Below are 111,275 nucleotides of genomic sequence, written 5' to 3'. Positions count from 1 at the left end.
GTGTATATATATATATAGTGGGGCAAAAAGTATTTAGTCAGCCACCAATTGTGCAAGTTCTCCCACTTAAAAAGATGAGAGAGGCCTGTAATTTTCATAATAGGTACACTTCAACTATGACAGACAAAATTAGGGAAAAAAATCCAGAAAATCACATTGTAGGATTTTTAATGAATTTATTTGCAAATTATGGTGGAAAATAAGTATTTGGTCACCTACAAACAAGCAAGATTTCTGGCTCTCACAGACCTGTAACTTCTTCTTTAAGAGGCTCCTCTGTCCTCCACCTGTATTAATGGCACCTGTTTGAACTTGTTATCAGTATAAAATAAATATGTCCACAACCTCAAACAGTCACACTCCAAACTCCACTATGGCCAAGACCAAAGAGCTGTCAAAGGACACCAGAAACAAAATTGTAGACCTGCACCAGGCTGGGAAGATTGAATCTGAAATCAACTGTGGGAGCAATTATTAGGAAATGGAAGACATACAATACCACTGATAATCTCCCTCGATCTGGGGCTCCACGCAAGATCTCACCCCGTGGGGTCAAAATGATCACAAGAACGGTGAGCAAAAATCCCAGAACCACACGGGGGACCTAGTGAATGACCTGCAGAGAGCTGGGACCAAAATAACAAAGCCTACCATCAGTAACACACTACGCCGCCAGGGACTGACATCCTGCAGTGCCAGACGTGTCCCCCTGCTTAAGCCAGTACATGTCCAGGCCCGTCTATTGCTTATATGGAAAATGAAAGGGGTGAAAAAGGCAGAGAAGGCTCCTCCCGAGTGGTGCAGCGGTCTAAGGCACTGCATCGCAGCGGTCTAAGGCACTGCATCGCAGCGGTCGAAGGCCATACATCGCAGCGGTCTAAGGCACTGCATCGCAGCAGTCTAAGGCACTGCATCGCAGCGGTCTAAGGCACTGCATCGCAGCGGTCTAAAGCATTGCATCGCAGCGGTCTACGGCACTGCATCGCAGCGGTCTAAAGCACTGCATCGCAGCGGTCTAAAGCATTGCATCGCAGCGGTCTACGGCACTATATCGCAGCGGTCTAAAGCACTGCATCGCAGCGGTCTAAGGCACTGCATCGCAGCGGTCTAAAGCACTGCATCGCAGCGGTCTAAAGCATTGCATCGCAGCGGTCTACGGCACTGCATCGCAGCGGTCTAAAGCACTGCATCGCAGCGGTCTAAAGCATTGCATCGCAGCGGTCTACGGCACTATATCGCAGCGGTCTAAAGCACTGCATCGCAGCGGTCTAAGGCACTGCATCGCAGCGGTCTAAAGCACTGCATCGCAGCGGTCTAAAGCATTGCATCGCAGCAGTCTACGGCACTGCATCGCAGCGGTCTAAAGCACTGCATCGCAGCGGTCTAAGGCACTGCATCGCAGCGGTCTAAGGCACTGCATCGCAGCGGTCTAAAGCACTGCATTGCAGCGGTCTAAAGCATTGCATCGCAGCGGTCTACGGCACTGCATCGCAGCGGTCTAAAGCACTGCATCGCAGCGGTCTAAAGCATTGCATCGCAGCGGTCTACGGCACTATATCGCAGCGGTCTAAAGCACTGCATCGCAGCGGTCTAAGGCACTGCATCGCAGCGGTCTAAAGCACTGCATCGCAGCGGTCTAAAGCATTGCATCGCAGCGGTCTACGGCACTGCATCGCAGCGGTCTAAAGCACTGCATCGCAGCGGTCTAAAGCATTGCATCGCAGCGGTCTACGGCACTATATCGCAGCGGTCTAAAGCACTGCATCGCAGCGGTCTAAGGCACTGCATCACAGCGGTCTAAAGCACTGCATCGCAGCAGTCTAAAGCATTGCATCGCAGCGGTCTACGGCACTATATCGCAGCGGTCTAAAGCACTGCATCGCAGCAGTCTAAAGCATTGCATCGCAGCGGTCTACGGCACTGCATCGCAGCGGTCTAAGGCACTGCATCGCAGCGGTCTAAAGCACTGCATCGCAGCGGTCTAAGGCACTGCATCGCAGCGGTCTAAAGCACTGCATCGCAGCGGTCTAAAGCATTGCATCGCAGCGTTCTAAAGCACTGCATCGCAGCGGTCTAAGGCACTGCATCGCAGCGGTCTAAGGCACTGCATCGCAGCAGTCTAAAGCACTGCACCGCAGCGGTCTAAAGCATTGCATCGCAGCGGTCTACGGCACTATATCGCAGCGGTCTAAGGCACTGCATCGCAGCGGTCTAAGGCACTGCATCGCAGCAGTCTAAAGCACTGCATCACAGCGGTCTAAAGCATTGCATCGCAGCGGTCTAAAGCATTGCATCGCAGCGGTCTAAGGCACTGCATCGCAGCGGTCTAAGGCACTGCATCGCAGCGGTCTAAGGCACTGCATCGCAGCGGTCTAAGGCACTGCATCGCAGCGGTCTAAGGCACTGCATCGCAGCGGTCTAAAGCATTGCATCGCAGCGGTCTACGGCACTATATCGCAGCGGTCTAAGGCATTGCATCGCAGCGGTCTACGGCACTATATCGCAGCGGTCTAAGGCACTGCATCACAGCGGTCTAAAGCATTGCATCGCAGCGGTCTACGGCACTATATCGCAGCGGTCTAAGGCATTGCATCGCAGCGGTCTACGGCACTATATCGCAGCGGTCTAAGGCACTGCATCGCAGCGGTCTAAGGCACTGCATCGCAGCAGTCTAAAGCACTGCATCACAGCGGTCTAAAGCATTGCATCGCAGCGGTCTAAAGCATTGCATCGCAGCGGTCTAAGGCACTGCATCGCAGCGGTCTAAGGCACTGCATCGCAGCGGTCTAAGGCACTGCATCGCAGCGGTCTAAGGCACTGCATCGCAGCGGTCTACGGCACTATTTCGCAGCGGTCTAAGGCATTGCATCGCAGCGGTCTACGGCACTATATCGCAGCGGTCTAAGGCACTGCATCACAGCGGTCTAAAGCATTGCATCGCAGCGGTCTAAAGCATTGCATCGCAGCGGTCTAAGGCACTGCATCGCAGCGGTCTAAGGCACTGCATCGCAGCGGTCTAAGGCACTGCATCGCAGCAATCTAAAGCACTGCATCGCAGCGGTCTAAAGCATTGCATCGCAGCGGTCTACGGCACTATATCGCAGCGGTCTAATGCACTGCATCGCAGCGGTCTAAGGCACTGCATCGCAGCGGTCTAAGGCACTGCATCGCAGCGGTCTAAGGCACTGCATCGCAGCAGTCTAAAGCACTGCATCGCAGCGGTCTAAAGCATTGCATCGCAGCGGTCTAAGGCACTGCATCGCAGCAGTCTAAAGCACTGCATCGCAGCGGTCTAAAGCATTGCATCGCAGCGGTCTAAGGCACTGCATCGCAGCGGTCTAAGGCACTGCATCGCAGCGGTCTAAGGCACTGCATCGCAGCGGTCTAAGGCACTGCATCGCAGCGGTCTAAAGCATTGCATCGCAGCGGTCTAAAGCATTGCATCGCAGCGGTCTAAGGCACTGCATCGCAGCGGTCTAAGGCACTGCATCGCAGCGGTCTAAGGCACTGCATCGCAGCGGTCTAAGGCACTGCATCGCAGCGGTCTAAGGCACTGCATCGCAGCGGTCTAAAGCATTGCATCGCAGCGGTCTACGGCACTATATCGCAGCGGTCTAAGGCATTGCATCGCAGCGGTCTACGGCACTATATCGCAGCGGTCTAAGGCACTGCATCACAGCGGTCTAAAGCATTGCATCGCAGCGGTCTACGGCACTATATCGCAGCGGTCTAAGGCATTGCATCGCAGCGGTCTACGGCACTATATCGCAGCGGTCTAAGGCACTGCATCGCAGCGGTCTAAGGCACTGCATCGCAGCAGTCTAAAGCACTGCATCACAGCGGTCTAAAGCATTGCATCGCAGCGGTCTAAAGCATTGCATCGCAGCGGTCTAAGGCACTGCATCGCAGCGGTCTAAGGCACTGCATCGCAGCGGGCTAAGGCACTGCATCGCAGCGGTCTAAGGCACTGCATCGCAGCGGTCTACGGCACTATATCGCAGCGGTCTAAGGCATTGCATCGCAGCGGTCTACGGCACTATATCGCAGCGGTCTAAGGCACTGCATCACAGCGGTCTAAAGCATTGCATCGCAGCGGTCTAAAGCATTGCATCGCAGCGGTCTAAGGCACTGCATCGCAGCGGTCTAAGGCACTGCATCGCAGCGGTCTAAGGCACTGCATCGCAGCAGTCTAAAGCACTGCATTGCAGCGTTCTAAAGCATTGCATCGCAGCGGTCTACGGCACTATATCGCAGCGGTCTAAAGCACTGCATCGCAGCGGTCTAAGGCACTGCATCGCAGCGGTCTAAGGCACTGCATCGCAGCGGTCTAAGGCACTGCATCGCAGCAGTCTAAAGCACTGCATCGCAGCGGTCTAAAGCATTGCATCGCAGCGGTCTAAGGCACTGCATCGCAGCAGTCTAAAGCACTGCATCGCAGCGGTCTAAAGCATTGCATCGCAGCGGTCTAAGGCACTGCATCGCAGCGGTCTAAGGCACTGCATCGCAGCAGTCTAAAGCACTGCATCGCAGCGGTCTAAAGCATTGCATCACAGCGGTCTAAGACACTGCATCGCAGCAGTCCAAGGCACTGCATCGCAGCGGTCTAAGGCATTGCATCGCAGCGGTCTATGGCACTGCATCGCAGTGGTTTAAAGCACTGCATCACAGCGGTCTAAGGCACTGTATCGCAGTGGTCTAAGGCACTGTATTGCAGTGGTTTAAAGCACTGCATCGCAGCGGTCTAAAGTACTGCATCACAGCAGTCTAAGGCACTGTATCGCAGCAGTCTAAGGCACTGCATCGCAGCGGTCTATGGCACTGCATCACAGCGGTCTATGGCACTGCATCGCAGCGGTTTAAAGCACTGCATCGCAGCGGTCTAAGGCACTGCATCGCAGCGGTCTAAGGCACTGCATTGCAGCGGTCTAAGGCACTGTATCGCAGTGGTCTAAGGCACTGTATCACAGCGGTCTAAGGCACTGTATTGCAGTGGTCTAAGGCACTGCATCGCAGCAGTCTAAGACACTGCATCGTAGCGGTCTAAGGCACTGCATCGCAGCGGTCTAAGGCACTGCATCGCAGCGGTCTAAGGCACTGCATCGCAGCGGTCTAAGGCACTGCATCGCAGCGGTCTAAGGCACTGCATCGCAGCGGTCTAAGGCACTGCATCACATCAGTCTAAAGCATTGCAGTGCTAGAGGCTTCACTACAGACCCAGGTTCGATCCTGGGCTGTATCACAGCCGGCTGTGATCGGGAGTCCCATAGGGCGGCACACAGTTGGCCCAGGGTCGTCAGGGTTAGGGGAGGGTTTGGCCGGGGAGGCTTTACCTGGCTCATCACGCTCTAGCGACTCCTTGTGGCGGGCCGGGCTCCTGCAGGTTGACCTTGGTCGTCAGGTGAACAGTTTCCTCTGACACATTGGTGCGGCTGGCTTCCAGGTTAAGCGGCATGTTTCGGAGAACGCATGACTCAACCTTCGCCTCCCAATCCTGTTGGGGAGTTGCAGCGATGAGATAAGATAGAAATAGAATCCTCTGCAAATTGACCACAACTAAGCCCCAAAAAAGAGATTGTATTTGAAAATGTCAATAATTCATACCTTGATTACATTGATCATATATCAATTTTTTTATTTGTGGGAATACTTGGGAATAGGTTACCTACATTTTAAAAATATTTCCTGAATTCCTGGTGAGTTCACTTGTTTTTGTAAGTTGTCGTTTAAAATAAAATAAAAAACATTACAAAAAAATTCACTAACTTTTCACACATTTTGGAAACAAAAACACAAACATTGCCGGAGCAATTGGGAGTCCTATCGACTCGACTCGATTTAAGATGGCCCGACCAAAAGTTTGGGTTTTGGAACCAAGCTGCCTTGCAAGGCCTTGCTCTGGTCAACGGCAAAGTCAGCTCAAAACAGAGGTGTCGTAGGTTAAGCAGGTGCAGTAATGAGTACGATTCTGTATTGTCACATGCAAAAGTGATTGCTTTTGATACAAACGCTTTATCTGCCTTCGCAAATAAAAACTAGTTTGGAAATTCAAACATATGCAGTATTTTATGTTAAATTGATATCGTATGTTTCTGAACGATGCATCATGCTTCACAACAAGTTGATTCAGCTGAAGCCACTGTGTTAGTGCTGGGGTGGAATAAAAGCCTGCACACCATGTGGATGGGCCGTCCAGAGCAGGAGTTGAAGCCTCCTGATATACTGGTATTAACTGACACACCATGTGGATGGGCCGTCCAGAACAGGAGTTGAAGCCTCCTGATATACTGGTATTAACTGACACACCATGTGGATGGGCCGTCCAGAGCAGGAGTTGAAGCCTCCTGATATACTGGTATTAACTGACACACCATGTGGATGGGCCGTCCAGAACAGGAGTTGAAGCCTCCTGATATACTGGTATTAACTGACACACCATGTGGATGGGCCGTCCAGAACAGGAGTTACAGGCCCCTGATATACTGGTATTAACTGACAGATGTCATTAAGCAGTTGAGTAAACTGTCATTATAAAACTGTTATTGTACATATTTGAAGTATTTTATCAGGGCCCTGGGAGGATCAGATAGTAACTCCTGATCCAATACATGTTAAGGGTGCTTTAAATTACTGTCTGTGCTCGCAAAATAGTTTATCACCACAGACAAGAGTTTGGCTGAGACACCCCACAGCCAGTAAAAATCTAAATCTGGATATGAAATGTCACATACTTTGGCATGGATCCACAAAACCACCAGTCTTGGCTCGGTCAATTCAGATTTTATTTCCCAGATCACATGTCTCGCTGTAAATCTATTACGGTGTCAGCAATGTGAGCACCTCATGGTTGACTAATAAGGTCAACATAATGTGCTGGCCTGTATCAGATCTCTCTGTGGTCTACAGTAAAGGTATGAGGTGTTCAGCATGCAGTGTGAAGTCAATGGAGGACTAAATGTTATATTAATCTAATACATTTACAAGGAGAAACAGTTGGATCAAATGGGGAGTTGTTGTGTTTTACACATCTTTAGACAAACAAGTAGTCAACAGTATTACCCTCTGCCTAGTGACCTTCTCCTAACATGGCCGTGATCCTAAACTGGATGTCAGAAATACCTGCAGCCTGAAGTCGTTTAGGATTACTGTATGACCCTGCCTCATAGAGATGGTATCAAACCTGCTGAGCTGTTCTTGAAACTCTTTGATCCCATACAGTCGATGGCAGAGTTACAGGAAGTGTACCTAAGCAACAGATCATTTCCAAGCCCAATATGGCCATGTTCAGAAACAGGTGTGTCAGAAATCGCTGAACTCCCCTTCAGCTGCAGCTGTAGGAACACAAGTGTCTCTGAGGGAGCAGGGGACTCTTCCTAGCCAAGCCTGTTGGGACACAAGTGTCTCTGGGGGAGCAGGGGACTCTTCCTAGCCAAGCCTGTTGGAACACAAGTGTCTCTGGGGGAGCAGGGGACTCTTCCTAGCCAAGCCTGTAGGAACACAAGTGTCTCTGAGAGAGCAGGGGACTCTTCCTAGACAAGGCTTCTGGAACAGAAAGGACAAGTGACAGTCTAATCCACTAGGTGACCCCACCAAGGATCACTGTTTAGAAGTTAAAACCTTCACATCCAGTCACACAATTGGAAGACTGATTTAAATTATGGGGGAAATTGGGAAGTGTCCCTGTCTGCCTATGAATGAGTTGAATAGAAGGTGTTGAATAGAAGTTTGTCCAGTTTAACTGCTGCTTTGGTAATAGTCTTGACCTCTATGGCAGCTGTTATATCTGGGATGACTGAAGACCTGATGATAGGAGCCTCTGCTTTATAGTCCTGCAATTTATCCCACTTAAGAGTTGGCTCAACTTTAATATCGCAATCATCTCAATAATGTTGTACTCAATTGGTTGGATCGGAACCAGTGTTGTGTTCATTAGGCTCAGTGTAGCAAAACATTCCAAAACATATTACAACATACCAGTATTTCAATCATCTTATCCACTCATATTGCTGACAGCGATGTAACTGCCTCAAACTTTTATTACACTCTGAAGTTAACTGCTTAGCAGCTGGACTGGCTAATAAAATTATATATATATATCTGGAGGCTGCTGAGGGGAGGACGGCTCATAGTAATGGCTCGAACGGAGCAAATGGAATGTCACCAAACACATGGAAACCATGTGTTTGATGTCTTTGATACCGTTCCACTGGTTCCGTCCCAGACATTACCATGAGCTAATCCCCAATCAAGGTGCCAACCTCCTATATATATATATATATATATATATATATATATATACACACACACAGTGCATTTATAAACTATTCAGACCCCTTGACTTTTCCCCCATTTTCTTAGGTTACAGCCTTATTCTAAAATTACACACAATACCCCATAATGACAAAGCAAAAATTTAAATTTAAAATTTAAATTGTTGCTAATTTATATAAAAATGTAAAAATACTGAAATATCTCATTTACATAAGTATTCAGACCCTTTACTCAGTACTTTGTTGAAGCACCTTTGGCAGCGATTACAGCCTTGAGTCTTCTTGGGTATGATGCTACAAGCTTGGCACACCTGTATTTGGGGAGTTTCTCCCATTATTCTCTGCAGATCGTCTCAAACTCTGTCAGGTTGGATGGGGAGCGTTGCTGCACAGCTATTTTCAGGTCTCTCCAGAGATGTTCGATCAGGTTTAAGTCCGGGCTCTGGCTGGGCCACTCAAGGACATTCCGAGACTTGACCCGAAGCCACTTCTGCGTTGTCTTGGCTGTGTGCTTAGGATCATTGTCCTGTTGGAAGATGAACCTTCACCCCAATCTGAGGTCCTGAGCGCTCTGGTGCAAGTTTTCATCAAGGATCTCTCTGTACTTTGCCTCGATCCTGACTAGTCCCTGTCGCTGGAAAGCATCCCCACAGCATGATGCTGCTATATACTGTGTGTATATATATATATATATATATATATATATATATATATATATATATATATATATATATATAATGCCCACTAACAGGGATGTAAATACATTTGTGCTCAACATTTTAGAGAAATAAGCTTTTTTTGTGTGCCTATGGACCATTTCTGGCATCTTTTATTCCAGCATCTTTTTGTTCAGTATATCAATATATAAAATATATATCTCAATATAAAACTGAACAATAATAGATACCTTTACATTACAGTTTTTATATATTTCTAAAAGACAACTCTAGCGACTTTCAGAGACACAGAGAAATTGGTTGACATGTAAATGAAGCCAAGTTCTTGGTTCCAGTCAGGCATTTCACATTCTTTAACGCCGATCACATCTCTTCTGTTTTCAAACATCTGCATTCCAATAGTAGTTTAAATGTTCTTTGTGTCTCATATGTTGCAGCTACTGTCTGTCAGGTAGAACAGGAAATCATGTTGTCTCTATACAATACATTTCTATCAGCAGTGTTCAGAACATTCAGATAGAAATGCATTGTGAAGAACAGATATGACTGTCTGTCAGATAGAACAAGGAATTATGTCAGCTCTATTCAATACATTTCTATCAGCAACGTTCAGAACATTTCACCTCACTGAATACACCCTGTTTGTTCAGGGTCCGTGTCCACCAAGCACATCAGTACAAGAAGCCCCATATCTGCTGGATACACTAGTTGAGCAGGGAGCTGACTATCTGGAAGGATCCCATCTAGGGCTTTTCATTTCTTGGACTGTGCTCTCGTCTTCACTACAGCCAAGATTTATTGTTTGGTATATCTGCCAACGCAGCCTTATTCTGGCACTGATGCCACTGTTATTAGACAAGGTATTTTCTCACCATGTTTGTGGGTGGAGAGAACATTAGCACCGTGCAGACTAAGAGTTTATGACGTTCAAGTTCTTTTAATGTGCAAAGATCTTGCAAGATATATGACCTGTGTGTTTCTTGGCTTTGCCTCAGGAAGTATCGTATTAGGATGTTTTCTATAGAACTGACTGGTTATTAAGGATTTCTGCTGCCAACGTGGCGCATCGGTCAAAATGCAATGAGAGGAGGGAGATTAGGAATCCAGGTTTAGGGTATTTAATACACAGTGGAACAGGAACACAGAATTCATAGGGGAGGGTTTTGATTAAGGTTTAGGAGTTGGAGCTTAAAAGGCCGGTAGGAAGGTTAGGTTGTGGAAGGATGTGGTGGTCTGGAAGAGAAACAAGAGGGAAACATATTAGGAAAACAACATAAAAGGTGGCTCAAGGTGACTAGATAAAGGGAATGGACTTAACATATACAGTAAAGTGCCCAGTAAACAGCTACACAGGTGACCAGGTAGAGAGAATGGACTGAACAGTAAACAGCTACACAGGTGACCAGGCAGAGAGAATGGACTGAACAGTAAACAGCTACACAGGTGACCAGGTAGAGAGAATGGACTGAACAGTAAACAGCTACACAGGTGACCAGGCAGAGAGAATGGACTGAACAGTAAACAGCTACACAGGTGACCAGGCAGAGAGAATGGACTGAACAGTAAACAGCTACACAGGTGACCAGGTAGAGAGAATGGACTGAAGAGTAAACAGCTACACAGGTGACCAGGTAGAGAGAATGGACTGAACAGTAAACAGCTGCACAGGTGACCAGGCAGAGAGAATGGACTAAACAGTAAACAGCTACACAGGTGACCAGGTAGAGAATGGACTGAACAGCAAACAGCTACACAGGTGACCAGGTAGAGAGAATGGACTGAACAGTAAACAGCTACACAGGTGACCAGGTAGAGAGAATGGACTGAACAGTAAACAGCTACACAGGTGACCAGGTAGAGAGAATGGACTGAACAGTAAAGTGCCCAGTAAACAGCTACACAGGTGACCAGGTAGAGAGAATGGACTGAACAGTAAAGTGCCCAGTAAACAGCTACACAGGTGACCAGGTAGAGAGAATGGACTGAACAGTAAACAGCTGCACAGGTGACCAGGTAGAGAGAATGGACTGAACAGTAAACAGCTACACAGGTGACCAGGTAGAGAGAATGGACTGAACAGTAAACAGCTACACAGGTGACCAGGTAGAGAGAATGGACTGAACAGTAAACAGCTACACAGGTGACCAGGTAGAGAGAATGGACTGAACAGTAAACAGCTACACAGGTGACCAGGTAGAGAGAATGGACTGAACAGTAAAGTGCCCAGTAAACAGCTACACAGGTGACCAGGTAGAGAGAATGGACTGAACAGTAAAGTGCCCAGTAAACAGCTACACAGGTGACCAGGTAGAGAGAATGGACTGAACAGTAAACAGCTGCACAGGTGACCAGGTAGAGAGAATGGACTGAACAGTAAACAGCTACACAGGTGACCAGGTAGAGAGAATGGACTGAACAGTAAACAGCTACACAGGTGACCAGGTAGAGAGAATGGACTGAACAGTAAACAGCTACACAGGTGACCAGGTAGAGAGAATGGACTGAACAGTAAACAGCTACACAGGTGACCAGGTAGAGAGAATGGACTGAACAGTAAACAGCTACACAGCCCTTTTCTACTGCCTTAAAATTCAATATAAAAATGTTCTTATCATCCAAATTTCTAAAGTGAAGGAACAAATTATAGACACATTTCCAAAATTAATTTTAAAATAAAGATGTCTTGTTTTCGTATTTCTTCACACCTCAGAGTTAATACTTGTTGGATGCACCTTCGACAGCTGTAATGATTGATACTTTGCACAACTCTTAGGGCAACAGAGTATATTCTTTGTTTCTGTAAAACATGGTTCAAGATGAAAAACGTCCAGAGAGGACCCCAAACACTTCTTATTCTGTTATACTGACCCTAAACACTTCTTATTCTGTTATACTGACCCCAAACACTTCTTATTCTGTTATACTGACCCCAAACACTTCATTTTCTGTTATACTGACCCCAAACACTTATTCTGTTATACTGACCCCAAACACTTCTTATTCTGTTATACTGACCCCAAACACTTCTTATTCTGTTATACTGACCCCAAACACTTCTTATTCTGTTATACTGACCCCAAACACTTCTTATTCTGTTATTCTGTTATACTGACCCCAAACACTTCTTATTCTGTTATACTGACCCCAAACACTTCTTATTCTGTTATACTGACCCCAAACACTTCTTATTCTGTTATACTGACCCCAAACACTTCTTATTCTGTTATACTGACCCCAAACACTTCTTATTCTGTTATACTGACCCCAAACACTTCTTATTCTGTTATACTGACCCCAAACACTTCTTATTCTGTTATACTGACCCCAAACACTTCTTATTCTGTTATACTGACCCCAAAGACTTCTTATTCTGTTATACTGACCCCAAACACTTCTTATTCTGTTATACTGACCCCAAACACTTCTTATTCTGTTATACTGACCCCAAACACTTCTTATTCTGTTATACTGACCCCAAACACTTCTTATTCTGTTATACTGACCCCAAACACTTCTTATTCTGTTATTCTAACCCCAAACACTTCTTATTCTGTTATACTGTTATACTGACCCCAAACACTTCTTATTCTGTTATTCTGACCCCAAACACTTCTTATTCTGTTATACTGACCCCAAACACTTCTTATTCTGTTATACTGACCCCAAACACTTCTTATTCTGTTATACTGACCCCAAACACTTCTTATTCTGTTATTCTAACCCCAAACACTTCTTATTCTGTTATACTGTTATACTGACCCCAAACACTTCTTATTCTGTTATACTGTTATACTGACCCCAAACACTTCTTATTCTGTTATACTGACCCCAAACACTTCTTATTCTGTTATACTGTTATACTGACCCCAAACACTTCTTATTCTGTTATACTGACCCCAAACACTTCTTATTCTGTTATACTGACCCAAAACACTTCTTATTCTGTTATACTGACCCCAAACACTTCTTATTCTGTTATACTGACCCCAAACACTTCTTATTCTGTTATACTGTTATACTGACCTCAAACACTTCTTATTCTGTTATACTGACCCCAAACACTTCTTATTCTGTTATACTGACCTCAAACACTTCTTATTCTGTTATACTGACCCCAAACACTTCTTATTCTGTTATTCTAACCCCAAACACTTCTTATTCTGTTATACTGACCCCAAACACTTCTTATTCTGTTATACTGACCCTAAACACTTCTTATTCTGTTATTCTGACCCCAAACACTTCTTATTCTGTTATTCTAACCCCAAACACTTCTTATTCTGTTATACTGACCCCAAACACTTCTTATTCTGTTATACTGACCCCAAACACTTCTTATTCTGTTATACTGACCCTAAACACTTCTTATTCTGTTATACTGACCCTAAACACTTCTTATTCTGTTATTCTGACCCTAAACACTTCTTATTCTGTTATACTGACCCCAAACACTTCTTGGCAGCTGGAGGCAAAGATACACGTTGCAAGAAACATCACCCATAAAAACCTCAAATCAGACTTTCTGTAATGCTCTCGCCAAGTAGTAGAGGGACTCCCTGAACGAGTTTTAACCAATTAGTTAAGTAACAATTTGGCAAAATTCCTGTAAGTAGTGGAACACTATAGTACAGAAGCTACACGTAACCATTAGTGTGTCTTTCAAAAATGTTACTTGGGTCATCAAACATGGTACACGTGAGCCGTGACATGGTGGCTTAATATTCAAAACGCATGTGATCTAGACGTTGAGCTGATCTACCTACACCGTGTATGCACCATGACATCATGATGTTCACTGTTTAACCTGGTCATGCTCCTGGCAACCGCCAATTGCACATCGTGCATATAGTCTGGGATTAGGTCCCTCCGTCATGTCAAAATGTTCAAACTGAGATAAAATACTGGGGCCTTTAATTCCCTTTCCAGTTTTTCCAGACTATAGTGCTGAATCTATAAACAAGTCAGACTGATTTCTGAGTCGATAGTTTTCCTCAAAAAGGATATGCACGTGTTCCCTTTGCTACTATAGAACCCTCTTCCCTTTGCTACTATAGAACCCTCTTCCCTTTGCTGCTATAGAACCCTCTTCCCTTTGCTACTATAGAACCCTCTTCCCTTTGCTACTATAGAACCCTCTTCCCTTTGCTACTATAGAACCCTCTTCCCTTTGCTACTATAGAACCCTCTTCCCTTTGCTACTATAGAACCCTCTTCCCATTGCTACAATAGAACCCTCTTCCCTTTGCTACTATAGAACCCTCTTCCCATTGCTACAATAGAACCCTCTTCCCTTTGCTAATATAGAACCCTCTTCCCTTTGCTACTGTAGAACCCTCTTCCCTTTGCTACTATAGAACCCTCTTCCCATTGCTACTATAGAACCATCTTCCCTTTGCTACTATAGAACCCTTTTCTCTTTGTTACTATAGAACCCTCTTCCCTTTGCTACTATAGAACCCTCTTCCCTTTGCTACTATAGAACCCTCTTCCCATTGCTACTATAGAACCCTCTTCCCATTGCTACTATAGAACCCTCTTCCCTTTGCTACTATAGAACCCTCTTCCCATTGCTACTATAGAACCCTCTTCCCTTTGCTACTATAGAACCCTCTTCCCATTGCTACTATAGAACCCTCTTCCCATTGCTACTATAGAACCCTCTTCCCATTGCTACTATAGAACCCTCTTCCCATTGCTACTATAGAACCCTCTTCCCATTGCTACTATAGAACCCTCTTCCCATTGCTACTATAGAACCCTCTTCCCATTGCTACTATAGAACCCTCTTCCCATTGCTACTATAGAACCCTCTTCCCATTGCTACTATAGAACCCTCTTCCCTTTGCTACTATAGAACCCTCTTCCCATTGCTACTATAGAACCCTCTTCCCTTTGCTACTATAGAACCCTCTTCCCATTGCTACTATAGAACCCTCTTCCCTTTGCTACTATAGAACCCTCTTCCCATTGCTACTATAGAACCCTCTTCCCTTTGCTACTATAGAACCCTCTTCCCATTGCTACTATAGAACCCTCTTCCCATTGCTACTATAGAACCCTCTTCCCTTTGCTACTATAGAACCCTCTTCCCATTGCTACTATAGAACCCTCTTCCCATTGCTACTATAGAACCCTCTTCCCATTGCTACAATAGAACCCTCTTCCCATTGCTACAATAGAACCCTCTTCCCTTTGCTACTATAGAACCCTCTTCCCTTTGCTACTATAGAACCCTCTTCCCATTGCTACAATAGAACCCTCTTCCCTTTGCTACTATAGAACCCTCTTCCCATTGCTACAATAGAACCCTCTTCCCTTTGCTAATATAGAACCCTCTTCCCTTTGCTACTGTAGAACCCTCTTCCCTTTGCTACTATAGAACCCTCTTCCCATTGCTACTATAGAACCCTCTTCCCTTTGCTACTATAGAACCCTCTTCCCTTTGCTACTATAGAACCCTCTTCCCTTTGCTACTATAGAACCCTCTTCCCATTGCTACTATAGAACCCTCTTCCCTTTGCTACTATAGAACCCTCTTCCCATTGCTACTATAGAACCCTCTTCCCATTGCTACTATAGAACCCTCTTCCCATTGCTACTATAGAACCCTCTTCCCATTGCTACTATAGAACCCTCTTCCCATTGCTACTATAGAACCCTCTTCCCATTGCTACTATAGAACCCTCTTCCCATTGCTACTATAGAACCCTCTTCCCATTGCTACTATAGAACCCTCTTCCCATTGCTACTATAGAACCCTCTTCCCATTGCTACTATAGAACCCTCTTCCCTTTGCTACTATAGAACCCTCTTCCCATTGCTACTATAGAACCCTCTTCCCTTTGCTACTATAGAACCCTCTTCCCTTTGCTAATATAGAACCCTCTTCCCATTGCTACTATAGAACCCTCTTCCCTTTGCTACTATAGAACCCTCTTCCCATTGCTACTATAGAACCCTCTTCCCTTTGCTACTATAGAACCCTCTTCCCATTGCTACTATAGAACCCTCTTCCCATTGCTACTATAGAACCCTCTTCCCATTGCTACTATAGAACCCTCTTCCCATTGCTACTATAGAACCCTCTTCCCATTGCTACTATAGAACCCTCTTCCCATTTCTACTATAGAACCCTCTTCCCTTTGCTACTATAGAACCCTCTTCCCATTGCTACTATAGAACCCTCTTCCCATTGCTACTATAGAACCCTCTTCCCATTGCTACTATAGAACCCTCTTCCCATTGCTACAATAGAACCCTCTTCCCTTTGCTACTATAGAACCCTCTTCCCTTTGCTACTATAGAACCCTCTTCCCATTGCTACTATAGAACCCTCTTCCCATTGCTACTATAGAACCCTCTTCCCTTTGCTACTATAGAACCCTCTTCCCTTTGCTACTATAGAACCCTCTTCCCATTGCTACTATAGAACCCTCTTCCCTTTGCTACTATAGAACCCTCTTCCCATTGCTACTATAGAACCCTCTTCCCATTGCTACAATAGAACCCTCTTCCCTTTGCTACTATAGAACCCTCTTCCCTTTGCTACTATAGAACCCTCTTCCCATTGCTACTATAGAACCCTCTTCCCATTGCTACTATAGAACCCTCTTCCCTTTGCTACTATAGAACCCTCTTCCCTTTGCTACTATAGAACCCTCTTCCCATTGCTACTATAGAACCCTCTTCCCATTGCTACTATAGAACCCTCTTCCCATTGCTACAATAGAACCCTCTTCCCTTTACTACTATAGAACCCTCTTCCCATTGCTACTATAGAACCCTCTTCCCTTTGCTACTATAGAACCCTCTTCCCATTGCTACAATAGAACCCTCTTCCCTTTGCTACTATAGAACCCTCTTCCCATTGCTACTATAGAACCCTCTTCCCATTGCTACTATAGAACCCTCTTCCCTTTGCTACTATAGAACCCTCTTCCCATTGCTACTATAGAACCCTCTTCCCATTGCTACAATAGAACCCTCTTCCCTTTGCTACTATAGAACCCTCTTCCCATTGCTACTATAGAACCCTCTTCCCATTGCTACTATAGAACCCTCTTCCCTTTGCTACTATAGAACCCTCTTCCCTTTGCTACTATAGAACCCTCTTCCCATTGCTACTATAGAACCCTCTTCCCTTTGCTACTATAGAACCCTCTTCCCTTTGCTACTATAGAACCCTCTTCCCTTTGCTACTATAGAACCCTCTTCCCTTTGCTACTATAGAACCCTCTTCCCTTTGCTACTATAGAACCCTCTTCCCTTTGCTACTATAGAACCCTCTTCCCTTTGCTACTATAGAACCCTCTTCCCTTTGCTACTGTAGAACCCTCTTCCCTTTGCTACTATAGAACATTTTTGGAGACAAAAAAAGAGCAGCCAAATGACCCATTAAACTGTTTAAATGACCCATTAAACTGTTTAAATGACCCATTAAACTGTTCAAATTACCCATTATACTGTTTAAATGACCCATTAAACTGTTCAAATGACCCATTAAACTGTTTAAATGACCCATTAAACTGTTCAAATTACCCATTATACTGTTTAAATGACCCATTAAACTGTTTAAATGACCCATTAAACTGTTCAAATGACCCATTATACTGTTTAAATGACCCATTAAACTGTTTAAATGACCCATTAAACTGTTTAAATGACCCATTAAACTGTTTAAATGACCCATTAAACTGTTTAAATGACCCATTAAACTGTTTAAATGACCCATTAAACTGTTCAAATTACCCATTATACTGTTTAAATGACCCATTAAACTGTTTAAATGACCCATTAAACTGTTTAAATGACCCATTAAACTGTTTAAATGACCCATTAAACTGTTCAAATGACCCATTAAACTGTTTAAATGACCCATTAAACTGTTTAAATGACCCATTAAACTGTTTAAATGACCCATTAAACTGTTCAAATGACCCATTAAACTGTTTAAATGACCCATTAAACTGTTCAAATGAACCTTTATACTGTTTAAATGACCCATTAAACTGTTTAACGTTTTGAAGAAGAGGTCGGTCAACAGAGTCTCTGATTAAAATGAAAGGAAAGATTTTGCGAGTCACAAAAGCAACTTGAGTTTTTTTTCTCCATTTTGACACCTTGATCTTGCAAAGTAATACATTCATCTACGGAAGGTTTTAAGTACGTGTTCATGTGTGGCTTTTGGAGCTCAAAACATGAACCGCAGACAAGGACGTTTGTTTCTCAGATGTACAGGAAGCTCATTAGAGGAGCGGCCAAATGCTGAATGAAGAGGATTCAAACACTTGAACTCCGTCACAAATGAACTGAAGGGACAGATTATCAGGGGAATTTACAGGTGACAGTTCCTCATACATCTTCCCTTCATATACAGTAAGTAATCAGACCCCTTGACTTTTTCAACATTTTGTTAAATTACAGCCTTATTAAAAAACATGTAATCCTTCAGCAATCTACACACAATACCCCATAATGACAAAGCAAAAATAGGTTTAATTTTATTTTTGCAAATTTATAAAAAAAAAATGTTTTACATAAGTATTCAGACTCTTTACTATGAGACTCAAAATTGAGCTCAGGTGCATCCTGTTCCCATTGATCATCCTTGAGATGTTTCAACAACTTGATAGGAGTCCACCCATGGTAAATTAAATTGATTGGACATGATTTGGAAAGGCACACACCTGTCTATATAAGGTCCCACAGTTGACAGTGCATGTCAGAGCAAAAACCAAGCCATGGGGTTGAAGGAATTGTCCTTAGAGCTCAGAGGCCGGATTGTGTCGAGGCACAGATCTGGGGAAGGGTACCAACAGTGGCCTCCATCATTCTTCATGGAAGAAGTTTGGAACCGCCAAAACTATTCCTAGAACTGGCCGCCTGGCCAAACTGAGAAATTGGGGGAGAAGGGCCTTGGTCAGGGAGGTGACCGAGATCCTGATGGTCACTCTGACAGAGTTCCTCTGTGGAGATAGTTGTCCTTCTGGAAGGTTCTCCTATCTCTGCAGCACTCCACCAATCAGGCCTTTATGGTAGAGTGGCCAGACGGAAGCCATTCCTCAGTAAAAGGCACATGACAGCCCGCTTGGAGTTTGCCTAAAGGCACCTAAAGACTCTTAGACAATGAGAAACAAGATTATCTGGTCCGATGAAACCAAGATTGAACTCTTTGGCCTGAATGCCAAGCGTCACGTCTGGAGGAAATCTGACACCATCCCTACGGTGAAGCATGGTGGTGGCAGCATCATGTCTGGAGGAAACCTGACACCATTCCTACGGTGAAGCATGGTGGTGGCAGCATCATGTCTGGAGGAAACCTGACACCATTCCTACGGTGAAGCATGGTGGTGGCAGCATCATGTCTGGAGGAAACCTGACACCATTCCTACGGTGAAGCATGGTGGTGGCAGCATCATGCTGTGGGGATGTTTTTCAGCGGTTATGAAAGGGAGACTAGTCAGGATCGAGGCAAAGATGAACGGAGCAAAGTACAAAGAGATCCTTGATGAAAACCTGCTCCAGAGCGCTCAGGACCTCAGACTGGGGCAAAGGTTCACCTTCCAACCGGACAATGAACCTAAGCACACAGCCAAGACAATGCAGGAACATCTCTGGAGAGACCAGAAAATAGCTGTGCAGCGTCGCTCCCCATCCAACCTGACAGAGCTTGAGAGGATCTGCAGAGAAGAATGTGAGAAACTCTCCAAATACAGGTGTGCCAAAACTGTAGCGTCATACCCAAGAAGACTCAAGGCTGTAATCCCTGCCAAAGGTGCATCAACAAAGTACTGAGTAAAGGGTCTGAATATTTATATAAATGTGATATCAGTTTTACATTATTTTTTAAATACATTTTCAACATTTTCAAAAAACCTGTTTTTGCTTTGTCATTATGTGGTATTGTGTGTAGATTGAGGGGGGGGGGGGGGGGATTATAATCTATTTCAGAATATGCCTGCAACATAACTAAATGTGGGAAAAGTCAAGGGGTCTGAATACTTTCTGAAGGCACTGTACATTATCTATAGAAGCTGGGTTTTCTTTTGAACTCTATCAAATCAATGCTTTAGATTGTTTGTAATCTCAGGTTCCTGCAGGAAATTCGGAATGTGCTCTTCTAATGGCAAATTTATATATTTTTTAATTACCTTTCAGTCTTTCCGATTGCCACAGCTCCTCCAGTACACCTTTTGTATCAGCATTTTCCACCACGCTAACCACGCAAAGACAATCCTCACACATGTACTGAGCTTCCCTGTACTGAGTTTCCCTGTACTGAGCTTCCCTGTACTGAGTTTCCCTGTTCTGAGCTTCCCTGTACTGAGCTTCCCTGTACTGAGCTTCCCTGTATTGAGCTTCCCTGTTCTGTTTCATGTCATCAAAATACTTGTAAAATAAATATTTTGAGGCACTAATGGAATTACTATACTAAATTTTAGAGCTAAAAGTTCATTTTGGTTTTTAGTCTGTTTGTGCTCAGCGTCTGTCTCATAGTCATCTGGGACCAGATCATCTTTTGAGTTGTATTGGAGACCATCTGCCTCAGAACCAAGATCTGAATGGGATACGAAGGCCCTTGGTCCGGCACAGCCTGACTGACATCCACCAGGGAACACTTTATCCAGCGCTGAGAGGCACCTGTAATAAAACACGACACCGGCTCAGTTTCCCAGATGCCAGGATGAGGAGACAAGGAGGGATGGTTCTAAACTGGCTACCCAAGTCAGTGCGCTATGGGACAAGGACAAGGAGGGATTGTTCTAAACTGGCTACCCAAGTCAGTGCACTATGGGACAAGGACAAGGAGGCATTGTTCTAAACTGGCTACCCAAGTCAGTGCGCGATGGGAGAAGGACATTGCGACACAGCCTGAGATCGATCCCGGGTCTGTAGTGACGCCTCTAGCACTGCGATACAGTGCCTTAGACCGCTGCGCCACTCAGGAGGCCCCTAAGGTTAACTTGGTGAAAACACCTTTGACAGCCATAAAAGTTGTGAATCATTTTGAATAAGATTCCACCAACCTTAACTCAACATTGGTTGATTAATTAATGAATCTTATGCTACACAAAGATAAATAGCATTTTTTTCTAAACTAATCCAATCTATTAGTATTTAGACTTATTACACCCTTTACTGAAATGGTTGTTCCAGTTCAGAGGGTTTCAGTAGACATGAAATTAGAGCTCTTTGCCCACGTACACCAGTGGTGTGTTTGGCCTGGAAATAAGGATGCTTAAGCAGTAAACAACAACAGACCTACTGTCAAATATGGTGGTAAATCTGGGATGTCTGCACTGACGGACTGCCCTCTTCAATTCAAACCACGGGTTTATAATGGGGTTCAAGTCCTGAGGAGTAAGTTTCACAAATCCCAATCTGCTCAACAAGCAATAACAAGTCTAGACCCGTTTAGGGGGGAAAAAAAGTAGTTGAATGTATTTAGTAATGTTATACTTGTCCAGATTTACCAGAGGGTTCAAATTGCATTGAGTTAGAGGCTAGACCACTTTGTCAGCATAGCGGAGGCTTCACACATAGCCGAGGTGCCACACTTTTATGAGATGGCTATAAATAGAATCCACAGTGGTGGGAGAGGTTGGAATGAAGGCCCAACAGTCAGCCAACACAGACTAGATACATGGTGTCAGAAGGCAGGTTTTGGAGCAGTGAGCAGTTACCTACTCTGTCAGATTACATTAGTTGTAGGTTTTGTGAAATCTGTGGTTCTGAAAAACAATGACCCTCCATGCTGACTACAGTGGAGAAGCCAGATCTCAGAAACGCCTGGGTCTGCATGTCAGCTAACCACATCATATGATATAGCAATTTGACGTGGCATGCAACCACTGGTTGACGCATTGCAACCAATAAGATACTGTGGAATCCTAATCCTATATAAAGGTTTTGCCCCAGGGGAGTGCGAGGGCAAGTCGATCAGACACATTCATCCCACTCTGATGTCATCAGGGGTTCAAGATGTGAAGCGGCAAGAAACCTTGTTGTATTTGTTGCCGTTGGTTACTTCAATGTTGTGATTTTCATAGTTTCAGATGTAGTGTTCATCATGTAAATAGGAAGAGGGAAGTGGATTATGAACAGATGCACTGTTCATCATGTAAATAGGAAGAGGGAAGTGGATTATGAACAGATGCACTGTTCATCATGTAAATAGGAAGAGGGAAGTGGATTATGAACAGATGCACTGTTCATCATGTAAATAGGAAGAGGGAAGTGGATTATGAACAGATGCACTGTTCATCATGTAAATAGGAAGAGGGAAGTGGATTATGAACAGATGCACTGTTCATCATGTAAATAGGAAGAGGGAAGTGGATTATGAACAGATGTAGTGTTCATCATGTAAATAGGAAGAGGGAAGTGGATTATGAACAGATGCACTGTTCATCATGTAAATAGGAAGAGGGAAGTGGATTATGAACAGATGCAGTGTTCATCATGTAAATAGGAAGAGGGAAGTGGATTATGAACAGATGTAGTGTTCATCATGTAAATAGGAAGAGGGAAGTGGATTATGAATAGGTTCTGAAAGAGGAAACATTAACTACTGGAGAAAGGAAGGTTAGCTAGAAAGTCACAGTCTCTATGTCACATTAGTGTAGCTATTAGAAAGCTATTGGGGTGATTCCTCACCAAAATGGAACAACAAAATACAGATAAAAAATTGTTTAAAAAGATTTATGATATTTTCATTTTTTTTAACATTTAAACATTAGAAGGGTCCTTTGGAGGAAGCGTTGTTGACATATTTGACATCATGTTAAAGCATCATTGAGGAAAACCATATTAAAGTTGGATAATTTGTCCTCCGCAACGGCCCTGTTATGAGGTTCTCTAACGGCCCTGTTATGAGGTTCTCTGCAACGGCCCTGTTATGAGGTTCTCTGCAACGGCCCTGTTATGAGGTTCTCTGTAACGGCCCTGTTATGAGGTTCTCTGTAACGGCCCTGTTATGAGGTTCTCTGTAACGGCCCTGTTATGAGGTTCTCTGCCACTGATTCGAACGAGACGAGGCGTGTGTTGACCTTCATTCAGATTGATTTGCAAATTCACGTTGATCCTAATTGTTGTCATATTGGCTTAGTTGTGACGGTTAATTCATTGAACATTTATCGATACCAACTCAGGAAGCCCGGTGGCCACCAGCGGCAGGGTAGCAGGGTAGCCTAGTGGTTAGAGCGTTGGACTAGTAACTGGAAGGTTGCAAGTTCAAACCCCCGAGCTGACAAGGTACAAATCTGTCGTTCTGCCCCTGAACAGGCAGTTAACCCACTGTTCCTAGGCCGTCATTGAAAATAAGAATTTGTTCTTAACTGACTTGCCTAGTAAAATAAAGGTAAAATAAAATAAAAATAAAAAATTAATGTTTTGCTACACTGTGCCTAATGAACACAACCCTGGAGGTCAAGACTATTACCAAAGCTGCAGTTAAACTGGTCAACCTTCTATTCAACTCCTTCTGTTCAACTCCTTCTATTCAACTCCTTCTATTCAACACCTTCTATTCAACTCCTTCTATTCAACACCTTCTATTCAACTCCTTCTGTTCAACTCCTTCTATTCAACTCCTTCTGTTCAACTCCTTCTGTTCAACTCCTTCTGTTCAACTCCTTCTATTCAACACCTTCTATTCAACTCCTTTTATTCAACACCTTCTATTCAACTCCTTCTGTTCAACTCCTTCTATTCAACTCCTTCTGTTCAACTCCTTCTGTTCAACTCCTTCTGTTCAACTCCTTCTATTCAACTCCTTCTGTTCAACTCCTTCTGTTCAACTCCTTCTATTCAACACCTTCTGTTCAACTCCTTCTGTTCAACTCCTTCTGTTCAACTCCTTCTATTCAACACCTTCTGTTCAACTCCTTCTATTCAACACCTTCTATTCAACTCCTTCTATTCAACTCCTTCTATTCAACTCCTTCTATTCAACACCTTCTATTCAACTCCTATTCAACACCTTCTATTCAACTCCTTCTATTCAACTCCTTCTATTCAACTCCTTCTATTCAACACCTTCTATTCAACTCCTATTCAACACCTTCTATTCAACTCCTTCTATTCAACTCCTTCTATTCAACTCCTTCTATTCAACACCTTCTATTCAACTCCTATTCAACACCTTCTGTTCAACTCCTTCTATTCAACACCTTCTATTCAACTCCTTCTATTCAACTCCTTCTATTCAACACCTTCTATTCAACTCCTATTCAACACCTTCTATTCAACTCCTTCTATTCAACACCTTCTATTCAACTCCTTCTATTCAACACCTTCTATTCAACTCCTATTCAACACCTCCTATTCAACTCCTTCTATTCAACTCCTTCTATTCAACACCTTCTATTCAACTCCTATTCAACACCTTCTATTCAACTCCTATTCAACACATTCTATTCAACTCCTATTCAACTCCTTCTATTCAACTCCTTCTATTCAACACCTTCTATTCAACACCTTCTATTCAACTCCTATTCAACACCTTCTATTCAACTCCTATTCAACACCTTCTATTCAACTCCTATTCAACTCCTTCTATTCAACTCCTTCTATTCAACACCTTCTATTCAACACCTTCTATTCAACTCCTATTCAACAACTCCTTCTATTCAACTCCTTCTGTTCAACACATCAACACCTTCTATTCAACTCCTTCACCGGCAGACAGGAACACTCAGTTTTTCCCATGATTTAAATCAGTCTTCCAATTGTGTGACTGAATGTGAAGGGTTTAACTTCTAAACAGTGATCCTTGGTGGGGTCACCTAGTGGATTAGACTGTCACTTGTCCTGACTCTTCCAAAAGGCTTGGTTAGGAAGAGTCCCCTGCTCCCCAGAGACACTTGTGTCCCAAAAGGCTTGGCTAGGAAGAGTCCCCTGCTCCCCAGAGACACTTGTGTCCCAAAAGGCTTGGCTAGGAAGAGTCCCCTGCTCCCCCAGAGACACTTGTGTCCCAAAAGGCTTGGCTAGGAAGAGTCCCCTGCTCCCCAGAGACACTTGTGTCCCAACAGCCTTGGCTAGGAAGAGTCCCCTGCTCCCCAGAGACACTTGTGTCCCAAAAGGCTTGGCTAGGAAGAGTCCCCTGCTCCCCAGAGACACTTGTGTCCCAACAGGCTTGGCTAGGATGAGCCCTGCTCCCCCAGAGACACTTGTGTCCCAACAGCTGCAGCTGAAGGGGAGTTCAGCCATTTCTGACACACCTGTTTCTGAACATGGCCATTTTGGGCTTGGAATTTATCTGTTGCTTAGGTACACTTCCTGTAACTCTGCCATCGACTCTATTGGGATCAAATGTTAGTTTCATGAACAGTTCAGCAGGTTTGATACCATCTCTATGAGGCAGGGTCATACAGTAATCCTAAACGACTTCAGGCTGCAGGTATTTCTGACATCCAGTTTAGGATCACGGCCATGTTAGGAGAAGGTCACTGACAGGAAGTAATACCTAGACTTGTTAGTCTAAAGATCTGTAAATCTTTCTGAAAAACACAACAGCTCCCCATTTGATCCAACTGTTTCTCCTTGTAAATGTATTAGATTAATATAACATTTATCCCTCCATTGATTTCACACTGCATGCTGAACACCTCATACCTATACTGTAGACCACAGAGATCCAATTGAATTGTTTAAACTTATTTAACTAGGCAAGTCAATTAAGAATAAATTCTAATTTACAATGACGGCCTCCCGGGGAACAGTTGGTTAACTGGCCTAGGAACAGTTGGTTAACTGTTCCCCGGTAGAACGTACCGGCAGAACGACAGATTTATACCTTGTCAGCTCTGGGATTCGATCCAGCAACCTTTCAGTTACCGTCCCAACGCTCTAACTACTAGGCTACCTGCCGCCCCCGATACAGGCCAGCACATTATGTTGACCTTATTAGTCGGCCATGAAGTACTCACATTGCTGACACCATAATAAATTTACAGTGAGATATGTGATCTGGGAAATAAGATCTGAATGAACCGAGCCAAGACTGGTTGTTTTGTGGATCCTTGCCAAAGTATGTGACATTTCACTACCAGATTTAGATTTGAACTGGCTGTGGGGTGTCTCAGCCAAACTCCTGTCTGTGGTGATAAAACTATTTTGCGAGCACAGACAGTAATTTAAAGCACCCTTAACATGTATTGGATCAGGAGTTACTATCTGATCCTCCCAAGGCCCTGATAAAATACATCAAATATGTACAATAACAGTTTTATAATGACAGTTTACTCAACTGCTTAATGACATCTGTCAGTTAATAACAGTATATCAGGGGCCTGTAACTCCTGTTCTGGACAGCCCATCCACATGGTGTGCAGGCTCTTGTTCCATCCCAGCACTAACACAGAGGCTTCAGCTGAATCACCTTGTTGTGAAGGGTCATGCCAATGAGGGGATTTGATTATTCTGGCCTTGGTTGCACCGAGCTATGTCCCGTCACGTGACCAAGTGAAGCAGGTGAGGGAAGCGCACCCTGCTGAAATTGAACAGCAATTTGTGGCGCTTAGTCATATTGTCAACAACGCAGCATGATGCTATGGCCTGTCACATGAACGAGTGAAGCAAAAACCATCAAAAGCTATGATGAAACTGGCTCTCATGAGGACCGCCACAGGAAACAAAGACCCAGAGTTACCTCTGCTGCAGAGGATAAGTTCATTACAGTTAACTGTCTCTCATGAGGACTGCCACAGGAAACAAAGACCCAGAGTTACCTCTGCTGCAGAGGATCAGTTCATTACAGTTAACTGTCTCTCATGAGGACTGCCACAGGAAACAAAGACCCAGAGTTACCTCTGCTGCAGAGGATCAGTTCATTACAGTTAACTGTCTCTCATGAGGACTGCCACAGGAAACAAAGACCCAGAGTTACCTCTGCTGCAGAGGATCAGTTCATTACAGTTAACTGTCTCTCATGAGGACTGCCACGGGAAAGGAAGACCCAGAGTTACCTCTGCTGCAGAGGATCAGTTCATTACAGTTAACTGTCTCTCATGAGGACTGCCACGGGAAAGGAAGACCCAGAGTTACCTCTGCTGCAGAGGATACGTTCATTAGAGTTACCTGCACCTCAGATTGCAGCCCAAATAAATGCTTCACAGAGTTCAAGTAACAGACACATCTCAACATCAACTGTTCAGAGGAGACTGTGTAAATCAGGCCTTCATGGTCAAATTGCTGCAAAGAAACCACTACTAAAAGACACCAATAACAAGAAGAGACTTGCTTGGGCCAAGAAACACGAGCAATGGACATTAGACCGGTGGAAATCCTTTTGGTCTGATGAGTCCAAATTTAAGACTTCTGGTTCCAACCACCGTTTCTTTGTAAGACGCAGAGTAGGTGAAAGGATGATCTCTCCATGTGTGGTTCCCACCGTGAAGCATGGAGGAGGAGGTGTGATGGTGCTTCACTGGTGGTGACACTGTCAGTGATTTATTTAGAATTCAAGGCACACTTAACCAGCATGGCTACCACAGCATTCTGCAGCAATACGCCATCCAATCTGGTTTGGGCTCAGTGGGACTATCACAATGACCTTATTACATTATTACTCAAATACAAATTCTAATTCATTGTAGCACCTTGCTACTGACAAAATGAATAGTATTACTGTAAAATGTTTTGTTACAGTAATAGTACTACTGTAAAATGTTATGTTACTAACGTGTTAAACCCAGACACTAGTGAATTGACATCAATTTGCACAAATAAAATGTAGTACTCGAGTCCCCGACTCAGACTTGACTCAGACTCAAGTCACGATTTTCACGACTCAACCAGTGGTGACAGTTGTCAGAAGTCAACATAATTCAACATACTAGCTACAGCAGCAAATGTTACATATATTTAGCCTTACAAATGTACAACACTAATGAAAACAAGCTTTTAAAAAAAAATGGTTGGACGATAACTTTTACCAAGGGACTCGTGACTGGAGGATAAAGGACTCCCACTAGAACACGAGGGACTCTACTCGGAATCTAGCTTTAGGTGGCTTGACTACATCTACATATTACTCAGATACAAAGTATAACTCATTATATTACCTCGTTATGGACTAGCGTAATACTATTACTGTAACACCCTGTGTTACTAATGTGTTGGTGCAATAACATCAATATGCAAATCAAACATTCCCAAGAGGAGAGTGATTGACTTGAGATAATATTAAACTAAATGCATTTCTGGAAGAAAATACACTTGAATTAAAACGTGATGTCATAATTCATACCCTTTAGTACATTTTCATATGAGAATATTACAGATGGACTTCAGGTCTTGCAGGGTAATTATGCAGAGCCTGGGGTCAAGTGTTAACACACCCAGACAGTCACATGTCCTCTTTTCCCCACCAGAGACCGGAGTTCAACCCCCCCTCCCACCTCCCCCTCTGTTAACAAAGTGGTAAAAGGTAAAACATACAGTGGGGAGAACAAGTTATTTGACACACTGCCGATTTTGCAGGTTTTCCTACTTACAAAGCACGTAGAGGTCTGTGATTTTTATCATAGGTACACTTCAACTGTGAGAGACGGAATCTAAAATCCAAAAATCCAGAAAACCACATTGTATGATTTTTAAGTAATTAATTTGCATTTTATTGCATGACATAAGTATTTGATCACCTACCAACCAGTAAGAATTCCGGCTCTCACAGACCTGTTAGTTTTTCTTTAAGAAGCCCTCCTGTTCTCCACTCATTACCTGTATTAACTGCACCTGTTTGAACTCGTGACCTGTATAAAAGACACCTGTCCACACACTCAATCAAACAGACTCCAACCTCTCCACAATGGCCAAGACCAGAGAGCTGTGTAAGGACATCAGGGATAAAATTGTAGACCTGCACAAGGCTGGGATGGGCAACCCGCTTGGTGAGCTGGCAACAACTGTTGGCGCAATTATTTGAAAATGGAAGAAGTTCAAGATGACGGTCAATCACCCTCGGTCTGGGGCTCCATGCAAGATCTCACCTCGTGGGGCATCAATGATCATGAGAAAGGTGAGGGATCAGCCCAGAACTACACGGCAGGACCTGGTCAATGACCTGAAGAGAGCTGGGACCACAGTCTCAAAGAAAACCATTCTCAAAGAAAACCATTAGTAACAAACTACACCGTCATGGATTAAAATCCTGCAGCGCACGCAAGGTCCCCCTTCTCAAGCCAGCGCATGTCCAGGCCCGTCTGAAGTTTGCCAATGACCATCTGGATGATCCAGAAGAGGAATGGGAGAAGGTCATGTGGTCTGATGAGACAAAAATAGAGCTTTTTGGTCTAAACTCCACTCGCCGTGTTTGGAGGAAGAAGAAGGATGAGTACAACCCCAAGAACACCATCCCAACTGTGAAGCATGGAGGTGGAAACATCATTCTTTGGGGATGCTTTTCTGCAAAGGGTACAGGACGACTGCACCATATTGAGGGGAGGATGGACGAGGCCATATATCGCAAGATCTTGGCCAACAACCTCCTTCCTTCAGTAAGAGCATTTTGAAGATGGGTCGTGGCTGGGTCTTCCAGCATGACAACGACCCGAAACACACAGCCAGGGCAACTAAGGAGTGGCTCCGTAAGAAGCATCTCAAGGTCCTGGAGTGGCCTAGCCAGTCTCCAGACCTGAACCCGATAGAAAATCTTTGGAGGGAGCTGAAAGTCTGTATTGCCCAGCGACAGCCCCGAAACCTGAAGGATCTGGAGAAGGTCTGTATGGAGGAGTGGGCAAAAATCCCTGCTGCAGTGTGTGCAAACCTGGTCAAGAACTACAGGAAACGTATGATCTCTGTAATTGCAAACAAAGGTTTCTGTACCAAATATTAAGTTCTGCTTTTCTCATGTATCAAATACTTATGTCATGCAATAAAATGCTAATTAATTACTTAAAAATCATACAATATGATTTTCTGATTTTCTTTTTGTTTTAGATTCAGTCTCTCACAGTTGAAGTGTGCCTATGATAAAAATTACAGACCTCTACATGCTTTGTAAGTAGGAAAACCTGTAAAATTGGCAGTGTATCAAATACTTGTTCTCCCCCACTGTACATGTAAAAAAGGTTTAACAGAATAATTACAAAAACAGTCAGTCAATATTAGTCAGATATGTAGATGCCCAGCTTGGCAGCTCCATTATAAGGTCAGTGTTGGGCACGGCACTGTGAATTGCTTCTTGATGTTCTTTCAGCATTTCTTTCCATTTAAAACAATTCCCGCACTGATCACAGCTGTATGGCTTCTCTCCCGTGTGTATTCTCTGGTGTTGCTTTAGATTTCCTTTCTCGCTGAAGGTCTTCCCACATTGGGAGCAGTGGAAAGGATTCTCCCCTGTGTGTCTTCTCTGATGTTGCTTTAGGACATTTAACCGACTGAAGCTTTTTCCACACTCAGAGCAGTGGTATGGCTTCTCTCCACTATGTATTCTCTGGTGTCTCTTTAAGTCTCCTGCCTGACTGAAGCTCTTACCACATTGGGAGCAGTGGTGGGGCTTCTCTCCACTATGCATTCTCTGATGACTCTTAAGGCTTCCTTCCAATTTAAAACTCTTCCCACAATGATCACAGCAGAATGGTTTCTCTTCTGTGTGAGTTATTTGGTGCCTCTTCAGATATGATGACAGACTGAAACTCTTCCCACACTGAGAGCAGTGAAAAGGTTTCTCTCTTGTGTGAGTTTGTTGGTGTTTCGTTAAATTTGATAACTGATTAAAACGCTTCCCACATTGGGAGCAGTGGAAAAGCTTCTCCTCTGTGTGTATTTTCTGGTGTCTCTTCAAATGTATTGACCAACCAAAAGTCTTCCCGCACAAGGAGCAGTGGAAAGGCTTCTCCCCTGTGTGCATTCTCTGGTGAGCCTTTACGGTGTCTACACGATGGAACCTCTTCCCACACTGAAAGCAGTGGCACGACTTCTTTCCTGTGTGAATAAGCTGGTGCCTCTTCAAAGTGCTCGGGTTCTGAAATCTCTCCGCACGTTGACCACACGGGTGAGGCTTCTTTCTTTTGTGAATCTGATGGGGAGATTTGGGGTGAGTTGGACAAATAAAACAGTCTCTGCAGTCTGTGCAGGGTCTTGGCCTACAAGTGTGTCTTCTCAACTCCTCTGGATCATAGAAACTAGTGAAGCAGTCCATGCAGTGGTGATGTTTCTGTCTTGAGTTCCTCCGTCTGTGTTGTTTATGGTTTCCTGATGCTGTGGAACTGGGCTCACTGTCTGAACCTGGGTTGGAGATCTCTCCTGTGGGAATATGAACAGATATGGGGTTAGAATTAGAACGGTAACATTGAAATGGGATTTAAAATACTTTTGATGCAAGTAGAAGCAATACAATAGTTCTGGAATCCCCTGTGGCTGCCAAGGCAACAACCTCTCTCCGTACTCCACACCTGAACTTACCTGGGTCAGTGATACTATCTACTTCCTCCTCTTCCTCCTCTAGGTCTGGAGCAGACACTTCCCTGTTCTCCTCTTCTTCATTGACTGCTCTCTCCTCCTCCACCTCCTCTGTGACTGCTCTCTCCTCCTCCACCTCCTCTTTGACTGCTTTCTCCTCCTCCTCTTTGACTGCTCTCTCCTCCTCCACCTCCACTTTGGCTGCTCTCTCCTCCTCCACCTCCACTTTGGCTGCTCTCTCCTCCACGTCTTCGACTGCTCTCTCCTCCTCCACCTCCCCCTTGACTGCTCTCTCCACCTCCTCTTTGACTGCTCTCTCCTCCTCTACCTCCTCTTTGACTGCTCTCTCCTCCTCCATCTCCTCTGTGACTGCTCTCTCCTCCTCCACCTCTACTTTAACTGCTCTCTCCTCCTCCTCTACTTTAACTGCTCTCTCCTCCTCCACCTCCTCTTTGACTGCTCTCTCCTCCTCCACCTCCACTTTGACTTCTCTCTCCTCCTCCACCTCCACTTTGACTGCTCTCTCCTCCTCCACCTCCTCTTTGACTGCTCTCTCCTCCTCCACCTCCACTTTGACTTCTCTCTCCTCCTCCACCTCCACTTTGACTGCTCTCTCCTCCTCCACCTCCTCTTTGGCTGCTCTCTCCTCCTCCACCTCCTCTTTGACTGCTCTCTCCTCCTCCATCTCCTCTTTGGCTGCTCTCTCCTCCAACTCCTCTTTGACTGCTCTCTCCTCCTCCATCTCCTCTGTTACGGCTCTCTCCTCCTCCACTTTGACTGCTCTCTCCTCCTCCTCCACTTTGACTGCTTTCTCCTCCTCCTCCACTTTGACTGCTCTCTCCTCCTCCATCTCCTCTTTGGCTGCTCTCTCCTCCAACTCCTCTTTGACTGCTCTCTCCTCCTCCATCTCCTCTGTGACGGCTCTCTCCTCCTCCACTTTGACTGCTCTCTCCTCCTCCTCCACTTTGACTGCTCTCTCCTCCTCCTCCACTTTGACTGCTCTCTCCTCCGGGGACTCTGTGGACTTTGGTTCAGACATGGAAGGCTAGAGATGGATCCAAAAAGGAAGCACAACATGTAAAAGGTGAGTTTCACTAAACAATAAAGGGATAGAACGTGCTCAATATTCCATGCACTAGGAATCACTGCTAATAAAATGGAACTAGCTAGCTCACGTTGCTATGGCGATGGCAACGTCAGTAATGTGAAGCTATTATTGGGTTATCTTTAGCTTACTGACCAGCCCTTAAATCATGAATCTCAGTTCCAGTACATTACACAGAAGAGTCAATGGACAAAGGTATCTTCTGTAATTCATTCACAGGTAGAGATCACAGCTACAGTACAAATCATTCACAGATAGAGATCACAGCTACAGTACAAATCATTCACAGATAGAGATCACAGCTACAGTACAAATCATTCACAGATAGAGATCACAGCTACAGCACAGATCATTCACAGATAAAGATCACAGCTACAGTACAGATCATTCACAGATAGAGATCACAGCTACAGCACAAATCATTCACAGATAGAGATCACAGCTACAGTACAGATCATTCACAGATAGAGATCACAGCTACAGTACAGATCATTCACAGATAGAGATCACAGCTACAGTACAGATCATTCACAGATAGAGATCACAGCTACAGTACAGATCATTCACAGATAGAGATCACAGCTACAGCACAAATCATTCACAGATAGAGATCACAGCTACAGTACAGATCATTCACAGATAGAGATCACAGCTACAGTACAGATCATTCACAGATAGAGATCACAGCTACAGCACAAATCATTCACAGATAGAGATCACAGCTACAGCACAAATCATTCCAAGCAAACCGTTTGAAGCACTTATTCAGTCTTCCACAAAAAAAAAAGTTTTTCCAAACCGTTTATTTCATTTTTGCGCTTTATCAAAAAATAACTTTTATATCACAGGTAGAGTGAGGCTGCAGTAGCGTACTGGGGTTGCTCTTTAGCAAATGTTAAATTGTGAAATCACAATGTGTTTACAGTCATGACATACAAAACACACACAAAGTAGTTATGTTACAGGGAACTTTGATGATCCCGTGTCAAAAAAATGGCTTGTAAACTTGTTTTAATGTGTGTCATTAGTAGATGATGAACTCAGTGTGATCACCATCGCAGACCAAAATATGCCCATATTATGCCATCTTAAAGATGTTGCCTCTGATCTGAGGACACACACACGCTAGAGCCAGCTATACCCTTCCTGTGACAAATGTATTAGAAATAAACTGACATCACATTTACATAAGTATTTTGACGCTTTACTCAGTACTTTGTTGAAGCACCTTTGGCAGCGAATACAGCCTCAAGTCTTCTTGGGGTATGATGCTACAAGCTTGGCACACCTGTATTTTGGGAGTTTCTCCCATTATTTTCTGCAGATCCTCTCAAGCTCTGTCAGGTTGAATGGGGAGCGACGTTGCACAGCTATTTTCAGGTCTCTCCAGAGATCTTTGATCGGGTTCAAGTCCGGGCTCTGGCTGGGCCACTCAAGGACATTCAGAGACTTGTCCCGAAGCCACTCCTGCATTGTCTTGGCTGTGTGTTTAGTGTTGTTGTCCTGTTGGAAGGTGAACCTTCACCCCAGTCTGAGGTCCTGAGCGCTCTGGAGCAGGTTTTCATCAAGGATCTTTCCGTACTTCACTTTGTTCATCTTTCCCTCTACCAGTCCCTGCCGCTGAAAAACATCCCCACAGCATGATGCTGCCATCACCATGCTTCACCGTAGGGATGGTGCCAGGCTTCCTCCAGACGTGACCATTGGGTTCTTTATCACCTCCCTGACCAAAGTCTTCTCCCCTGATAGCTCAGTTTGGCCGGGCGGCCAGCTCAAAGAAGAGTCTTGGTGGTTCCAAACTAATTCCATTTAAGAATGATGGAGGCCACTGTGTTCTTGGGGACCTTCAATGCTGTGGGATGGCAGGTAGCCTAGTGGTTAGAGCGTTGGACTAGTAACCGAAAGGTTCCAAGATCGAATCCCCAAGCTGAAAAGGTACAAATCTGTCATTCTGCCCCTGAACAAGGCAGTTAACCCACTATTCCCAGGCTGTCATTGGAAATATGAATTTGTTCATAACTGACTTGCCTAGTAAAAAATGCTGCAGAATTTTATTTGGTACCCTTCCCCAGATCTGTGCCTTGCCACAATCTGGTCTCCTTCGACCACATGGCTTTGTTTTTGCTCTGACATGCACTGTCAACTGTGGGACCTTATATGTCCAATCAATTGAATTGAACACAGTTGGACTCCAATTAAGTTGAAGAAACATCTCAAGGATGATCAATGGAAACAGGATTCGGGGACGGACGAAAGTTATACTGTTACATTTGCCCCTTGATAACCAGCGCACTTCTGTAAAAGCGTTACGTGGTTGCTGCCCATATCATAGCATAGTGCAGGAAATACACAAGAGTTCAGGGGCCTTGCTTTACAAAGGTTATCCATTTTCACTGTTGTGTCCAAAACGGCTTTCAAGCGGTCAGACATTCCCTTGGCAGCAATAGCCTCTCGTGGATGCTGCAGTGTCCCCAAGTGGCATCGGGAGCAACTGCTTGCACACCCGTTACCACTCCACTATGTCTATTTGACTAGGCTACCTGCATTTGACATTATGTTATTTCGCTGAACACGAGATGGTTTAATTGTATTTTTGGCAGTGAAACGAGGCTACTCAGGCGAGAAAAAACCCTCACCCAAATGTATAGCCCTGTTGGAAAATATAAATGGACTGATTGAAAATGTGATAATTTTTTAAAATATATATATATATATATATATATATATATATATATATTTATATATATATATTTATATATATATATATATATATATATATATATATGTATATGAATAAAATGTTTATTTGGCGTACCCCCGACGGCATTGCGCGTAACCCAGTTTGCTGCACATGCTTGGAATTAGTTGTAGCTATCGTCTCGTGAATACTGAAATTAAGTTGGCTGGCTAGCTAGCCTCCTTAGCTACCTAACTATTGGCCTTGTTAGCCAGGCTAACTTACTAGCCAGTGATCCGAGTAGCCAATGGATGTCATGTTAAAAATTAACAATTTACACTTCATATATTTTTGACATTGACACTTAATATGGTGATTCACAACACTGTAGATAAACATAGATAAACATACTGTAGATAAACACAATTGCTTGCTATAGACTGTTAGCTTCCAATGGCTAGTTAGCAAGCTAGCTAGCTAGAGCAATGTGCACCAGATCAACAATTAGCCGCCTGTGGACAAATAATCCGACTACTAAATTATTCTTTCTGTATTTGCAAACGTTCTCAAATATGTTACAAAGCTTGATTTTCACCTTGACACTTGATTTAGAACGGTCTTGTAGCCCTCTTTTACCAGAACGAGATATGTGCTGACAACGCGAGAATACAGATCTGCATTCTCAAGACAGTCACGGCTGCGCTAGATGCTCACGTTGCGCAACTCCAATACAGCTTTCATTATGAAAAGAATATGATATTCTACCCAGTTGTTTGGAGATTTTCAGGCCAGATCATATGAGAAGCGGCGACCGTTTTAGCAGTTCATCACGGTTCCCAGTGGTGTAGTGGAGGTGTACATGTTAAGCCCCTGAAACAGGGGAGAAATAATCACGAGAGTGATACCGGTGTTGTTTTCTCAATTCAACTTTTAGTGCAATCATTTTACAAAAGTAACACATTACAAAACAGAAAAACCGTTATACAAATAACACAGCAAAATATCTTATTAACAACGCACATGTTCATTCACAACGGACATAAAATGGCAGCTACTCTCAGTAGGATGCCATTCTTCACTACAACCGAGCAGGGCTCATATTACTCTCTGCAAACTTAACTCTAACTTCCTCAAGACGTTACTAAGACACATCTTAAACACTCTTGACATGTTAGCGAGTTATTACATTTAAATTACTATTTTTTTGATCATCAATAACGTACCTGAAAAAGAGGATAAATAATCACGAGAGTAATACGGTGTTGTTTTCTCAATTCAACTTTTAGTGCAATGAGAAAAGACTGCGATTTCCCCGGGAATATGGGTGGAGACCAGAGCAATCGATCTCAGACTCATAGATTAAGAGCATTTAGTAGATCACAGATTAACACTTTTAGGCACCACAAAATGAAGTAATCAATATAACGTTTACACATTACTCTCACAATTCGTACCCTTTGTACGCTTGACGGATTTTTAACTTTAACACAATTATATGAATGTTATCAATCTCTATCAACTAATACTGAATGCATGATCTTTTTAACCTTAGATGTTTTAAGATCCTCACATACTATTATGAACTTACTAATACTTTTTAATGTATAACAGGCTATGGATATGTCCTTTAACCTGTCACATACACAGGTATATGCTGTACACTCACTTAGTGGGCATTGCATATACTTAATTCTTAAATGCATATACTTAATTCTTAAATCCCCACCGATACGTATCTGAGTAGTGTAGTGGACGTATACCCTGTATCGATTAATAGGGATTACGGAACAAATCGGAATGTTTATCTTAAAATGTTACTGAACTGTTATTTCTTCGCATTTTAGGCGCGGCAGTAGACCTACGAAATGCAATTAGCAGGGAAACACGTACAGTTCTAAAAAAACAAGCGGTTTCATAAACAGAGATGGAGATACCCATTATGAAGAGAGGGGATTTAAAGATGCAACAACTATCACGGTTTGACGATATGATTAGCATCATGCCTTTAGGTGCTAGACAATGAAATAAAGTTGAAAGAAAACCCAATAGAACAGGAGAATGCATATGAGTAAGTCTTTATACAAATGTATTGCCTCAACGTTTCTATGGTGGGATTTAAGCTATAGGCTAGTTTGAAGCAATATAAGATATGCCTCATAATATGACGTAAAACACAATGTCAAACAATTAAGGAACAGGATAAATATAGCGACGCTTATGATTGGCCTAGCCGTCTTATGGTAGATGGAAAGGCCCGCCCAAAAACATTCTATATTAAATGTTAACTAGCTACAAAGTAGCCTATGACTGACTACCTGTCAGAATGATATCATGATTATTTGCGTCCATCCAGTGGCCATTCCTTCTGCAAATTCCCTCATATACTACAGAAACACTTATAATCAGACAATAGTGCTAGGTGCCTGCACACTTGAAACAATGAGTAACTACTCTCAAAAATGTAAATGTTAGATTATTCCCAGACCGCAAAAGTCGTCTCCTGATGTGGGTTAAGCATCGTTATGGATTTAGAACCTACAATTTTGTAATTTTTTGAGAGAAAAAACGTGTGACCTGAAAAATAAAAATGGGGAAAGTTTGAAACCTGTGAATTTCTAACTCCATTTATTGGTTTCAATAGTAGGCCTCCTGCATAGTACAGTTTGGGTTGGCCTGACTGTGAAAGACCAATATGGGATTTATCATTTTACATTTTAAGTCTAGCCGTTTGGAAAAATTTGGGCAAAATTAAAGTACACCCCACTTCTCCAGGCACCACTACACCACTGACGAAACAAAGCAACTTTTTACTCAAGCTGTTTTTTATTAAGGGTCGATAGTTCCATCTTGTGGTTGAACGGAGCTACTACACCTATTGCAATCTCTTCAGTTAGGTTAGGTAGTGATAATACAATCAGGTATTCTGAACGATTCCCACATTTAGCACTAAGCAGCATGAACAGTACGGTAATATTCCGTTTTTACATTATGGTGTGTCTCAGAACGCTGACATTGAATCACAAATAAACACAAACATAATGACACAGAAAAAGATGACATAAAGCTGAATGTGACATTTAAACCTATTAAAGGCAAACCTGACTAATTTAAAGGGTTTGGAAGTTTAGCTGTATCTGTGAGCTATTGGCTAGAGCGCACGTGCCAATTTAACGCAACAGTTTTTTATAACAAAACCATCAGTAGAGTTGAAATTGTGATGGAAACACATTGAACTTTAGGTTTTTATTTGGGTACATTAAAACATGAGCAAAAAATGACATTTTGTTTTAGCTAAAATAAATAAAATGGGTTTGTTTTTAATAAGAAAAATACCAGATGTTTATCAGTTTCTTCAGATCTACAATGGGGGTCTAGTTGAAGTTAGTTTCTGGACCAGACCAACACTAGAGAAATGACATACATTTTCACAAATAAAACATTCCAAATAGAGGAGTGGCTGTCAGTGTTGTAGTACTTGAGTCCAGTACTTAGACTTGACTCGTAATCAATTCACGATTTTCATGACTTGTGACTCGACTCGACTCGTTGTCAGAAATCTTGCTCTTTTGCATAATTCAACATACTAGAATACAGATGGCAAATATTACATCTATTTAGCCTAACAAAACAAACACTAGCCTGGTTTCCATCCAATTGGCGACAGATTTTCATCAAATATTCTAACATCAGCATAAAGATAATAGTCACATTTTCTCACCAGTTGTGTTTCCACAAAACGGACTCGTTGCAGATATAAATTCAGTGCAAAACAAAATGTAGATTTTTGCTTAGGTTTTAATGTACCCAAATAAAAACCGGTTACTGGCCCAACGCTCTAACCACTAGGCTACCTGCCGCCCCATATGATGATTGCTGATATGATGATTACTATATCAATATTAACACATAAGAGCATTTCCACCAACATTTCTCGCATAATACATTTTACAGACACAAAAAGATCCCCACCTTGTCAAGCATATTTTGTTTTGTCGGCATTTGGAAAGCTAACAGCCAAGTTTACTCACACAAAAAGGTTAGATGGAAACCTGGTTAATGTAAATATTAATTAGATGTAGATGCCCAGCTTGGCAACACAATTATAAGGCCGTGGTCTGGCACTGCACTGTGCTTTGCCTTCTGATGTTCCTTCAGGCTTTGTTTCCATTTAAAACAATTCCCACACTGATCACAGCTGTACGGTTTCTCTCCTGAGTGTCTTCTCTGGTGTTGCTTTAGATTTCCTTTCTCATTGAAGCTCTTCCCACATTGGGAGCAGTGGAAAGGCCTCTCCTCTTTGTGTACTTTCTGATGTTTCTTTAGGTCTATTACCCAACTGAAGCTTTTTCCACATTGGGAGCAGTGGCAAGGCTTCTCTCCTGAGTGTTTTCTCTGGTGTTGCTTTAGATTGCCTTTCTCATTAAAGCTCTTCCCACATTGGGAGCAGTGGAAAGGCTTCTCCCCTGTGTGTGTTCTCTGATGTTTCTTTAGGTCAGCTTTCTTACTGAAGCTCTTCCCACAGTGGGAGCAGTGTTGTGACTTTATTCCTGTGTGGTGTGACTTTAATCCTGTGTGAGTTAGCTGGTGTCTCTTCAGATATGATGACACACTGAAATACTTCCCGCACTCTGAGCAGTGGTAAGTCTTCTCTCCACTGTGTATTCTCTGATGACGCTTAAGGATTCCTTCCAATTTAAAACTCTTCCCACAATGATTGCAGCTGTATGGTTTCTCTTCTGTGTGCATTACCTGGTGCTTCTTCAGATATGATGACAGACTGAAACCCTTCCCACACTGAGAGCAGTGAAAAGGCTTCTCACTTGTGTGAGTTAGCTGGTGTGGTTTTAAATGTGATAACTGATTGAAACTTTTCCCACACTCAGAGCAGTGGTAAGTCTTCTCTCCTGTGTGTATTCTCTGGTGTTTATTTCGATTTCCTATATCACTGAAGCTCTTCCCACACTGAGAACAGTGAAAAGGCTTCTCTCCTGTGTGTATTCTCTTGTGAGCCTTTAAGGTGTCTACACGACAGAACCTCTTCCCACACTGAAAGCAGTGGTACGACTTCTTTCCCGTGTGATTAAGCTGGTGCGTCTTCAAGCTGCTTGGGGTCTGAAAACTCTTCTCACAATGAGCGCACGGGTACATTTTCTTTATTTTGAGAGTCTGTTGGTGTGATTTGAAGTGAGTTGGACAAATAAAACTGCCTCTGCAATCTGAACAGGGGTGGGGCCTACAAGTGTGCCTTTTCAACTCCTCTGGTTCATAGAAACCAGTGAAGCAGTCCATGCTGTTGTGGTGTTTCTGTCTTGAGTTCCTATGCCTGCGTTTATGGTTTCCTGATGCTGTGGTACTGGGATCGCTGTCTGAGCCTGGATGGGAGCTCTCTCCTGTGAGAATATGTTAGAATCAGTAACATTGAACATTGAAAGGGGCTTTAAAAGTATTTTGATACAAGCAGAAGCACTACAAATGTTCTGGAATCCCCTGTGGCTGCCAAGGCACCAACCTCTCTCCGTACTCCACACCTGAACTTACCTGGGTCAGGGATACTATCTACTTCCTCCTCTTCCTCTAGATCTGGAGCAGACACTTCCCTGTTCTCCTCTTCTTCTTTGGCTGCTCTCTCCTGCTCTTCTTTGACTGCTCTCTCCCCCTGCTCTTCTTCTTTGACTGTTCTATCTTCCTGCTCTTCTTCTTTGACTGTTCGCTCCCCCTGCTCTTCTTCTTTGACTGTTCTATCTTCCTGCTCTTCTTCTTTGACTGTTCTATCTTCCTGCTCTTCTTCTTTGACTGTTTGCTCCCCCTGCTCTTCTTCTTTGACTGTTCTATCTTCCTGCTCTTCTTCTTTGACTGTTCTATCTTCCTGCTCTTCTTCTTTGACTGTTTGCTCCCCCTGCTCTTCTTCTTTGACTGTTCTATCTTCCTGCTCTTCTTCTTTGACTGTTCTATCTTCCTGCTCTTCTTCTTTGACTGTTCTATCTTCCTGCTCTTCTTCTTTGACTGTTTGCTCCCCCTGCTCTTCTTCTTTGACTGTTCTATCTTCCTGCTCTTCTTCTTTGACTGTTTGCTCCCCCTGCTCTTCTTCTTTGACTGTTCTATCTTCCTGCTCTTCTTCGACTGTTCTATCTTCCTGCTCTTCTTCTTTGACTGTTCTATCTTCCTGCTCTTCTTCTTTGACTGTTCTATCTTCCTGCTCTTCTTCTTTGACTGTTTGCTCCCCCTGCTCTTCTTCTTTGACTGTTCGCTCCCCCTGCTCTTCTTCTTTGACTGCCATCTCTACTTCCTTTTTGACTTCTCTCTCCTCCACCTCCTCTTTGACTGCTCTCTGATCAACCTCTATCTCCTCCTCGATTCCGCTCCCCTCCCATTCCTCTTTGACAATCACATTAAGTTCCAGTGTTTGACTGCAGTCTTCCAGCTTCACTGAGACCATCTCTGGACCCTGCTGTGAACTTCTCTGGGCTGGAACACCACAGCCAGAACCCGGGGACTCTGTGGACTTGGGTACAGACATTGAAGGCTAGAGATGGATCCAAAAGAGGAAGCACATGTGAAAGGTGAGTTTCACAAAATACTGGAATATACAGCTTAGCAAATAAAGGAATAGACCATGCTAAATATTCCATGCACTAGGAATTCCTGCTAATAAAATGGAACTAGCTAGCTCACGTTGCTATGGCGATGGCAACGACAGCTAACGTCAGTAATGTGGAGTTATTATTTGGGTTATCTTTAGCTTGCTGACCAGCCCTTAAATCATGAATCTCTGTTCCAGTACATTACACAGAAGACTCAATGGACGAGGGTATCTTCTGTAGGAGGGAGATTAAGAGCCCCGACGCTCGGTCTGAACATTAACACACATCGCTTGCGGTATGGTTTTGGAAGTATAGGACCTTATATTTCATATCGGGGAGAAATAATAATAATTAAAGGTTTTATTTAGATTTATTTCGATTTTTCAGGAAGTGATGCAACACCCCTACTTCCCACGGCTATGCCTGTATAAGGTCCTTGGACCTTAAGGAGTACTGTGGTCAAGTGAGCTGACACTTGCGAAACACAGTAAAGCCATCGCACTTCAGTGTCCTCCTGAATTTTTGTGCGTGAATACTCAACACTTTACGGTATCGCGTGTTTTCTGGTAGGGAAAGAGGATACCGAGAGCAGCTGCACAACAAGTGTAACGGATGTGAAACGGCTAGCTTAGTTAGCGGTGCGCGCTAAATAATCGATGACGTCACTTGCTCTGAGACCTTGAAGCTCTGCAAGGGCCGCGGCTTTTGTGGAGCGATGGGTAAACGATGCTTCGTGGGTGTCAGTTGTTGATGTGTGCAGAAGGTCCCTGGTTCGCGCCCGGGTATGGGCGAGGGGACGGTTTAAACTTATACGTACATTCACCGAAATGTGTCTTCCGTATTTAACCGAATCAGGGAAGTTTTCAAATACATTGTCCTAGAGAGATTTACACGGTTATCAAAACGTCACGCCTGTGTAAGCCTACACGAATTAGGCCTTAGTTTCCAAAAAAAATCCCCTATGGGAAAAAAAATGTATGATGGACAAACGACTGGAACCATTTCCCCTCACTGTGGTACTCTACAGGGGGAGAAGAAATGCGTTGTCATGGTAATTTCAGTAAACAAACGGTGCAAATCAACATCCGGTTGAAGAAAACACTGCTGCAGAAGGCAATATTTTAAATATTTTAACTCTTGCGGTAAATTGCGTCTACGGTGGCGGCATTTACCGTCGTGCTCTCATTGAACACAATGGCATCCGGTGGCCGTGAGTTATACCATTTGTATTGTGGAATATTGAATAGGTGTGCTTCAAACTGTCTGCTTGGAATGATTTGCTGCTATAGTCTATCGGTGCATCCTATTCAGTTTCCCTACTAGAAAACAAGACATACCGTAAAGTGTTGTGTATTCAGGCACCGTATTCAGGAGGAGAATGAAGCGACGACGGGTTGACTGCGTTTTGCGAGTGTCGGCTCACTTGACTGCTAGATAAATTACGAGCAATATAGTTTAAAGTAAACGAGTTCTAAAACTTACATTTGATTTGTAATCACTAAAATTACTAATGATTATTGAAAGCAACCTATCTATCGGTTTAGTTAGCCATGCTAACTTACTGGCCAGTGATCCGAGTAGCCAATGGATTTATGTCATCTTAAAAATGAACGATTCACACTTCACATTTTTTTTTACATCGTCTTAACAAATATGGTGATTCACAACACAGCGTATTGACGATAAGCAAACTTGCTTGATATGGCAGCTAGTTAGATATATAGCAAGTTTCTAATGGCTCGTTAGCAAGCTAGCTAGCTAGATCATTGAATAGGCTAATTGTTGACACGTTGATCTGGTGCACGTGGACAAAAAAATCCGACGACTAAATGATTATTTCTGTATTTGGAAACGTTCTATAATATGTTAGGAAGCTTGATTTTTTACCTTGACACTTGATTTTTGAAAGTTAACAGGTCTTGTTGTTGTAGCCCTCTTTCACCAGAACGAGATATGTGCTCTACCGCGAGAATACAGATCTGCATTCTCAAGACAGTCATGGCTGCGCTAGATGCTCACATTGCGCAACGCCATTAAATATTTACTGTTTGTCTATTGTTGTGACTTAGATGAAGATCCAATTTTATGATCATTTAATGCAGAAATCCAGGTAATTCCAAAGGGTTCACATACTTTCTTGCCACTGTACATACAATATACACAAGATAGCGTATCTATACATTCATAGTTTAAGTTAGATAGATATTAGAGAAGTTACATTTCAACTTCTGTAGGTCCTTCTACCACAGAAATAAACCAAAGGAGGCTGGTGGGAGGAGCTATAGGAGAACGGGCGCATCGTAATGGCTGGAATGGGATAAACGGAACAGTATCAAACATGTGGAAGCTACATGTTTGACTTGGTTCCATTTAATCAATTTCAGCCATTATAATTGGTCTAAAGGGGGAGGGGGCATCCATTTAAGTTGTATGCTTTATTTCAGCAATAAGGCACGAGGGGGTGTGGTATATGGCCAATATACCACGGCTAAGGGCTGTTCTTAGGCGCAAGGCGGAGTGCCTGGACACATCCCTTAGCTGTGGTATATTGGCCATATATCACAAACCCCAACAGTGTTCTGACGAGGAAGCACATTTTATATGCCAGGAAATCACGCCTCATTAGCTCATTGTTATGGGAGGTATCTAAATAAATGTAACTGGGAAACACCTTGAACAAATGCGGCTACTTTGCTGTTATTCTGGCTGCACTTTTAGACGTGACTAAATGTCTTAACAACCGAGCCAATATATCCTCCAAACACGGGCTTCTCTGGCATCATCACTTCACTAACCTGTTGTTGTCGTCTCTTTTCAGAAGCAAAAGAACGTATTCCTGCATAAATTCACAAAATGTATTTTCTTCTTTAATCTAAGATAGTGTTTTATTTTAGTTTTATTTTAGTTTTAATATCTAAATCAGATGTAACTTTTGCCAAGAATGAGATTATTATTAGCCTAATGTACACTTAAAGGCATCTGAAATTATATCGGGGCTCAGCTTTTCCCTGTCCTCTGTCTAACATTCGGGTCCAGAAGATGCGCTCCGTTCATTCTCCAAATGATCATTCTATTGAAGTAATTAAACATGTTACCATAGAATGATCCGATATCACTATATCAGATTCAGTGTTTACTAGTCACATGTACAGGGTTGCAGGTGTGATTGCAGGGTACAGTGAAAATCTTAGGCTTCGAGCTCCAACATACAGGACTAAGTGAAATAAAATCATGAAAATGGTCATAAAAAAACAACAATATTTATCGGGGGTGGAATGTCCATAGAGGGAGTAGCAGGGGGAGCAAGTAGTTGACTAGTGGTGGCTATTCAGCAGCTTGATGGTCCGAGGGTAGAAACTAGTGGCCAGTCTTTGATGCTCCTGTACTGCCCAGGATCAGTGTTGAGGAAGTAATGTAGTAATGTGTTGAGGAAGTCTGTGAGTGATTGAAGCAGGGAGAACAGGAGATGGCTTGGGTGGCTGGGCTCCCTGAGGATCTTCTTGGCCTGGTGTTATAGGTGTCCTGTACTGCCTGGGTCTGTGAGTGATTGAAGCAGGGAGAACAGGACATGGCTTGGGTGGCTGGGGTCCCTGAGGATCTTCTTGGCCTGGTGTTATAGGTGTCCTGTACTGCCCGGGTCTGTGAGTGATTGAAGCAGGGAGAACAGGACATGGCTTGGGTGGCTGGGGTCCCTGAGGATCTTCTTGGCCTGGTGTTATAGGTGTCCTGTAGAGCAGGCAGTGGGCACCCAGTGGTGCATTCGGCTCCACGTATCACCCTCTGAATAGCCTTGCGGTCCACGGCAGTGGGCTCCATATTTCTTCAGCATCCTGAGGTTGAAGAGTCCCTGTCGTGCCTTCTTCATCACGATGTATGTGTGGTTACACCGTTTCAGCTTTTCTGAGATGTGTACGCCGAAGAATTTGAAGTTAATGACGTCTCCATGGCGGCCCCTTTGATGAGGACGGGGGCGTGTCCAGCCTGGTTCCTCCCGAAGCCCACCAACAGCTCCTTTGTTTTGCTTACGTTGAGGGAGAGGTTGTTTACCTGGCACCACGCTGTCAGAGTGCCTACCTCCTCTCGGTAGGCGGTATTGTCGTTGTTGGTGATCAGGGTTACTACTGTCATGTAGTCAGAACTTGATGATGGAATGGGAACTGTGTGAGGTCACGCAGTCGTGGGTATACAGGGAATACAGGAGGGGACTGAGGACACACAGTCCTGGGTATACAGGGATTACAGGAGGGGACTGAGGATGCACCCTTGTGGGGCCCCCGTGTTGAGGATCAGTGTCGAGGAGGTAATGTTGCCTACCTTCACCACCTGGGGGCTGCCTGTCAGGAAGTCCAGGACTCAGTTGCGTAGGGAGGAGTTCAGTCCCAGGGCTGTGAGCTTTGTAATGAGCTTATAGGGCACTATGGTATTGAAGGCCGAGCTGTAGTCGAGATGAACAGCATCCTCACCTATGCATTCCTTTTGTCCAGGTGGGTGAGGGCAGTGTACAGTGAAATGGCGATTGCGTCGTCCGTGGATCAGTCAGGGTGGTAGGCAAATTGGAGAGGGTCGAGTGTGTCGGGGAGGGAGGTGATATGGTCTTTGACTAGGCCTCTCAAAGCACTTCATGATGACAGAAGGGAGTGCTGCTGGTCGGTAGTCATTCAGTTCAGTTACTTTCACTTTCTTGGGCACAGTGAACATCTGGAAGCAGGTGGGTATAGAGGCGTGAGCCAGGGAGAGATTGAACATGTCAGAGAATACCTTATTCAAAGAACACATATACCTTTTTGAATCCAGTTTATTGCTGAGTGCATTCTGGGAAATAAAAATGTAGTCAATTCTTGAATAGCTTTTCTGACTTTGAGGGGGGAAAAAAAGGAGTCGTCTTCTGTAGCTGGGAATAATAATCTCCAGGTGTCCTGTAAATTATTTCTGAAGATACATTTTTTTCACTCCTGGTCTTGCCTGGTCCACATGTCGACATGTTATGAATCAGAGGTTATCACCCTCTTGTCAGTGCATTCGGAAAGTATTCAGGCCCCTTCACTTTTTTCCCACATTTTGTTACAATACAGCTGTATTCTAAAATGAAATTGTAGTTCTCAATGTGTGTAGATTGATGAGGATTTTTTTTTATCACAATACCCTATTAAAAAAAACGGAAATATTACATTTACATAAGTATTCAGACCCTTTACTCAGTACTTTGTTGAAGCACCTTTGGCAGCGATTACAGCCTCCAGTCTTCTTGGGTATGACGCTACAAGCTTGGTACACCTGTATTTGGAGAGTTTCTCCCATTCTTCTCTGTAGATCCTTTCAAGCTCTGTCAGGTTTGATGGGGAACGTCACTGCACATCTATTTTCAGGTCTCTCCAGGGATGTTTGATAGGGTTCAAATACGGGCTCTGGCTGGGCCACTCAAGGACATTCAGAGACTTGTCCCGAAGCCACTCCTGATTTGTCCTGTTGGAAAGTGAACCTTCACCCCAGTCTGAGGTCCTAAGTGCTCTGGAGCAGGTTTTCACCAAGGATCTCTCTGCACTTTGCATCGTTCATCTTTCCCTCGATCCTGACTAGTCTCCCAGTCCCTGCCGCTGAAAAACATCCCCACAGCATGATGCTGCCACCACCATGCTTCACTGTGGGGATGGTGCCAGGTTTCCTCCAGACGTGACGCTTGGCATTCAGGCCAAAGATTTAAATCTTGTTTTCATCAGACCAGAGAATCTTGTTTTTCATGGTCAGAGTCCTTTAGGTGCCTTTAGGCAAACTCCAAGCAGGCTGTCATGTGCATTTTACTGAGGAGTGGCTTCCGTCTGGTCATTCTACCATAAAGTCCTGATTGGTGGAGTGCTGCAGAGATCGTTGTCCTTCTGGAAGGTTCTCCAATCTCCACAGAGGAACTCTGGTGCTCTGTCAGCGTGACCATTGGGCTCTTGGTCACCTCCCTGACCAAGTCCCTTCTACGCCGATTGCACAGTTTGGCCCAGGCGACCAGCTCTAGGAAGACTCTTGGTGGTTCCAAACTTCTTCCATTTAAGAATGATGGAGGCCACTGTGTTCTTGGGGACCTTCAATGCTGCTGAAATGTTTTGGTGCCCTTCCCCAGATCGGTGCCTCGACACAATCCTGTCTCGGAGCTCTACGGACAATTCCTTCGACCTCATGGCTTGGTTTTTGCTCTGACATGCACTGTCAACTGTGGGACCTTAAATAGACAGGCGTGTGCCTTTCCAAATCCTGTCCAATCAATTGCATTTACCACAGGTGGACTCCTCCAATCAAGTTGTAGAAACATCTCAAGAATGATCAATGGAAACCTGCACCTGAGCTCAATTGAGTCTCATAGCAAAGGGTTTGAATACTTATGTAAATAAGGTATCTGTTTTCTATTTTTAATACATTTCCAAAAATGTAAAAAAAAAAGAGACTGTTTTTCGCTTTGTCATTATGGAGTATTGTGTGTAGATTTTAGTATTTTATTTGATCAGTTTTAGAACAAGGCTGTAACGTAACAAAATGTGCACAAAGTCAAGCGGTCTGAATACTTTCTGAATGCACCGTACAGCGATACGATAAGGTCAATGTCAGACAGACCGTTCCATATTCAGACTCATGCCAAAGCAGCCCCCCACACAATGATAAACCAACCTCTCACACCACCTGGAAGGTGGTATTCATCCACTTCACTGACCTCTCTTCAATCAGGTCAGTTGGGTGGTGGCAATTCAACCAGGCATCCTGAACGATGCCCAAACTTTGCACTAACAAGCAAGAAAATGAAGGTAATGTAAAAAATTTGCACAAATAAAATGTTCTCAAAAGGAGAGTAGCTGTCAGTGTTGTAGTACTCGAGACCAGGACTCACGATTTTCATGACTCGACTCTGACATGGACTCGGACTCCACCTGTTGTGACTTAGTTGTCAGAAGTCTCTCTCTTTTGCATAATTCAACATATCTATTTAGCCTAACAAATGTGCAACACGAGCCTGGTTTTCATCCAATTGAAGACAGATTTTCATGTGAATATTTTAAAACCCACATCAATAAAATGTTTCCCACCAAACAGACAGATAACAAAACAGTGCATGATGACAGAGATAAAACATAAAAGCTAATTTTCCATTTAAGGTTTGATGTAACAAATAAAAATCATACTTTTTAAAAAGTTTTTTTTTAATCGCCTAAAAAGGTTCGATGGAAATCTGGTTAGTGTCAATATTAATTAGATATGTAGATGCCCAGCTTGGCAACACAATTATAAGGCCGTGGTCTGGCACTGCACTGTGCTTTGCCTTCTGATGTTCCTTCAGGCTTTGTTTCCATTTAAAACAATTCCCACACTGTTCACAGCTGTACGGTTTCTCTCCTGAGTGTCTTCTCTGGTGTTGCTTTAGATTTCCTTTCTCATTGAAGCTCTTCCCACATTGGGAGCAGTGGAAAGGCTTCTCCTCTCTGTGTACTCTCCGATGTTTATTTAGGTCTCTTACCCAACTGAAGCTCTTCCCACATTGGGAGCAGTGGTGTGGCTTCTCTCCACTGTGTATTCTCAGGTGACTCTGAAGGCTTCCTTCCAATTTAAAACTCTTTCCACAGTCAGAGCAGTGGTGAGGCTTCTTTCCTGTGTGCGTTAGCTGGTGCCCCTTCAGAAGTAATGACTGACTGAAACTCTTCCCACACTGATCACAGCTGTATGGCTTCTCCCCTGTGTGTATTTTCTGATGTTCCTTTAGATTTCCTCCCTTGCTGAAGCTCTTTCCACACTCAGAGCAGTGGAAAGTCCTATCTCTTGTGTGTATTCTTTGGTGTTTATTTCGACTTTCTTCATCACTGAAGCTCTTCCCACAATGGGAGCAGTGAAAAGGCTTCGCCCCTGTGTGTATTTTCTGGTGTCGCTTCAAATTGAATGACGAACCAAATGTCTTCCCACACTGGGAGCAGTGGAAAGGCTTCTCCCTTGTGTGTATTCTCTGGTGATACTTTAAGGCGTCTACACGACAGAACCTCTTACTACACTGGGAGCAGTGGTACGACTTCTTTCCTGTGTGAGTAAGCTGGTGCATCTTCAAGCTGCTTGGTGTCTGAAATCTCTTGCCACATTGACCACACGGGTACATCTTCTTTGTTTTGAGAGTCTGTTTGTGTGGTAGGAGGTGAGTTGGACAAATAACACTGCCTCTGCAATCTGAGCAGGGGTGGGGCCTACAAGTGTGCCTTCTCAACTCCTCTGGATCATAGAAACTAGTGAAGCAGTCCATGCAGTGGTGATGTTTCTGTCTTGAGTTCCTCCGTCTGTGTTGTTTATGGTTTCCTGATGCTGTGGAACTGGGCTCACTGTCTGAACCTGGGTTGGAGCTCTCTCCTGTGGGAATATGGACAGATATATGGGGTTAGGATTAAAAAGGGAACATTGAAAGGGGCTTTAAAAAACTTTTGATGCAAGCAGAAGCCCTACAATGGTTTGGGAATCTCCTGTAGCCACCAAGTCACCAACTTCTCTCCACACCTGAACTTACCTGGGTCACTGATACTATCTACTGCTGCCTCCTCTTCCCTTAGATCTGGAGCAGACACTTCACTGTTCTCCTCCTCTTCCCTTAGATCTGGAGCAGACACTTCACTGTTCTCCTCCTCTTCTTCTTTGACTGTTCTCTCATGCTCTTCTTTGACTGCCATATCTACTTCCTCTTTGACTTCTCTCTCCTCCACCTCCTCTTTGACTGCTCTCTGATCAACCTCTATCTCCTCCTGGATTCCTCTCTCCTCCCATTCCTCTTTGACAATCACATTAAGTTCCAGTGTTTGACTGCAGTCCTCCAGCTTCACTGAGACCATCTCTTGACCCTGCTGTGAGCTTCTCTGGTCTGGAACACCACAGCCAGAACCCAGGGACTCTGTGGACTTCTGTTCAGACATGGAAGGCTAGAGATGGATCCAAAAGAGGAAATACATTTAAGGTGAGTTTCACTAAATACTGGAGCAGCTTCGCTAGTAAAATGATAGCTAGACCATGCAAAATATTCCATGCACTAGGAATATCTGCTAATAAATTCAACTTGCTAGCTCACGTTGCTGTGGCGATGGGAACAATACGGTGTCAAGTCCGATTCAAAAGTCGAACACGCACGAGATGGCTCGCGTGAGCAAACACTGAGTGGATGGGTGGGATTCAGAGATAGATGGGAGGGGTTTATGGTAGCTGAAGGATGGTATTAAAAACGTGTCTACCTCCTTCTAACCACGAGGCTACCTGCCTCTAACCACGAGGCTACCTGCCTCTAACCACGAGGCTACCTGCCTCTAACCACGAGGCTACCTGCCTCTAACCACGAGGCTACCTCTAACCACGAGGCTACCTGCCTCTAACCACGAGGATACCTGCCTCTAACCACGAGGATACCTGCCTCTAACCACGAGGATACCTGCCTCTAACCACGAGGATACCTGCCTCTAACCACTGCCGCCCCAGGGCTACCTCAGTTTGGGAATACTTGCTCTACACCAACTCGAGTCGCCTACACGCCTGACCCCCACCAGTCTAGTCAATAACTAAAATCTCTCCCCAACACAACTCCATGTTTTTGTTTTATGTATCAAAGGGAAAGGTTTGGAAAACAAAAGTTGAATGAAAACACACAGACACCTAAACATCAACACACACAAACAGTACACCCTCCATATAATTAATCCCATAGGCCTAATGGTACTGTAGAGCTCTTTTTACTTGCACACAATATAGCTGGGTCTCCCCCGTCCTGCCCCTAGGGGTCCACCGCCCTGCCCCTAGGGGTCCACCGCCCTGCCCCTAGGGGTCCACCGCCCTGCCCCTAGGGGTCCACCGCCCTGCCCCTAGGGGTCTACCGCCCTGCCCCTAGGGGTCCACCGCCCTGCCCCTAGGGGTCTACCGCCCTGCCCCTAGGGGTCCACCGCCCTGCCCCTAGGGGTCCACCGCCCTGCCCCTAGGGGTCTACCGCCCTGCCCCTAGGGGTCCACCGCCCTGCCCCTAGGGGTCCACCGCCCTGTAGTGCCCCAACACAACCCCACTCAGTTTTAGGATCCTCTACTAAACCCCCTCCTTAACTTAGGTACAATGCTCTCAGTTAAACCAGAGACTGTACAGAAAATGAAATCACCTTGGCTTTTGCTTCATGGTTAATTAGCTTCCTAGCAAGCTGACAAACTAGCTTGCCTCATCATTAGCCTGTTTAATAAGAGAAGACCAAATAATTACTTCAATTTCAACATTGAAATCATTGTTGATTAGCTAGCTGGTTTCTCTACTGAAAAACAATCGTACTTACCTCATTAACTTCACTTTTTACCTTCCCATTTCCTCTTTATTGTAAAAAAAAATCTGGTTGGAGAGCAGTCAAGCCGTAATTGTTCCAAAAACATGACCTTATTGTGTTCCAGTAAACTACTACAGGCTCTGTTGAAAATGATAGTAAGCAGTTGGAAGAGCAAACTGGACAACAGTTAAATTGAATGAAAACATTTGGTGTGAGGGAGAAAGGACGTCCATGTGGGGAGGTGGGTTATTTGTGAGAGTGCAGTGATTTATGCCTCTTCATGTAGTAAGTATTTCTTCAGATAAACACATCTCTGCTCTGGAATGAATTTACTGCCTGCGGAAACGCAGTTGTGCTCGCTCGAAGTCACACTGGCAAGATCTCAAGTTTAATTTGTGCTTGCAGGACCACCGTTATTCTCTGTTGACTCAAGTGTTTGCTCATGAAATGATGTTTCAACGCCTGTTCGACTTTTGAAACGGATTTGACACCAAACAACTATAGTCATGTGGAGCTATTATTGGTTTAGCTTACTGACCAGCCCTTGATCACGAATCTCAGTTCCATTACACAGAAGAGTTATAGCTTTAGCTTACTGACGCATTTTACTGTCACCTTTCTCACTAGCAAGGGACGATATCTAGTTAGACAGCTAGCTAAATTACGAGGAATATGGTTTAGAGTAAACGAGATCTAAAACGGACATTTGATTTTTAATCAGTAAAAGACTAATGATTTGATTATTACTGAAATGATGTTAGCTAGCTAGCCTCCTTGGCTACCTAACAAACGACCTAGCTAGCCATGCTACATTACTAGCTAGTGGTCCGGGTTGCCAATGGATTTGTCATCTTAAAGATGAACACTTCATATATTTGACATTATTGTCTTGATAACTAATATGGTAATTCACAACACACACCGCGTCTTGAAGATAAACAAACGTGCTTGCTAGTTAGCGTCTTATGGCTAGTTAGCAAGCTAATTGTTGACACAATGTTAATTGGGTGGACAAATAATCCGACTCCTAAGTGATGCTTTCTGTATTTGGAAACATTCTATAACATGTTAGAAAGATTGATTTTTACCTTGACACTTGATTTTGAAAGTTGACAGCTCTTGTTGGTGTCGCTAAGTTAGCTAGAGACCCTTTTACGGCAATGTGAACCCAGCGACATTAACCACGCGATCATACGGACTACATTTCAAAATAAAAGTCCTCCTGGAAAAATCTGCGACAGCCAGAAGAGAAAATTTGCCACCCCTTAAGAGTCTGGTTCCTCTTGGTTCCTGCCTTCTAGGGAGTTTTTCTTAGCCTCTGTGCTTCTACATCTGCATTGATTGCTCTTTGGGGTTTTGGCTGAGCATCTGTATAGCACTGTAATTAGCTTTTATTTTGTATTTTATTTTTACATTTGATTTATCTACACGTTTGCTTCTGTACCATTTACACTAAAGCAGTTATCCCTATACAGCTGTTTGCTTCTGTACCATTTACACTAAAGCAGTTATCCCTATACAGCTGTTTGCTACTGTACCATTTACACTAAAGCAGTTATCCCTATACAGCTGTTTGCTTCTGTACCATTTACACTAAAGCAGTTATCCCTATACAGCTGTTTGCTACTGTACCATTTACACTAAAGCAGTTATCCCTATACAGCTGTTTGCTACTGGACTGTTAATTCTATAGAAGTTGTCTCCATTAAAGGGGTGTGATTTGCAGTGCTGTAAAAAATACTTTGAAGTACTACTTAATTCGTTTTTTGTGAGTATCTGTACTTTACTTTTACTTCACTACATTTCTAAAGAAAATTGTGTATTTTTTACTCCATAGTTTTTCCCTGACACTCAAAAGTACTTGTTACAAAAGTACTTGTTACAACTCACACTTTGTGTGTTGGAGTGTGCCCCTGGCTATCTGTAAATAAAGGAAATTGTGCCATCTGGTTTGCTTAATATAACATTTGAAATGATTTATACTAGCAATTCTATTTATACCTTTGACACTTAAGTATATTAAAAACCAAATACTATTAGACTTTTACTCAAGTAGTATTTTACTGGGTAACTTTCACTTAAGTCATTTTCTGTTAAAGCATCTTTACTTTTAGTCAAGTATGACAACTGGGTACTTTGTCCACCACCTGTGATTTGGAGTCCTCAGACACTGCACCAATAGGATCTGGTTGTGTCTATATCAGGACGTTTTTTTGTGTGTGAAAAATCAAGTCAACTGTTACCAAAACTGTATTTTCATTACAGCCATTTGTTACCGTACTGTTGGAACAAGTTGTTTCCAATAAGGGAGGGTGATTTGGAATCCCCAGACTCTCTGCTAATAGGATCCAGTGTCTTACCATCAAAGTTTGTGTTTGTTTAGTTCTGCGGATCGCTACGGCCTTGTTGAAAACACACATTCCTGTGAAAAAGCAGGTGGTAAAAAAACTAAATGACACGTTAGAGACGGTGTTGACTGACAAACAGGTGTTGACTGACAAACGGGCGTTGACTGACAAACAGGCGTTGACTGACAAACAGGCGTTGACTGACAAACAGGCGTTGACTGACAAACGGGCGTTGACTGACAAACGGGCGTTGACTGACAAACGGGCGTTGACTGACTAACGGGCGTTGACTGACTAACGGGCGTTGACTGCCATATAATTGACATGGATGGATGTGCATAGCAACAAGCTGATGGAACCCATTGTCTGCATGGTGAATAAAACCAAAATACAAACGTGCTCATCTTGTCATTATTTTATTTTGTACTTTACATTATACCCTGCATTATAGTAGACCACTGGTTAATACAGACAACAGCCTTCCCTTATGTCTGTCCTCTACTTTTTTAAATCAGGTCATTATTATTATTATTAGTGATGTTTTTACCTTTATTTGACCTGGGGAGACATATTGAGACCTAGGTCTCTCTTTCCAATGTGCCCTGTATAATACAATATAAATATACACATATATACAAACACAGTCATGGGAAGTAAAACATCACAAATCACCCAGAGAAAGTGTTACATTAAGCAGATACGTGGGCAGTCTGGTGAAATTGCATAAATTATGCACATAACATGTTCCAGAGAAGTGTGTGTCTTGCTGGTAATGGAAGTTTAGTTCAGAAAGTAAATTGACTTTATGCAGATAGAAACGGAATGGATTTCTGCAGGATATGATCCACGTGCTGGAACTCTTTAGTACATTTCCATATGAGAATATTATAAGTGAACTTCCAAGTGTGACAGAATAATAACCTGTTGTAGAGCGGTAACACTGCAGCCAGTCGCACATCATCCCCACTGGACACCGGTTTTCAATTCCTGTGTCCACCAGTTTCCTGTGTCCACCCTATCAGTTTCCTGTGTCCACCCTACCAGTTTCCTGTGTCCACCCCACCAGTTTCCTGTGTCCACCAGTTTCCTGTGTCCACCCTATCAGTTTCCTGTGTCCACCCTACCAGTTTCCTGTGTCCACCCTACCAGTTTCCTGTGTCCACCCTACCAGTTTCCTGTGTCCACCCTACCAGTTTCCTGTGTCCACCCTACCAGTTTCCTGTGTCCACCCTACCAGTTTCCTGTGTCCACCCTACCAGTTTCCTGTCGTCTCCTGTGTTTTGGCTGTCTAAATAAAGTGTTAGAAGATCAAATATATATTTTAAAAGAGGTTTAACAGAATAACAAAAAAAAGACAGTCAGTCAATATTAGTCAGATATGTAGATGCCCAGCTTGGCAACTCCATTATAAGGCTAGAGTTGGGCACTGCACTGTGCTTTGCCTCCGTATGTTCCTTCAGGCTTTGTTTCCATTTAAAACAAATCCCACACTGATCACAGTTGTACGGTTTCTCTCCTGAGTGTCTTCTCTGGTGTTGCTTAAGATTTCCTTTTTCACTAAAGGTCTTCCCACATTGGGAGCAGTGGAAAGGCTTCTCCCCCGTGTGTCTTCTCTGGTGTCGCTTCAAAAATAATGACCGACCGAAAGTCTTCCCACACTGAGAGCATTGGAAAGACTTCTCCCTTGTGTGTATTCTCTGGTGTTTCTTTAGGTCTACTGCCTGACTGAAAGCTTTCCCACATTGGGAGCAGTGGTGGGGCTTCTCTCCATTGTGTATTCTCTGATGACTCTGAAGGCTTCCTTCCAATTTAAAACTTTTTCCACAATGAGAGCAGTGGTGAGGCTTCTTTCCTGTGTGCGTTAGCTGGTGTCTTTTCAAAAGTGATGACTGACTGAAATCCTTCCCACACTGGGAGCAGTTGAAAGGCTTTTCTCCTGTGTGAGTTAGCTGGTGTCTCTTTAGGACTCCTGTTTGACTGAAACTCTTCCCACACTGATCACAGCTGTATGGCTTTTCCCCTGTGTGTATTCTCTGATGTTTCTTTAGTTCTCTTAACCGACTGAAGCTTTTACCACATTGGGAGCAGTGGAAAGGCTTCTCCCCTGTATGTATTTTCTGGTGCTCCTTTAGATTTGCTTCTATACTGAAGCTCTTCCCACACTCAGAGCAGTGGTAAGGCTTCTCTCCTGTGTGTATTCTCTGATGTTTCTTTAGGTCTCCTGTCTGACTGAAGCTCTTTCCACACTGGGAGCAGTGGAAAGGTTTCTCCCCTGTGTGTATTTTCTGGTGTCTCTTCAAATTGAATGACCAACCGAAAGTCTTCCTACACTGAAAGCAGTGGTACGACTTCTTTCCTGTGTGAGTAAGCTGGTGCATCTTCAAGCTGCTTGGGGTCTGAAATCTCTTCCCACATTGACCACACGGGTACATCTTTATTTTGAGACTTTGTTGGTGTGATTTGAGGTGAATCGGACAAATAAAACTGCCTCTGCAATCTGAGCAGGGGCGGGGCCTACAAGTGTGCCTTTTCAACTCCTCTGGATCATAGAAACTAGTGAAGCAGTCCATGCAGTGGTGATGTTTCTGTCTTGAGTTCCTCCGTCTGTGTTGTTTATGGTTTCCTGATGCTGTGGAACTGGGCTCACTGTCTGAACCTGGGTTGGAGATCTCTCCTGTGGGAATATGGACAGATATGGGGTTAGAATCAGGAACAGAGCATTAAAAAAAAGGTATAACAATATTTTGAAGATAAATACACAACGCAGAGACAGAGGACGAGAGGTCAATGCAGTACTAAAGGTTAAGAGGACAAAGTCAACAGAGCATTAACGATCAATGGGGACTTATCAATGGAAATAGTTGGTTTTCAGTTCAACATCTGTTAGGAATGTCAGTCTTGAAATCATAGCTACGTGTGGCACTTTCTCATAGGTCCAACCTCAAATAGGATACTTGTTATTTTGCCCATTGGCTAAATTGGTCAACCACAGGCTAGGGCTGGGTTACAAAGTACACCCTGTCCCTTTGTTCTGTGGAGAGAATCACTGAGGAGAGAATCACTGAGGAGAGAATCACTGAGGAGAGAATCACTGAGGAGAGAATCACTGGAGAGAATCACTGAGGAGAGAATCACTGAGGAGAGAATCACTGAGGAGAGAATCACTGGAGAGAATCACTGGAGAGAATCACTGCACTGAGGAGAGAATCACTGAGGAGAGAATCACTGAGGAGAGAATCACTGAGGAGAGAATCACTGAGGAGAGAATCACTGGAGAGAATCACTGGAGAGAATCACTGCACTGAGGAGAGAATCACTGAGGAGAGAATCACTGAGGAGAGAATCACTGAGGAGAGAATCACTGAGGAGAGAATCACTGGAGAGAATCACTGCACTGAGGAGATTCTCTCCATTCTCTCCACTGAGGACAGGGGAGAATGAACATCTACCTCCCCGCACAGTTCGTCCTCTTTGAATAAGAATAAACCTATTGCCCTCCCCCTGATTTGCTTCGGGGGTTTGTGTTATTGAAGAGTAACATCAATGCTAACAGGGGGTTTGTGTTATTGAAGAGTAACATCAATGCTAACAGGGGGTTTGTGTTATTGAAGAGTAACATCAATGCTAACAGGGAGCTTTAAAAGACTTGATGCCAGCAGAAGCACTATAATAGTTCTGGAATCATGTAGTAATAGTAACCAGGAGTAGTAATAATAGTTCTGGAATCCCCTGGGGCCACCGAGGCTCCTCCCTCTCTGTGTACTCCACACCTGAACTTACCTGGGTCACTGATACTATCTACTTCTTTAGTTCCTAGATGTTGAGCAGCTTCTTCCTTGTTCTCTTCTGCTTTCACTGATCTTTCCTCCACCTCTTCTTTGATGCTTATATCCTCCTCCTCTTCTTCTTCTTCTTCTTCGACTGTTCTCTCATGCTCTTCTTTGACTGTTCTCTCCCCATGCTCTTCTTCGACTGCTATCTCTACTTCCTCTTTGACTTCTCTCTTCTCCATTTCCTCTTTGACTGCTCTCTGATCAACCTCTTTTACTTCTATCTCCTCCTTGATTCCTCTCTCCTCCTCCTCTTTGACAATCACATTGAGTTCCAGTGTTTGACTGCAGTCCTCCAGCTTCACTGAGACCATCTCTGGACCCTGCTGTGAGCTTCTCTGGGCTGGAACACCACAGTCAGAACCTGGGGACCCTGTGGACTTGGATACAGACATGGAAGTCTACAGATGGATTCAAAAGAGGAAGCACAACAAGTGAAAGGTGAGTTTCACAAAATCCATTAAAAAAGGGATAAACCATGCAAAATATATGTACTAGGAATCTCTGCTTTAAAATGTATCTAGCAAGCTAACGTTGCCATGGCGAAGGCAATGATAGCTTTATAGCTACTTGTGTGTCATGAACAACAGAGTGAGTAACGATAGTGGAATCGGTGTTTCACCTTCAAATTAAAAGTCCCCCAAAGGAACTGATGCAAACATGCAGATAGTGGAATCCTGCCACAATTGGACAAAATAATGCTAAACAAGTTTGGAATGTTGTTTAAATAAATTCAACAAGACAATAAGTTGTTAATTTGACCCCCCCAAAAAATCTGTTGAAATCACATTGTGAACGTATAGACTTCAACATTGCATTGGGGGCCTTACCTATGGATTTTGGGTCTACGAAATGGTGTGACACCCACAGATTACAATTCTGGAGAAATAACACAAATATTAACATCGTAGCTCTAATTGATGGACTTTAATTGTGAGAAATCACCTCCCCAGTCAGTCTATTGTGTGTATTGGACATTCATATTGCCATGTAGAACCAGGGTCTGTAGTGACGCCTCTAGCACTGAGATGCAGTGCCTTCTAGCACTGAGATGCAGTGCCCTCTAGCACTGAGATGCAGTGCCCTCTAGCACTGAGATGCAGTGCCCTCTAGCACTGAGATGCAGTGCCCTCTAGCACTGAGATGCAGTGCCCTCTAGCACTGAGATGCAGTGCCCTCTAGCACTGAGATGCAGTGCCCTCTAGCACTGAGATGCAGTGCCCTCTAGCACTGAGATGCAGTGCCTTCTAGCACTGCGCCACTCGGGAGCCCAATGACTTGAGATATTACCCTAATAAAAGTTCAGAAACTTTTTTGAAGGTCTGGTGAGGTATGGCTAGTATTAGGCGGTCTATGAAGACACCGCGCTCCACTTCTAGCTAAATCACACGCAATATAGTTTAGTGGCAATCAGTAGAAACAATACAGTGGACTCCACGCCCCTGGTACAGGGAAAAGCTGGGGGGTTGGGCTGGAGAAATGTAACCACTTTCAAATTCAAATCCATCCATTATATCAAAATTATAGTTTTAACCATGTTTTGAGGCTATACAGTATTTTTTTCTCCCCAAACGTTGGCATAAAACAAGGTTGTATTTTGGGTTCTGATGGGGTGCAACAGTTAAACTAAGCTCATGAGACATTTCAAGTTATATTCTTCAAGAATGAATGGAGGTATATATTTAAAATTAATTTACAAGTCCAAGAATGGATGTAGCAACTGCTGATAACCCCTTTAAAGCAAAGGAGAAACATGAACAATGGTTACTGAAATGAAGTTGCCACCTTGTCTATCTAACAAAACGGCCTAGCTAGCCATGCTAACTTACTAGCTATTCAGGGTTGCCAATGGATTTGTCATCTTAAAGATGAATGATTCACACTTCATATATTTGAGAGTGTATGATAACAAATAATATGGTGATTCACAACACAGCGTCTTGAAAATCAACAAACTTGCTTTGATAGCTAGTTAGCTTGCTAACTAGCCATTAGAAGCTAACGACGTAGCTAGCCAGATCAATAGGCTAATTGTTGAGACAACGTTGATCCAGTGGACGTGGACAAATAATCCGACAACTAAATGATGTTGTGTATTTGGAAACGTTATAGAATATGTTAGAAAGCTTGATCTTACCTTGACACTTGATTTTGAAAGTTGACAGCTCTTGTTTTTTATGTAGCTAGCTAGCTAGAGACCACCCTGTATGAGAACGCGATATGTGCCGTCGCCGCGAGAATACATATTGGGTGTTCTCCTGACCGCCATGGCTGCGCTAAATGCGTATTTTGCGCAACTTAACTAAGTCTCTATGAATAGGATATTATATTTTACCCATTGGTTTGGAAGTAATAGAACATTTCAGATCATATGTGAAGCGGCTTGAAGACCCTTTCAGCACTGAAATCACGGTTCCGCACTGACGAAAGAGAGCAACTTCTTCTTCTTTGGTATAATGGCGTCCGCAACAACGATGCTTGCATTCCGCCATCTACAGTACAGGTGGATAATAAAGATCCGAAAAACAAAAAAAGCGTGCTAATTATTTTTATCCGCACAAACTATCAATAACGAAATGTTAATTAAACAAAATCTGCCTGCTTTCTGTTTTAAATCATTTCCCTACACAGGCTCAGACGGATCCTGTGATTGCAGGACATTTCCTGGCAACAGTAGTCCACGCAGTGCTTCTGCCGTTAAGTCTAGGAGGCCCAACAACTTCTCGGCTGCTGATATGTTCTCCAGCTTCTTGGATACTTGTGCAGTACAATTAATAACTGTGGCTATAAATGCTACAAAATCCACCTTCTTCACAATAAGCGTATCCAGATCACTGAATTGATGAATAACATTGGCAACTGGTTGTGATGCATCCACCTCCATACCTTCAGAACTGTGGTCCTTTGACCCTTCAACTCTTCACCGCCTCCACGTAGGAGATTTGCTGTACAGCCCTGATCCTTGACACCTCAACCTCTTTCACCCTGACAGGGCACTCTGGGAATTCAGAAATATGATCTCCACCACAGTTACAACGTTTTACATTCAGACTCGTCAATAACATATTAATTCCGTCTGCAAACACTTGACACATGGTCAAACTGTTTACACTTCTTGCATTGGGTTTTGCACCAACGATCTTACCGCGTATCTTATATATCCCAACTTTACATAGGGTGGTAAATACTCAAACAAACTTAGCTCCTTTCCTCCATTCTCCAGACGGGTCAAGAGACGTGCATCAGCTGCTCCTGGATTGTTTTGCCTAAGATATTGATTATCAATGTCCAACGGGACTCCAGAGACAACACCTTTCACCGGTGCCCTGCTCTGAAAATCACAGCTGTTCACTTCATGCGTGGATAATTCTGCAAGCCACAATGTACACTCCTTTTGCTCTTTAGATACACACGATATTAACACCATACCGCTCCTGGTTACTATGACTACACGATATTAACACCATACCGCTCCTGGTTACTATGACTACACGATATCAACACCATACCACCCCTGGTTACTATGACTATACCACCCCTGGTTACTATGACTACACGATATCAACACCATACCACTCCTGGTTACTATGACTACACGATGTCAACCCCATACCACTCCTGGTTACTATGACTACATGATATCAACACCATACCACCCCTGGTTACTATGACTATACCACCCCTGGTTACTATGACTACATGATATCAACACCATACCGCTCCTGGTTACTATGACTACACAATATCAACACCATACCACCCCTGGTTACTATGACTATACCACCCCTGGTTACTATGACTACACGATATCAACACCATACCACCCCTGGTTACTATGACTATACCACCCCTGGTTACTATGACTACACGATATCAACACCATACCACCCCTGGTTACTATGACTATACCACCCCTGGTTACTATGACTACACGATATCAACACCATACCACTCCTGGTTACTATGACTACACGATATCAACACCATACCACCCCTGGTTACTATGACTATACCACCCCTGGTTACTATGACTACACAATATCAACACCATACCGCTCCTGGTTACTATGATTACACAATATCAACACCATACCGCTCCTGGTTACTATGACTACACAATATCAACACCATACCACTCCTGGTTACTATGACTATACCACCCCTGGTTACTATGACTACACGATATCAACACCATACCACTCCTGGTTACTATGACTACACGATATCAACCCCATACCACTCCTGGTTACTATGACTACACAATATCAACCCCATACCACTCCTGGTTACTTTGACTACATGATATCAACCCCATACCACTCCTGGTTACTTTGACTACACGATATCAACCCCATACCACTCCTGGTTACTATGACTACATGATGTCAACACCATACCACTCCTGGTTACTATGACTACATGATGTCAACACCATACCACTCCTGGTTACTATGACTACACGATATCAACACCATACCACTCCTGGTTACTATGACTACACGATATCAACACCATACCACCCCTGGTTACTATGACTATACCACCCCTGGTTACTATGACTACACGATATCAACACCATACCGCTCCTGGTTACTATGATTACACGATATCAACACCATACCGCTCCTGTTTACTATGACTACACGATATCAACACCATACCACTCCTGGTTACTATGACTATACCACCCCTGGTTACTATGACTACACGATATCAACCCCATACCACTCCTGGTTACTATGACTACACAATATCAACCCCATACCACTCCTGGTTACTTTGACTACATGATATCAACCCCATACCACTCCTGGTTACTTTGACTACACGATATCAACCCCATACCACTCCTGGTTACTATGACTACATGATGTCAACCCCATACCACTCCTGGTTACTATGACTACACGATATCAACCCCATACCACTCCTGGTTACTATGACTACACGATATCAACCCCATAACACTCCTGGTTACTATGACTACACGATATCAACCCCATACCACTCCTGGTTACTTTGACTACACAATGTCAACACCATACCACTCCTGGTTACTTTGACTACACAATATCAACCCCATACCACTCCTGGTTACTTTGACTACACAATGTCAACACCATACCACTCCTGGTTACTTTGACTACACGATATCAACCCCATACCACTCCTGGTTACTATGACTGCTTCCACTTTTCCCGAAGCCTTCTTCACCATCCTCGTGACAAAGGGGTGTCCCAAATAAACACTATTATCAAACAAGCAACGATTCATCAGACTCAAAATCCCACAACAATTTTTTTTAAAATTCTCTCTCCATTCTTTGATTCTACTGTTGTCCACTAACTGTACTCAACGTGCTTTCAACTTCAAAACGACACTTCTGCTTCCGCCATCTTCCTCAACCTCCTTGGCTCGTCCATTTTAAGAAAGCAACTTCTTCTTCTATGGCCGTGAGGTCTCATCAAACACCGTCACCACTTTCCACTCCAACACATCACTACTCTTGCTTCCTACCTTTGACTACTAGACGCTCCAGTGCTTTCTGTATCAGGAGCTCTTCTCCTCTCTGTCTTTCCTCTGAAGCCCATTCAGATCCTTGACCCTCATCCTCCGGCTCCATATCATCAGAAAGGTGCCGCCATATTGATTGCACTCCAGCACAGCTGTTTCTTCTCCAGCCTTCTCTCAGTCTCTTCCATACTACCTCACCGCCATTTTAGTTTATCGAAAAGAAAAGGCCACTCCAGTGTTGCCAACTCCTCAGTAAGGAAAGTAGCTATTGGCTGTCCTAAAAGTCTCTAAATGACGTCATCACCTATTTTGCATAATTGGCCATGTGCATGTAATTGTGATGGGCACTGTAGGAGAGAGGAATAACATCATGGGAGAGACAAAAAGTTAGTAAAAAACACCCTAAATATGTTTAGAACTACTAATGAACTTTCTTGTCGATTCTTGTTTTTTTTTATGTCACAATTCCAACCCTCCTTTATCCGGGCTTGGGACCGGCAAAAGTGACCCAAAAGAGAGAAGTTGGGGCACGCCTTCTACCATATGTTATTCAACCTGGGGCCCCTGATGCACGTTAGCATGAAGGCTATGCAGTACCTGACCTGTGGATGTAACTAGACATGGACACACACAGAGACACCCGAGCACACAGTGACACAAACACAGAGAAACCGGGGCACACAGAGACGCACACACAGAGACTACCTGGGCACAGAGACACAAACACAGAGACACACAAAGACACACACACGCAGGCACGCAGAAACACACGGGCGCACAAAAACTTTTCTAACTTTTCTACATGCAACAGATTTCCGGCAAAAGGTTGTTATTTATCCATTTTTAACTCGAAAGCATCTCTACGTTATCTCAGACCATGAGGCACAACTTCTAGTAGTTGATCAACTGTTTTGCAAGCAATTAGGCCTGTTGTTCTCTTTTGGGTAAATGGAGATTGATGTAGGAATTATAACAAAGGTCGGATAATCATTATTATCATAAACGTAGGCCTAGTGATCAAACAGATGTGTTTGTCGTTAAAGGAGGTCGCATAGCAGTCAAATGCACAGGAGGTTGGTGGCACCTTACGTGGGGAGGACGGGCTCGTGGTAATGGCTGGAATGGAATGGCTGGAATGGAATGGGTGGAATGGAATGGCTGGAATGGAATGGCTGGAATGGAATGGGTGGAATGGCTGGAATGGAATGGGTGGAATGGAATGGCTGGAATGGAATGGCTGGAATGGAATGGCTGGAATGGAATGGCTGGAATGGAATGGCTGGAATGGAATGGCTGGAATGGTATTAAATACATGGTTTCCAGGTGTTTGATACCATTGGCTCCGTTCCAGCCATTATTATGAGCCGTCCTCCCCTCAGCAGCCTCCACTGGTCAAATGATCAAGTGCCACAAAGAAGGACCCAGGCAAATTACAATTGGCCCAAAACAGAGCAGCACGGCTGCTGGCCTTTAAATGTACACTGAGCGCTATAACATCAATCTCTCCTGGCTCAAAGTAGACGAGACATTGACTGCATCACTACTCGTCTTTGCACTGAGCGGTCTGTTCAAACGACTGGCACACCCATGTGTACCCCACAAGACAAGGTCTCTTCCCAGTCCCCAAGTCCAGAACAGACTATGGGAGGAGCACAGTACTACACACTGCCATGACTACATGGAACTCTATTCCACAGTACTACATAGAGCCATGACCACATGGAACTCAATTCCACAGTACTACACACTGCCATGACTACATGGAACTCTATTCTCTATCAAGTAACTCATGCAAGTAGTAAAATCAGATTTAAAAAAAACATTCAACTACACCTTGTGGAACAACATGGATTTGTGAAGAGCCACTCACAGGCTCACGCTGCTGTAGCACACGTACTACACAAGTACACTACATGACCAAAAGTAAGTGGACACCTGGTCACCGAACATCTAATTCCAAAATCATGGGCATTTATATGCTTTGCTGCTATAACAGCCTCCACTCTTCTGGGAAGGCTTTCCACTAGATGTTGGAACATTGCTGCTATAACAGCCTCCACTCTTCTGGGAAGGCTTTCTACTGCAGGAACTTGTTTCCATTCAGCCACAAGAGCATTAGCGAGGTCGGGCATTGATGTTTGGCGATTAGGGCTCGCAGTCGGCGTTCCAATTCATCCCAAAGTGTGGTCGATGGGGTTGAGGTCAGGGCTCTGTGCAGGCCAGTCAAGTTCTTCCACACCGATCTCGACAAACCATTTCCGCATGGACCTTGCTTTGTGCACGGGGCCATTATCATACCTGTTGCCACGAAGTTGGAAGCACAGAATTCTCTAGAATGTAATTGTCTGCTGTAGTGATAATATTTCCCTTTACTGGAACTAAGTGACCTAGCCCGAACCATGAAAACTGCCCCAGACCATTATTCCTCTATCAAACGTTATAGTTGGGACTATGCATTGGGGCAGGTAGCGTTCTCCTGGCATCCACTAAACCCAGATTAGTCCGTTGGACGGCCATGTGGTCTCGCATAATTCATCCCTTCAGATAACGCTGAGCTTTACACCACTCCAGCCAAAGCTCTGTACTGCACACGGTGATCTTAGGCTTGTGTGCAGCTGCTCGGCCGCGGAAACCCATTTCATGAAGCTCACGACAAACAGTTATTGTGCCGACGTTGCTTCCAGAGGCAGTTTGGAACTCGGTAGTGAGTGTTGCATACCGAGGACAGACTATTTTTTACGTGCTACGCGCTTCAGCGCTCTCCGGTCCCGTTCTGTGAGCTTGTGTGGCCTACCACTTCACAATAACAATCACTTATAGGTGACCGGTTTAGCTCTAGCAGGGTCAGAAATTTAACTGACCGACTTGTTTGAAAGGTGACATCCAATGACGGTGCTAGTTTGAAAATGTCACTGAGTTCTTCAGTAGGGATATTCTACTGTCAATGTTTGTCTATGGAGATTGCATGGCTGTGTGCTCGGTTTTATACACCTGTCAGCAACGGCGTGGCTGAAATAGCCAAATCCACTCATTTTAAGGGGTGTCCACATACTTTTGTATATATAGTGTATGTATGGTGGTACTAAACATGTATTGCAGATATGTAGTGGTGTAATAATGTTAAATGTACTGTTGTATTTTATACTTGCCTTATATACTTCTTTGGACCCCAGGAAGAGTACTTGCTGCCTTGGCTAGTGGGGATCCTTAATAAATACAAATAGCACGGCTAAAGGGGACCCTTAATAAATACCATAAGCAGCATGTCTCCTATTCATTAGATTTTTATTATATATTACTACCATAATCATATTGCAGGCCATCTCTCGCTCTCCTTTTCTGACACGACTGGTTTATTCCCGTTACACTAACTAATATTAGGCTACCATTTTTCCATCGCTCAACCAATGTGACGGAGAAGTCCGTCACTGGCAGCGTTTGACACACACACACCTCCCTGCTCCATTATCATACAAGTTAACTTCGCTATCTTAGAACATACATTACACACTATTATTATCATCTCCCGTCAGCAACAGTTTATGGCATAAATAATATACAGACAAGCGTTCATGTTTAATTTAAGCAACGTTTATTGTACTTATCAATGTTATGGATGAGCACGTTGTTTGTTTGGTTCTGTTCCTCGCTCTCCGTCTCTGTAGCTTCCGGGTATGCTGGGATAAGGACCAGAGTTTAAGGAATCGGGATGGCTTTGTAGTGCCTGTCCAGAATGGCTGGTTCACGTGAATGGGCATATTGGAAGACACCATGTCAGTAGGGGTGGATTGTGTAAATGTGATATATTGGTATATTGTATCATGAGAAATGTGTTGCAATGTATATAATTTATGGTATGTTCTAATGGGAGGGGCTTCCCCTACAAAAAGAGCCTCTCATTCTATTCAAAGGAGGGACCATTATGGATTGAGCCGTTGATGGGGCAGCATTGTTTTTAAGCTGTCCCCATAATGTATGGCAGTAGTTGTTTTTCTTCTGGGTTCACTCTGTAAATAAACACACAGAAGTACTGTTGTTTTTCTTCTGGGTTCACTATGTAAATAAACACCCAGAAGTAATGTTGTTTTTCTTCTGGGTTCACTATGTAAATAAACACCCAGAAGTAATGTTGCGGCTCCGCCATCTTTTTTATTTTGATAAGAGGTTTTCCAGTTTAACCTTCTGGCCTACTCTACGTGACAATAGCCATTTATCTATCGCTCATTCAATAGCCAACCATGCTACCATTTATCCACTGATCAGTCATTAGCCAACCATGATACCATTTATCATTCATTAGCCTACCATTTATCCACTGATCAGTCATTAGCCAACCATGATACCATTTATCATTCATTAGCCTATAAGTGTTGGCTGTAGGAAGCATTTAGGCTACTTTTCAATTGTTCAATAAACAACCAATCTTGCAGAATGGCTCCTTATAGCAGTTTCAGTTTGAAAAAGTCACTGCAAAAGATTGAAACATTCTGCCCGCACCTCTACAGAAATGTGCTCAAATGTTATTTTAGGAACTGTCAGAGGGCGAGGGAGAAGATCAAGTTTTAATTAGTATGTTTAAATTGTTCTGTCGCTGACAAATATACTAAACAAAAATATAAATGCAACAGGCAACAATTTTACTGAGTTACAGTTCATATGAGGAAATCAGTCAATTTAAATAAATTCATTAGGCCCTAATCTAAGGATTTCACATGAATGGGCAGAGCAGTCATGGGTGGGCATAGGCCCATCCACTGGGGAGCTAGGCCCAGCCAATAAGAACGAGTTTTTCCCCACAAAAGTGTATATTATAGACAGAAATGACGATGCTGGGCTAATTGTGCGCCGCCCTATGGACCCCTGGTCACGGCCGGGTGTGACACAGCCTGGGATCGATCCCGGGTCTGTAGTGACGCCCCAAGCGCTACGATGTCATGCCTTAGACCACAGCGCCACTCTAGACAATTCACCTAATTTCTATTAGAAAACTACATATATATTTTTTACATTTATTTGTTCCAAATAGCACAATCAACACAGAAATAAAAGTATTAATTTGAGAAAATCAGATTGTTCCATGTTTTTAGTAGTTCCATATTGTTGCGGTTGCTGCACAGTGTTGCCATATGGCAACATATACACATTTAAACAAATATTTTTGACTTGTCTATTTGGGGCCATTTTAAGTGAGAAAAACGAATCCAACAGTTTGGTCCTATTTTAATGGGTGCAGTAGAGCGTTAAAAGTGTAAAGACGTATTTTACTAATTAGGCCAATCAACAAAATATATATGTAGTGGGGCAAAAAAGTATTTAGTCAGCCACCAATTGTGCAAGTTCTCCCACTTAAAAAATATGAGAGAGGCCTGTAATTTTCATCATAGGTACACTTCAACTATGACAGACAAAATGAGAAAAAAAATCCAGAAAATCACATTGTAGGATTTTTAATGAATTTATTTGCATATTATGGTGGAAAATAAGCATTCCACCATAATTTTAAGTGGGAGAACTTGCACAATTGGTGGCTGACTAAATACTTTTTTGCCCCACTGTACATAGGTCTGTACCGCCAAGTAATACAATCTACTTTGGCACCTGGGTTTGAAGTTGATGCAGCAGAATACTGCCAAGAGGCAGGGATACAGTGGGCAGGGATACAGGGGGGATACAGTGGGGCAGGGATACAGTGGGCAGGGATACAGTGGGCAGGGATACAGTGGGCAGGGATACAGTGGGGCAGGGATACAGTGGGCAGGGATACAGTAGGCAGGGATACAGTGGGGCAGGGATACAGTGGGCAGGGATACAGTAGGCAGGGATACAGTGGGCAGGGATACAGTGGGCAGGGATATAGTGGGGCAGGGATACAGTGGGGCAGGGATACAGTGGGGCAGGGATACAGTGGGCAGGGATACAGTGGGCAGGGATACAGTGGGGCAGGGATACAGTGGGGCAGGGATACAGTGGGCAGGGATACAGTGGGGCAGGGATACAGTGGGGCAGGGATACAGTGGGGCAGGGATACAGTGGGCAGGGATATAGTGGGCAGGGATATAGTGGGCAGGGATATAGTGGGCAGGGATACAGTGGGCAGGGATACAGTGGGCAGGGATATAGTGGGCAGGGATACAGTGGGCGGGGATATAGTGGGCAGGGATATAGTGGGCAGGGATACAGTGGGCAGGGATACAGTGGGCAGGGATATAGTGGACAGGGATACAGTGGGCAGGGATACAGTGGGCAGGGATATAGTGGGCAGGGATATAGTGGGTCGTTACACCAATTTGGTGTCTTTTGAAAAGTGCAAAATTGGTAAAACAAAACTTTTGATTTCACATAAATTTAACATTATGTCATAAAGAGCACATGTTCAACTTCATAAAAACACGTGTTCCCATCTCAAGAGGTTCATTAAAACAATGACTGTAGTAAGTGGCGATTAAGAGCAGGGTTGGCGATATCTTCTTAAATCAGCCATCAATCCCCTTATGACAGGGAGAATGAAAGCTTGTTGTGTCCATCAGGCAGTTGAAAGCTTCACAACAACAACAATAGTTTAAACATATCTAGCCTGGCTAACTGGGGATCCCACTCAGTTTTCACAATGAAACACCAGGAAATGGCCAAAGAACCAGCTCATCTGCTTTCACTCTGTGTTCACTATTACACATTCAATGTTTCTACATGAAATCAATAACAATCTTCAGAAATGACTGTCAAAGCAACACCTCGGGCTTTACAATGGTGGTGAAGCTTGGAGACATTTTGGGATTAAGTGGGTTAAAATCTTCCTAGAAGTGACACAGAGGGGCATTCTGGGATTAAGTGGGTTAAAATCTCCCTAGAAGTGACACAGAGGGGCATTCTGGGATTAAGTGGGTTAAAATCTCCCTAGAAGTGACACAGAGGGGCATTTTGGGATTAAGTGGGTAAAAATCTCCCTAGAAGTGACACAGAGGGGCATTTTGGGATTAAGTGGGTAAAAATCTCCCTAGAAGTGACACAGAGGGGCATTTTGGGATTAAGTGGGTAAAAATCTCCCTAGAAGTGACACAGAGGGGCATTTTGGGATTAAGTGGGTAAAAATCTCCCTAGAAGTGACACAGAGGGGCATTTTGGGATTAAGTGGGTTAAAATATCCCTAGAAGTGACACAGAGGGGCATTTCAAAATGCTGAATTTTGGTAATTTAGCAAGTCTATTAGAAGTCAACCGATTATGATTCTTCAACGACGATACCGATGATTTGAGGACCAAAAAAAGCTGAAACCAATTAATCAGCCAAGTTTTTATTTGACCAATCGATCTATATATATATATATATGTGTGTGTATGTATTTTTTTTAATTGGCCGATTAATCGGTATCGGCTTTTGTATCCTTCAATATTATATATATATCTGTAATAATGACAATTACAACAATACTGAATGAACAATGTACACTTTTAATTTTAACTGAATACATCAAATCAATCTAGTCTCAAATAACATGAGAACAACATGTTAAAAGGAACAACCAGCTTTCATGGGTCTTCAATAATCCCAGTTAAGAAGTTTTAGGTTGTAGTGTAGAAAGCAGAGCTTGTCTGCCTGGTCCCCTGTCAGTCTGCTCCTCCACTTATCATAAATGTTCCCCACCTCACTGAACACTCTCTCGCTTGGGACCGAAGAAGATGGAGGACAGAGAAACTTCTTCGCCAGTGGAGCGAGTGATTGAAATCTGTTCTCGTTCTGCTTCCACCACTCCAAAGGCAAGCCGCTCTTTCTGTCAATGACAGGCTCTGTGAGGTAACGCTCCAACTCAATGTCAAAACTGCACTGGACTCCAGCCCTGCCCTGTTGGCTTCCAAGGACTCTAGCGTAGAGGCTGTCCACCAGACTGGGTGGCTGATCTACCTGGACTCTTTGTTTTTTTGCACCTGGATCTGTGTCCTCCTCTTCACTCGTCCTTTCTGCTGTGGCTCTGGGATTTGGTTTCCTTAGTAGGTCAGACTCCTCCTTCAGCCACTCTTTTGCTTTCTCTAGTGCTGTCCCTGAGGCGAAGGCATAGCTCTTGTAACGTGGATCCAGGACAGTCGCCAGCACCAGGCACTTTGTCTCCTCGGCCTTGGAGAACCTCCTTGTCAGACTGTCCAACATGGTCTTCTGTAAAGTGTTGATGCCTTGAGTAGAAGAACCCTCCTGCTGTAGCATCAGCTTCAGCACCGACACACTGGGGATGATGCATGCTGCTGTAGAATTGGAGTGGCTCATCTCCACGGTCACCTCCGCCATAGGTGCCAGAGTCTCAATTAGGCTAGAGACAATGTCCCACTGTGTAGCAGACAAACTGCTGATGTGTCCGTATTCACCTGCATACGCATTCAGTGCACGCCTCTGTTCAAACATCCTCTGCAACATGTGTAGTGTTGAGTTCCAGCGAGTTTGAACTGCTTGGATGATGCTGTGTTTGGGAAGGCCAAGATCTTCCTGAATGGCCCTCAGCCTCTGTTTGGCCAGTACAGAGTGGTCGAAGTGAGATGCACAGCTCTCCAGCATGGCAATAATGTTTAGCACAGCTCTCTGACTGGATAGGCCGTCGTTGATTACAAGCTGTAGGGTGTGTGCACTGCAGCTGAAGTCTGGAAGCTCTGCCAGTCTCACACCTTTCATCATGTTTGCCCCACTGTCTCTGAGGACCAGCACTACACGTTCTGTGTGGATTTCCCAGTATTCCAACGTGGTCAAAAACATCTCTCCGAGGTAGTTTCCTGCGTGTGATCCAGTCATAGTCTTGACATTCAGCACAACCTGCTTTCTTGTCCAGACATCGTCAATGAAATGTCCAGTAAGGCTCATCAGGGACTCTGTAGTGCCTGACCAGCAGTCCGTTGTGAATGCCATGTGTGGAGCGTTCCCTGGTGCCACCAGATTCTTCACTTTCATCACAACTCTTTCATGTGTTTTATCTAGCATTTCTGTGCGAAAGAATGTTTCATCTTTGATCCTGTACAGGGGTTCAGCAAGACTAATCAGCCGCTGAAAACCAACACCAGACACCACTGTGAATGGCTGGTTGTCAGTGGCAATCATCTCAATAATTGCTTCATCCATCTTCTTGGCCCTTGGGTCTTTGTCCTGCCATTTTGGGTCTTTGTCCTGCCATTTTGGATCTTTGTCCTGCCATTTTGGATCTTTGTCCTGCCATTTTGGATCTTTGTCCTGCCATTTTGGATCTTTGTCCTGCCATTTTGGATCTTTGTCCTGCCATTTTGGATCTTTGTCCTGCCATTTTGGATCTTCGTCCTGCCATTTTGCTTGTTTATTAAACAGTTGCAAGAGTGTAGCCTGCGATGTCTGTGACGTGTCTGTATCACTTTTCCCTTGTGAAGAATTTGCGTTTGCTTTTTTCATCATTGCTTCCTTATGGGCTTTTGGATGGGTGTTCTTAAGGTGATTCCACAGGTTAGTGGTATTTTTGGATTTAGCCATTGCTGACCCCATGCTTATATCGTTATCACAAATAAGACACCTTGCTTTCCCTGGTGCCAATTCAATGTAATAGTCCCACACTGGTGCTCTGCTTTTCTCTGCCACCTGTAAAATTAATATCACACACACACACACACACACACACACACACACACACACACACACACACACACACACACACACACACACACACACACACACACACACACACACACACCTCTCTGAAGTGACAAGGATACAGAAGTCTGCTTAGGAGACACAAATACTCTCAACTGTTTGACTAATAAAAATATAGTTTTTTATTTATTTAGTTTACCTGTGATGAATGTTGTAAACAAAAACTGTAATTTCTATATGCAGGAAATCCTATTTTAATACTGGGCATGGTAAGAACCGACGACCAAAGTGTGAGTCATAATTCCCATGACACCTTCCAGCAAAATCTGAAAAGCGGTTCCTTCATTCATTCCATAGGATGTTTTTAGATCGAATTCAAATACGGTCTGTGTTTCCTGTAGGATTACACCACCTTCACAATTTGATCACTGTGCAGATATCCATAGGACAAGGTAACTGATCAATATCGACTAAATATAAGCGAAGATAAATATTTTTTTAGTAGAGTGGATTTATTGAAAATATGTTGACAAACGTTACCTTATCCTAGTGAGATTTACACAAGTATCAAAAACACAGAGGCGTTGGAGTAGATCAAGACGTTCTCTATGAGGTCATAATGATAGTAACATTCTCTATGGGGTCAGACCAACATGATGAGGTCATAATGATAGTAACATTCTCTATGGGGTCAGACCAACATGATGAGGTCATAATGATAGTAACATTCTCTATGGGGTCAGACCAACATGATGAGGTCATAATGATAGTAACATTCTCTATGGGGTCAGACCAACATGATGAGGTCATAATGATAGTAACATTCTCTATGGGGTCAGACCAACATGATGAGGTCATAATGATAGTAACATTCTCTATGGGGTCAGACCAACATGATGAGGTCATAATGATGGTAACATTCTCTATGGGGTCAGACCAACATGATGAGGTCATAATGATGGTAACATTCTCTATGGGGTCAGACCAACATGATGAGGTCATAATGATAGTAACATTCTCTATGGGGTCAGACCAACATGATGAGGTCATAATGATAGTAACATTCTCTATGGAAGACATGAACTGTAAAATAACGAAGGAACCCCTTTCAAGTTCAGCCGCAAGTTATTACAGGAATTATAACGCGTTGACTATTTCTCTCTATAACATTTCATATACCTTTGACTTTTGGATGTTCTAATAGGCACTTTAGTATTGCCAGCCTAATCTCAGGAGTTGATAGGCTTGAAGTCATAAACAGCGCTGTGCTTCAAGCATTGCAAAGAGCTGCTGGCAAACGCAGGAAAGTGCTGTTTGAATGAATGCTTACGAGCCTTCTGCTGCCTGCCACCGCTCAGTCAGACTGCGCTATCAAATATCAAATTGTAGACTTAATTATAATATTAACACACAGAAATACTAGCCTTAGGTCATTAATATGGTCAAATCCGGAAACTATAATTTCGAAAACAAAATGTTTATTCTTTCAATGAAATATGGAACCGTTCTGTATTTTATCTAACGGGTGGCATCCATAAGTCTAAATATTGCTGTTACATTGCACAACCTTCAATGTTATGTCATAATTATGTTCGCAACGAGCCAGGCGGCCCACTCTGTTGTATATACCCTGACTCTGCGTGCAATGAACGCAAGAGAAGTGACACAAGTTTAATATTGATATTTCCCTAGTTTAATATTGATATTTCCCTAGTTTAATATTTCCCTAGTTTAATATTGATATTTCCCTAGTTTAATATTTCCCTAGTTTAATATGGATATTTCCCTAGTTTAATATTTCCCTAGTTTAATATTGATATTTCCCTAGTTTAATATTGATATTTCCCTAGTTTAATATTGATATTTCCCTAGTTTAATATTTCCCTAGTTTAATATTGATATTTCCCTAGTTTAATATTGATGTTTCCCCAGTTTAATATTGATATTTCCCTAGTTTAATATTTCCCTAGTTTAATATTGATATTTCCCTAGTTTAATATTGATATTTCCCTAGTTTAATATGAATATTTCCCTAGTTTAATATTAATGTTTCCCTAGTTTAATATTAATGTTTCCCTAGTTTAATATTAATGTTTCCCTAGTTTAATATTGCTATTTCCCTAGTTTAATATTAATGTTTCCCCAGTTTAATATTTCCCTAGTTTAATATTAATATTTCCCTAGTTTAATATTGATATTTCCCTAGTTTAATATTGATGTTTCCCTAGTTTAATATTAATGTTTCCCCAGTTTAATATTGATATTTCCCTAGTTTAATATTGATATTTCCCTAGTTTAATATTTCCCTAGTTTAATATTGATATTTCCCTAGTTTAATATTGATATTTCCCTAGTTTAATATTAATGTTTCCCTAGTTTAATATTAATGTTTCCCTAGTTTAATATTGATATTTCCCTAGTTTAATATTAATGTTTCCCCAGTTTAATATTGATATTTCCCTAGTTTAATATTGATATTTCCCTAGTTTAATATTAATGTTTCCCCAGTTTAATATTGATATTTCCCTAGTTTAATATTGATATTTCCCTAGTTTAATATTGCCTGCTAACATTAATTTATTTTAACGAAATATGCAGGTTTAAGAAACATATACACTTCTTTGTATTGATTTTAAGAAAGGCATTGGTGTTTATGGTGAGGTACATTGGTGTTTATGGTACATTGATGTTTATGGTGAGGTACATTGGTGTTTAGGTACATTGGTGTTTATGGTGAGGTACATTGGTGTTTATGGTGAGGTACATTCGTGCAACAATTGTGCTTTTGTTAAATCATCCCCCGTTTGGTAGGCTGTGATTCAATGATAAATTAAAAGGCAGGGCATCGACTATATGCAACGCAGGACAAGCTAGATAAACTAGTAATATCATCAACCATGTATAGTTAACTAGTGATGATGTGAAGATTGATAGTTTTTTTTATAAGATAAGTTTAATGCTAGCTAGCAACTTACCTTGGCTCCTACTGCACTTGCGTACCAGGTAGTCAAGCCTGCCACGCAGTTTCCTCATGGAATGCAATGTAATCGGCCATAATCGGTGTCCAAAAATGCCGATGACCAATTGTTATGAAAACTTGAAAAATCGTCCCTAATTAAAAATCGGCCTTTAGTATTTATATTAAAGACCGGATTTATTGATTTCACAATGGCCTATATTAAAGGGCATCTCATTGAACATGTATTTTAATATTGGATAATAATAGTAATAATGGAACGACCCTGACATTTTAACTGGTGATATTTTAGGGACGATAACCAAGTGAAACTCATCCCACGTGGAGAGCAGTGGTAAGGCTTCTCGCCTGTGTGTATTCTATGATGATTATTTAGGTATCCTTCCCAATGGAATCTCTTTCCACACTGTTCACAGCTGTACGGTTTCTCCCGTGTGTATCCTTTGGTGGTTATTTAGGTGTCCTACCTGATGGAAACTCTTCCCATACTGATCACAGTGGTATGGCTTCTCTCCGGTGTGATATTTCTGGTGTTCACTTAGCCGTCCTGCCCGACTAAAGCTCTTTCCACATTGGGGGCAGTGGTAGGGCTTCTCGCCACTGTGTACTCTCTGATGTGTCTTTAGGTCTCCTGCTTGATTGAAGCTTTTACCGCATTGGGAACAGTGGTGGGGCTTCTCTCCACTGTGTATTCTCTGATGACTCTGAAGGCATCCTTCCAACGTAAAACCCGTCCCACACGGAGAGCAGTGAAAAATATTGTCTCCTGTGTGAGTTTGTTGGTGTGCCTTTAAATGTGATAACTGATTGAAACTCTTCCCGCATTCAGAGCATTGATGAGGCTTCTCTCCTGTGTGTATTCTCTGATGTTTATTACGATTTCCTTCATCACTGAAACTCTTCCCACATTGGGCGCAATGGAAAGGCTTCTCTCCTGTGTGAGTAAGCTGGTGCGTCTTCAAGGTGCTTGGGGTCTGAAATCTCTTGCCACATTGACCACACACGTAAGGCTTCTTTATTTTGAGAGTCTGTTGGTGTGGTAGGAGGTGAGTTGGACAAATAACACTGTCTCTGCAATCAGAACAGGGGTGGGGCCTACAAGTGTGCCTTCTCAACTCCTCTGGCTCATAGAAACTAGTGAAGCAGTCCATGCAGTGGTGATGTTTCTGTCTTGAGTTCCTCCGTCTGTGTTGCTTATGGTTTCCTGATGCTGTGGAACTGTGCTCACTGTCTGAACCTGGGTTGGAGATCTCTCCTGTGGGAATATGAACCGATATGGGGTTAGAATCAGGAACAGAGCATTGAAAGGGGCTTTAAAATACGTTTGATGCCAGCAGAAGCAATACAATAGTCACCAACCTCTCTCCGTACTCCACACCTGAACTTACCTGGGTCAGGGATACTATCTACTGCTGCTCTCCGTACTCCACACCTGAACTTACCTGGGTCAGGGATACTATCTACTGCTGCCTCCTCCTCCTCCTCTAGGTCTGGAGCAGACACTTCCCTGTTTTCCACCTCCTCTTTGACTTCTCTCTCCTCCCATTCCTCTTTGACAATCACATTAAGTTCCAGTGTTTGACTGCAGTCCTCCAGCTTCACTGAGACCATCTCTGGAGCCTGCTTTGAGGTTCTCTGGGCTGGAACACCACAGCCAGAACCCGGGGACTCTGTGGACTTGGATACAGACATGGAAGACTAGAGATGGATCCAAAAGAGGAAGCACAACAAGTGAAAGGTGAGTTTCACTAAATGATAAAGGGATAGAACGTGCTCAATATTCCATGCACTAGGAATCCCTGCTAATAAAATGGAACTAGCTAGCTCACGTTGCTATGGCAACGACAGCAATGTGGAGGAATTATTTGGGTTATCTTTAGCTTACTTACCAGCCCTTAAATCATGAATCTCAGTTCCAGTACATTACACAGAACAGTCATTGACCTCATGACGGAGGTTTTTGAAGATAATCTTCTCCTCGGGGTCAAACAGTGACAAGGGTCTGTAGAGTTCAGCTCCGACTACATCGATTTCTTAAAAAGGTAACGTGGTAAATGCTTGTACCTCTGTCTGTCCTGTGTAGTTGTGGTTACCATGTACCTCTGTCTGTCCTGTGTAGTTGCCTGCCTGCCTTTGTCTGCTGAAATCCATTATTTTTACTACATAAGACAAACAGAGGTACAACATAAGGTGAAATGTAACCTCTCTGTCTGTCTAACATAGTGTCTATACATACATAGTCTATCTTGTGTGTAATGCGTGTCATTTTGAATAGAATGGATCGGCTCTATTTTGACATTAAAAGCTCTTTCTACCTTCTTGAGAAGTCCCTGATTTATATTGGTACAATAATATGACATTCCATTACATTAATCTTCTAACTCACTCCAAAATCTTCTGACATAAGAACAGTCCCAAAACAAATGGTCAAGAGTCTCTGGGTCACAACCACAAAATAGACGTTTGTTATCAACAGCTATTTTAAATCTGTTCCTTACTTTTATCCCCTTCCACTTGCCTCTTCCATTTTTGTGGTAATGCTGCAATTAATTGGTTGTAATTTTGGGTAGAGCAGACATTTCCATATGTCTGTGTTAGCTGCATGTGTGACATAACTCCACCAGTCCTATTTATGATGTCATTCACTAAATGTATACCTTTTTTAAACATTTCTTCGATAAATACAGTTTTTTTTTTATCAATTAGTATATTTGAATTTAACCACAATATTTGTTGTACTATTTGTTCCGTCTTTTCAGGTGGATTACACTGAAATTGCAACCAACTTTCTAAGGCTTGTTTAAAAAATAAAGATATTTTGGAGATTATTTCCTTTTCAAACAACCAAAAGTGAGCAGGTGTGATCTGAATAAAGGGGAAAAGGCCCTTCCTGAATATAGGATGAAACATTCGTACCAATTGACTAGAGAACCAGTTTGGATTTAAGTATAATTTTTGTATGACTGATGCCTTTAGTGAGAGGTCTAATGCTTTAATATTTAATCATTTCTGCCCTCCGAATTCATATTCGTTATATAAATAGGGCCCTTTTAATTTTATCTGGTTTGCCGTTCCAAATAAAATTGAATATTTTTTGTTCATATAATTTAAAAAGCAGGTCACTAGGTGTAGGCAAAACCATAAGCAAATAGGTCAACTGTGCTATCACTAAAGATAACACAACACTGAAGTGTAAGAGGTCTCCAATTTTTTAAATGGACTGGATCTTTATATATACCACTTGGGTCCTGTTTCAGTAATAATTATATCAGACCTTCTTGTTGCGTGTCTGATAATCTACCATTTATATAGGAGTGGTTAAAACAAGCCAATAATGGTCCTTCGAGTATATCAAAAACAGATTTGTATACTTCCACTGGTACGTCATCCAGCCCTGGAGTTTCCTTTGTATACTTCCTCTGGTATGTCATCCAGCCCTGGAGTTTCCTTTGTATACTTCCACTGGTATGCCATCCAACCCTGGAGTTTTCCCATCCTTAAAGGCCCCAATTGCATCAAGCAGTTCCTCCTCAAGTCTTTATTGTTCCAGAACGGGCATTATTTGGGTTAAACAATTATTGAATAATGATGGCCAACTATATGATTATCCAGAATTTATGAGAACACACAAGGAGTGAGGAGTATCAAATTGTTGTTAGAGCTGTCCCTAAAGGTGCTATTCTTCTCTCAGTGCAGCTGTTGAGGGTTTTGTATCCTCAGTACAACTAGAAGACCTATAAATGTAATAACATGTATATTTATTTTTATGTAAGTCAGTTAAGAACAAATTCTTATTTTCAATGGCGGCCTAGGAACAGTGGGTTAACTGCCTGTTCAGGGGCAGAAGAGATTTGTACCTTGTCAGCTCGGGGATTTGAACTTGCAACCTTCCGGTTACTAGTCCAACGCTCTAACCACTAGGCTACCCTGCCTCTAACCACTAGGCTACCCTGCCGCCCCATATAAGGAAACTATGTCATGTAACTATGTCAAAATTCTTGCAACTAATAGAATGTTATATATATGGGGAATACAACCTTCCCAGCTCTGCAGATTCTGCTGTGAGGAGGCAGAGTCATTAGATCATTTATTTTGGTATTGTCCATATGTAGCTCATTTTTGGTCACAGGTCCAGGAATGGCTGAAGAATTGCAACATTTGTCTAGAACTAACACTACAGATAGCAATACTGGGTGATTTGAAAAGCCATAGTCAATCAATCAATAATATAATTATTATTTTAGCAAAAAAATATATTTTTAATTTACAATCTGTAAAGGACAGAACAAATAGTACAACAAATAGAATAGGAAGGTTCAATTCTTTTGTGAAGCATCACAGCACAGTTGAAAAATATATGGCAAGTAGAAATCCGAAATGGATGATGTTGAGAGACAGATGGGAGGGGTTGAGTGGAGCTGAAAGGGTGGGACTAATAACAAGATAAACAATGTAGGGCATAAGGGATCTCTAGAATGCATATAGGTTCGGAGCTTTTGTGAAATAGCATAGTTACAAATAGAAATCAAACTGGATGGACATCAGAAAATAGAGGAAGGACTACGAACAAACAAGAGAGAACTATTGTAAAGTAGACTGTGTCTGTAGAGTGTGTATAAGATGTATGGATTGAAGGTAGAAGCAGAAGTGTTTATTAGTTTACTCCAATTGGGGGATCGGCGGAAGGGTTTGCGGGGAATATTAATAAAGGTATATTCTTTAAAAAAGTATGTATGTCTATATAGGTATGTGTATGTATATATGTGTATATGTATATATGTGTATATGTATGTCTATATAGGTATGTGTATGTATATATGTGTATATGTATGTCTATATAGGTATGTGTATGTATATATGTGTATATGTATGTCTATATAGGTATGTGTATGTATATATGTGTATATGTAGGTCTATATAGGTATGTGTATGTATATATGTGTATATGTAGGTCTATATAGGTATGTGTATGTATATATGTGTATATGTAGGTCTATATAGGTATGTGTATGTATATATGTGTATATGTATGTCTATATAGGTATGTGTATGTATATATGTGTATATGTATGTCTATATAGGTATGTGTATGTATATATGTGTATATATATGCATGCGTGTATGGATATATATATTTACCCCAAAAAAATACGGGGGATTGGAAATGATGCAGACAATTACATTGGAAGCAACATTCTTTCCGCAATATTAAGCTGATCCACCCTCCAGAAAAAAATAAATAAAGATGTTTTTGTATTTTATGTCTTTATTATTCCAGATTGTATTACCTATGTAGGGAAAATTGTGTTTGTACATGAGGTTCCAAGTTAGAAGTACTTGTCAATGAAAGTTTGCAGCTTAATAGGGATTTTACCCAAATCAACGTTGCATTTTAGTAAGACTTCTAGACCACCAATCTGTTGGAATACTAAATTAGGGATGATATTCCAAATGCAATCCTTATTTCTTAAGTAGTTTTGTATCCATTTAATCTTCAATATGATATCAGAGGTTTTAAAATCCAGAGTATTCAGCCCTCCCTCACCCTGGGTGCTACATATTACCGCTTTTCTTAAATAATGAGCTTTATTCCTCCATATGACGTTAAATTATTTAGTATCAACCATTTTAGTTACTGACAGAGGACCATCCAAGGCAAGGGAGGTATAAACTCATCTGGACCTTCAGATTGTGATAACAGTACACGCCCAGATAAAGATCTCTTAATAACCAGGAGTTAAATCTCTTTCCAATGTCCTCTACAATAGGAGAGAAATTTAAGTCGGCCCTTTCTTTCTGATCTTTGCTAACTGTAATACCAAGATATGTGATCACATCTTTTACAGGGATATTACATACTGAGTTTAAGTCACATTTCCTGATATTCAGAGATAAACCTGATACATGTGTGGAAGGCATTAATACACTCAATAGCTTCCCTGACTTCATTAGGATCTTTTTTTATATTTTTAAATGCTGGTGTCGTCAGCCAATTGGTCAATATTTTATCTCTTTGTCTTGTATCTGAATACCCCTAAAACTATCCTTATTTATATGAAGTGCCATAACTTGTGTGATCAATACAAAATAAGAAAGGAGAAAATTGGGCATCCTTGTTTAATTCCACGTCTAATCTCTGTAAAGTTCCGTGGGATAATTTAACAGAGCTGTTACTATTATTGTAAAGTGTCTTAATTACATTTTGAAAATATTGACCAAAACCAAAAAAATTGAAGAGTGTCAAAAATAAAATAATGTCCAACTGTATCAAATGCCTTGTAAAAGTCTACAAATAAAATAAAGTTATCTTCCATAGTGTGCTCATTGTCGTCTATCAAGTCCAATACTAGTAGAATACTATTACCTATATGTCTGCCCTTCTTAAAACCAGACTGGGTTTCATCAATGATTTGGTCAACACCTTTTTTTCAGTCTTTCTGAAAAGATGGATGCAAGTATCTTTCCATCGTTGTTCATTAATGTGATCGGTCTCCAGTTTTCTTACATCATAGAATGTTTGTTTGGTTTGGGTATTACAGAAAGGAGGCCTTGTGTCATAGAAACAGGCAGGACCCCTAAATCAATTGCCTCCTTAAAAACATGAAACATAAATTCAATAATATCCTTCTGATAATATTTATAGAATTCACTGATAATGCCATCATTCCCTGGAGATTTGTTATCTTTTAACTTGCTGGTACATTTTTTTATTTCATTGATAGAAATAATTTGATCACAAGACTTTTGGAAGTCTTCATCTATACATTTTGCACAGTCTTTGACAGAGTCCTAGCAAGGCAGATATGTTGTTAGTGGGACAGGCATGACTGGTATAAAGGTTACCATGGAATTCTGAAACATATTTTGAAATATCTTTTGGGTTTTAATTTTCTTTGCCATCTATATTGAGCTTATGAAAATATGTACATTAAGAATTTTTTCTTTCTAAATTGTAAAAGTATTTTGTATTTTTTCCCCACCTTCCTCCAACCATCTCCTTCTTGATCTTACAAATGCCCCTTTTGCTCTCTCTTCATACATCCGGTCCATGTCTAGTTGTATAGAGAATAACTGAGCATTTCCTTCTTCATCAAGGTCCTCCATAGAGATTAGAGAAAGGATTTCCTTAATAAGTTTATCTTCCCTCAATCTTTTAAGTTCAGCAATTTCTTTACCTCTTCATATGGCTGTTTGTCTTATTTCACACTTCCTGAATTCCCAATATTTCCCATAAGACTTAAATAGTTGGGCTTTCTTCCTATTGTCTTGTATAATATCTTTGGCATCCATCTTGAAATGATCATCTTCCAACAGTCTACTATTGAGTTTCCAATAACTCCGATTCGGTTTAACTTCAGATCCATTCCTATTTAAAGATAAGAATATAACTTTATGATCAGTAAGACTTGATGGTTCAATTGATACCTTCACTACAGAATTATCTAATGAATTAGAAATCAACCAGAAGTCAATTGTTGACTGTCTGGACATGTCCTTGTTACTCCAAGTGAAGTCCTTTTTATCAGGACATTTAGATCTCCAAATATCGACTAATCCAAGATGGCGGTTATTAAACTCAGGATTAACAATGCTGGATCTGTTAGGAGGGGGATATCTGTCAATCATCACATTAGATACAGAATTAAAATCTCCACCTAAGATAATTTTGATATCCTGAAATACACCTATAACTCTGAGTCTCTTCTTCAAATTCTTGACATAATATCCCGTTGTTTTGTTTGTTGTTGGATGCATAAATATTCCCTAATAAAAACATTTCACTGTTAAAATGAACCAACGTCCAGAGTGGTGAGTCTTGCTACTGACGACCTTCCCTTTAAATGCACCTCTTAAAACTGCTACACCTGCAGAGCGGTGAGTCTTCCTACTGATGACCTTCCCTTTAAATGCACCTATTAAAACTGCTACACCTGCAGAGTGGTGAGTCTTCCTACTGATGACCTTCCCTTTAAATGCACCTCTTAAAACTGCTACACCTGCAGAGTGGTGAGTCTTCCTACTGATGACCTTCCCTTTAAATGCACCTCTTAAAACTGCTACACCTGCAGAGTTGTGAGTCTTCCTACTGATGACCTTCCCTTTAAATGCACCTCTTAAAACTGCTACACCTGCAGAGTGGTTGTTGTCATATGATAACCAGATATTGTTACCACAATTGCATCTCAATAAGTGGCTCTCATCTTTCCCCCTGGGGTTTGACTGGAGTGCCGGGGTCGTAAGGTAACAGGCCTGAGCTGGGGACTGGAGGGGCGCAAGTTGTGAGTATTGTTTTCTATACTCACCACATTGTCATCACCCATTGGAGTATCTCCCCCCACAGTTACATTCTGAAGAGGAGTGCCCACAACCACACCATCTTTTGTGGTTAACTGTCCATCTGACGATCTCCCCATTTCTTTCCTTTTGGTTCTGGTCGTGGAAGTTTCCATGTGCGTTCTACAAGCTAGTTTGAGCTAGCAAGCTTATCTGGGTATCTAGTAGTGTCAAACTTAGTTTTAGAGGTGGAAAACTTGCAGAAAATAATCAATTACGTTGGTAAACAAACTAAACCATATTCATACGGGGTTTATCACCGTAGAAATGAACTACCAAACGGTCATATTTGGGTAAAGAAATCCAATAATTCCTTCAACTACCAAAACAAATGATCTGCACTGACCGCCATCTTGCGCGCCCACAGCGTGTTTACTGAAGGCTAGTTAGCAAGCTAGCTAGATCAATAGACTAATCAATGTTGATCGGGTGAACGTGGACAAATAATCCGACTATTAAATCGTGTTTGTTGTATCTGGAAACGTTATAGAAAATGATAGAAATGTTGATTTTTCCCTTCACACTTGATTTTGAAAGTTGCCCGCTGCTGTTGTTGTTTGCCCTGTTTTAACAGAACGAGATATGCGCTGTTCCCGCGAGAATACAGATCTGTGCGCTCTAGACCGTCGTGGCTGCGCATATTGCGCAATTTCATCTTTCTTTCTGAATGGAATTTTATATTTTATTTAACCTTTATTTAACTAGGCATGATAACATTATATTTTACCCAGTCATCTCGGATCATATGTGAATTGGCTTGAAGACCATTTTGGCAGTTAATCACGGTTCCAAACTGATCAAAGAAAGCAACTTCTTCACTCAAACTGTTTGTCATTGATTTACGTGTCGATAGCGCCATCTTGTGGTTTAACGGAGCGACTACACATTCCATTCATCTCAACTTCACTGCTGTCTTTTCTATCAGGTTGAATAATCACACAAATATATTATATCTTAACGACCAAAACAGCTATTCTGAATAATTCCCCAAAACCATAATTAAGGAACATGACAACAGTAATGGAATGTCATATTATTGTACCAACACAAATCATGGACTTCTCAAGAAGGTAGAAATAGCTTTTAATGTCAAAATAAAGCCAATCCATTCTATTCAAAATGACATGCATTACACACAAGATAGTGTCTATACATACATAGTCTATGTTAGACAGACAGAGAGGTTACATTTCAACATCTGTAGGTCCTGCTTCTATCAAAACAAACAGTACAAAGTATGGCAGCTCACAGAGGGAGGAACACTTTAAAACTGCAGGGGGGTGTTTTGAGTTTGTCTTTACAGTGTGTGTCTTGACTCTCCGTGTGAGTGTGTGTCTTGACTCTCTGTGTGAGTGTGTCTTGACCCTCCGTGTGTGTCTTGACCCTCCGTGTGTGTCTTGACTCTCCGTGTGTCTTGACTCTCCGTGTGTCTTGACTCTCCGTGTGTCTTGACTCTCCGTGTGTCTTGACTCTCCGTGTGTCTTGACTCTCCGTGTGTCTTGACTCTCCGTGTGTTTTGACTCTCCGTGTGAGTGTGTCTTGACTCTCTGTGTGTGTGTCTTGACTCTCTGTGTGTGTGTCTTGACTCTCTCCGTGTGAGTGTGTGTCTTGACTCTCTCCGTGTGAGTGTGTGTCTTGACCCTCCGTGTGTGTTGGGTGAGATGGTTCTGGAGCGCAGACATCCACAGGTCAGGTACTGCATACTAGTGTGTGTGTGTGTGTGCCTCCGTGTGCCTCCGTGTGCCTGTGTGTGTTGTCTCTGCATGCTCGTGTGTCTCTGTGTGTGTGTGTGTGTGTCTAGTTAGGGGAGATGGTCCTGGAGCGTAGACATCCACAGGTCAGGTACTGCATAGCCTTCATGCTAACGTGCATCAGGGGCCCCAGGTTGAACAACATATGGTAGAAGGCGTGCACCGACAGGCCGCCCGTCTCATCTGCATACTTCAGTGCCACGATGGGCGTGTACAGCGGGTTGGTAAGGTTCCGGAACCGTGCAGAACTGCCCTGCTCAATCACCTTCTTCGTACACTACAGGAGAGTGAGAGAGACTAGTTAGTGCACTGCTGGGGGTGGAAGAGAAGGAGAGAGAGACTAGTTGGTGCACTGCTGGGGGAGGAAAGGGAGAGAAAGACAGGTGGAGAGAGAGAGAAAAAAATAGAGGGAGAGAGAGGGAGGGAGAGAGAGGGAGGGAGAGAGAGAGGGAGAGAGGGAGAGAGAGAGGGAGAGAGGGAGAGAGGGAGAGAGGGAGAGAGGGAGAGAGGGAGAGAGGGAGAGAGGGAGAGAGAGAGAGAGAGAGAGAGAGAGAGAGAGAGAGAGAGAGAGAGAGAGAGAGAGAGAGAGAGAGAGAGAGAGAGAGAGAGAGAGAGAGAGAGAGAGAGAGAGAGAGAGAGAGAGAGAGAGAGAGAGAGAGAGAGAGAGAGAGAGAGAGAGAGAGAGAGAGAGAGAGAGAGAGAGAGAGAGAGAGAGAGAGAGAGACTCAAGCAGGTGGACTAACCCTGGCGATGTCATCGGGGGTCTGTCCTAGCGTCTCAAAGATGTCGACGGAGGACGGCAGGTAGACGTTTTTAAAGTAGTTGACGGTATCGGCATCGGCCCCAGGGAACTCTTTCTGACGGACGTCCTGAATCATCTTAGATTCAAACTCTGTATGGACCGGGCCTGGCTCTATCATAGACATACTAGGAGGAGGGAGAGGGGGGGAGGGGAGGGGAGAGGAGGGAGAGAAAGAAAGGGAAGAGGGAGAGGAGGGAGAGAAAGAAAGGGAAAGAAAGGGAAGAGGGAGAGGATGAGAAGGAGGGAAAGAGGGATGGAGAGAGAAAAGAGAGGGGGAGAAGGAGAGAGAAAAGAGAGGGGGAGAAGGAGAGAGAAAAGAAAGGGGGAGAAGGACAGAAAAGAAAGAGGGGGAGAAGGAGAGAAGAGAGATCATGTTTCTAATCGTATGTTTTAATTGGTCCGTCCCCGACAAAATATAGATATTAAATGTAAAAAATAAAGCCATTAATTTAGGAAAACATCTGTGTTAGAGAGACTCACGTGACGTTAAACTTGAGCAGCTGTACAGCCAGACACTCACAAAACCCTTCCATGGCAAACTTAGAGGCAGCATACACGTCATTAAACACCACACCTGAGATCAGAGAGCACTATTTCACCAGGATCCCCACTACTACCACATATGTTCACAAGCATTATGTACAAAAAACAAAACATAAAGAAATGAGTTTCATCCAATTTTCAAATGAACAACAGACATAATAGTCTACGAAACAGGCGATTTTACATTGAATTTCTTCACATGGCTTTACCGTTACATACAAGTCCACCATTATATCATCTTCTCAACCGTTTATCATGTTGTACACGGAACCACTGTCATCCTTCACCGTTACATACAAGTCCACCATTATATCATCTTCTCAACCGTTTATCATGTTGTACACGGAACCACTGTCATCCTTCACCGTTACATACAAGTCCACCATTATATCATCTTCTCAACCGTTTATCATGTTGTACACGGAACCACTGTCATCCTTCACCGTTACATACAAGTCCACCATTATATCATCTTCTCAACCGTTTATCATGTTGTACACGGAACCACTGTCATCCTTCACCGTTACATACAAGTCCACCATTATATCATCTTCTCAACCGTTTATCATGTTGTACACGGAACCATTGTCATCCTTCACCGTTACATACAAGTCCACCATTATATCATCTTCTCAACCGTTTATCATGTTGTACACGGAACCATTGTCATCCTTCACCGTTACATACAAGTCCACCATTATATCATCTTCTCAACCGTTTATCATGTTGTACACGGAACCACTGTCATCCTTCACCGTTACATACAAGTCCACCATTATATCATCTTCTCAACCGTTTATGATGTTGTACACGGAACCACTGTCATCCTTCACCGTTACATACAAGTCCACCATTATATCATCTTCTCAACCGTTTATCATGTTGTACACGGAACCACTGTCATCCTTCACCGTTACATACAAGTCCACCATTATATCATCTTCTCAACCGTTTATCATGTTGTACACGGAACCATTGTCATCCTTCACCGTTACATACAAGTCCACCATTATATCATCTTCTCAACCGTTTATGATGTTGTACACGGAACCACTGTCATCCTTCACCGTTACATACAAGTCCACCATTATATCATCTTCTCAACCGTTTATCATGTTGTACACGGAACCACTGTCATCCCTTCACCGTTACATACAAGTCCACCATTATATCATCTTCTCAACCGTTTATGATGTTGTACACGGAACCACTGTCATCCTTCACCGTTACATACAAGTCCACCATTATATCATCTTCTCAACCGTTTATCATGTTGTACACGGAACCACTGTCATCCTTCACCGTTACATACAAGTCCACCATTATATCATCTTCTCAACCGTTTATCATGTTGTACACGGAACCATTGTCATCCTTCACCGTTACATACAAGTCCACCATTATATCATCTTCTCAACCGTTTATCATGTTGTACACGGAACCACTGTCATCCTTCACCGTTACATACAAGTCCACCATTATATCATCTTCTCAACCGTTTATCATGTTGTACACGGAACCATTGTCATCCTTCACCGTTACATACAAGTCCACCATTATATCATCTTCTCAACCGTTTATCATGTTGTACACGGAACCATTGTCATCCTTCACCGTTACATACAAGTCCACCATTATATCATCTTCTCAACCGTTTATCATGTTGTACACGGAACCACTGTCATCCTTCACCGTTACATACAAGTCCACCATTATATCATCTTCTCAACCGTTTATGATGTTGTACACGGAACCACTGTCATCCTTCACCGTTACATACAAGTCCACCATTATATCATCTTCTCAACCGTTTATCATGTTGTACACGGAACCACTGTCATCCTTCACCGTTACATACAAGTCCACCATTATATCATCTTCTCAACCGTTTATCATGTTGTACACGGAACCATTGTCATCCTTCACCGTTACATACAAGTCCACCATTATATCATCTTCTCAACCGTTTATGATGTTGTACACGGAACCACTGTCATCCTTCACCGTTACATACAAGTCCACCATTATATCATCTTCTCAACCGTTTATCATGTTGTACACGGAACCACTGTCATCCTTCACCGTTACATACAAGTCCACCATTATATCATCTTCTCAACCGTTTATGATGTTGTACACGGAACCACTGTCATCCTTCACCGTTACATACAAGTCCACCATTATATCATCTTCTCAACCGTTTATCATGTTGTACACGGAACCACTGTCATCCTTCACCGTTACATACAAGTCCACCATTATATCATCTTCTCAACCGTTTATCATGTTGTACACGGAACCATTGTCATCCTTCACCGTTACATACAAGTCCACCATTATATCATCTTCTCAACCGTTTATCATGTTGTACACGGAACCATTGTCATCCTTCACCGTTACATACAAGTCCACCATTATATCATCTTCTCAACCGTTTATCATGTTGTACACGGAACCACTGTCATCCTTCACCGTTACATACAAGTCCACCATTATATCATCTTCTCAACCGTTTATCATGTTGTACACGGAACCATTGTCATCCTTCACCGTTACATACAAGTCCACCATTATATCATCTTCTCAACCGTTTATCATGTTGTACACGGAACCACTGTCATCCTTCACCGTTACATACAAGTCCACCATTATATCATCTTCTCAACCGTTTATGTTGTAGTACACGGAACCACTGTCATCCTTCACCGTTACATACAAGTCCACCATTATATCATCTTCTCAACCGTTTATGATGTTGTACACGGAACCACTGTCATCCTTCACCGTTACATACAAGTCCAGCACTATATCATCTTCTCAACCGTTTATCATGTTGTACACGGAACCATTGTCATCCTTCACCGTTACATACAAGTCCACCATTATATCATCTTCTCAACCGTTTATCATGTTGTACACGGAACCACTGTCATCCTTCACCGTTACATACAAGTCCACCATTATATCATCTTCTCAACCGTTTATCATGTTGTACACGGAACCACTGTCATCCTTCACCATTACATACCGTCCACCATTATATCATCTTTTCAACCGTTTATCATGTTGTACACGGAACCACTGTCATCCTTCACCGTTACATACAAGTCCACCATTATATCATCTTCTCAACCGTTTATCATGTTGTACACGGAACCACTGTCATCCTTCACCGTTACATACAAGTCCAGCATTATATCATCTTCTCAACCGTTTATGATGTTGTACACGGAACCACTGTCATCCTTCACCGTTACATACAAGTCCACCATTATATCATCTTCTCAACCGTTTATCATGTTGTACACGGAACCACTGTCATCCTTCACCGTTACATACAAGTCCACCATTATATCATCTTCTCAACCGTTTATCATGTTGTACACGGAACCACTGTCATCCTTCACCGTTACATACAAGTCCACCATTATATCATCTTCTCAACCGTTTATCATGTTGTACACAGAACCACTGTCATCCTTCACCGTTACATACAAGTCCACCATTATATCATCTTCTCAACCGTTTATCATGTTGTACACGGAACCACTGTCATCCTTCACCGTTACAAGTCCAGCATTATATCATCTTCTCAACCGTTTATCATGTTGTACACGGAACCACTGTCATCCTTCACCGTTACATAAAAGTCCGCCATTATATCATCTTCTCAACCGTTTATCATGTTGTACACGGAACCACTGTCATCCTTCACCGTTACATACAAGTCCACCATTATATCATCTTCTCAACCGTTTATCATGTTGTACACGGAACCACTGTCATCCTTCACCGTTACATACAAGTCCACCATTATATCATCTTCTCAACCGTTTATCATGTTGTACACGGAACCACTGTCATCCTTCACCGTTACATACAAGTCCACCATTATATCATCTTCTCAACCGTTTATGATGTTGTACACGGAACCATTGTCATCCTTCACCATCAAAACGTAGATGTAGGCATCACCTTTTCTGTGTATTCATGTCTGGTTCAGCAGATAGGACAAGAAAACACACTGTCCGACTGTGGCAGAACATTAAAATGGCCGCCACGGCTGCCAGGAGGCGTTTTTGCAATGCCTCCATATCTGAAAATGTTCAGGGCCTCAAACTGTACAAGTGTACCGAGTTTCGTGCTTTTATTAAAAAGTGAACATATGACATTTGCCACATATCGCTTGGACCACTATGATGTGTATCCCCTCCTCTTTTTCACATCAGCCAATCAATCAATCAATCAATCAATCAATCAATCAATCAATCAATCAATAAAGTATAGTTCCATACCCTGTAGTCCCATGACACTGCTGACCACTATGATGTGTCCTCCCTTCCTCTTCTTCATATCTGGCATCACCTCCTTGATCATCCGGATCACACCGAAGAAGTTGGTCTCAAACACACTCTTCATCTCAGCTATACTGATGCTTTCCACCGGTCCCACCAGACCTATACCTGCATTATTAACTAGAGAGAGAGAGAGGAGGAGGGAGAGGAGAGGTGGGAGGGTGGGAGGGAGGGAGGAGAGGTGGGAGGGTGGGAGGGAGGGAGGAGGATGGGAGAAGGAGGGGGAGAGAGAGAGAGGTGGATGGGAGAAGGAGGGGGGGAGGGAGGTGGGAGGGAGTGGAATAGAGAAGGAGTGGGAGAGAGGGATGAGAGGGAGAGAGAGGTGGGGGGAGGGAGGGAGAGAGGGGAGGGAGGGAGAGGGAGAGAGAGGTGGGAGGGAGTGGAATAGAGAAGGAGTGGGAGAGAGGGATGAGAGGGAGAGAGAGGTGGGGGGAGGGAGGGAGGGGAGAGAGGGGAGGGAGGGAGGGAGGGGGAGAGAGGTGGGAGGGAGTGGAATAGAGAAGGAGTGGGAGAGAGGGATGAGAGGGAGAGAGAGGTGGGGGGGAGGGAGGGAGGGGAGGGAGGGAGGGGGAGAGAGAGGTGGGAGGGAGTGGAAGAGAGAAGGAGTGGGAGAGAGGGATGAGAGGGAGAAAGAGGGGGCGAGATACGTGGGAAAGAGTGGATAGGAGAAGGATGGGTAGAGAGAGGTGAGAGGGAGAATGAGGGGGAGAGAGAGAAAAGAGGTAGAGAGGGTGAGGGTGAAGAGAGAGGAAGGAATAGGGAAACCAGAAGGAAAGAGTGACACCCCTGTTCACATAGGTGATCAGAGCACTCTCGTCTCTTCAGTTGTGTTCCAATAGTCACCACCGGGTGGCAGTATAACCTAAGGCTTTATCCCGGTCTCTCACTACACTGAGTTATAACCAGGCTTTATCCCAGTCTCTCACTACACTGAGTTATAACCAGGCTTTATCCCAGTCTCTCACTACACTGAGTTATAACCAGGCTTTATCCCAGTATCTCACTACACTGAGTTATAACCAGGCTTTATCCCAGTCTCTCACTACACTGAGTAATAACCAGGCTTTTAGCCCAGTCTCCCACTACACTAACTTATAACCAGGCTTTATCCCAGTCTCTCACTACACTGAGTTATAACCAGGCTTTATCCCAGTCTCTCACTACACTGAGTTATAACCAGGCTTTATCCCAGTCTCTCACTACACTGAGTTATAACCAGGCTTTATCCCAGGCTCTCACTACACTGAGTTATAACCAGGCTTTTAGCCCAGTCTCCCACTACACTAACTTATAACCAGGCTTTATCCCAGTCTCTCACTACACTGAGTTATAACCAGGCTTTATCCCAGTCTCTCACTACACTGAGTTATAACCAGGCTTTATCCCAGTCTGTCACTACACTGAGTTATAACCAGGCTTTATCCCAGTCTCTCACTACACTGAGTTATAACCAGGCTTTATCCCAGTCTGTCACTACACTGAGTTATAACCAGGCTTTATCCCAGTCTCTGACCAGGGCCTGTATAGTACATATCAGCCATACTCAACTGGCGGACCGCGGTCCAGAAAGGGGTAAATGCGGACTGCGGGTCCCTACTTTTTAGGAACTCAGTCGGGCTTTCAACTTACTGCTGTTGAGAGTTGTAATAGTAGAATGCACCAGGCTGATGAATCACAATATCCCTTTGCCATCTAGGACCTTTGCCACCTAGGACCTTGGCCACCTAGGACCTTGGCCACCTAGGACCTTTGCCACCTAGGACCTTTGCCACCTAGGACCTTTGCCACCTAGGACCTTTGCCACCTAGGACCTTTGCCACCTAGGACCTTTGCCACCTAGGACCTTTGCCACCTAGGACCTTTGCCACCTAGGACCTTTGCCACCTAGGACCTTTGCCACCTAGGACCTATGTAACCTAGGACCTTTGCCATCTAGGACCTTTGCCACCTAGGACCTTTGCCACCTAGGACCTTTGCCACCTAGGACCTTTGCCACCTAGGACCTTTGCCACCTAGGACCTTTGCCACCTAGGACCTTTGCCATCTAGGACCTTGGCCACCTAGGACCTTTGCCACCTAGGAAATGTGTGTGCCCGGACCTTCTCAAATAGTAGTTGCAGTGGATACTCACAGTCAGTGGTGGATAAAGTACCCAGTTGTCATGCTTGAGTAAAAGTAAAGATACCTTAATAGAAAGTAAAATCACCCAGTAAAATACTACTTGAGTAAAAGTCTAAAAGTATTTGGTTTTAAATATACTTAAGTATCAAAAGTAAATGTAATTGCTCAAATATACTACTCGTATCAAACGTAAAAGTATAAATAATTTCAAATTCCTTATATTAAGCAAACCAGATGGGACCATTTAGTTTTTCTTTACAGATAGCCAGGGGCCAGGGGCACACTCCAACACTCCGACACTCCACCACTCCGACACTCCGACACTCCGACACTCCACCACTCCACCACTCCGACACTCCGACACTCCGACACTCCGACACTCCACCACTCCGACACTCCACCACTCCGACACTCCACCACTCCGACACTCCACCACTCCGACACTCCACCACTCCGACACTCCACCACTCCGACACTCCGACACGTCCACCACTCCGACACTCCACCACTCCGACACTCCACCCACTCCGACACTCCGACACTCCACCACTCCGACACTCCACCACTCCGACACTCCGACACTCCGACACTCCACCACTCCGACACTCCACCACTCCGACACTCCACCACTCTGACACCCCAACACTCCAACACTCCGACACTCCACCACTCCGACACTCCACCACTCCGACACTCCACCACTCCACCACTCCGACACTCCACCACTCCGACACTCCACCACTCTGACACCCCAACACTCCAACACTCCGACACTCCAACACTCAAACATAACTTACAAACAAAACGTGTGTTTAGTGAGTCAGCCAGATCAGAGGCAGTAGGGATGACCATGTTCTCTGTTTAGTGAGTCAGCCAGATCAGAGGCAGTAGGGATGACCATGTTCTCTTGATAACTGGGTGAATTAGACAATTTTCCTGTCCTGCTAAGCATTCAACATGTAACGAGTACTTTTGGGTGTCAGGGAAAATGTAAGGAGTAAAAAATACATTATTTTCTTTGGTAATGAAGTAAAAGTTGTGAAACAAATGAATAATAAAGTAAAGTACAGATACCCCAAAAAACTACTTAAGTAGTACTTTAAAGTATTTATACTTATGAAGTACTTTACACCACTGAGTAGTTGAGTACCCCTGGTATACATCAAGCATCTAAGGAGCGATGATCTAGGATAAATGTTGCCTTCTAGAACACAATGAATAAGACTTCATTGACAGGAGGGGCACCTGATCCTAGATCAGCACTCCTAGTCTGAGACGCTTCATACATATGGCCCCTGAACTGAGGTCAGTTTACTCTGGCCTCTCCAGTCTCTCAATGAACTATGATCTGAACTGAGGTCAGTTTTACTGTGGCCTCTCCAGTCTCTCAATGAACTATGATCTGAACTGAGGTCAGTTTTACTGTGGCCTCTCCAGTCTCTCAATGAACTATGATCTGAACTGAGGTCAGTTTTGCATGGTTTATCCCTAATGGTTAAAGTCAGGATGGAGGGAGATGTGTGTTGTATAGTTGAGAACCTACGACAGTACATAGTATTTTATACCTTGACAGTGTCCTAGATGGCACCTAGATGGCACCTAGATGGCTCTGGTTTATAGATTTTGGTTTTGACAGAAGTGTTGCCTTGCGTCATAAAATCAAAGGTTGTTCCTTCCTGAGAACGTAGAGAATAGGGTGCCATTTGGGACGCCTTCAGAGAAGTCCATAGATCACAAAGGTTGTTCCTTACTGAGTACGTCCACATGTCTGTCCTTGATTCCGTCGATACACTGTTTGACTGACTCGTCCGTACACACGTCCAACACAGCTAGAGAGAGGCTCTTCCCGTACGCATCACCTGCTGCCTCCACCAGCTTGTCTTTACGCTTCAGGTCTCGCATGGTGGCAATGACTGGAGAGAGAGGAGAGGGGAGAGAGAGGGTGGGAGAGAGAGAGGGGAGAGAGAGGAGAGGGGGGGTGGGAGGGAGAGGAGAGAGAGGAGAGGGGAGGGAGAGAGAGAGAGAGGAGAGGGGGGAGAGAGAGAGAGAGAGAGAGGGGGGAGAGAGAGGAGAGGGGGGGGGTGGGAGAGAGAGAGAGAGAGAGAGAGAGAGGGGGTGGGAGGGAGAGAGAGAGGGGAGAGAGGGGGTGAGAGAGAGAGAGGAGAGGGGAGAGGAGAGAGGGGAGAGAGAGGAGAGGGGAGAGAGAGGAGAGGGGAGAGAGAGGAGAGAGGGGGGGTGGGAGAGAGAGTGAGGAGAGGGGGTGGGAGAGAGAGAGGAGAGGGGAGAGAGAGAGAAGGGGGTGGGAGAGAGGAGAGAGGAGAGGGGGTGAGAGAGGAGAGAGGGGAGAGGGGGTGGGAGAGAGAGGGGAGAGGGGTGGGAGAGAGGGAGAGATTGGGAGGGAGAGAGGGGGTGGGAGAGAGAGATTGGGAGAGAGAAAGGGAGGTTGAGAGAGAGAGAGAGAGAGAGAGAATAGGGTCAAACAGAGTTCACTGGATTAAACCTGATAATGAGTAAACAGAAATTACAGTGTGTGTGTGTGTGTGTGTGTATGTGTGTGTCTCTGTGTGTGTTTGAGCACGTAAGTGTGTGTAATACATTGGTGTTAGACAGAAGTTACAAACCCTGCATGTAAGTGCATGTTTGAGTATGGAATGTTTATATTATTTGTGTGAGTGTGGATGGGTGGGGTTTTCTATTGTGTGTGTGGAATGTGTATGTTGAGAGGTGAGGAGAGGAAAGAGCGGGGGGGAAACCACATTCTATAAGACATTATGATGATAATAATCATCATATTCCCAAAGGACTGAATTTACTTTCTAGCTGGCTATTGTTAATCTTTGTAGCTATTTCTCACCTCTCTCCCCTCCTCCTTCCTTCCCCCTCCCCCTCCCTCCCCCTTTCCTTCCTTCTCCCTCCCCCTTTCCTTCCTTCTCCCTCCCCCTCTCCTTCCTTCTCCCTCCCCCTCTCCTTCCTTCTCCCTCCTCCTATCCTTCCTTCTCCCTCCTCCTCTCCTTCCTTCTCCCCTCTCCTTCTTTATGGAGACCTTCCCCCTCTCCCCTCCCCTGCTTTATGGAGACCTTCCCCCTCTCCCCCTCTCCTTTTTCATGGAGACCTTCCCCCTCTCCACTCTCCTTCTTTATGGAGACCTTCCCCCTCTCCCCTCCCCTTCTTTATGGAGACCTTCCCCCTCTCCTTCTTCATGGAGACCTTCCCCCTCTCCTTCTTTATGGAGACCTTCCCCCTCTCCTTCTTTATGGAGACCTTCCCCCTCTCCCTCTTTATGGAGACCTTCCCCCTCTCCCCTCCCCTTCTTTATGGAGACCTTCTCCCTCCCCCTCTCCTTCTTTATGGAGACCTTCCCCCTCTCCCTCTTTATGGAGACCTTCTCCCTCCCCCTCTCCTTCTTTATGGAGACCTTCCCCCTCTCCCTCTTTATGGAGACCTTCTCCCCCCCCTCTCCTTCTTTATGGAGACCTTCCCCCTCTCCCTCTTTATGGAGACCTTCCCCCTCTCCCCTCCCCTTCTTTATGGAGACCTTCCCCCTCTCCCCTCCCCTTCTTTATGGAGACCTTCCCCCTCTCCCTCTTTATGGAGACCTTCCCCCTCTCCTTCTTTATGGAGACCTTCCCCCTCTCCCTCTTTATGGAGACCTTCCCCCTCTCCTTCTTTATGGAGACCTTCCCCCTCTCCTTCTTTATGGAGACCTTCCCCCTCTCCCTCTTTATGGAGACCTTCCCCCTCTCCCCTCCCCTTCTTTATGGAGACCTTCTCCCTCCCCCTCTCCTTCTTTATGGAGACCTTCCCACTCTCCCTCTTTATGGAGACCTTCTCCCTCCCCCTCTCCTTCTTTATGGAGACCTTCCCCCTCTCCCTCTTTATGGAGACCTTCTCCCTCCCCCTCTCCTTCTTTATGGAGACCTTCCCCCTCTCCCTCTTTATGGAGACCTTTCCCCTCTCCCCTCCCCTTCTTTATGGAGACCTTCCCCCTCTCCCCTCCCCTTCTTTATGGAGACCTTCCCCCTCTCCCTCTATGGAGACCTTCCCCCTCTCCTTCTTTATGGAGACCTTCCCCCTCTCCCTCTTTATGGAGACCTTCCCCCTCTCCCTCTTTATGGAGACCTTCCCCCTCTCCCTCTTTATGGAGACCTTCCCCCTCTCCCTCTTTATGGAGACCTTCCCCCTCTCCTTCTTTATGGAGACCTTCCCCCTCTCCCTCTTTATGGAGACCTTCCCCCTCTCCCTCTTTATGGAGACCTTCCCCCTCTCCTTCTTTATGGAGACCTTCCCCCTCTCCCTCTTTATGGAGACCTTCCCCCTCTCCCTCTTTATGGAGACCTTCCCCCTCTCCCCCTCTCCTTCTTTATGGAGACCTTCCCCCTCCCCTCCCCTTCTTTATGGAGACCTTCCCCCTCTCCCTCTTTATGGAGACCTTCCCCCTCTCCCCCTCTCCTTCTTTATGGAGACCTTCCCCCTCTCCCTCTTTTTGGAGACCTTCCCCCTCTCCCCTCCCCTTCTTTATGGAGACCTTCCCCCTCTCCCCTCTCCTTCTTTATGGAGACCTTCCCCCTCTCCTTCTTTATGGAGACCTTCCCCCTCTCCCTCTTTATGGAGACCTTCCCCCTCTCCCCCTCTCCTTCTTTATGGAGACCTTTTCCCTCCCCCCTCTCCTTCTTTATGGAGACCTTTTCCAGGTCGGTCTCTACTTGTAGCACATTATGCTGTTCATTTTCAGGGAGAAGGTAATAGGCAGGTAGCCTTAAGGTTAGAGAGAAGGAAGGAGGATGAGTTGATGTCCAAGGACCGTTTAGCTACATCAAATTATGGCAATCATTTTATTCACCATCTGTATACAAGGTCAAACCCAAATGATCCCAACCCTTCTGAAAGACACAAAAAGATGTTACATTTTAATTTGACTAGTTTCTCACAGCAGGAAAACAATCCTGCAGCAACAGGACATTTGAATTATTATGTGAATTCTGATTAATAGACATGTTTGTAGGGGTTGATACATTCAGAGATTTTACAGTGTAAATTACGAACTTTAGAAGCCCCCCAAAAATATCAAATTAAGAATTTTCTGCTGTGCAGGAAAATTCTCTACGAAAACAGAGTGATCACATTAAGATAGGACACCTGTATACAGGTTGGAGAGGTTAGAGCAGGGGGCTGCCACACTGGGCGCCCGTGGAGCAGTTGTGGGGGTTTTAAGTGCCTTGCTCAAGGGCACAATGACAGGCAACGGCATCTAGGATTTGATTCCAGCAACTCCCGGGTCCCGTCAGACCCCGGGATTCGAACCGGCAGTAACTACGTCACTGTCAGTTAACTATCTGATGGACCGCTCAGTATCATCCCAGGGGCCGGCGCCAGTCCACGGACCACAGTGGATGTAGACTACCTGGTCTACATCTAACTGTGTGTACCACATGGCTCTGAGTATCCTGTACTATCCTATACTACTATATACATAACAATTAGCCCTGTACAGGTTAATATATACCACATGGTTCTGAGTATCCTATACTACTATATACATAACAATTAGCCCTGTACAGGTTAATATATACCACATGGTTCTGAGTATCCTGTACTATCCTATACTACTCATCTATATGTCCCTACCTTATACCACATGGTTCTGAGTATCGCACACCTGATTCCACTAATGAAAGGTTTAATGATGTGTTGATTAGCGGGATTCAACTGAATAGTGTTAAGGATTAAAACATGAACATGTTCGCCCCTCAGAACCAGGATTAAAACATGAACATGTTCGCCCCTCAGAACCAGGATTAAAACCCACTGTGTTTTACTGTTCTATAGACAGCAGCCAGACGGCCCTGAACTACCTGTACCTCACGTGTCTGCTGTCTGATTTAGCCCTGGCACTGTGGGCTGATCTTATTATGGGGCTAGCTTAGCGTTAGCACTCACCCGACAGCACCAAGAATACCCATCCCACCCCACCCTCTGGCTCGCCCGCGGCCCAGGATGAGGCCTCTAAGTGGGGCAGTAAGCGGCCCAGCCAGGGCCCCTCCTGGAGGTTTAGGTATTATCCACCAGGCATTAGGACACTGAGAGCAGTGGTAATGCTACTACTCTTACTGATTGGTCTCAGGGTTAAGCAGGGATGAGACATAATAACCATGATGTGTAACTTACACACACACACTCTTACATACACACTCTTACATACACACTCTTACGCACACACTCTTAAACACACACTCTTACGTACACACTCTTACGTACACACTCTTACATACACACTCTTACGTACACACTCTTACGTACACACTCTTACATACACACTCTTACATACACACTCTTACATACACACTCTTACATACACAGAGCCTTACATAGCCCAGACTGCAGACAGACAATCATGTAACCATGCTATGTGTTATAACCTGCTATGTAAGTGATGTATGTTGTTTACCAGTGTTATAACCTGCTATGTAAGTGATGTGTGTTGTTTACCAGTGTTATAACCTGCTATGTAAGTGATGTATGTTGTTTACCAGTGTTATAACCTGCTATGTAAGTGATGTATGTTGTTTACCAGTGTTATAACCTGCTATGTAGTTGATGTATGTTGTTTACCAGTGTTATAACCTGCTTTCTAAGTGATGTATGTTGTTTACCAGTGTTATAACCTGCTATGTAAGTGATGTATGTTGTTTACCAGTGTTATAACCTGCTATGTAAGTGATGTATGTTGTTTACCAGTGTTATAACCTGCTATGTAAGTGATGTGTGTTGTGTACCAGTGTTATAACCTAAGTGATGTATGTTATAGAGGTTGACTGATTAATCAGAATGACCGATTCATTAGGGTAGTTTTGGACACCGATTTGGCAGATTTTTTTTTTTTTACACCTTTATTTAACTAGGCAAGTCAGTTAAGAACAAATTCTTATTTACAATGATGGTCTACCGAGGAACAGAGGGTCAACTGCCTTGTTCAGGGGCAGAACGACAGATTTTTACCTTGTCAGCTTGGGGATTCAATCTTGCAACCTTACGGTTAACTAGTCCAACACTCTACCCACCTGCCTTACATTGCATTCCACGAGCCTGTTACGCGAATGCAGTAAGCCAAGGTAAGTTGCTAGCTAGCATTATACTTATCTTATAAAGAACAATCAATCAATCATAATCACTAGTTAACTACACATGGTTGATGATATTACTAGTTTCCCTAGCGTGTCCTGTGTTGTATATAATCGATGCGGTGCGTATCGTTGCTCCAATGTGTACCTAACCATAAACATCAATGCCTTTCTTAAAATCAATACACAGAAGTATATATTTTTAAACCTGCATATTTAGCTAAAATAAATCCAGGTTAGCAGGCAATATTAACCAGGTGAAATTGTGTCACTTCTCTTGCGTTCATTGCACACAGAGTCGGGGTATATGCAACAGTTTGGGCCGCTTGGCTCGTTGCGAACTAATTTTCTAGAATTTTACGTAATTATGACATAACATTGAAGGTTGTGTAATGTAACAGGAATATTTAGACTGATGGATGCCACCCGTTAGATAAAATACAGTTCCGTATTTCAGTGAAAGAATAAACATTTTGTTTTCGAGATGATAGTTTAACCATATTAATGACCTACGGCTCGTATTTCTGTGTGTTATTATGTTATAATTAAGTCTATGATTTTATAGAGCAGTCTGACTGAGCGGTGGTAGGTAGCAGCAGGCTCATAAGCATTCATTCTAACAGCAATTTCATGCGTTTTGCCAGCAGCTCTTCACAATGCTTCAAGCATTGCGCTGTTTATGACTTCAAGCCAATCAACTACCGAGATCAGGCTGGTGTAACCGATGTGAAATGACTAGCTAGTTAGCGGGGGGCGAGCTAATAGCGTTTCAATCGTCACTCGCTCTGAGACTTGGAGTAGTTGTTCCCCTTGCTCTGCAAGGGCCGTGGCTTTTGTGGAGCGATGGGTAACGCTGCTTCGAGGGTGGCTGTTGTCGATGTGTTCCTGGTTCGAGCCCAGGTTGGGGCGAGGAGAAGGACGGAAGCTATACTGTTACACTGGCAATACTAAAGTGCCTATAAGAACATCCAATAGTCAAAGGTTTGTGAAATACAAATGGTATAGAGAGAAATAGTCCTATAATTCCTATAATAACTACAACCTAAAACTTCTTACCTGGGAATATTGAAGACTCATGTTAAAAGGAACCACCAGCTTTCAACATTCATCCAAGATCGCATAGCAGTTCAGACGTCTTTTGTCCTCGTCTTGTCGTGTCCTGTATATATATATATTTACAACTTTTTTCACATACATTTTATTTTTATTTTCCATCAACTCATCTTCTAAACACTCTCCTGCAACCAGCCTCACCAATTTATATTTATAAAAAAGTATTATTTACCTCAGATCTGCAATCCTTCAGGAAGCTAGCCAGAAACTCCAGGAGGCTGGCCAGAAACTAGCCAGAAGCTAGCCAGGAGCTAGCCCAGAAGCTAATCAGAAGCTAACCACGGTTTGTGGTCATCGGCTGTCCTTTAGTTCGAAAATCTATCGAAAATCTATCGCCAGTTTTGTACGGCGCAGCGCGGCTCGGAACGGAACATACCGGACCATTTTTTTCTCTCCATGTCCCTGGTTTTCAACTGCTCTCTGGACGTTCATACCCGGATCTCACAGCTAGCTAGCTGCTATCCGTGTGACAGTCGGCTTTCGTCGATTCCGGAGCAAACATCGATTGTTCCGGTGCTAGCCAGCTCCGTCAATCACGCCTGAGTTCCATCATTCACTCCTGGGCTGCAGTCACCTATCCGGACCCGTTTCACTGCCTACGCGGAGCCCCACCGGGCCTTCACAACCGGACTGCCGACGTTATCTACCTGAAGGAGATCCGGCTGGCTCCTCTGTCGCGACGTTACCGGAACGCCCATCTGCGGCCCGCTAACCGTTAGCTGTCTTTCCGGCTGCTATCTGAATAGACAATCGGACAATTTATTTATTTGAATTATTATGTTTTCTTCTCGGGCCTCTATAACTATATCTATTGTTCTTATTTTTGTTGTTGTGTGATTTGGATTAATCCCCTCTACCACACGGAACCCCACTAATCTACTGACCGAACGCAAGAGGTGGCTAACAACAGACTCCATCCTATGCTAGCTTGCTACCGGTTGGCTTGGCTAGCTGTCTAAATCGCCGTGACCCTAAACCAACCTCTCCACTCACTGGACCCTTTTGATCACTCGACTAAGCATGCCTCTCCTTAATGTCAATATGTCTTGTCCATTGCTGTTCTGGTTAGTGTTTATTGGCTTATTTCACTGTAGAGCCTCTAGTCCTGCTCATTATACCTTATCCAACCTATTAGTTCCACCACCCACACATGCAATGACATCTCCTGGTTTCAATGATGTTTCTAGAGACAATATCTCTCTCTTCATCACTCAATACCTAGGTTTACCTCCACTGTATTCACATCCTACCTTACCTTTGTCTGTACATTATACCTTGATGCTATTTTATCGCCCCCAGAAACCTCCTTTTACTCTCTGTTCCAGACGTTCTAGACGACCAATTCTTATTGCTTTCAGTCGCACCCTTATTCTACTCCTCCTATGTTCCTCTGGCGATGTAGAGGTGAATCCAGGCCCTGCAGTGCCTAGCTCCACTCCTATTCCCCAGGCGCTCTCTTTTGACGACTTCTGTAACCGTAATAGCCTTGGTTTCATGCATGTTAACATTAGAAGCCTCCTCCCTAAGTTTGTTCTTTTCACTGCTTTAGCACACTCTGCCAACCCGGATGTTCTAGCTGTGTCTGAATCCTGGCTTAGGAAGACCACCAAAAATTCAGACATTTTAATTCCAAACTACAACATTTTCAGACAAGATAGAACTGCCAAAGGGGGCGGTGTTGCAATTTACTGCAAAGATAGCCTGCAGAGTTCTGTCCTACTATCCAGGTCTGTACCCAAACAATTTGAACTTCTACTTTTAAAAATCCACCTTTCTAAAAACAAGTCTCTCACCGTTGCCGCCTGCTATAGACCACCCTCTGCCCCCAGCTGTGCTCTGGACACCATATGTGAACTGATTGCCCCCCATCTATCTTCAGAGCTCGTGCTGCTAGGCGACCTAAACTGGAACATGCTTAACACCCCAGCCATCCTACAATCTAAACTTGATGCCCTCAATCTCACACAAATTATCAATGAACCTACCAGGTACCTCCCCAAAGCCTTAAACACGGGCACCCTCATAGATATCATCCTAACCAACTTCCCCTCTAAATACACCTCTGCTGTCTTCAACCAAGATCTCAGCGATCACTGCCTCATTGCCTGCATCCGTAATGGGTCAGCGGTCAAACGACCTCCTCTCATCACTGTAAAACGCTCCCTGAAACACTTCAGCGAGCAGGCCTTTCTAATCGACCTGGCCGGGGTATCCTGGAAGGATATTGACCTCATCCCGTCAGTAGAGGATGCCTGGATATTTTTTAAAAATGCCTTCCTAACCATCTTAAATAAACATGCCCCATTCAAGAAATTTAGAACCAGGAACAGATATAGCCCTTGGTTCTCCCCAGACCTGACTGCCCTTAATCAACACAAAAACGTCCTATGGCGTTCTGCATTAGCATCGAACAGCCCCCGTGATATGCAGCTGTTCAGGGAAGCTAGAAACCATTATACACAGGCAGTTAGAAAAGCCAAGGCTAGCTTTTTCAAGCAGAAATTTGCTTCTTGCAACACTAACTCAAAAAAGTTCTGGGACACTGTAAAGTCCATGGAGAATAAGAACACCTCCTCCCAGCTGCCCACTGCACTGAAGATAGGAAACACTGTCACCACTGATAAATCCACCATAATTGAAAATTTCAATAAGCATTTTTCTACTGCTGGCCATGCTTTCCACCTGGCTACTCCTACCCCTGTCAACAGCACTGCACCCCCAACAGCAACTCGCCCAAGCCTTCCCCATTTCTCCTTCTCCCAAATCCATTCAGCTGATGTTCTGAAAGAGCTGCAAAATCTGGACCCCTACAAATCAGCCGGGCTAGACAATCTGGACCCTTTCTTTCTAAAATTATCTGCCGAAATTGTTGCCACCCCTATTACTAGCCTGTTCAACCTCTCTTTCGTGTCGTCTGAGATTCCCAAAGATTGGAAAGCAGCTGCGGTCATCCCCCTCTTCAAAGGGGGGGACACTCTTGACCCAAACTGCTACAGACCTATATCTATCCTACCATGCCTTTCTAAGGTCTTCGAAAGCCAAGTCAACAAACAGATTACCGACCATTTTGAATCTCACCATACCTTCTCTGCTATGCAATCTGGTTTCAGAGCTGGTCATGGGTGCACCTCAGCCACGCTCAAGGTCCTAAACGATATCTTAACCGCCATCGATAAGAAACATTACTGTGCAGCCGTATTCATTGATCTGGCCAAGGCTTTCGACTCTGTCAATCACCACATCCTCATCGGCAGACTCAACAGCCTTGGTTTCTCAAATGATTGCCTCGCCTGGTTCACCAACTACTTCTCTGATAGAGTTCAGTGTGTCAAATCTGAGGGTCTGTTGTCCGGACCTCTGGCAGTCTCTATGGGGGTGCCACAGAGTTCAATTCTTGGACCAACTCTCTTCTCTGTATACATCAATGAGGTCGCTCTTGCTGCTGGTGAGTCTCTGATCCACCTCTACGCAGACGACACCATTCTGTATACTTCCGGCCCTTCTTTGGACACTGTGTTAACAACCCTCCAGGCAAGCTTCAATGCCATACAACTCTCCTTCCGTGGCCTCCAACTGCTCTTAAATACAAGTAAAACTAAATGCATGCTCTTCAACCGATCACTACCTGCACCTACCCGCCTGTCCAACATCACTACTCTGGACGGCTCTGACTTAGAATACGTGGACAACTACAAATACTTAGGTGTCTGGTTAGACTGTAAACTCTCCTTCCAGACCCATATCAAACATCTCCAATCCAAAGTTAAATCTAGAATTGGCTTCCTATTTCGCAACAAAGCATCCTTCACTCATGCTGCCAAACATACCCTTGTAAAACTGACCATCCTACCAATCCTCGACTTTGGCGATGTAATTTACAAAATAGCCTCCAATACCCTACTCAACAAACTGGATGCAGTCTATCACAGTGCAATCCGTTTTGTCACCAAAGCCCCATACACTACCCACCATTGCGACCTGTACGCTCTCGTTGGCTGGCCCTCGCTTCATACTCGTCGCCAAACCCACTGGCTCCATGTCATCTACAAGACCCTGCTAGGTAAAGTCCCCCCTTATCTCAGCTCGCTGGTCACCATAGCATCTCCCACCTGTAGCACACGCTCCAGCAGGTATATCTCTCTAGTCACCCCCAAAACCAATTATTTCTTTGGCCGCCTCTCTTTCCAGTTCTCTGCTGCCAATGACTGGAACGAACTACAAAAATCTCTGAAACTGGAAACACTTATCTCCCTCACTAGCTTTAAGCACCAACTGTCAGAGCAGCTCACAGATTACTGCACCTGTACATAGCCCACATATAATTTAGCCCTATCAACTACCTCTTTCCCAACTGTATTTAATTTATTTATTTATTTTGCTCCTTTGCACCCCATTATTTTTATTTCTACTTTGCACATTCTTCCATTGCAAAACTACCATTCCAGTGTTTTACTTGCTATATTGTATTTACCTTGCCACCAAGGCCTTTTTTTGCCTTTACCTCCCTTCTCACCTCATTTGCTCACATTGTATATAGACTTGTTTATACTTTATTATTGACTGTATGTTTGTTTTACTCCATGTGTAACTCTGTGTTGTTGTATCTGTCGAACTGCTTTGCTTTATCTTGGCCAGGTCGCAATTGTAAATGAGAACTTGTTCTCAACTTGCCTACCTGGTTAAATAAAGGTAAAATAAATAAATAAATATGTTCTCATGTTCTGAGCAAGGAACTGAAACGTTAGCTTTCTTACATAGCACATATTGCACTTTTACTTTCTTCTCCAAAACTTTGTTTTTGCATTATTTAAACCACATTTAAAGTTTCATTATTTATTTGAGGCTAAATTGATTTGATGGATGTATTATATTATGTTAAAATAAGTGTTCATTCAGTATTGTTGTAATTGTCATTATTACAAATAAAATATAAAAATTGGCCGATTTAATCGGTATCGGCTTTTTTGGTCCTCCAATAATCGGTATTGGCGTTGAAAAATCATAATCGGTCTACCTCTAGTATGTTGTGTACCAGTGTTATAACCTGCTATGTAAGTGATGTATGTTGTGTATCAGTGTTATAACCTGCTATGTAAGTGATGTGTGTTGTGTACCAGTGTTATAACCTGCTATGTAGTTGATGTGTGTTGTGTACCAGTGTTATAACCTGCTATGTAGTTGATGTGTGTTGTGTACCAGTGTTATAACCTGCTATGTAGTTGATGTGTGTTGTTTACCAGTGTTATAACCGGCTATGTAAGTGATGTGTGTTGTGTACCAGTGTTATAACCGGCTATGTAGTTGATGTATGTTGTGTACCAGTGTTATAACCTGCTATGTAGTTGATGTGTGTTGTGTGTGTGTGAGTCTTTAGCAGGGGTTGTAGTAAAGCAGAACGTTGCCACACACAGACACTCCCAGAAGGTCAAGAGGGTGCAAAGCTGTCATCAAGGCAACGGGTGGCTAATTTGAAGAATCTCAAACAGAAAATATATTTTGATTTGTTTAACACTTTTTTGGTTACTACATGATTCCATATGTGTGTTATTTCATAGTGTTGATGTATCATGTATTATTCTACAATGTAGAAAACAGTAAAAATAAAGAAAAACCCTGGAATGTCCAAACTGTTGACTGGTACTGTACATACACGGACAATCATGTAACCCTGCTGTGTAAGTGTTGGAACCTGCTGTGTAAGTGTTGGAACCTGCTGTGTAAGTGTTGGAACCTGCTGTGTAAGTGTTGGAACCTGCTGTGTAAGTGTTGGAACCTGCTGTGTAAGTGTTGGAACCTGCTGTGTAAGTGTTGGAACCTGCTGTGTAAGTGTTGGAACCTGCTGTGTAAGTGTTGGAACCTGCTGTGTACGTTCTGGAACCTGCTGTGTACGTTCTGGAACCTGCTGTGTAAGTGTTGAAACCTGCTGTGTGAGTGTTAACCTGCTGTGTAAGTGTTGGAACCTGCTGTGTTGAAAACTGCTGTGTAAGTGTTGGAACCTGCTGTGTAAGTGTTATAACCTGCTGTGTAAGTGTTGGAACTTGCTGTGTAAGTGTTGGAACCTGCTGTGTAAGTGCTGAAACCTGCTGTGTAAGTGTTATAACCTGCTGTGTAAGTGTTATAACCTGCTGTGTAAGTGTTATAACTGGCTGTGTAAGTGCTGAAACCTGCTGTGCTGAAACCTGCTGTGTAAGTGTTGGAACCTGCTGTGTAAGTGTTGGAACCTGCTGTGTAAGTGTTGGAACCTGCTGTGTAAGTGTTGGAACCTGCTGTGCTGAAACCTGCTGTGTAAGTGTTGGAACCTGCTGTGTAAGTGTTGGAACCTGCTGTGTTGAAACCTGCTGTGTAAGTGTTGGAACCTGCTGTGTAAGTGTTGGAACCTGCTGTGTAAGTGTTGGAAGCTGCTGTGTAAGTGTTGGAACCTGCTGTGTTGAAACCTGCTGTGTAAGTGTTGGAACCTGCTGTGTAAGTGTTGGAACCTGCTGTGTAAGTGTTGGAACCTGCTGTGTAAGTGTTGGAACCTGCTGTGCTGAAACCTGCTGTGTAAGTGTTGGAACCTGCTGTGTAAGTGTTGGAACCTGCTGTGTAAGTGTTGGAACCTGCTGTGTAAGTGTTGGAACCTGCTGTGTAAGTGTTGGAACCTGCTGTGTTGAAACCTGCTGTGTAAGTGTTAACCTGCTGTGTAAGTGTTGGAACCTGCTGTGTAAGTGTTGGAACCTGCTGTGTAAGTGTTGGAACCTGCTGTGTAAGTGTTGGAACCTGCTGTGTAAGTGTTGAAACCTGCTGTGTAAGTGTTGGAACCTGCTGTGTAAGTGTTGGAACCTGCTGTGTAAGTGTTGGAACCTGCTGTGTTAGTGTCACATGGCACCCTATTCCCTACATAGTCCACCCTATCCCCTACATAGTCCACCCTATTCCCTACATAGTCCACCCTATTCCCTACATAGTGCACCCTATTCCCTACATAGTCCACCCTATTCCCTACATAGTCCACCCTATCCCCTACATAGTGCACCCTATCCCCTACATAGTCCACCCTATTCCCTACATAGTGCACTACTTTTAACCATAAATCATGTTTTTTTTATGGAGATAAATCATAGACTACAGGTTTTTATAACCCAATATATCGGACTATTTGGACTTAACCTACTAACAGCATCGTCACCATTAGGCTGCTGTACACCAGACACACACACACACACACACACACACACACACACACACACATTTTTCTGTGTTACAGCCTGAATTCAAAATGGGTTCAATCTTTTTTTTCTTCTCGCTCTCACCCATTTACACACAATACGCCATAGTCACAAAGTGAAAACATGTTTTGAGAAAAATGTTGCATATTTATCGAAAATTAAATACAGAAACATCTAATTTACATAATTATTCTCACCCCTGATCAACACTTTATCGAAGCATCTTTGGCAGCGATTACAGCTGTGAGTGTTTCTGGGTAAATCTCTAAGAGCTTTCCATGCCTGGATTGTGCAACATTTGCACATTGTTATTTTCTAAATTCTTCAAGGGCTGTCAAATTGGTTTATGATCATTGCTAGACAACCATTTTCAGGTCTTGCCATAGGTTTAAGTGGAAACTGTGATTCAGCCACTCAGCATCATTCCCTGTCTTCTTGGGAAACAAATCCAGCGTAGATTTGGCCTTGGCTATCGGTTATTGTCCTGCTGAAGGGTGAATTCATTTGTGGTTGAATCTGTGTTTGAAATTCACTGCTCGACTGAGGCACTTTACAGGTAATGAGGGATTTATTTTAAAAAATCATGATAAACACTTTTATAGCACACAGAGTGAGTCCATGCAATTTATTATGTGACTTGTTAAGCACATTTTTACTCCTGAACTTATTTAGGGTTGATGTAACAAAGGGACTGAACACTTATTGCACACAGAGTGAGTCCATGCAACTTATTATGTGACTTGTTAAGCACATGTTTACTCCTGAACTTATTTAGGGTTGATGTAACAAAGGGACTGAACACTTATTGCACACAGAGTGAGTCCATGCAACTTATTATGTGACTTGTTAAGCACATGTTTACTCCTGAACTTATTTAGGGTTGATGTAACAAAGGGACTGAACACTTATTGACCCAAGACACTTGATCTATTCACTTTTTTGTATTAATTTGTAACAATTTAAAAATACATAATTCCACTTTGACACTATGGGATATTGTGTGTAGGCCAGTGACCAAACATCTAAACGGTATACATTTTAAACGCAGGCTGTAACACATGAGAAACAAGTCAAAGGGTGTGTGAATACTTCCTGAAGGCCCTGGAGGTTACTCTCTTACCGTGATAGCGCTGGTTCTCGTCCTTAGCGAGCATCACCGCCATCCTCAGCCCGATCCCGGAGGAGCAACCGGTGATTAGCACCACTTTTTGTCCTGGGTTCGCCATGGCTCTCCTAACGTTTTCCCCTTAACGGTTCAAACAACTAAATTCTCTTCTCTCTCCAGTTGGCACATCGGGAATGAGCAAGCAGCAGCGCGAGCAAGATGACAGGGGCTTTGCGTTGAGAGCCACTGTAAGCGGATAACACGCACACAAACACACACCGCGCTCCAGAGTCACATGGACAGCACAGACCTGCGCGAAGATTATCTAACCCGTAGGCCACACTGTCGGTTGATCACCTGGTGTGGCCTCCCCGCCTCATCCGTTGGGCTCGGTAGAACAGTAATGACTAGGCCAGGGACGGGGACCTCCCCCGGGACCCCTCCTCCGTCTGTTGTTTACGGTTGCGAGTTAGACTAGTAGAATAGACAAGGTACAATTTCAAATTCGTTTGCACATTAGCAGTTTTTCTCGTTATTTCAATCACTGATAGTCACTCAGTTAGCCC

The 111,275-nt window shown here is 43.4% G+C and overlaps 5 protein-coding genes across 8 annotated transcripts; all 5 read right to left on the bottom strand.

The window, feature by feature from the left end:
• Window positions 1-28,175: 28,175 nt before the first annotated feature.
• Window positions 28,176-35,808, bottom strand: LOC149978689 (uncharacterized). The gene is made up of 3 exons (XM_090195070.1): window positions 35,726-35,808; window positions 31,352-32,393; window positions 28,176-31,192 (listed from the first exon to the last, which is right to left on the bottom strand). The coding sequence occupies exons 2-3, from the start codon at window positions 32,385-32,387 to the stop codon at window positions 30,042-30,044; spliced, it is 2,187 nt and encodes a 728-aa protein (XP_090051196.1). The 5' UTR covers window positions 32,388-32,393; window positions 35,726-35,808; the 3' UTR covers window positions 28,176-30,041.
• A 2,126-nt stretch (window positions 35,809-37,934) lies between these two features.
• Window positions 37,935-53,153, bottom strand: LOC110487196 (uncharacterized). 2 transcript variants are annotated; one of them, XM_090195054.1, is made up of 3 exons: window positions 53,091-53,153; window positions 40,669-41,653; window positions 37,935-40,520 (listed from the first exon to the last, which is right to left on the bottom strand). In XM_090195054.1, the coding sequence occupies exons 2-3, from the start codon at window positions 41,645-41,647 to the stop codon at window positions 39,196-39,198; spliced, it is 2,304 nt and encodes a 767-aa protein (XP_090051180.1). In that variant the 5' UTR covers window positions 41,648-41,653; window positions 53,091-53,153; the 3' UTR covers window positions 37,935-39,195. The 2 variants fall into 2 exon arrangements, with proteins under 2 accessions (XP_090051180.1, XP_090051179.1); XM_090195053.1 differs by lacking the exon at window positions 53,091-53,153 and adding an exon at window positions 43,599-43,698.
• LOC110485371 (uncharacterized) lies at window positions 48,872-60,628 on the bottom strand. The gene is made up of 5 exons (XM_090194584.1): window positions 60,318-60,628; window positions 58,131-58,581; window positions 55,715-57,024; window positions 50,230-50,635; window positions 48,872-50,075 (listed from the first exon to the last, which is right to left on the bottom strand). The coding sequence occupies exons 2-5, from the start codon at window positions 58,573-58,575 to the stop codon at window positions 48,898-48,900; spliced, it is 3,339 nt and encodes a 1,112-aa protein (XP_090050710.1). The 5' UTR covers window positions 58,576-58,581; window positions 60,318-60,628; the 3' UTR covers window positions 48,872-48,897.
• Window positions 60,629-71,121: 10,493 nt separating this feature from the next.
• LOC110494882 (zinc finger BED domain-containing protein 4) lies at window positions 71,122-85,201 on the bottom strand. 2 transcript variants are annotated; one of them, XM_090195022.1, is made up of 4 exons: window positions 84,566-85,201; window positions 77,705-77,960; window positions 76,730-77,517; window positions 71,122-73,273 (listed from the first exon to the last, which is right to left on the bottom strand). In XM_090195022.1, the coding sequence occupies exons 1-4, from the start codon at window positions 84,710-84,712 to the stop codon at window positions 71,231-71,233; spliced, it is 3,234 nt and encodes a 1,077-aa protein (XP_090051148.1). In that variant the 5' UTR covers window positions 84,713-85,201; the 3' UTR covers window positions 71,122-71,230. The 2 variants fall into 2 exon arrangements, with proteins under 2 accessions (XP_090051148.1, XP_090051149.1); XM_090195023.1 differs by having other exon boundaries at window positions 77,705-77,932; window positions 84,566-85,180.
• A 461-nt stretch (window positions 85,202-85,662) lies between these two features.
• LOC110494884 (retinol dehydrogenase 8) lies at window positions 85,663-111,071 on the bottom strand. 2 transcript variants are annotated; one of them, XM_090195094.1, is made up of 6 exons: window positions 110,725-111,071; window positions 95,920-96,081; window positions 91,988-92,167; window positions 87,630-87,723; window positions 87,091-87,274; window positions 85,663-86,624 (listed from the first exon to the last, which is right to left on the bottom strand). In XM_090195094.1, exons 1-6 carry the CDS (start codon window positions 110,828-110,830, stop codon window positions 86,394-86,396), a joined length of 957 nt encoding a protein of 318 aa, XP_090051220.1. In that variant the 5' UTR covers window positions 110,831-111,071; the 3' UTR covers window positions 85,663-86,393. The 2 variants fall into 2 exon arrangements, with proteins under 2 accessions (XP_090051220.1, XP_090051221.1); XM_090195095.1 differs by lacking the exon at window positions 91,988-92,167 and having other exon boundaries at window positions 86,169-86,624; window positions 110,725-110,948.
• Window positions 111,072-111,275: the final 204 nt, after the last annotated feature.

Source organism: Oncorhynchus mykiss, chromosome 13 (genome assembly GCF_057628025.1).
Source record: "Oncorhynchus mykiss isolate SJ-2025 chromosome 13, ASM5762802v1, whole genome shotgun sequence".
Lineage (NCBI taxonomy): Eukaryota > Metazoa > Chordata > Actinopteri > Salmoniformes > Salmonidae > Oncorhynchus > Oncorhynchus mykiss.
The sequence above is the reverse complement of the archived record's forward strand: the minus strand, read 5'-3'. Positions and strand labels throughout refer to the sequence as shown.

Excerpts from the sequence above, each read along its gene's own strand:
- LOC149978689 (XM_090195070.1), bottom strand. The coding sequence starts at position 32,387 with ATGTCTGAACCAAAGTCCACAGAGTCCCCGGAGGAGAGAGCAGTCAAA. Across the intron at positions 31,193-31,351 it reads AGATAGTATCACTGACCCAG|GAGAGATCTCCAACCCAGGT; the intron begins GTAAGTTCAGGT and ends ATATTCCCACAG.
- LOC110487196 (XM_090195054.1), bottom strand. The coding sequence starts at position 41,647 with ATGTCTGTACCCAAGTCCACAGAGTCCCCGGGTTCTGGCTGTGGTGTT. Across the intron at positions 40,521-40,668 it reads AGATAGTATCCCTGACCCAG|GAGAGAGCTCCCATCCAGGC; the intron begins GTAAGTTCAGGT and ends ATATTCTCACAG.
- LOC110485371 (XM_090194584.1), bottom strand. The coding sequence starts at position 58,575 with ATGTCTGTATCCAAGTCCACAGGGTCCCCAGGTTCTGACTGTGGTGTT. Across the intron at positions 57,025-58,130 it reads AGATAGTATCAGTGACCCAG|GAGAGATCTCCAACCCAGGT; the intron begins GTAAGTTCAGGT and ends ATATTCCCACAG. Across the intron at positions 50,076-50,229 it reads AGATAGTATCAGTGACCCAG|GAGAGAGCTCCAACCCAGGT; the intron begins GTAAGTTCAGGT and ends ATATTCCCACAG.
- LOC110494882 (XM_090195022.1), bottom strand. The coding sequence starts at position 84,712 with ATGGAAACTTCCACGACCAGAACCAAAAGGAAAGAAATGGGGAGATCG. Across the intron at positions 77,518-77,704 it reads AGATAGTATCCCTGACCCAG|GAGAGATCTCCAACCCAGGT; the intron begins GTAAGTTCAGGT and ends ATATTCCCACAG. Across the intron at positions 73,274-76,729 it reads ATGGGAAGAGTTTCCATCAG|GTGGCAGAGAAAAGCAGAGC; the intron begins GTAGGACACCTA and ends TTAATTTTACAG.
- LOC110494884 (XM_090195094.1), bottom strand. The coding sequence starts at position 110,830 with ATGGCGAACCCAGGACAAAAAGTGGTGCTAATCACCGGTTGCTCCTCC. Across the intron at positions 92,168-95,919 it reads CAGACATGTGGACGTACTCA|TTAATAATGCAGGTATAGGT; the intron begins GTAAGGAACAAC and ends CTCTCTCTCTAG. Across the intron at positions 86,625-87,090 it reads CCCCCGATGACATCGCCAGG|TGTACGAAGAAGGTGATTGA; the intron begins GTTAGTCCACCT and ends ACTCTCCTGTAG.